The sequence below is a fragment of the Juglans regia genome, chromosome 2 (assembly GCF_001411555.2).
Source record: "Juglans regia cultivar Chandler chromosome 2, Walnut 2.0, whole genome shotgun sequence".
Taxonomy (NCBI): Eukaryota; Viridiplantae; Streptophyta; class Magnoliopsida; order Fagales; family Juglandaceae; genus Juglans; species Juglans regia.
Genome location: NC_049902.1, coordinates 34,968,629 through 35,093,649, shown reverse-complemented (window position 1 = coordinate 35,093,649; position 125,021 = coordinate 34,968,629). Strand labels below are relative to the sequence as shown.

Genomic DNA, 125,021 nt, shown 5'->3' with positions numbered 1-125,021 from the left:
AGTCGTGCTTCATGATACGGTTATGATCTTTAGCATAATCCAAAATTTCCCATAACTCACTCAAGCATCTAAATAACAATATTATCACTTAACCTAGTCTTTTAATTAAGTAGCCTATTATACACACACATACGAAACAGCATGATCAAGGTAAAGATGGAGGAACGCTGGAACGGTTCTCAAGCACATACATTACCTTCTTAATTTCAGTTCTTTATTAATCTCAAAATTTGATACAAGATCTTTGGCATTAATTAATAATCCATTTCAATCATGATTTGAAGAATTTTCCACCTTTCAATCTTGCACTTCAGAGAATATGTATGGTTGACTTTTTTTTTTTTTTATTAAGATAATTTTATTAATAACCCTCACTTATGATGGAAGAAAACGGAGAATACTAAACATTCAAAAAATTATCAAAAAATCTAAGACTCCCAGAATACTATATACCGAAAATGCTTAACAAAATATATATATATATATATATATATATATATATATATATATATATATATATAACCAATCAAACAACCTGCAAGAAAACAAGACCAAAGAAACCACTTGTATGGTTAATTGCTTCAAAATTCAAACTAAAAGAACTTAAGACGTTTAAGATTGTTTTACCAATTCCAAGTCAACAAGCCCTATCTCTTGTGCTTCGTTTTATATGCTACAAATAATAAAGAACTTGGAAGTTGTGATCTGCCGTCCCTTGCATTTTATTCTCTCTCTGTCAGTCCAACCAACTAATTAGTTAGTTTGGATACCATGAAAGCCTTCATCGTACTTTACTTCTTGTGCTGCAGATTTCCCATCTCTGTAATCTCAGCTGTTACGGACACCATTGGTGTAACTGAATCAATTAAAGATGGCGCGACCATAGTTTCATCGGGTGGGAATTTTGAGCTGGGATTCTTTAGTCCAGGTAATTACAAGAGCCGATATATAGGAATATGGTACAAGAAGATATCTACAACAACAGTGGTATGGGTTGCCAACAGAGATATCCCTCTTAACGATACATCAGGAGCTTTGAAACTTTTGGACCAGGGAGTTCTTGTCCTTTCAAATGATGCTAATATCACCCTTTGGTCTGCAAGTTCATCAAGATCAGCAACCAATCCGGTTGCACAGCTTTTGGATACAGGAAACCTTGTAGTAAGAGATAGAAATGAAAATGATCCGGAAAATTTTTTCTGGCAAAGTTTTGATCATCCGGGCGATACGTTTCTGCCGGGGATGAAGTATGGATTTAACTTGGTAACAGGCATGAATCGGCAGCTTACATCATGGAAGAGTGTTGACGACCCTTCAACAGGTGATTATACTAATCATCTTGATCCTAATGGAGTGCCACAATTTTTTCTAAGGGAGGGTCCAGTTACTAAATTCCGGACAGGACCATGGAATGGTCTCCATTTCAGTGGGATGCCAAATTTGAAACCGAACCCAATTTATACGTACGAGTTTGTTTCCAATCCGGTGGAGACTTACTATTCATATCATCTTATCGACACCGCAGTTGTCTCGAGAATGGAGTTAAAACCTGAAGGCAATCTGCAGCGTTTTACTTGGATTGATCGGACCCAGAGCTGGAGCCTCTACTTAACAGCACAAGTAGATGGCTGTGACAGGTACGGATTGTGTGGTGCATATGGTACGTGCAACATCAATAACTCCCCATATTGTGGGTGCATAAAAGGTTTTGTGCCGAAATTTCCTGAAGACTGGAACGCGGCGGATTGGTCACATGGATGTGTGCTAAAGAAGCCTTTGAGTTGCAGTGATGGAGAGGGCTTTGTGAAATATTCTGGAATTAAGTTGCCAGACACACGGCAGTCCTGGTATAACAGGACTATGGACCTTAATGAATGCAAGAAGCTTTGCTTAGAAAATTGCACTTGTACAGCTTGTGCGAATCTGGATGTCAGAGAAGGAGGAAGTGGGTGCATACTTTGGTTTGGAGAACTGATTGATATCAGAGAGTACTCTGAAAATGGGCAAGACATCTACATAAGGATGGCTGCCTCTGAATTAAGTATGGTTCCTGTATTCTTAATAATTATTTGCTTTTTAGATTTATAGTGAGAATTAGACCCACTTAAGCATAAGGAACAGTTCGGAGGTGAAAAAAAATGATAGAATGATTTTGGACTATCGTATGGCATAATGCTAATGCTAATTACTTCATATTGAGTTAATTGCAGCAGCATATGGAAGCTCTAAAGGAAAGAAACGAGTGAGGACCATAGTTATCTCTGTACTGTCTTTTGGAATAGCTCTCCTCGGCCTAAGCTTGATGTTATTTGTCCTGAAGAAGATGCTAAAAAGAGAAGGTAAAAGATTTTCAAAGAACCAACAACTGTTTTCATCAGTGAAAATTTGTAGTCAAAGAAAGGGTGACTGATCTTAGACCAGCCACTCCAACAGGATTCTGTTTCATATTTCAAGCTCTCATTAAGTTCACCATGCCTTGCATCAATTAGTACGGGGCATTGGGTAAAAGTCCTTCTAGATGTGGTTCTGTACTTTGTAATTGACATCAGCTAGGAAGAATCAATGAGGATGTGTGGAGAATATCATATTTGTGAATACCACCCGGGTACTTAGTTCATATCTGGCCCATTTCTTTGCAGGATGTATCTTATACAATCCAGAACAAGAGGTCGGCAATGGAAGGGAGAATGAAACTTTGGACCTACCATTATTTGATTTTGCCACAATAGCTTATGCCACAGAGAACTTTTCAACTCAAAATGAGCTTGGGCATGGCGGATTTGGACCTGTCTACAAGGTATTTGCACTGAAACACTGGTATGCAGTTTCATTTCATGGATATATTTGAGACTATCTAATGATCTGCATGGAACAAAATTCAGGCACCAACATAGTAGGACTATTCTGCATATAATTCTTATTTTCTACCCCCATGTTTTTTTAAATAGCTACAGCTTAGTACACAAAATTCATCCTTCTGAACTTGCATCACTTTTTAGTAGCAGTTTGTTTTCTGAAAAAAGGTATTGGCCTCTGAGTTTGTCCATGTGAAACTTAAAAGAAAACAACGCTATGCATGTATTTATATTGGTAATCAAACAAAAGGGTGATCCTAGTGCAATAATATGAAACTAGTGTCTGCACAAACTATATTTTACCCCCTTTTTTAAGTCATCCAGGCGGAGGCATTCGTATTTTAGAGGCATACAAAGAAACAAATAACTTCTCCACCAATGTGAATGCATTCAAAGAAACAAATATATGCGCATGGTATTCCTTATATCTGTCATCTGTGTACTGTGATCGATAAAATAGTTGCTATTCAGGGCATTTTAGAGGCGGGACAAGAAGTAGCCGTTAAGAGGCTGTCATCGGAATCAAGACAAGGACTCAACGAATTCAAGAACGAAGTTTTTACCATTTCCAAACTTCAACATCGAAACCTTGTGAAGCTTTTAGGATGTTGCATCCAAGAAGATGAAAGGATGCTCGTATATGAATACATGCCCAACAAGAGCTTGGACTCCTTTATATTTGGTTTGGCTCTCTCAAGAACTCTTACTTGGACTAAAACTTTATCTACCACGAGCTTCAAAGTTCTCCAACTTCCTTTTGAATTGATGTTTTGAAAAATCCCTCATTTGTAGATAAATTGGAATGGAATTGTGCCAACCAACATTTTTTTTTTTAAATGTTCTTTTGCAGATCCAAAGAGAAACATATCATTAGATTGGCCTCAGCGCTTCCACATTATCAATGGGATTGCTCGGGGTCTACTTTATCTTCATCAAGATTCCAGACTCAGAATTATCCACAGAGATCTAAAAGCTAGCAATGTGTTACTGGACAATGACATGAATCCAAAAATCTCAGACTTTGGCATGGCCAAAATATTTGGAGGAGATCAAACGGAAGCACAGACAAGCAGAGTGGTTGGAACATTGTAAGAATTTCTATAACATTGTATATTGCCACCATTGTCCATATATGTCTTGATTTAATCAATGATTTTGCTGCAGCGGTTACATGTCTCCAGAGTATGCCATAGACGGAGTATTCTCAGTGAAATCTGATGTATATAGCTTTGGTGTTTTGGTACTAGAGATAGTGAGTGGAAAGAGAAACAGGGGATTCTGCCATCCAGACCACAATTTGAACCTCCTTGGGCATGTAAGTGATGTCAAGCAAGACAGTCTCAAGTATTTCATGAGCCATGATTCTCAGTCAACTTTGTGCTATATCTTAAGAGAATTTCCATATTTTTCTCCCCCCGACCCCCCAACATTTTTTTTTTTTATAAAATGGTCTAAATTCATCCAGGCATGGAGACTGTACAAGGAGAGACGGATATTGGAACTGGTTGATAAATCAGTAAAGGAGTCGTGCAACCCAACAGAAGTGCTGAGATCAATACAGGTGGGTCTATTATGTGTGCAGCAAAGTCCAGAACATAGACCAAGCATGTCCACTGTGGTTTTGGTGTTGAGTAGTGAGACTGTACTACCTGTGCCTAAACAGCCTGGTTTTCTCACCGAAAGGTATCTTTCGGACATGGATTCCTCGCGAAGCAAGCGAGAAATATCTTCCAGTAATGGACTCTCTGTTACATCTGTAGAGGCTCGATAATTTTTTTTTTTAAAAAAAAAAAAAAACCGAAAAGACTTGTAAATTCTTAATTATTTATCCGTCTGCTCTAGTGCTTCGTTGTTTATAATCGTCAATTTGTTTATGGAAATTTGGAGAGGTGCCCTATATGTTGGAAATATTTTTAAAATAATATATATAATATTTATTATTAATAATATTTTAGGGATTTATTTGGAAGTTATGAATAATTTTGGAAATAGAGAATATGTAGAAAGTTTATAAGCTACGAAATAGGCTTATAACATTTTGGGTCTATTGAAATGCCATTAGAAGATAATTGGCTCATTGGTATTAAGCCTCCAAAGTTTACCCCTGGGACTGGGTTCGAGCCATGCCTCATTCAAAGGAGGGATTTTTGTTGATTTATGCCTGCTTTCCAGCCCGCATGAGGCATGGTGTGTAAGGCACAACGCTTGGCAAATAAAATGCCAAAAAGTCGCACCTGTTGGGTTTCGAACCCGTGCGAGTTGGATGGCAAGCAATCAAGGTGACCGTTGGGCTAAGTCCAATGTTTGTGTCACTTGGTAACAGGCACAAATAATATACCTGTTCGGTTCAGATTTCAGAAAAATGAAAAGTTGTAACTTTTCATTCACATCCTTTGGCCCTCTATAAATAGACCCAATGGCCTACGAATTTTGAGTATGGAAGACAGAATATAGAAGGAAATTAGGCAATTTCGAAATTCTCTCTCTCCCAAAAGTATTTCATTTCTTCAAAACTTGTTATTAGGATCTGTTCATTCTGCAGAGAACAGATTTCTAATCTCTTGGTTGAATAGCAAAATCTGAGGGTATTCGGGTCTAATTTCGTGTGTGCATAACGCAGTTAGACAAACAGACTTGTTCTGGGTTTCATTGTATCTTGGAGGCAAATTCGCTTGTAACCCGTGTGCATACCGTTAATGGTGGGGGCGAATATTGTCTTAAGGAAAGCGACATTCGTAACGCGCCTTGAAGCAAATTTTTCTCTCACTATTTTCTGTTTTGCAGCCCCTTTGAACCAACACTATATGTTACCATGCTTGAAACGAATTCCGCCTTCTTCGGATTGAGAGACCAAAATAACCGGGATTGACTCTAATAATGATAACCATATTGGATCAACAGCTGAAGATAAAAGTCAAGACCAAATTACACGGCAACACAAGCATGATCAACATCCACATAAAACCCAAGATAAATGCTAGCCAAACTCACATCAATCTCAATCAAGAGCAGACATAGCTAAGGAAACTCGGAGAAACCGCTCAAGACTTTGATACCACTTGTTAGAAATCGGAGATGATGCATTAGTGATTTAGGAAAAGAAAAGCATGCACAAGGTCAGCATTGAAAGGAAAACTAATGTTCTTTGGAGCATTTTTCTCCCATTCTAGAAGAATAGATCGATTTCTTTTGACTTTAGATACAAGAGGCATCCCATGTAGGCTATTCATTGGTGAAGTATACACATCAATCCTTGAATGCTTCCAAGTTCTACCCTTTCCGCTTCTCTCTGAGTGCCACTTTCTCCCTCCATTCATATCATTCTCTGTTTAAGAATTTTCTCTCCTCAATGAGTTGCTGAAAAATTGACTTGAAGCCCGTGGGACCGACTTTCACAAACTATGAATCGAGACGGAAGAATGTGTAGTCCAAATGAGTGATTTTTTATGTCCAGTAAGTAAAATATGAGCTACAAATTGAGTCGTTCACTGAAATGAGATTGCAGGAATTGAATACCTACAATGATTTGGGGGAAGATGTTTGGCCTATGCCTAGTCAAAATTTCCAATTCCTTTGTTCAATTGCATTTCTGGTGAAAAAATAAAATCACTATAATATATAAATAAAAAATAAAATCCCTATAATATATAAATAAAAAATAAAATCGCTATAATATATAAATAAAAAATAAAATCACTATAATATATAATAAATAAAAAATAAAATTACTATAATATTTATCACTATTAAATATAAATAAAAAATAAAACCATTATAATATATAAATAAAAAATAAAATCACTATAATATATAAATAAAAAATAAAATTATTATAATATTTATCTCTATTATATATAAATAAAAAATAAAACACTAAAATATATAATAAAAATAAAATCACTATTATATATAAATAAAAAATAAAATACTATAATATTTATCACTATTATATATAAATTAAAAATAAAATCACTACAATATATAAATAATAAATAACATTACTATAATATTTATCACTATTATATATATATATATAAATAAAATCATTATAATATTAATCACTATTATATATAAATTAAAAATAAAATCATTATAATATTTATCATTATTATATATAAATTAAAAATAAAATTATTATAATATTTATCATTATTATATATAAAAATAAAATAAAATCACTACAATATTTATTAATATTAAAAAATCACTATAATAAAATCATTATAATATTTATTATTAAAAATCAAATCACTATAATATTTATGAGACCCACATATTTTTTAATTACCTACTCAAAAGTCAACAACTCAACATACTTCACACATCTAAACAACTCAAAATACTCTCAATGGGACCCACAAACTCACTCCAATCTCTACTCATAACTATTCACAAACATTCTCAACACTTTTCAACACCTAAACGTACCCTTAGTCAGCAAGCATGGGTGGGGAATAGGGAGCGTGTCAAAGTGATTCTCCTATTTTCCGAGCTACAGACAGCGGACTACGCACGGGAAGACGACGAAAGTATAAATTGCCAAACCACTGCAAAACGAAGGGAAATGGTCCCAGGATTGGAAGTGTTACGCTCTAAAGCCGTGACTTATAGACGAAAGAAAGTATCGCAAATTGAAGGCTATGACTACAATAAAAAAAAAAAAAAAAATTGAAAGCTATGACTTGCGTGTGTGTGTGTCGCACCACAAAGAAATGGGAGGGGAAGATCAAGAACAAACAATTTCCAAGAAGCATGAAAATACGCCACATTTATATACACACGAATTAGACACCTTTCCCATCTCAAACCAAACGCACAAACCCAGAAAACCACTTATCTTATTGGTTTTGAGTTTGGGAGTCTATAAATTAATTTTTACAGTCTAATAGTTATTTAAAAAAATTATTTTAAGCACTACAAGATCTGAAAACCTACTTTATATAAAGTATTAAATTGAAGTTTTTATTGGAAAAATTTTTGAAGACAACGTTCAAAACAGAACGTTGAAAACTATTGCAACAACTTAAAGCTTTACGATAGTATATTTATGAAATATAGATAAAAATTGCAAAACATTTTAACAAGGTTTTACAATTCAAAACCCTATTAATTAAGTAATTCCAAACAAGCAAATAGCTAAAAATTTGTAGAGAGAACAAACGGGCATAGCTGAATCAGTACATGTCTAAAGTGCCCAAAGTCTTGGGTCAACCATGAACGACAGCCAAGCTATGAACTGGAAAAACGTTGTGATGAGACAAACAGAAACTTATAGGTAAGCATCAACGAGCAAACGTCCCACGTACGAGAGGATTGTCGAGCCAGATCAAAAAACAAAAAATAAGCAATTAAATGTAAGTTTCGGACTTTTATAACTGTAACTTCCTTGAAAATAACGACTGTAATTTAGGGTTTGTTTGTTTTCGTATATGAAATGAGATGTGATGAGATGTTGAGATAAAAATTAAAAGTTAAATAAAATATTATTATAAAATATTTTTTTAATATTATTTTTGTTTTAAGATTTGAAAAAATTAAATTGTTTATTTTATTTTGTGTAAGAATTTTAAAAAGTTGTAATAATTATATGAATTAAAATGAAATGAAAAGTTGTGTGAGACAAGCTCAAACCAAAAATTAAGGATTCTAAGCTATTGTTTGGCATTAAATTTGACTTAATTTCTGAACTCCTTAATTATGTCCTTGTCCAGAATTTTCTTTGAAGGCCCCTTTACAACTATCGCTTTCCCTTCTACTTCTAGAAGTGTACCCTGAAAATCAATAGGTTAGAAATTGTTGCCGAAGGAGTTGCTGAAAATTCACTTGAAGCCCGTGGACCGACGTTCACCCACCATAAATGGAGACAAGAAGAATCTAATACATGTGAGTGATTTTGAGATGTCCAGTTAGTTTTTGATTGGGAACTAGCTAGGAAACTATGAGCTAAACATTCAATCATTCACTGAAAAAGATTCAAGGAGTTTTTTTTTTCCTTTGAAGAAGAGGACAATCTCAAGATCTATTGATAACCATTTATTACTTTTGACAAGAAAAATGAGTATTTATGATAAGTTATTTATAATGAAAATTATTATTTGTGACGAAAATAAACTTATTTTAACAGAAAATAAATATTCTAACAAAAAATAACTGGCAGTAATTGTAATGTTAATTAATTAATTAATACCATGTACATGATAAAGAGTTTCGAAGGCTACGAAATCCTGAAAACAGAACACCGTTGTAGAAACCTAGAGTATACCCTCCTGATTTCTTTACAAAAGAAAAGTGAAACTAGGAATATTGAGCCTGTAAATCTGTGGTATGATATATAAACAGAGTATGAAGCTATTTCTGTCTAAATGATGGTAAACCAATTTTCTTCATTCCAAGGATTCCGATCAAGGTTTTGAGGAGCTGTCTAGAGTTAGAGAAAGTAGCATCATTTCCATGCAGCTGCGCCAGAATTTATAAAAACCTTCCCCATAAGTATTTGTGATTTCAAAAGACAAGGAAGTTGCACCAATTAATATTTCGTTCCACAATTCACAGTATCTACGGAGGTTGATTACGACCGGGGTTTAAAATTTCAAAAGCCAACAACGTTTACTGGGGATGATGTCTGGTCAACATATACAATTACACTATTCAATTGAATTGCTAGTGACAATGATCTCATTGAATTGGGCGTAAATTTAGAGCATGCAACATTAAGAAGTAGATGATTCTATAAATCGTCAAAGAAGATCATACAGTTCAAAACACGAGATAGAGTTCTCTCTCTAAAGAAAAATCTACAGATCAATGTATCTCTTTTTGTTCTTTCCCGAACAAAAGCGGGTTGCAAACCATTTTTTTCTACGCTGATATATTAACTTTCAGAAAGCACAAACTTGAGAAGAAACCTCTCCCCTTTTGCTCCAAGTGATACCATCTATCGTGCTTCAAACGTTGAAATGCTGATTCCATTTGCTGAATAAGTTGGATTTTTGCCAGACGAAGAATCCCTTTCCGATGAATCTGTATAGAAACCCGGCTGCCTTGGGATAGGCAATAAACTTTCACTGTTTAACATTAGAACCACAGACGACATGCTTGGTCTATCTTCAGGTCTTTGTTGCACACATAACAGACCCACTTGAATCAGTCTTAATACTTCGGATCGAGTGTTTGCATCACCTACTAATTCATTGATTAATTCGATCGCCCTATCTTCAATCCATAGTCTCCATACCTGAAACAAATTTAAGCCATATTTTCTTGGGTCAGAATTCCTTCAAATATGCTCACCTATCGTAACATATTAAAATCTATTGTTTTCGAACAACATCGTTAATCAATAGAATTCTATTATCCATGCTTACATGTCCAAGAAGATTAAGATGGTGGTCTGGATGGCAGAATCCCCTGTTCTTCTTCCCACTCACTATCTCCAATACTAAAACTCCAAAGCTAAAGACATCAGATTTCACAGAATACTTCCCATGCACTGCATACTCGGGAGACATATAGCCACTGCAAATGCAAATGTAAGGACAAGGACAATGAAGCTCAGAAATAGTTGGATGTAATCTATAAGTGAATATTAACGTACTTACTATGTTCCAACAATTCTATGGGTCTTGGCCTCAATTTGATCTCCCCCAAATGATCTAGCCAGGCCAAAGTCCGAAATTTTCGGATTCATGTTAATATCTAGTAGGACATTGCTGGCTTTAAGATCTCTATGGATGATCCTCAGTCTAGAGTCTTCGTGAAGATAGAGAAGCCCTTTGGCAATGCCACCAATAATGTTCATGCGCTTGCGCCAATCTAACAATTTACTCTTTGTCTGGTCTGTCCAATTTCACCTTCATGTTAGTACAAACCTCGCCAAATTCTCAACAAAAAATTCATTAACCGAAGAAGATAAAACCAAACATGAATATCCGGCATTAGAAGGGTCAAAGCTCAAACCAAAAATGAAGGACTCCAAGCTTTTGTTAGGCATGTATTCGTAGATTAACATGTTCTCATTTTCTTCCATGCAGCACCCTAGAAGCTTTACAAGATTGCGGTGCTGGAGTTTGGCAATTAATTTGACTTCATTTATGAACTCGTTAGGTCCTTGTCCAGAATTCTTTGAAAGCCTCTTTACGGCTATCAGTTCCCCCTCTACCAGTGTTCCCTGAAAATCAATAGGTTAGGAAATGTTGCCCAAAACGTATAGTTTGCGTGGTGAGGATATTTTGTTTACCTTATACACAGGTCCAAATCCACCTTCTCCCAGCTTGTTTTTGCTTGAAAAGTTATCGGTGGCATTAGCTATGGCTGTCAAATCAATTATCGGTAACTCCATGTCTTCGTTCAGGCCTTCATTGGCGTAATCTTTCTTGTGTCTTCTTTCAGCCATTCCTGAATGCAAGCGACCGACCATTTAATCCGATGCATTCTAAGTTAAAAGACTTTTTATAAAAAATTTCATAGTCGTTATATATATTTTCAATACTATTACGCATCAGAATTTATCATTCAATGTCTTATAGCTTCACCTTTGAAAATAAATTTCTTGTTCCGTATGTATGAAATCACTGCGAGTGTTAGAATTCCAAGGACTAATATTCCAGCGCCGGCTATGATTCCTTCTCGTTTTATCTTGCTGGATTTCCCCTGTTTCTCAGTATTTTCTGAAAAATAAGTCAGAGTCAATCTGCATATATCTGACTTATCCTCTATTTACAGATAAAGAGCAAAAACTCAGATCAAATAAAAGAAGTGAAAAAGTACCTACTTCTGAACTCGCCATCCTTATGTACAGCTCTTGCCCACGCTGGGAGAATACTTCAATATCATTCAGGTTGCCGAACCAAAGGACGCAGCCTTTTCCTTTTCCCCTAATATCTAAATTTGAATATGCTGTGCAATTGCAGTTTTTCAAACATAATACCTTACATTCAGATAGACTCGTGGTCTCGTCAAACCAGGAAGAAGATGTGTCCGGCAATTTCAGCCCCGTGTACTTACGGAAGCCATCTCCATTGCATGCCAATGGAGTCCTTCGAACACATCCATCAGACCACTCCAGTGATTTCCGATCTTTCGGAGACTTGGGTAAGAATCCCTCCAAGCATCCACATGGGGGAGAGTTGTTAACATCGCAAGTACCATATGCGCCACAGAAGGCATAATTTTGACACTGATCTGACAGGAATGTAGAGAAAAGCTCCCAACTGCGTGTTCGATCCATCCATGTAAAACGCTGCGCAACGCCTGATGGGGTTATTACATATCTTGAGAAAATAGAACTGTTTACGAGTTTAAACTCGTAGCAGACATCGTTCTGATTCATCACGAATTTAAATTCTAATATGAGTGAATTAGGATTTAACCCCGAACGTCCCGTAACACTCAGACCGTTCCATGACCCCGTTCTAGCCTTTATGGTATTCCCCTTCATAATAACCATTTGTGGAAGCCCACGAAGATCTAACCGTACTGAAAAATCACCTCGAGCAGGATCTTCGTCGCTCTTCCAAGATGACATGAACCTATCTAGACCAGTTACTAAGTTCCTTCCAAGCTTCATTTCCGGTAGGAATGTGTCACAAGGATAATCAAAACTCTGCCACAAAAATCTATCTGGGTCATCGATATTTCCATCTTTCACAACGAGATTTCCGGTATCCAAGAGCTGTGCAACTGGATTTTCTGCTGTTTTTGACGTATTAGTTGACCAAATAATATTATTTGTGCCATTGAGAAGGGCAAGAACTCCTTCATCGGTGACGGTTAGAACTCCGGAGTGATCGTTAAGAGGATTGTCTCTGTTAGCCACCCATACAACTGTCCCAGAAGATATCACGTACCATATTCCCACGTATCGGCTCTTTGAACTACCTGGGCTGAAAAATCCCAATTCAAATCTTCTACCAGCTGAAACTAATGTGTCGCCGCCGTCTCTGATTGATCGATTTGGAGTGAGAGTGCCCAGCGGAATGGAGGTTTCTAAGAGGGAGAATAATAAAGAGCATACAAAAAGACAGGTAAAGACACTCATTTATTTTCTAGTAAATGGTTGCTCTGCTTTTGATTCGGTGGAAGTAAGGCGTGTATATAGTAAGAATAATGCTACTCTAACCACTTCCAGTCCCGCTATATTTTTTTTATTTTTTTAATATATATTTTTTTTACTTAATGATTAAGTAAATATTTTTTAATGATATTATAATTTTTTTATTTTTTTAAAAAATATTTTATAGTGTTAAAAAAATATATATATAAAAAAGTAAAATAAAAAAACACTACATTTTACACTAAGCGGGACTGAGAGCGGGAGAGGAAGCGGGGGCTGTAGCGCGGTTCAGTAAGTAAATGCCCACAGGCCACAAGTAGAGAAATATGGATTGAACACGTGTTTTGCTTCCGTGTGTACACATCTTTTGCTTTAGACTTTTTCACTCTCGTTTCTGGATTCTAGTTGGCAACTTGGCAGCGTGTCAAGGTGATTCTGCGTTTAAATGCTGAGTTGATCAGATAATTTAAATTGATCTGTAAATTATAATATTTTATAAATTTTATTAAAATTTATTTGAATATAAATAAATTGATATATATATTTAAATGAATTAAGCAGATGTGTTTATTTGGAGTGAGAGTGTCCAGCGGAATGGACGTTTCTAAGAGGGAGAATAATAAAGAGTATACAAAAAGACCGGTAAAGGCATTCATTGATATGGTTATCTCCTTTTGGTTCGGTGAAAGTAAGGCTGGCGTGTATACATAGTAAATGCAGACATGTAGAGAAGTATGGAGTTGACTGTGCATTCCTTCCACCATATTTACTATTAAGAGCAGTCATTTTTACGCACCTAACGTCGTATCATCCAAATTATATATATAAAAAATTTAAAATTAGAGAAATGATGAGAGAGAGCCGAGATGAGGGAGACCGAGATAAGAAAGAGCTGATGAGAGAGAGAGGGATGATGAGAGACCAAGATAAGAGAGAGAGCAGAGATGAGAGAGAGACGATGATAGAAAGAAATCGAGATAAGAGAGTCAATGAGGGATGAGAGAGAGATCGAGATGAGAGAGAGTGACGATGAGAAAGAGACTAAGATGAGAGAGAGAGTGACGACGAGAGAGACCCTAATGAGAGAGAGTTGATGAGAGATTAGAGAGATCTAATGAGAGAGAGAGGGGTAGACATCTGGTACATTTTGCAAAAAATAAAAATAAAAAGATTAGTTGCAGCCACGTAACATGTACACAACTGTAGCAATACTCTATATTATAACTCATTACAATCAAATAATGCAATTAGGAACCAAAAAAAAACCGCTTTTTTACTTACATTTCTCGACCCGACCCGAAAGCACCCGACGCGTTTAGATTCCGAATCGGAAACGCAAATTTCCCGACCCGTTTAAAAACTCGGTTATTAGCCGATACCCGAATTAACAAACGAAAACGTCTTCGTTTTTGCCAAAGATAGATAAGACAGTTTTCTCTCCCTTGCATGGGACTGTTCAGTGTTCACCCATCTTCTCTCCTCAGTCCCTCTTCTCTCTCGCTCGAAGCAACCTGAAGCCTCTTGCTGCTTTGCAGAGTTGCAGACGTGCAGACTCAGCTCTCTCTCTCTAGTCTCTTGCATCTCTCTCTCTCTCTCTCTCTCTCTCTGTGTCTCGAAGCTCTCTCTATCTGTGTTTCTCACTCTCTAACTCAGTCTCTCTTGTTAGCTCTCTGTGGTGGTTGGATCGTGGAAGCTTTCTCTACGAATTACAAGCACCGAAAAAAACGATCCAGGGTACGTCTAGTTGCTCTTTGAGGCTTGTGTAATTAATTTTCTTGTAAAATTATTGAAAAATTCTATTTGCAAGCTGCGCCCAAAGTTTGTGTTGTTTGTTTGGATGGAGGTTTTGTGCAAATCTGTGTGTGTTTGTTTTGGGGCTAAATCTGATGTGAAACAAGCTTCTCTTTTTGAGCTTTAAGTTACATTTAACCCATCAAATCTGAGCGTGAGCTAGATCTGTTATATGATTTTTTTTTTTTTTTCTTCCCTTGTTAAGGAGGGTTACAAGAAGACCAGGTCTGTAAATTTGGTTCTTCCCTGGTCTGGTCTGAAGTTTTTGTATTCTTTAGATTCATATTTTATTTTGTTATATAGATTTGGTGGCAAAAGAAGTACTGAACCTAACTGGGTTTTGAAGCAAGTCATCTTGCCCAGCAAATGCTTGTCTATTTTATCGAAAGAGTTGTGTGAATTCAATTAGTGCTAAACAAACTCTTACATAATAATCCAGAATTCCAGACCATTATGTACTTCAATAAACTCAACCTTTGAGCAGAAATTTAGGGGCTAAGTAAGTACTAAGTAGCATTCGGGAAGCTTTAGGTAAAGTATATTTTATTCTCTCTCTCTCTTTTTTTTTTTTCCTCTCTCTCTTGGTGTTAAAAACTAAACATTTGCACTTTTAAACAAACAGCAGAGGGGTGACTTGAGTCTTTGGTTTCATTCACTTTAACTAGACGTTGGATATGATTGGATCAGCTGAATGAAACATTCTCTGGAAATGCTTGATGTCTGACTTTATCATTTTACTGCTGCTCCTCATACAAAACATTGTCGGCTCTCTTGTTATATCACAACATATAATAATGAACGCTTGGTTCTTCTTTTAGATAAAATTGGTTGAAATTTCTGTATTGTTCTTGATAAGCACATTTCATTATTTTAATAGGTAGGTAGGTTGGTTGGTCAATTTCCATCGACCTGGTCAAGCATTTTTATATTGTAGTTACACTTTGTGATGAAGAGATTCTAAAACTGTGATTTATTCTCTATCTTGTGAGAGCAGAAGGATCCAAAACAAAGAGATCAAATAAATACTGGAGCAATTATCTCTGTTTAATACAGATTCAGAGGACGATGAATAATAATAGGTGGAAGATTTTTGTTCAAGTTTTGATGCTCTCACTGATGATGTGGACATACTTTCTGTGTTTGTTGGTTTGCATCTGATATCAAGTGGTTGTCACCAATTGTAAAATTTGGAGGGGGTTGTCACCATTTGTTTTATAACCAACCAAATTATAAAAGTTCCAATGCTCCAACAGTTCCTATAATTTTTATTATAAATTAGTTATATGTTTTCTTATAGTCATTTCAATTAATTATATGTTTAACATAATTTTTTATTTCATGTAGAGATAACTTTGAAGAATATTTTGAATGAGGCCCATTGAAGATTACAACAAGGCCAAAGCTATAAGGGCGTAGTATGGATATGGTGAATTATTCTTCATGAAAAATGATTTTTCTTTCTTTCAGGGAAAGGGTGATTATGTTTTTGTGGTTCAGTGACATTCTTTTGGAATCTCATGCATTTTGTGCATGAATTTGTTGTTTGGATATGGTACGAATGCCTGTGACGCATTTGAAAACACGACTCACTTGAGTTTCAATTGTTCAAATGTGACTTTAAAAATATTGAATGTTGTTCTCTTGGGTACCTTTTGTTCATGTCAAACTAAAGTTTTTAATGCCAAATTAGCACATCAAATTGATAATATCTATTACTCATCTTCCCATAAATGATGAACAAAATACGAATATATTACTCTAAAAGCAATTCAGCCCATAACTATTTCCAAAAGTCGTGTAATTGATAAGAAAATTAGGGTCTAACAACGAGAAGAAATACAAAGTCATCCAGTTTAAAAATACAATGAACTGTAGGATATTCGTCATAATGTAAATTCTAATTACATTGGAATTCAGAAACAAACAGATTCTACAAATTAGTGCACGATCACTACCTCTTGTATCAAATCACAAAAGAGCATTGGAACAGACCATTTCAATTTTTTGTTTTTTGTTTTTTTTTTTTTGGTATAGAATGGTAATCAAAATTTTATAGTATACATCTAGATTTAAAAATGAAAATGAAAATTTAAAAAAAAAAAAAAAAAAAGGGTCGGAATACCCGTTTCTGCCGAAACTACTGTTGGGTCGAGTAACTGGCCAAACATATAAACGGACAAACGAAACAGTCCAATTTCGGGCCGGGTCAGAAATGGTATTTTCGGACTGGGCCAGGTCGGTGAACAGCCCTAAACGCAATCAGACCCCTTCATTAAAAATAAATTATAGTTTTATAAACCATTGTCACTTTTATATAGAGTTAAAATATAATTACCAAACAGTTATAAGTTAATAATTTTTCCGGAGCACACAATATAGTCTGTTTTTACTCTAATTTTTTTTTTTTTGGTTTTATTTTATTTCCTATTTGAGATTGACGTCGATAATAGAATTTTGAGTTTTATAATTTTGTTAAAATGTTATTGTTGAGGACGTGTTTCTTACACTGTAGCTTGTTCTATCAACTTGCACTCAGAAAGAATAATGGCTCGTTGTTTAGGCAAGGGATGCCTCTAATCCCTAAGTTGGTGATAATTGGTTGATTGCTGTAGATTGGATTTTACATAAGTTCATAGAGAGTTCAGTTGGTATTTATATGAACTAATTGCCTCAATTTGGTAAGGCTCGTCTCTCGTCTGGCTTTCCACTCCTGTTTTAGGATTCAAATTAGCCCCCAATGGCCCAATCACGCCCACATGAGGTGGGTATCTTGCTAAGATTCATTAACTTCTCACATTATGTTCTTTTTTTTTTAAAAAAAAAAAAAAACTTTAATCACAAATAAATTATACAAAAACAAATCTATAAACTGACGTAATTTAATGTGATACATAAGTAAGATTGTAAAATTGATCTACTAGATTTGATGAAATGAAATCAATTTATGAATTTATTTTTATTTAATTTTTTTTAGTATGAAGCCATTCTTTTTTAGAAAAGCTCCAATTTCGCATACACGTGCCGCGGCTCTTCCGTTCTTGTCCCGAGTTGGGGTGTCCGTTGCTTTTCCAATCTCAATAAGGCCATTTGGCCCATGGGCCCCATACGACAATAACTCACAAGTTCGACTCATGCTTTAAAGGGAAGATTGGGCCTTAACAGTTACTTTAACAAATCGTTTATTGTTCAAATTATTTTTTATTTATAAAAAAGAGTAATTATAACGTGTTGGTGAAATATATAATAATATAATAAAAATTATAATACAATTAATATTTAAATGAAATTAGTTTAGACTGAGATATGTAAATCTCGTTCTTTTTAAGGAGATTCAAAATTTTTACAGTAGATAAAGTTTTAAAATAACCCATACAGTAGAAATTTTCTTGACTTGATTCATCAGGATACAATAACTCAACTAATCATTATATAACTCGAATTAACTCTACACAAGTTACTTGTTAAGCTCAAAACTCTACTCAAAAAACACATCTCTTGTATCTGAAAAATATTCTAAAAATTATCTACACACTTACTCTTACCTTCTTTCTATCTTATACGAAAAAGACACACCAGAATAAATACTTGAAGTGAACAGCAATAGGCAATCAAAACAATTAAAATAGCCAACTTACTACTGGAAAACCATTCGGGGCTTTATTTCTACCCGTGCACATAAATGGTACAACAATTTTTAAAATCTAAACATTGAAATTTTCAGTAATAACTCTTGATTCCAAGCTTTTAACGCCGTAAACGTAAACTTAAAATAAAAACTGATTAAATTAACACCCAACCCAACGGCTTTCTTTTCTTTATTGCCTTAAATAATATTTAAACAAGATCAAATACTAAAACAGATGCCGCAAATAAAACCCATACATGACTACTAACCGTTCAGAACTTTAAAAATGCTTGGAAATAAAAGATGTTGTAAAAGTTTTTCTTCAAAATTCAAGAAGAAAGAAAAAAGAAAAAAAAAAAAAAACTGAAGGAAAGCTTACTGACAAAAAGAACGGTAATGATAAAAAAAAATTACGAATAAATACCATTTATTAAAAAAATACGAACAAGAAGTAAATTTGTAGAGAGACCAAAGTCTTGGGTCACCATGAACAGAAAATCTATGAACTGGAAAAACGTTGTGATGAGACAAACTTTAGTTAAGAAACATCAGCGAGCAAATGTCCCGACGAGAGGATTGTAGAAGTGTCAAAGCTCAAACCAAAAATTAAGGATTTTAAGCTATTGTTTAGCAATAAATTTGACTTCATTTCCGAACTCCTTAATTAGGTCCTTGTCCAGAATTCTTTGAAATCCCCTTTACCACTATCGCTTGCCATTCTAGCAGTGCATGTACCCTGAAACCTGAAAATCAATAGGTTAGAAAATGTTGCCGAATGAAACTATATTTTTTCAAGTAATGTGCCCTAAGATTAACATAAAACGGCCCAAAACTCTGATACCACTTTGTTAGAAATTGGAAGATGATGTATTGATGGTTTAGGAAGTATGGAAAAATGGTTTGGGAAAACAAAAGCACAAGGCTAATATTATAAGGAAGAATACCATTCTTCTGAGCACTTTTTCTCCTGTTTTGGAAGACTACTCTAGATACAAGAGGCATCCTAGGTGGCGTGTTCATAGGATATATTGATTTTTTATTTTTATTTTTTTCAAGAAAGAGGTAAATCTCAAGATATATTGATAATCCTCTTAAACATTTTTGGTGGAGAAATACCATGCACATGATAAAAGAGTTTCGGAAGTAACCTTGAAAACCAAAACAAAAACTCTTATAAAAACCTAAGAGTATACTCTCCTGATTTTTTTACAAAAGAAAAGTGAAACTTAAATCTGTGGAATGACAAAAATTTCTCCATTACAAGGATTTCGACCAAGGTTTTGAGGAGCTGTTAATGTTAGAGAAAGTAGCATCATTTCCAGCTGAGCCAGAATTTGCTGAACCATCAGCCAAGGAGTTGCCTTCCCGATAAATACTTGTGATTTCAAAAGCCAAGGAAGTTGTCAGTACCAATTAATATTTCGTTCCACAATTCAGAATATCTATACGCTACAGAGGTTGATTACGACCGGGGTTAAAAGCTCAAAGGCCGACAACGTTTTCTGGGGATGATGTTTGGTCAATGCTTAGTCAAAATATACAATTACACTATTCAACTGAATTTCGGGTGACAATGAATTCATTGGATTGGGCGTCAATTTAGAGCATGCATTAAGAAGTAGATGATTCTATAAATCATCAAAGAACATACAGTTCAAAACACGTAATAGAGTTCTCTGTCTGAGGAAAAATCTACTAGAACAACGTATCTAGTTTTTCTCTCTCTCTTTTTGTTCTTTCCCGAACAAAAGCGGCTCGCAAACCCTTTTTTCTAGGCTGATATATTGACTTTCAGAAAGCACAAACTTGAGAAGAAACTCTCCCCTTAAGCTCCAAATGATACCATCTACCGTGCTTCAAAGGTTGAAATGCTGATTCCATTTGCTGAATAAGTTGGATTTTTTCCAGACGAAGAATCTCTTTCCGGTGAATCCATATAGAAACCCGGTTGCTTTGGGATGGGCAATAAACTTTCACTGCTTAACATTAGAACCACGGACGACATGCATGGTCTATCTTCAGGTCTTTGTTGCACACATAACAGACCCACTTGAATCAATCTTAATACTTCAGATCGTGTGTTTGCATCACCTACTATTTCATCGATTAATTCCATCACCCTATCTTCAATCCATAGTCTCCATGCCTGAAACAAATTTAAGCCATATTTCTGTGGGTCAGAATTCCTTCAGATATGCTCATCTATCGTAGCATATTACAATCTATTATTTTGGAACAACACCATTAATCAATAGAATCCCATTCGGCATGCTCCATGCTTACATGTCCAAGAAGATTAAGGTCATGGTCTGGATGGCAGAATCCCCTGTTCTTCTTCCCACTCACTATCTCCAATACTAAAACTCCAAAGCTAAAGACATCAGATTTCACAGAATACTTCCCATGCACCGCATACTCGGGAGACATATAGCCACTGCAAATGCAAATGTAAGGATAAGGACAATGAAGTTCGGAAATAGTTGGATGTAATCTATAAGAGAAATCTAAACGTATATACTTACTATGTTCCAACAATCCTATGGGTATTGGCCTCAATTTGATCTCCCCCAAATGATCTAGCCAGGCCAAAGTCCGAAATTTTAGGATTCATGTTAATATCTAGTAGGACATTGCTAGCTTTAAGATCTCTATGGATGATCCTCAGTCTAGAGTCTTCGTGAAGATAGAGAAGCCCTTTGGCAATGCCACCAATAATGTTCATGCGCTTGCGCCAATCTAACAATTTACTCCTTGTCTGGTCTGTCCAATTTCACCTTCATGTTAGTACAAACCTTGCCGAATTCTGAGCAAAAAATTCATCAACCGAAGAAGATAAAACCAAACATGAATGTCCTGCATTAGAAGGGTCAAAGCACAAACCAAAAATGAAGGACTCCAAGCTTTTGTTAGGCATGTATTCATAGATTAACATTTTCTCATTTTCTTCCATGCAGCACCCTAGAAGCTTTACAAGATTGCGGTGCTGGAGTTTGGCAATTAATTTGACTTCATTTATGAACTCGTTAGGTCCTTGTCCAGAATTCTTTGAAAGCCTCTTTACAGCTATCACTTCCCCCTCTACCAGTGATCCCTGAAAATCAATAGGTTAGGAAATGTTGCCCAAAACGTATAGTTTGCATGGTGAGGATATTTTGTCTACCTTATACACAGGTCCAAATCCACCTTCTCCCAGCTTGTTTTTGCTTGAAAAGTTATCGGTGGCATTAGCTAAGGCTGTCAAATCAATTATCGGTAACTCCATGTCTTTGTTCAGGCCTTCATTGGCATAATCTTTCGTGTGTCTTCTTTTAGTCATTCCTGAATGCAAGCTACCAACCATTTAATCCGATGCATTCTAAATTAAAAGACTTTTATAGAAGTTTATTAGCCGTTAAATATATGTTCATGCTATCATGCATCAGAATTTATCATTCAATGTCTTATAGCCTCACCTTTGAAAATAAATTTCTTGTTCCGTATGTATGAAATCATTCCAAGTGTTAGAATTCCAATGACTAATATTGCAGCGCCGACTATTATTCCTGCTCGTTTTATCTTGCTGGATTTCCCCTGTTTCCCAGTATTTTCTGAAAACTAGGTTAGAGTCAATCTGCATATATCTGACTTATCCTCTATTTACAGATAAAGAGCAAAAACTCAGATCAAATAAAAGAAGTGAAAAAGTACATACTTCTGAACTCGCCATCCTTATGTACAGCTCTTGCCCACGCTGGGAGAATACTTCAATATCATTCAGGTTGCCGAACCAAAGGACGCAGCCGTTTCCTTTTCCCCTAATATCTAAATTTGAATATGCTGTGCAATTGCAGTTTTTCAAACATAATACCTTACATTCATATAGACTCGTGGTCTCGTCAAACCAGGAAGAAGATGTGTCCGGCAATTTCAGCCCCGTGTACTTACGGAAGCCATCTCCATTGCATGCCAATGGAGTCCTTCGAACACATCCATCAGACCACTCCAGTGATTTCCGATCTTTCGGAGACTTGGGTAAGAATCCCTCCAAGCATCCACATGGGGGAGAGTTATTAACATCGCAAGTACCATATGCGCCACAGAAGGCATAATTTTGACACCGATCTGACAGGTATGTAGATAAAAGCTCCCAACTGTGTCTGCCATCCATCCATGTAAACCGCTGCGCAACGCCTGATGGGTTTAGTACATATCTTGAAAAACTAGAATTGTTTACGGGTTTGAACTCGTAGCAGACCTCGTTCTGATTCATCACGAATTTATAATCTAACAGTGGATTCGGATTCAACCCCGAACGTCCCGTAACACTCAGACCGTTCCATGACCCTGCTCTAGCCCTTATGGTATTCCCCTTCATAATAACCACTTGTGGAAGCCCACGAAGATCTAACCGTACTGAAAAATCACCTCGAGCAGGATCTTCGTCGCTCTTCCAAGATGATATGAACCTATCTAGACCAGTTACTAAGTTCCTTCCAAGCTTCATTTCCGGTAGGAATGTGTCACAAGGATAATCAAAACTCTGCCACAGAAATCTATCTGGGTCATCGATATTTCCATCTTTCACAACGAGATTTCCGGTATCCAAGAGCTGTGCAACTGGATTTTCTGCTGTTTTTGACGTATTAGTTGACCCAATAATATTATTTGTGCCATTGAGAAGGGCAAGAACTCCTTCATCGGTGACGGTTAGAACTCCGGAGTGATCGTTAAGAGGATTGTCTCTGTTAGCCACCCATACAACCGTTTCAGAAGATATCAAGTACCATATTCCCACGTATCGGCTCTTTGAACTACCCGGGCTGAAAAATCCCAATTCAAATCTTCTACCAGCTGAAACTAATGTGTCGCCGCCGTCTCTGATTGATCGACTTGGAGTGAGAGTGCCCAGCGGAATGGAGGTTTCTAAGAGGGAGAATAATAAAGAGCATACAAAAAGACAGGTAAAGGCACTCATTGATTTTCTAGTGAATCGTTGCTCTGCTTTTGATTCGGTGGAAGTAAGGCGTGTATATAGTAAATGCCCACAGGCCACAAGTAGAGAAATATGGATTGAACACGTATTTTGCTTCCGTGTGTACACATCTTTTGCTTTAGACATTTTCACTCTCGTTTCTGGATTTTAGTTGGCAGCGTGTCAAGGTGATTCTGCGTTTAAATGCTGAGTTGATCAGATAATTTTAATCGATCTGTAAATTATAATATTTTATGAATTCTATTAAAATTTACTTGAATATAAATAAATTGATATATACGTTTATTTTTTTTTATTTTTTTTAAGTTGAAAAAATAGTGATCTCCTCAATAAGTTTGAAATGGATTGAGTTGATTTCAACATCCACGACACACCAAATTCTTCTGAGTTGCAGACGCCGCGGCCAAACTCTTGGGTCAACAATGAACAAAATAGCTATGAATTGGAAAAACGTCGTGACGAGACTCAACACTACAAACAAAAAAGAGAGTGATGAGTCGAGACAGAGAAGAATGGGGCGGGGAGTGAAGGAAAGAAGATGGAACTCCTTCCATCGCGAAGCTGGTAATCGGTCGACATCAGGTGACTTGGATTTGGATTTCCCCGGCCCGAGAGGGAGGTGCTCAAAGCCTCAAGTCAATTTGGCAATGTCTAAAGTTTAGTTAAAATCTTAATTTTTGAGTATAATATCAACATTTGATTAGATTGGACTAATTATTTTAAAATTAAAATAATAATATAATATTATATATTTTAATAAAATTTAACAATTTTTTTTTTATATTACGCAAATACACTTTATATATTTTTATAATATTTGACAAAAAGAAAATATTATACAACAATTCTTGAAATCAGTAAACTAATTTTTGTCAACCTTCTTCTTTTGCCAACTTTTTAGTTGTGAGATACTACGATTGTAATATAATTGTTATTTTGTTGAATTAATTTAGCAATACTCGAGGAGCACAAAAAATTAGTAGAACTTAGCAAACAAGAAAGGTAAGTGGGCTGATTAATTCTTCAAACATCATAAATAAACTAATAATTCATTTCAACGCTCTATCTAAGGAACAAGAGGCAAGGATGGCACCCAGAACCTTAAAACGCATAACGTAGACTTCATTGCAATCACTTGATTTATATTAGAGTGGCACAATACAACTATCATTATGGAGTCATGAGTCAACATTCCCATCTCAACTCAAGAGCATCCAAACCCTTGGTCATTACCAGCAATCACAATCATTACCAGACCATCTAACCCTTGATTATTGCTAATGATTACAATAGTACAAAAAGCAGATAATTTGATGCTTTTGAACTGCAGTCATAGGCAATACCATTCAAGAATACATTGCAAATGAAACTCGTGCTTGCAACTGCTCACCTGTGTAAAGAATAAAGATACGGTGTATTAAATCAACGTATGAATACTAACTCAAGAGAAGATAGGTACAGAAATGCAATATGTATATAATACCGTCGAAGGATCACTATCACAGAAGGATTCAAGGCTAATGCTGATAATGGAATTATAAACATTTACTAACTTATAAAAAAACCATTTATATTGGAACATTAAAAAATGTAATACTGCTTAACTTGGGCACTCTCATTGCACCTTCAATTCTTTATAATCAGAAAATTCAATGTAAATAATATTATATTTGATATACAACGCTTCAACAAATGCAATAACTAAAAACAGGAAATGGTAGGAACTCTGTCCAATGAAAGGTCATAACAACAGCAGAACATTTCAGCAGTCAAGTAATAGACAGATGAGATGCATACAATTGCATTTGCAATAGAATTTCAGAGTTCATTCTAATATCCAAGATATTAGGCTTTTTTTTTATCAGTAAAACCCAAACTGTACGCATATCACAATCAGCAAGTTCATTATAACTTCAAAAAGTCACCAATCAACCATGAGAAACTATATCTTACAACTGAGATGCAGAACATTTCAGTAATCAAGTAATTGACAAATGAGATGCATACAATTGCATTTGCAATACAATTTAAGAGTTCTTTATAATATCCAAGATATTACGCGTTTTTATTTATTAGTAAAATCCAAACTGTACCCAAATCACAAACAACAAGTGCATTATAACTTCACAAAGTCACCAATCAACCGTGAGAAACTATATCTTACAATGTATCAATAAGTTGTAAGATATAGTTTCTCACGGTTGATTACCAGTTATGGGTATCGTCTTCAAGCACAGACCATTATACAATAGAAAGTTCTACTTACATTGGAGTTATCATCAAAACCATACATCATATACTGCACTGTTAAAATCCAAAAGAAGAAGAAATTGGCAAATAAAACAAGCTCTGAAAAAAACTCAGCAAAGCAAAATGGTTTTCACATACGCACATTCTTTCTGGAAGACTCCGCGTTTAGCTTGTTTCCGAGGGTTGTAACGACCCGGCCTTCGATTTCGAGGAGGGTCCCCCAGAATTAGCATTCATATCAAACTCTCAATTAAGTCTGTCATGTTGAACATCAAAGTCCTAAGATTGAACACAATATAATAAAACTAGAAGTTTCGCAATTTATAAGAATCAAGAATCAAACAAGACTAACCTAGCTTAACATAATTGTTGCAAGCAAAAAACTGCTAGACCCAAATTCTGCTTCTTAACTTCTCAAATTTGAAGAACCAAAGATTACATACAGAAAGGGAGCGAGGCTACGAAGACTAGACTTTGGTGAGGCAACCAGTAAATCGAAACCCATGTAAAGCATAACATACGGCAAAATCCAAATCGCAAATCAGTTTGTAAAAAATACCCAAATCGTGATTTTCTTGTGACAGATTTGTGGAGCAAATGCGCAACCTTCTGGACGAAAATTCACCGGCAAGGAAAGGTCAACAGATGAATGGTCCTTGCAAAGCAAAACACTGAGGCAATTCAATCACTGGATGAAGAAAAATGGGAGAAAATAGAAAGAGAAGAGGGAGAGGAAAGCCTACACAGAGAAGAGGGAGAGAAGAGCGAGAAAGGGAGATTACCGTTTGGGCTAGAAGATGATGACGTGGATGATCAACGGATAGAAGAGGGCGTGGACGATCGAAGAAGACGCATGTCTCTTGTGTTTCGCACGTTTCGGGATGACGAAAAGAAAAACGAAGGAAATGGGACGAAGAAAGAGAAAAAACAAGGGAAATAATAAAATATACATTTTAATTATAAACAGTAACTCATCAGATTTTGATAGGAGCTCAGATTTACGGTAACTTTTGATTAGTCTAATGAGATTTTTTTTTAATATATAGCTAAAATTTAGATTTATATTAACATTTGGTTACGCTATTGTCTATACTCTAAACGATACGGTGAGGGAGATGTGAATGGATTGGTCAAGAGTAGAAACCGTGTCCTGTCCACTTTTTGGTCAGCAATTATTAATGAAAAATGATTAGTAAAAGTTATAAATAAATAAATCTTATATAAATTTTTATTAAAAAAATAGATTTTATTTAAAATATATATATAATTATTCTTTATTAATAAAAATCAGTTTTTTATAAAAGGTTTAAATGAAATTTATATATTTGAAGCATTATTCATTATTAATTGCTCGTTAAAGGAGATGCTGATTGCTGAGTTGCAACAATGTTACTCCTTTCCCAGTCTCCTCGAGTTCTCTCCTTTAGGGTTTTCCAAAACTTGAGGAAAACTTGAAGCATCAAATCCTGATCTCGAAGTAGTTTTATTTGTTCTCACCAATACATTGAAATTGGTAAACTTCTACACAGATATAAGTTGTTGATTTAAGGAGTAATAAATTTTTGAAATAGGATGGCTATTAATAATGCTGTGCGAGGAAACCCAATGAGGGAGATCGTGGGAGAAGAGAGTAATCGTTAATCTAGCATAAATTTTTTTGGTAAGTAATAAGTAGTTCTATTGATAAAAATAGGCATAGTCCAATTACACAGGACAGGAGGTATACATAAAAATATACTAAATTAAGAATTAGAAACTGTTACAAGAAAGTTTTGAAAATTGAGACCATTTAACTCTAAAACAATGCCCACGTAAATAAATTCTTCAAAAAATATACTCCTGAAGTCTAGCGTAAAATTGACTGACACTTTAATGAACAAGGTACAAAAGTCTCTTTCAATTTATTTGTCACAGAGTGAAAAGCAAATATATAAGAACTTATACAGTGTCAATTCCTAGTACTAATGATATTTTCATCGGACACATCCAAACAATAGGGAATCCGATGATTCAGTCGGATATAGCACGAGGGTCTCAGGTGGAAGTTGCAACGTTACCGACCTTCAGCCACTGAAATCGTTGCATTATTTACAGAACACATTTCTATCATGCCATTAACTGGCTTTGCCCTTACCACCATACTTCTCACGTTCAAGAAAGCAGGTTGTTTGGGACAAGCCAGGACTGCACTTTCATTGCCAAGCATTGCAACAACGTCGGACATGGTAGGTCTGTCCGCTGCACTTTCTTGAACACAGAGGAGACCTATGTTCACAAATCTCAATACCATATGCTTAGAGGGTATGTTAATATCATCTAGTAGTGAATCCACCAAGTCCAGTCCCCTGTTACTTGTCCATAAGTCCCAGGCCTTTCAAATCCGACAAAGCAAAATATCATCATAAATTGGAGGAAACTCAAAAAGTTCTAAGATTTTCATAACAGAAATTGCAAAGAGGAATACTCACATAACCAATAAGATGGAAAGAGTTGGTCAGATAAAAACCAGTGTTCTTCCGGCCACTCACAATCTCTAACAACAAGACACCAAAACTGAAGACATCAGATTTGATTGAAAAGAGGCCATCCAGAGCATATTCAGGAGACATGTAACCGCTGAAAACCATCATCCAAGAGAAAAGATATCATTAGTTGGATGAGTTATACGTGTATATCAGCAAGTATGTATACTATTACATGGTTTTTATGATTCACAAGTACTTCTGTTGATTATTACTTACTAAGTGCCAACAATCCTATTCGTATTTGCTTCTGACTCGTTTCCTCCAAAGATTCTTGCCATTCCAAAATCAGATATTTTGGGATTCATGTCCATATCCAACAAGATATTGCCAGCCTTGAGATCCCTATGAACAATCTTCAACCTGGAATACTGATGAAGATAAAGAAGCCCTTGAGCAACTCCTTCTATGATTCGAACCCGTGTCCCCCAATCCAAGATTCTGCGCTTTTCTGGATCTGATTTGCATGCACACAAGTAAATTGCGGTACGCAATCAGTGGACCACATGCAGAGGACCATAAAAGTAATACAAAAGTAAATCTCAAACATTTCAAAACATGAGAAATTACAGACCGAAAAGGAAGAAATCCAAGCTTTTATTGGGCATATACTCATAAACCAGTATCTTTTCATCTCGCTCAATGCAGCAGCCCAAAAGTTTAACCAGATTCTTGTGTTGGAGCTCGGCTATAAGCATTGCTTCGTTTTTTAGCTCCTCCCAGCCTTGCCCAGATCTTCTTGAAAGCCTTTTCACGGCTACCTCGCCCCCTTTAGCCAATACTCCCTGAAGTTGCATGTTTTTCTTGTTAAAAAGACAAGAAAAAGAAGAGAAGATGAAGAGTACCGTAGCAAGATTTAAAAGTGGTAAGGCCAGATTTCAGACAAGAAGATTTTCCACAAAGTGACGACGAAATGCATATCTACAAACCTTTCCTCACATTTTTCAATTCGATCCAATCCAGTCCATTGTAAGGTTAAAGATTTTAGGGGGAACTCCTTCGTAAGGGAATCAGGGCTGGTTTAGATGTTTAGACGAGACCACAAGAAATTAAACCGTACCTTGTAAACAGGTCCAAAACCACCCTCTCCAAGCTTATATCCAGCTGAGAAATTATCCGTTGCAGTAGCAACACTCGAAAAACTGAATAAAGGCATTTTGACGTCCCTTTTCCTGCTATCTCCATGGCCGCGTGTCATGACTTTACTAAGATCTGAATGATTAGTCTTTAGGTTCATCCCCAAATCTAATAGTAGCAAATTCTCCCGGCCTGAACGATAAACAGCACATTTGTATGCGTTTAATTAAGTATATATATATATATATATATATATATATATATATATATATATATATATTTCAATTGCTCAAATAACATCAAGAATGTATTTACTTACCCTTCCTCGAGAGCTCCCTTCTCACATAATAATAAACAAGGGCCAATACAAGTGTTGCAAGACATGCAGACAGTAAAACAATTATCCAAAAGCTATTTCCAGTACGCTTTGGATCATTCTTATCATCATCATGTCTTCCAGTGCTCGAATTTGATTCTGCAAAATGAAATCCGAGAAATATACATATATATATATATATATATATATATATATATATGATCACAGATTCACATGCATTTTGAGTAGAAATGAAGAGACATGGAAAACTGTTTATTTAGTGCCAAAGTAACCATGGCTACCAAGAACATTGACTTATAAACTTTTTTAATTTCATATTAAGTGTAATAATTTTATGAATGATTTAAAAACGATAAATACATGAGCTGAAAAAATAAAAAAAGATATGTATCAGATAGAAATCATTTCCAATTTTCCATCCCTTCTCCTGTACATGTATCTGCTTTTTGTTAATGCAAACTTGCTTTGAAAAAGAGCATATATGTTTGTGCATGAAGTCCACTGGCCAGTAACTAAAAAGTTGTATTTTTCTTACCTGTGATATTGCTCAAATCCGGAGTAGCAAGTTTCAGATAGAAATCCTTTCCATCGCCATCATTCGAAGAGAGTTGTTTCAGATTATACAGATCACCAACCCATACTGTGCAATTGCAGAGACGTCTATTGCTGCGCTCACAATCATAGGCATAAGCAACACAAGAACAGTTTTCCAAGCAAGTTGACTTGCACTCAGAAGCGTTCCTAATGTTCAACTTCAGATGATTATCGGGCCATTCAACATCAGATATGAGACTAAAGTACACGTCTTTCTGATGATCATTATTGTAAACGCCGCACTGCAAATCAGTTTTCCTCTCGCATCTCCGAGCATCATTAATAGGACGGCGTTCGAAACCTGGCAAACAGTCACACGATTTGTCATCAGTAGTCTCGTTGCATACGTTGAAAGCACCGCATGAACCATTGGCCCCACATCTGGATGAGTTTAACGAATTCCATTTTTGCTCATCTTGTGACCACAATTGCAGTTTAAGCTGCCCGTACACATCTAACACCATTCTAGAAATATCGGAGGTGTGCTTACTAGGCCACGTAATAGAACCCTCATTCATCAACATTGAAGGACTTCTATAATAGTAGTAGTAACATATTATACCACCGTCCGGTAATCGGTCAATTGATATCACCTCTAGGCCGTAAAGACCAGGAGCAGGATCTTCTGTACTTCTCCATGATTCTAATTTCAAACTATTTTCTGCTGCAATCATTCCGGGCAAAATTGTGTCAGTAGGAACATCAAAACTTTGCCAGAAAACCTCTAAGACCCTGTTTGTCAGAATAAGATTGCCAGTATTTAATAGCATGGCATAGGAATCATTGCTAGCTGAAGTATTAGCCACACTGTACCGCATGTGTTGATCGGATAATTCAAGAGTTCCATCCGGATTGAAGGTAAGAACAGGACTCTCATTTGGGAATGGGTACTCTCTGTTTGCAACCCAAACTACATTGTGGTCATCAGAAACTTTCTTGTAACAGATTCCCACATAATACTTCGTGGAATTTCCCGGAGAGAAGAAACAAAGTTCGAACATTCCATTCGCAGATACAATGGTCTTCGAGGCTGTAACCGATTGGCCTGGATGGATTTCATTTGAGATACCATGAGTGGACTGAAAACCATGGTAGGGTAACAGCAGCAGGCAAGCAATAAGAAGGAAAATTCTACCACTCATACTTGTATCAGGCAGCTAGCTATGCAGCAGAGATTGCGCCTTGCAGAAGTACGGTGTTTTCTTTTCTTTTTTTTTTCCCTCAAGGAAGGAGACTTGGGACTCTGGGAGTCAACTAGACCACGCCTTGCAGAAGTACGGTGTTTTTTGATCAATGGAGGAGACTTGGGAGTCGACTAGTCCACGCAATTGTTTGTCGGCAATCGTAATCACGCGGCCCGTGTATGAAAAAAATAATGGAATCTGTAATTTGGATTCTTTAGAAAATTACTTCACAAAATTTCTTTTAGAAGAGCTGGTGAGAAAAATGGGCTTATTTTGTCCCCCGGCTTTTGAGAAAGCTAGCATCCATTTGTATTTACAGTCTATTTCAATTCATTTCATTATTATTTATTATTATTTAATAATTTTAATTCATAAATTTTATTATTATTTACAACTCATCTTATTATTATTTATAATTTATCTCAATTTATCTTTAAATTCAATCCACACCTAAATATACTAATAGAGGATCGACGACTATTTATTATAAAGAACTAATAAAATTTGATTTAATATGTTATGTTATAAAATATTTTTTTATTATAAAGTGAATGTAAAGTCTCCTACCAAATCGCGTCTATTTATAAATTTAATCTTATAAAAATCATTTATAAAACTAGAACTTTTCAACTACTAATTATAGCTCTACACGCATCAAGTACGTCTAAGTTTAATTTGGACATCTTTCACGTAAGTTACGAAGTATGTGTACATTTAGAATGATATTTGTAAGAAGTTCTCTAATCACCCCTCCGAGCATGGTTATGGTATTGAAGTTCATTTATTCACATAATTTTATTACTCATCATCTCTGTACATCACACTTGATAGTTAGCACATTACTAATACTTATGTTATGCATACTGATACTTATGTTATGCATGATTGATTTATCTAAATTAATTGACTAATCTGATTTATCTTATTGATCTGGCTTATCTGGCTGACCAACACACTTAACCTTATGTGCAAGGTTGTGTACTAACTTCCCCTACTGCAACAAAGGAAGTCGACTATGCAATACTATGGCGTACTACAGTGAACCACGCTTGAGTCTGTGGATTGCAAGCTCACCCTGAAACTACATTGGTACCATGCATTTGAATGGTCATCTAATTAACTGTTATGAGCTTATATTCACTTGATCTTATGAAAACTTACGTGTCTTGTGCAACTTGAGAATAATACATACATAACTATAATATGCGAAATAAAACATGATGAATTGTAATATATGAAATGATGAAACATAACTATAATATGCGAAATGAAACATGATGAATTGTGTGTATGTAAATATCATGACATGTGTGGTATATAAACACTGGCTTCAAAAGAACTGACTTTAATAATTATATATATAACTAGCTAACATATGTTAATCCTAATTTATGATCAACCTACTTACCTTATAGTGTTGCTTCTTAAAATTTTTGACACAAAATAGATCACGATGTTGGATTGTGAGGTTTATGGTTTTTTCTAAATAACACACGGAAGTAGGATATTTATAGAGAGATTTGGGAGAGGGTCATAACCAATTTGAGTTGGACTCAATTAATATATGTAGTAACACTAATCTGTTGAACACTCAGTCGTGATCATTTAAGAAGAAAGTTTGAATTTGAAAACATGATCTAATAGTTCATTTAATATAGGATTGACAATGACTGAGATTGTGTAGGAGATTTTAATCAGTGATAATTTTAAATTGAAATAAAATTTTAATGATCAATCTTTACATTTTAAAATGAGTCTAATTCATTCAATAAATAATAAATTAGATTTAACTTAGTTATTAAGACTAATTAAATATTATAATCAACTTTAATAATTTATCACTCGTGAATTTATTCAATATGACCTATTAAATATAATTTAGATTTAATAAAAATTATTAAGATCTTATCCTTAAAATTATTGGATTGGATTGGATTGTGTTACGATATAACACTTCTTTTTACGAGATATGAGAAATTAAATTCATAATCTTAAAGTGTGCGGAGATCGCCTACCCTATTTGATGCGAATCACATAAATAGGAATCTAACGCCCTTGACAAAGTCAATAAAGACTTTTTTTTTATTAAGCAAAATTTATGAAATGGACTGACAGGTCTAGACGTGGAAGGCAAACAAAACAAAACAAAAAGTCTTTAATTGAATCGTAATACGAAATTACACGGCGAGGACATTTCTTCGTCGTCCTTTGACTCCTTCCTTTTGATTTTTATAATTATTATTTTTAGTTAAAGTTTTTTTTTTCTCAATATAAGCATAACATATATTGAATGTAATTACAAAAATATAAGATTCAATAGGGTAAGTGTGTCCTTAACAAATATTCCAAAACAAATAAAAGTAACACTAAAGAAAATAAAAGAATCTGAAGTCAAAAATTTGACTCTCACCCATTTCTCACTAAGCAGAAGCCGCTTAAAATGATTTTAACATAGTCTGATAAACAGAATAAAAAACTATAACTAAAAGCCGCAAAAAAGTTGTGATGCATTTTGTTTGTCTGGTCCGGCTGAATGAAACTTTTACGTCTACTTTATCTTAATCTTTGCTTAAGGAATATAGGGAAATAATAACTTGAAAATGAGTCGATACGCCACCGTAGGACCGTCATTGATAGGGGTAGCGCGTGTGGCTCACGCGCCACTCTAGGAGGGAAGGTAGTACTTAGATCTAAGAGATCCGAAACCACTGACCACAGTGATGCCGTGCGTGGTGGCAGAAGACTCACCTTGGCACGGCGGCGCATGGTTTTCACGTGCATTGTAAGCTGCGCGTAAAACACACCCACCACTTGTTTGGACAATTTTCTCCTTCTGTCCGACATATCGACGGTTGGGGAGTCCGATGGTGGAGCGCGTGGCGGTCGTAGAAGGCCGGTAAAGAGCAAATCAGAACGTCTTGGTGCTATAGGTAGAAAACTAGAAAAAAAAAATCGAAAAAAAAACCGATATACATGGTCGTCGATGCATAGATAGTCGGAGGGGGGTGGAGAGGCTAAGATAGCTAGTTGCTTGGGTAGAGAAAAAAATTGTCTGGAGAGAAAAAATAATAGAAAATTTTAGAATTGAAATAATCATTAAAGTCTTTTTTTTCTTTTTTTTAGAACATGACCACCCCAAACTATATATATATATATATATATAAATAAAAAATCTTCATCTTTATAATGATATTATTCATCAATCTTTAAATTTAAAATAATTATAATCCAAAGAAGATAAAAATTCTACATTTGATATATTGGGAATAAAAATGTGGTACGTAGTTATGCATAAATTAAGAAAAAATATATTTAGCAACCTTACACGACACACTTATTTTTATTTTACATCATTTTATTTTTTTTTCTTCAATAAATACGTGGTGTAGGATTGCTGAATAAAATAACTCATAAATTAATCAACCTATGCATCGTCTGCGTTTTGAAACAACCTCATTCAAACTTCATACCTGCATATCTTGAGCTAAGAATTATCTAAAATCTTTGTCTATTAGAATCTGAAATGCAAGAACATTCTTATAATCTTCTTTTCTTAAAAATAGGAAAAAAGAAAAAACAGCACGGTAAAAAGTGCATTTGGTTAAAATCTTAGTATCGATCATATATATATACATATAGTACATTGGGTTAAAATCTAAATGTGATAAATAATATTAATATAATAAAGTATGTTCCATTTGTATTTGAAAAGAATGGTTGGGATATATAGAAACCCATCATAAATAGTTATCTTAGAGAGAGACCAATTACGGTACTACGTCGTATATGAAGCAAGAGAGAGAATATTAATTGTTTTCCACCAATTAAGTAGATTGATTACATTCCCACAAATGGAATGATCATTTTGCATGGGTTTGTCCATTGGGCTCACCCAAAACTGACGTACGTAACGGCCCTAAAGATATATTTAGATGTACATAATTGTGGAGTAGTATTCTGGCCTGAAGTAATTTGGGCTTCATCAAATATTTTATCTTATTTTATCTCATTTAATCATTACAATTTTTTTAATTTTTAATATAAAATAAAATAAATAATTTAATTTTTTCAAATCTCAAAATAAAAATAATATTAAAAAATATATTTTAACAATTTTTTATTCAACTTTTTAACTTTAATTTCATTTCATCTAATTTCATCTCTGAAATCAAACGAGTTTCAAGACTTTCATCTCATCTGTCATGTCAAGGACCAGATCACCATCTTTCACCATTTTAATTTTAATCTTTCACCATCTCTAGACTCTTAACATTAATATGGCAGGTAGTGTATTTAATTTATGGTTTCTGCATCGAGTGAATTAAATGATATTAATTAAAATTAGAATAACAAATTAATGGATAATTATATAAATTGATGATCAGCTTTTCCTAAATAGTTATTTAACATGACTTTTTGCACATCTTTTAGGGTATAAGATGGAGTGAATTGAAAACAAACGAGGCAGAAAACTAAAAACCTACGAATCATGACTTTTTGGTTTTTGATAAATGCTAAAAATCCGGTACCGATCTAGAATTAACTACATCAATGCGTGATAATATATGCTTTTAATTTGGATATATAATAACTATATAGTTGGGTACTCTTAATTTATAATAATTACTTGATTCATGTGTTATTCGATTCGAGTGTATATGATGTAGGCTTGACTATCTAATTAAAAAAAGGTAATTCATTTCCTCCCCCACCTACATCCAAAGAAACATGCATTATCAAATCAAGAGTTTTTAAATGTTACTGTGATCGTATATTTGAAATAAAGAAATCTGGTCTTCTTTCTGAAGCTTCGTACCTAAGTACGATTCATTTCAATTTTTTATACTATTTTTAATGTTTATATAAATTCCGTACACGATTAATTATATATAAAAATGATCCGGCAGGACCAATTGTACGAACCACTTTTTTTTTTCCCGGTCTATCGATGGCTCCCAAAGTTTATGGGCCAAGGAACGAAGAAACAGTCATGTCAGATATTGAATGAAATTTGATTTGAGTGCTCGATCGGATAAGAAAGAATAATCCCGGACATCATAACGATACGGCATACCCAACTCACTATCGATCTCTACCTTTCTCTCAGTACTCGTCGCCTTTTTATAAATCAATGTGTTTATTAAATAATATAGATTAATGGCATTAAAAATCGGTCTCACACTTGCATCAACAAGTTCAAATTTCGGAATTTCAAACCTTACTGTTGGGATAACATTTAAAAAAAAAAAACAATGACATCTAAATTTTATTAGTAAATCTTCATTTATGAAAAAAAAAATACTTTATACCAGAGAATTACAATAGATATCGTAAAACCAAACTCTTAGAAAAAAAAAATCATCATTAAAAAGCTAATTAGTGATAAGATCAGTGACGAGGCAAGGGGGGCTAGGGGGCCATGGTCCCCCAAGACTCAATAATTGTTTTTCCTGAATCTTGTTTTAATTAAGAAAATTAAATTAAAATATAATATCCATTTAAATTATTTATCTTTTAAACTTTGAAATTATTTGGGTAAAACATATTTTACAGAAACTCCCACCTTCACTGGATATTTTACAGAAACATATTTCAAGCTTGACACATGGTAAAATTGTATTCATAAAAACTTAAAACCTAATTATTTTAAGGGCCACTATAAAAATAAAAATAAAATGCTTAGTACATCCAAGAAGTTTACCAAAAAGTATACCCATCAGTATTTTTTTTTTTTTTGTAAAGTATTTGTGCGTATTTTTTAATATTTAAAAAAAAAAACTAATCGGTACATGATTAATGTTCTATACACGTATTCGGTGTACCTAGCAGGACCCACAAAAAAAAAAAAAAAAAAAGCGATTAAATCATTATAAAATTGATCTCCTCTTCTATTAAATAAATGAAATGCTTCCGATTTCCCGAGATTGGACAGATTCCAGAAATTCTTTCCCAATCATGCAGGAGAAGTTAGTTCATTGTCGATCATCTCGCTACGAAATAATAATCCTTTTCAACTCTGGTGGAGGTGGAGAAGTACGGAACTTTATCTATACTGTTGTTTAGCGGGAAAGAAATGCAAAAAAGTGAAAAGAATAGTTGTACCAATTTATTTTCTCTCTCAGGGCCCATGGAAATGGTCTATTTCCTTATACAGGCCGCAATTGGATGCATGGCTCATCAGAGACGCCCGACCATGAATGTGATGAAAAACATGAACAGCAGCTTACGCTCAACTTTTACCTTTTCTTTAATAATTTAGGCCTGATTTTGGTGCCCTGAAGATCAATATATTCTGCGCAACTAATCATAGGTTTAGCAGGAATTTAAGGATTTTAAAATGCAAGGCTGCGACTAGAGAATTTAGGAGGCAGAGAGGCCAAAGCATGTCGTACTTTAATTAACGAAAGAAGGATAAAGGAAGCTGCACTGAAACTTCCTTTTGTCTGAACGCGCGATACAGCCAAAGTGATCACCGATCGAGCAGTTTACCTCAAAGTATATATATAGGTCACTATCAGCTCATTTCGTCCTTTTAAATTTCATTGTTTAAAAAGAAAAAGAAAATGAGCACATATTCAGAATATAATGGATGCTGCAAATGAGGACACATTCAGAAAAGAACGGATGCTGCAACGTCTCAGAAATTAAACACAAAGAAATATTAGGCCGAGGAATTATAAAAAAGAAATATATATATATATATAATATTAATGCATTAACTTGCATGATATCAGGCTAATTTACATTCCTTTCAACAAAAATGGGAACTATATCCTCAGGTTTAATTAGGTATATTTCAGTCTTGTGGATATACAACAATAACTAACATTAATACAAAAAGATACATTAATCCAAATTTTCATATATACAGAAATGGATTATGGGAAGAACACTATATCCGAAACGGAAGGACACTGATCATTAGTACGTACATCAAAGGACGCTCCCAGGCCATACGAAAATGGCCGATCGATCAGACCAGCTAGCTACCGACTTTTGATCATCGCATTCATTCTGACTTCCAAACTTCTCGGCACATACAAATTTAAGGAGCATATGCCGGCCTGCAAAATTTCTTTTGGGCTAAACGTTAATTAATTAATGCATCAGAGCGCAATATTTGTGGGGTATTTCATGAACATATTATAACATCAACGCCAAATAATTTTATGCATTAGTCGGAGTGCTATACTTTTGGCAATATCAACCAAGTCTTGCGCAATATGGATTTTTATAATTAACTGGCAAGGCTAGCTAGGGAAATACTTGATGAGAGACAGAAGCAACCCATGCAAGTTAGAAGATTTAATCCAAGAAAATGTTGGGTTTTTGTTCTGGATTTTCTTGTTTCTTGTAATAAATGAAATTTGGACCACACAAACATATATATCATGCCTAAGCACCAGAATTGCCATGCATGTTATGATCTATCATATATATGTATGTATGCTCGTCATTTGCACAAACGTACTGATCATGTGCGTGTCAAGTGAAATATTTAACCAGTGGTTTTAGTTGGAGCTAGCTAGCTTTATGTTATCCATCAAGACCCAATCCCGTACATGTAATTATAACATATTATACATGCATGGTAAATAATCCATACCATTTAATTCATGATAATTTAGACGCGTAATTGTCTCATTATATAATTAATTTGGCTTATACATACTGTTGGTGTTTGTTTGATGACTTAGATGGCCAAGATCCGGTAATTATCTTCTAATTAATCCAAACGTTGTTAAAAAAAAATAGAGGGTTATGTGTATGAGATCGATCCTTACATATAGACGATGCAGCTTCCAGGAAGGAGAAGCTGATCTTCACAGATCCTGAAATATTTGTTGGCTCCTCAAACCCTTCCCCTTTCCACGAACGCCTCCTTCACTTTCCTCCCTTTGCTTATATAAGATACTTCTCACTCCCTCAGTTTCCATCACTCCTATTCACAACCTTATTACGAGCAGCTAGCTATCAAAATCTCCAGCTCCTCCTTTCCACGTCCGTACAGATTTAAGTACAATTTAGCCACAGATCAAATGGCTCAATATTTGGCGCTAGATAATACGGTCGACTTCGAGGACTACTTCCCGTCCATGATTGCACGGCTGGGAGCAGAAGGGTTTATAGGGGAGCTCTGCAACGGGTTTCGTTTGCTGATGGATTGCGAAAAGGGGCTCATCACGTTCGAGAGCTTGAAGAGGAACAGTTCTCTGCTAGGATTGCATGACATGGGGGATGACGAGCTTGTTTGCATGCTGCTGGAAGGTGATCTTGACGGAGATGGGGCGCTGAGCCAGATGGAGTTTTGCATTCTCATGTTTAGGTTGAGCCCTGGCTTGTTGGATGGAACTAAAAGATGGGTGGAAGATTTTGATGTAGTAACTGAACGAAGCTAGCTAAGACTTGTTTAATTGTTTTCGTATCAAATAATTCCCTCATTCATCCAGAGAAAATAAAAACAAAATCCACCCCAACCAAAAGGGTTTAAATAATTTCATGCATGTTTTCTTTCTTATTTATTAATTTGATTTTTTTTTTTCCTGGATGAGTTCAGTGTTTATTTGGAATAACGAGATCATGATCATGATAAGCATATGGTCACGGCCGTGTTTGTGAAGTCAAACTTGCGGATTTGGTTTAAAGCTTTCTCACCAAAATCAATACAACTACTACGTCTCATGCATGCCCTGAGAGGTACTAATTATTTCAATCTATTATCTATAATTGTCGACATGCTAGCTAGCTTTTGGTGCTGAGTCGAGCTGGAAAATTAAATTGGATTGATAAGAAAACAACGTGGTGGTTCCATGAATATCATCACCCAATTAATTAAACCATTAATTGTGTGATTTAAAACATGCATTACCTGTTAAGAAAATGTAAGTAAATGCTGTTATTTAATCAACATGCATGCATGATTGAGATGCCAAATTAGCCAGTCTGTCTGTCTACATATATATACGGCTTTGCAAAACTGGAGCTAGGCATGCTCTTTGGGATTTGCAGGAGTACTGTAAGAGCATGCATGTGAAGGAAGTAAATGCATGAGTACCTTTTTCCTTCCTAATTTAATCATACGACTCTAATTTGAAGTTCTCATTTAAGCCTAATATTGTGCAATTTATTCTCTCTAACTTGGGATATAATATATGTGAATATAGATATATACTTTCTAATATATTCAAAATTGAATAGACTGTCGCCACATTTTCTCTCTGTGTGTTTATCGCTAAGCTGGACCAACTGATTAAACGGGATTGAACTGAAATATTAGACACATCTCTCTCTCTCTCTCTCTCTCTCTCTCTCTCTCTCTCTCTCTCTCTCTCTCTCTCTCTCTCTCTCTCGTGGTGGTGGTTGGTGGTGTTTCAATTTTAGGTTCCTTTTTGGTTGGGATTGGAATATCCCTGAAAACCAGATAGATAACAACGCTTCTACATATGATCGTCTGCAGCATGCATGCAATCAATTAGCAAAAGGTAACAGACAAACTCAAATCATCTTTCTCTTTTTGGGTGAGGCAGGGCTTGTTCGTGACCTTTTGCCTTTCACTTTTTCATTCTTTAATTGGTCAGTCATCATGTGCCCATTAAATGAATAGATAAAACAACTTTAATTTTACGGATTGCTCAATATGGATCGCTCAATATGGAGCATGTAAATGTAATTAGTAGGGAAACATGGATTATATAAGCATACGCAAGCATTCCACACACACACATATATATTAATGTATCTTTTAATTCATGATCTGATTCAAAGACTACTTCTAATTATACATCTTTGATTCGTAATGAATTATCTCATATATATATATATATAGGCCGATGCTTATTATAAATTTTCATCACATAGCAAGTCATGTCATGTACGTTCGAAATACTTACCATGCATGCCGCATGGCTCATGATTTTGGCTTGGTTTCCCATTAAGTTTAATTAATTTTAATAATAATCTTATTTCTTGCTCCTTTAAAACACCTTTAATTTGCATGCATGCTTGAATCACTGAACTTGTACTCATGATTGAATCAGCACCAAATTATATTACCAATTCAAACAAGCATAAGTACTTTCGTCCAATTTCAATTAATGCGGCCAATAGTTACCAGTAGTAGTACCACCCAGCAATGCATAATAATATTTGAATCATATAATTATATATATATATATGTATAGAACACGCAAATATTAGGTTGGAATGTTTGGACATGATCAAAATGCATGCAGTACTAGATATACATCTATCTGCAGGCTAGGTTTAATTAATTAGTTTCTGTGCATGAAAATATATTCTTAGAAATAAATAAATGAATATGCTTACAAGTACTGATCTAGATCAATCCAATTACGTACGGTACTGTTCTTATTACCCATATTCTTTACTCTTTTTTTTTTTTGGACAGAAGAAGAATTAAGATAAAAAAAAAAATTACCTACCTGAGGACAACTGACAAGTATCATTTTGTAAGCATATAACATAGTGGCGATTTCGAAAATGAAAGCTGGACAGAAACAGATCGACGCTCGACGCGTCATCTCTTTTAACACCTCGGTAGGCCTACCTATATAGCCAGTTTGATCGATGACTTAAATAATATTTATAAGTCTAGCAAATTTTATTAAAGAAATATATAATTACATAAAATAAATCTTATAATATTTATTTAGTATTCATCATGAACGTTGTCCTACGGTCGGAAATAAATAGAAAATCACACAGTCATCTTCCCTTTCGAGAACCCTCTCACTTACTCAAACAAAAAAAACCTTTAAATCTGAGTTTCGAGACAGCTTGCTCCTCCTTCACCCTCTCCTTTTCTCATTTATCCTTTCTCCTCCTCCTTCTCCCTCTCATTTCCTCTTTTCTTAGTTTATTATTTTTCCTTCAAGGCCTCTACAATTTTTTGATAACTCTTGAGAGACGCACAGTACAAGAAGATTATCAGACCACAAATTATTTAGAAGATAGTGGCGGTTTTACTGAAATCACCGCGTATAGTCCTCACTCGCCACTCACAACTGCGCGTGGTCCTCATGCACCACACACTCCGGATTATTAGAATCACCAGATATTTCAGATCTAACTTTTGTGGTTGAAAAAAGACAAATTTGTTACCTTTACGCGCCATCAAAGTTTACCGCATTTAGACCAAACTGTAATACATCATTTTTATGTTCTTGTTTTTCTTATTGTATGGTAAAAATAAAAAATGAATTCATCTGTTAGACGGTTTGTCCGTAGAAATTGAGTCGTCCCTTTTTGTGAAGAGTGGAGTTAAGTCTCTATTCAGGCAGAGTGCTGTCTCTTGGACCTTTTTCTGTAGAGGGTATCGGCAGCAGTGAAGTCCAGATTAATCTAATAGTATACTAGTAAATTTCTAAATGGTTAATATGAGAATATCTCGTATGTATTCGGTTATGGATATAAGTTTCTCTTGATAAATGAATGAATTATGACATTTTTCTTAAAAAAATTTAAAAAAAAAAAATCTTATAATACCTATCTCTCGTATTAGACCATATAAATTGATCTCAACAACTTGATGTTAATACGATATATTATGAAAAAAAAAAATTATATGCTACTCTAAATTTCATCAAAAATTTTTTTTTTTCAAATTAGATGGGCCGGAGGTGCGTCCAGTCACACAGGCCAATGGTCAAGTGAAAACAATGATGTATGGAATTAGAAGATTAGAAAGCCCACACGTATTAAAAACCAGTGCACGCTTCAAACACCATTTCTCCATCTAATAATAATCATTAAGGGTAGGTTTGGAGGGTGAGATGAGAATTTTATGTTTTATTTTGAAGTTTAAAATATTATGTTTTAATATTATTATTGTTTTAGAATTTGAAAAAGGTGTATTGAGATTTGAAAAAGTTGAATTGTTTATTATATTTTATATGAGGATTTGAAAAATGTGTAATGATGAGATGAGATGAGATGAAAATATTATAAATTTTTTAAATTTTTATATAAAATAAAATAAAAAATTTAATTTTTTCAAATCTCAATTTAACTTTTTTAAATTTTAAAATAATAATAATATTAAAAAATAATATTTTTTTTAATTTTTATTTTTCATCTAAAATCATCTCATCTTATTTTTTAAATTCAAACCATCCTAAGATTTGCAGATGCGATTTTATCGAAACAGACAAGGAGACTGAAGTGGACCATGACCATATATATATATATATAAACATCATTACATGATCCGAACAACATGAGATCAAATTGTGGGCATCCAAAAGATCAAGTTCTCCTTTATATATAGTCTTCATTACATATTTTCATAAAGATTAGGGCTTTTGCCTCATCTTCTTTTTCTCCAAAAATTGTAAAAAAAAAAACAAAAGTTTATTGTTTATAGATATGTATGGAGTAGTTGTATGAAATGTTTTTCCCTTTCCCAAAGCAAAAAAAAAAAGTTAAAAATGCAGCAAAATGATCCACCACAGAAAACAAGGTCTTGTACAGTGTGACTCAATTCTTCGTAATAAAAACTTGGCCTATAAAAGTTGAGTAAAATAATTGAAAGCTATCTTATCTTATTAAATGGACAGACAGACGTGTGGGCTCTCTCTCTCTCTCTCTGCTTTATAGAATTTGGACGCTCTTAAGACAGAACAATGCCCCCTCTCCTTTTCTGTCACCATGCAAAGAACCTAATTTATCTTCCTCCTTATTTCTCATCCACACATACCTCTCTCCCGCATATTCCAACGTTTGTGGCTCATACTCGTGGCACCCCTCCCTCCCATTGCACCATGTCATCGCCGGCCTTATATTTAATTTTTTCAGACTAATTAATCGTATCCCACGTCGGACGATTACATAAATCTAATTAGATTTTTAATCTTACATTTTATTATAATATCTCAATTAACATCTAACTTTTTATTAAAATCTGCATATTTTTATTGAGAAATATTATTATTAATTTAAGATTTTTTCACCTTTAATCACATGCAATAATTATCATTTACCTAATTGTAAGATCATACCTTTGGGACCCATATAGTTTTCAAAATATAGTTATCCTTTAAACAGATTGGATAAAGTGTAAAATGGAAAGACGATGAGGCAGAATTGTTTTGACGCCGAAAGCCGAAGCATGGATAAACGTAAACGTGGGTCCCATCTTTTACGACTTCCAGATGCTTAACGAAACCCAGGTGGGTGTCACGTGGTCACGGGACCCTTTGTGGATCGGAACTGTCCACGTAGGAAAGATTGCAATCACTAGCCCCCACACAGAGCTGACACCTCATCACTCAATCCTGGAGGAGAAAAAAATAATATCTTGGAGGGGAATCCAAGTAAATGCACCTCACTCACGCAATGTCTTGCTCCATGGCTTCTTGACATGTGTCGTTATTACAGCCGCTGAGTCTTGTAGTGGCAAAGTGGGGCGGGGGAGTACACATTTGCTACGCAAGTACGCACAGTTCTTCGGTGTATTCGCCAATTTTTATTCGCCACGCAATGATTCTGGTGACGTGGCTGTATTCCAACTTACTGTGATTTGATCTTTTGTGCGCAGCGAAGACAGCAAATATATATGACTTGGAGTAGTAGTTTTGAAGAAGCAACAACTTCGGAGGGGAGCAGGTAAAGATATTTATTTTTCACTTCAACCTGTCAAATGACTCATCTACCCCGCCCTTTACTCCGGAATCGGCGTAGAAAATATCGTAATTAATATCAAAAAACCAAACCGAGGGTTCTTTCCATATATCCCTGCAACTTGCATTTTCCTCTCTACCATATTTACTGCCGGCAGAGGAGAAAAGGGTACTCGGAGCGAAAAGAAAGTGTGAGAGACGGAGACTGAGAGAGATGAAAGAGTGCGAGCTGTGTGGGAAACCTGCGAGCATGTATTGCGAGTCGGACCAGGCGAGCTTATGCTGGGACTGCGACGAGAAGGTTCACTGCGCCAACTTTCTGGTGGCGAGGCACTCCAGGAGCCTGCTCTGCCATGTCTGCCAGTCTGTGACTCCGTGGAAAGCCGAGGGGCCCAAGCTTACCCCTACTGTATCTGTCTGCGTAGGTTGTGCCGCTAACAACATCAGATCAATATGCGATGCAGAGAGTGAAGTGGAACCAGTAAACGATGGCGATGATGATGATGATGAAAATGGTGATGATGATGATGGAGACGATAGTTATGATGAGGATCCGGATGCGGATGACGAAGGGGAGAATCAGGTGGTTCCGTGGGCTTGTGCTTCTTCACCGCCTCCCCCTCCGGCGGCTAGTTCTTCTAGTGACGAGGGGGACGGAGAGGAATCATCAACAGCTATTTCGGCACTGAAGCGAGTGCGAGAGAATGCGGATGTTGATTCAGATGTAAGTGTTTTGACTTTCCCCGACTTTACTTGCAAAAGAACATTCCCGATTTTGAGTCATGTTTTCTTAATCAATGTATTAAGACCGAATCAATTGCCAGAAACCTGAGGGGAGAACTGAAGATTTCGTTTTCTGAAACAAATAGATCATTAAAATAGATGGTGCTAGGTTTTCAGTCAAGTTTTCATTTTGTTCTGAAACCAATAAATGATTGGTTCTAGGTTTCCAGTCAAGTTTCCATTTTTTTAACCGTGCATTTTCTCACCGACCAAACGTTGTCCCAATTTGTGGTTCCAGCGAGATATTTAATGGTGAGATTTTTAGCGAGTGCAGGATGAGACCGGGTGCTCCTCTCTTCCCGGGGCCTCTAGAGCAGTGGTAGCCCATGAGGAAGCGAGCGGTTTGGGCTCAATGAGGGCACTGAAACGGCGCAGAATCTCCGAAGCGAACCAAACAGAGAGAGCTCAAGAAGAGCCGAGATCGACGGCGATCATTAGCTCGCTCAGGAGATTCCAAAACGATAGAATCATCGACGGGGAAGATGCGACTGCTACGGTTCTCGGGATTTGCAAGCTGAGCAGAGAACAGTAGCCTTGAATATGGGAACTTTGTTTCTTTCCTTGTCTTGTTTTGATTATCTTACTAACTGCTTATCATCCATAATCATACGTACGAGGTAGTTTTTCCCTTCATCAATCTATGATATTCTTATCATTCGATCATAAACATAACCCTTTTTTTTTTTTTTTTTTGCAAGGTATTGGGATTTTTTGGGGGGTTGTGAATTTATCTCGCGTATTTTACATTAAAAAATATTGTGAAACTTAAATATAAGAATGATGGATAATCGGTGTCAAGTGCATGGAAATGATTTGTCCTTTTCCCGAATTGAAAAATGTTAATAATCGTGGCATGCAAAGCAATGTTCATCAATTAGGAATTGAGGTAGATGCTTACTGCAGAGGAGCATATCCTGTTGCTTAAGAGCCAAGAGAACCTGGGTTTGAACTTTGCAGTTTGCACCCCCATTAGCTTTGTCAACTATGGGAATGTTAAGATCATTACTTAAATGGTCATGTCATTCTTGTTTTGAATGACTCGTACATTTGAGAGGCAACTTCAGAAAAAAAAAATTTGAAAAATTGTGGAAATGGATGCATGGGGATTGGCAGGTTGAAAGAGACGAAAAGCCCACTTAACACCGTTGGATTGTGCTTATGTATGTACACACATGAATAGACCTATTATATCTACGCCAAGTTATTTATAAAAGGTAAGTTACCCGTTTACTTGACAAAATTTTGACTCCGTAAAACAATTAAATTAAAAAGTGAAGCTTATAAAAAAAAAATTTGACACATCAATATCGAAAATAATTTTTAAAGACTGAAAAATAATTATCAATATGATATTATGAATGCTAGTATTCTAGCAAATTTTGTCCATTAGGGTAAAGATATGAATTGATGAGATTGGTTACTTAACTTTTCCATTAGGGTAAAGAGAATACAAAGATTCCATGCTCTTTTAGCTCTTCTGCCTTCCTAGGGGAACACCGCGAATTGTTCAACAAAACAAAAAGTGAAACCCATTAGTGGAGAATAAAGCAAGCAAGTATGCATTTGAGCGGTACCTTCATTCGCTCTTTCCAAATAAACCCATACAAAACAGCCTAGAACTTCAATCTGTCCCCTTAATCGAGGTTGCTACTTGCCTATCAATGCATTAACCTATTCACCCAAATTTATTTAACCCAGCCAGAGCAGACGGACCAAAAGATACTAAGAAAGCTAACGATCACAATAGAGCACATCACAATTCAGTAATAACTCTTTTTAAAAAATAAAATAAAAACACATAAAAGCATCCAATAAATCTCAACCATACAGATATCATTCCCAATCCACCCAAAGTTCATACAGGAGAGAATCTTTCGACACGAGAGATAGAGAAAAAGCATTCTGCTATCCACCTTTTTTCAGCAAAGGCTTAGCAACAAAGAACATACATCAACTCTACAGCGCATCAGCTGATCCTGGCCTCTGATCAGATTCCTTCAATGCTGTCTACAACACAAATTTTAGTAGAGATATAACCACAAGAGGCTGGCATCTGCAGGAAACTCACAACAAAACAGAAGGTTGTTATGTGTTATTTGGTGTCCGTATAAGTTTAATATATCCATGGACAAAAGAGGTGTAAGAAAGTAAGAAATTCAATTTTATGCAAAACCAGCTTTAACCAGAAAAGAAATTGAAATTACTATAAAGGGCACGTTCATAAAGTATATAAAAATTTAAGTACAATGATAGAAATTTCCAGCACCTATATCCATACCTGCAAGGAGGATCATGCCGCTCCATTCTCCTGCTAAACATCTGCCACAAAATAAGCAACAGAGTTATGTTATAGTTCGAGTGATAACAAGCTGGACTACTACTCCCATATTTCAACCATCTTAGTGCATCCGGTTCTAAGGTGTATTTTATATTTGTATTAAAGAATCCAATACAATAGCAGATTTTGTATTTTTGTTGGTCCCCAACTTGCAAAGTCTTTTAAGCCAAAAGCCTGCAGTACTCAGTTCCACTAAGTCTCAGAAGTCCCGCCACTCACAACAGATAAAAAGGCTGATGTATTTTTTGTAGTGTCCAAATAAAATTTCCTAGACTTATAACTAGACATATAGCAGTAGGCAAATTGTCAAATATATCTGAAGGCAAGGACACATAATATATTAACTAGTATTGAAGAAAAATTTGAATTAATATCTCAATCTGATCCATTACGGCAATCATAACCCAATTTCATGTCGTAGTAATGAAAAGAAGCATACCATCTTTCTTTGGATGAAGTATGATCACAATGAAAGCTGATCTAAACTATATTGGGATAAACATTAGGCCTTGTTTGGATACAAGAAGCCTCTCAACTCAACTCATCTCATTTCATCACATCTAATCATTATAGCTTTCTCAAACTTCCAAACAAAATACAATAAACAATTCAACTTTTTCAAAATCCAAAACAAAAATAATATTCTAACAATATTTTATTCAACTTTCATCTCATCTCAACTTACTATCCAAACCTCCCCTAAGAATTCTCTAAATGTCCAGTTCACATTTTTCTTAGTAATCCATCATAATATTTGTTATTTGTTAAACAAGGATATAATTATAAAAAATATTAGGTTAAATGTACTAATTAGCTAATTAGAGCATTGTTTCATACAGAACCAAGCAGCAGCAGTGGTAGCAGAAAATTATACTTGATATTCTCTTCCCCAAAATAATGTGAACCCAGGGAGCGAGGTGCTAAAAATCTTGTACAGTAGCTAAACCGAGAGCAACTAAGTGACCAGATTCCATAAACTAACAAACTAAACCCCAATCTTACTAATGATGCTAATAAACTATGCCTAAATGAAACTTTGCCCATATTTCACAAGTCTGAGAGATGAAACGTGCTGCAAATTGAATTATGGAAGCACAAGCAGCAAAGCAAACCACAAGGAAAAGTTACTGAGTGAACAAGGAAAGGAATTCTGATGAGAAAGACATTTTTACTAAAACATATATAAATAAAAAAATTCACCTACATAGCCCCTAGTTTATAAAATAGATATTGAAATTTTTACATCATCAACATCAAACAAAATAGTGATCATAACATGCACGATTCAGGATGTACTAAAAGCTTCATCCCAAGCATTTTAAACTGTACTACTTGAATTTTTTAGTCTCGCCATATCTGCAAGCTTTGAGCCTATGTACACGATCCCTCTGAATGGATTACAGCAAAACTCTGTACCTCTTGTATCCATACATACAAATCTGCGTTCTTTGTCACTATTCATGAGACATCAGAACTCCAACTTTTAATGTTCTTCAAAATCTAATCACAGGTAATGTAAGTAATAAATGCATCCCAACCTCCCATTTGATTAAAAAATTAGGAACAATCCCGTTTGAACAAACCATTCCAGGTCAAACCAGACATACAATTGCACCTCCCCCACAAACTACATACTCCAACACACCTCCAAGCGCCTGTTTAAAAGATATCCACCTCCAATGAAGGTGGCCATCCTTTCAAAATCAATGCATACTCCCGCATCATAACATCTTCTCACACTAAAATCGCAACAGTAAATGAAAAAGACATCTAAGAACCAATCATCTGCTTCCAAAAAGCATCAAAATTGGCTTTTGCAGCATACCCAAACGCCAGACGTAATTTTCTTGTTACTAATATTCCGGCAGGACACAAAATCATTCCCACTCCAAATGTCGTTCCTTTCCTTGATATAATTTCCTCTAACAACTGTCATTTAGAGAAAAATGCTTAAAACCATTCATTGAACTTTGTTATAGAGAGCCGATCCACGTTTAGTTCTCTGCCACACTGCGGGGAAGTCACTCATTTCAGTCTCAATACAATCTAGTTATACCTCAAGCAACAAAACACACATCACTCATTAAGCCAAATTACCCACACAAAAAGCACAAGGCAAGTCCATAAACAATCACAAGTTTCACTAGATCAATTTACAACATACAATCCTCAAATGCAAAATTAAAAAAATTATCGTAAAATCTTTCATACTGTTAGAGATAGAATAAAAAGAAAGGAAGAACAAACCTAACCTTTACGATTGTTCTTCTCCCCCTCCCCATCTTCTACCTTAGCGTCAACCACGGCTTGCACTCCACCATCGCCGTCGTCCGGATATCGCACCACGACGACGGGACAGACACAGTGGTGGACGCAGTAATCGCTGACGCTGCCGAGCTTACCGTCGCTGCCGCGTCGCGCCGCACCAAATCCCCTGCTCCCCATGATGACGGCGTTGAGGCCCAGCCTCTCGACCTCCAGACACAGCCTCTCCCTCATATCGTGGTCCTTCACGATGTGGATCTTGTACGGGATCTGCGCCTCCCGCAACGGCCTCGCTAGATCCGCGGATTTCGACGCCGTGAAAGCGTCGAAATCGTCCTCCAGCTTTTGCTCGGACGCTTTGGTGGCGGTGGTGGTGGGGGTGGTGGTGCCGTCCTCGTCAACAACGTCGGTGGAGGATATGGAGAGGTCGACAGAGCCCCAGTCAGCACCGAAGAGGACGGAGGTGGGGCTTACATGGAGGAGGATGACAGCGTCACCCGGGCGGATGTAGTGGTGGACGGCCCAACGGACAGCGTAGGCGGACTCATCGGAGAGATCGACGGCCACGCCGATCTTGCGGCGGGCCCCGGCGGTGGGGGTGGGAGTGGCCACTGACGCGGAGGGGTGGCGAGGGGAGGCAGGGTGGTGGATTTTGATGGATGGGAGCTGAGGGTCGGGGTCAAAGGAGGAGTCTTGCTGCTGCTGCTGTTGGGGATGCATTTGGTCAACACACTGAGGGATTGATCTGAACGGATTTTAGAGAGGACGAGGTTTCTAGAGTGATGGATACTTACTTCTGCGAAGCACCGAAGTAGTGTGTGACCGTGTGCGAGAGTAAGGGTGAGTTACTCACTGTTATAATTTTTTTAAATTTTAATATAAATATAATAAATAATATAATTTTTTTAAATTTTAAAATAATATTAATATTAAAAAATAATATTTTATCATCTCAATTCAACTCAATTTAATTTATTTTAATATCCAAACACATCTTAGCACGTCAAAGGTGTTCTTTACTTAAAAAAGAGTTTGTTTAGAGAAATAATCTCTACTCAAAATTTTCATTTTATCTCTTTTTAAACATAATTTAAATATAAAATTTTTAAACTAATTATTATAATTTTTTAAATTTTTAAATAAAAATTAATTCAACTTTTTAAAAAATTTTAAATAAAAATAATATTATAAAATTATAATATAACAATATTTTAACTTTATAATATTTATTATTCAATTTTATCTCTTTTCTTAAAATTTAAAAAATATTTAATTTAAATTATTTTATTATTATTTATAAATAAATTAAAATATTTATTATTTAATTTTTTCTATCTCATTTTTTAAAATTTAAAAAATATTTTATTATTATTTATAAATTATTTTAATAGTATTTATAAAATTATTATTATTTCGAGGTGATCTCACGCTTGTCATATTGAAGTATATATTATTATTAAATATAAAATATTGAATGGGCTTCTTCTGGACTTTGAGTACTTGGGCTGTCCGTATTTGGGGTGGGTTGTTACTTCAACTTGTTGAGCAAATTTATTCCTTAAAAGTGCCAACATTATAGTGACAGGGGATCCTGATAATCTTGAGGCAGGTTTCATTATGTTTGGGGTTTTATTTTATTTTTTCAATTGCTAAAATTAGAGATTTGTTGTAGCAAAATGGGTGGTGACCAGACAGGACAGACGTGTTTGTGAGCAAAAGTTTGATACGAAATCAAAGATAATTATGTTTCATCAAAGCATACGACAGAATTTCATGCCGATCGAATGTATATGTAGCTTGGGTTGGGTTTCTATTTGAAGTGAGCTTTGCCATTCAGCTTCTTGACGAGGATCGACTTGATGAACCACCTCCGTTTTGAGAGACACACAGCTCGTTCTTGAGCGATCTGCATGTTCATGTCAATTATATATACATGCCACATGACGTAGAAAGTTAATTTGAGAAAACAAATTGTTTGGCTTTACAAGTCACGCATTAGCTTCATATTCCTGATAAGAAATTAAGAATGAGCTCCGGGCAGGCAGGCATGTGCGTAAGTACTCAGAATGAGGCTTTTCCAATAGGCTTTTCCCAGCACTACCCTCATTATTATATATATATATATATATATAATGCAAGTCACTGCATACAACAAGAGCTTAACCCAAAAAAGGGAAGAGAAAAGGAAAAGCTGGGTTAAAAATAGATAGGATAGGGGTGATCACAAGGCAAACCAATCAGAATAAAAGCAGTTGGAAAAAGGCTTCCCACAACGTTACTTCTACTGAGACATGCACACAGTGATCACCACCTGCCTCTGTGGCTGTGCCTGCCAGCCTGCCTGCATATTTATACTCATTACACATTTGTACTGCTAGCCCTGCTCTTGTTGTGGCCTGCCTGCTCGGAACTGCATGTACTCGATCAGCAGCCACCCCACCCACATATACTGCATTGATCCCACGCACCTCAGTGTCGATCGATCGTTAAAAACACAGCTATATATATATATATATGTATATATGCCAGTACGTAATTGCTATCAGTATTGCTACCTTTTCATCCCTCTCTCTCTCTCTCTCTCTCTTTTCACGTTTTTCAAAGCACTGCCAGTAGGGGTTGGGTTGCTGCCTGCTTGACTCCCATAAACAGAAAAGCAGAGATGCCTACCTTGTGTTTCAGCATATAAAGATGTAAACTAACTCTAGAACAGAAAAACCCATCCTACTTTGCTTTTTCTATTTTTTTTTTTTAAATAACAATTAATTAGACGAAGAAAGAGTTGCTAGGGTTTTGAGCTTCGTTTTTCTGCGCAAGGGTTTTGAGCTGCTTTGAAGTTGGCAGCAAAAGCTATACATTTAAATCTCGCCTGCATAAAAAGTGTTTCAGATACTGGGTTTTGGTCTTTGTATATGTCAAACCCTAAATAAACGACCACATTCCCCAGGAAAAGAAAAAAAGGACGGAAAATAAGAAGAGCTCGTGTTAAAATTTTGATCGTCGATCGGTATTTTATAAAATCACTGAGATCCACAAGTTGGTGGGAAATGCGTTAATGAAATGGGATTTGAAACATGCAATGGCAAGTGTCACCTTACAACTAAAGAGAATATTGTGTACGTGTAGGTATTTGAAATCATGATCTGATGCCAAAAAAAAGACTAACCAGATCATGCATCTGTATGGACATCGCAGATCGATGATAAGATTGAGTACTACGTCTCAGCAACTATTGCCACTGATAACTTTTGAAAACATTTGGTGCAAGATCGATATATTTTCTCAGCAATTTTTCCAATTCATTTACAGTACAAACTGCTTGTCTGTTTTGCAGCAAGACTGAACGTACTTCTCCGTGCTTTAATATGCATGGGACATATATCTCATATATATATATATATATATATATATATTCATTCATTTATAAAGAGAGAATGAATTAATGGATAGATCGCAAATGCATGTGAGTTGTAATATGGTAATTAAGAGGAGAAAATTGAACAGTAACTGAGAAAATCCAATAGAGATAGAAGAAATTAGAGAATTCCCAAGAATTAGACTGCATTTGTTTACCAAAAAAAGGGAAACCAAAAGGCTGTGTTTGGGTTCTTTTTCACACGCTTAACACACAGATATTAACAACCAATTAAAGACAAAAATAGACCCCCCTTTGGGTTCTAATATGAAAGCTTGAGAGACAAATCAACAGAATTAGAAGTGGAACTGTAAGCAGCAGATGTAAGATAAGAAGCTTCACCATCCACAGCAACCGAAGCTTCTTCAAGTGCCTTGGAAGAAGTGCCTCTGCCATTTTTTCCAGGGAAAAACTCATATTCCATCAAAACGCTTCCGCGCCCCCTTGAATTTCCCTTCCTGTGAACAGCTACAACCTCTACACCCTACATACCCCATAAAAATATCCAATCAAAATATAATTCAGCGGCCAACGTACAAATTAATATCTTATAATTAAGAAGATCGATCAATTCTTAGTTCCTCATCAATTAATAATCAAGGGTTTGATCAACAGCCACAAACTGCACATCCAAGTAAAATTTATTAATAAACAAGTATAGAGAAAATTATGGAAAAATTTTATATTTAAAATGTTAATGAACATGTTGCGCTTAATTATTTTGGAGGTTTAAATCCACCTGATCATCAAGATTGCGACAGGAACGGCTTGGAGCTGTGCCACCAAAATTGCAGGTTTCTTCAGTGAGGTTTGGGATGTTTTCCAGATTCGATCCCATAAAATCATGAGAACTATTTATCAGTGGAGAAATCTCAGAATAGTTTTCTCTCCCTCCATTAAACCCTATATTTCTCCCATTGAAGTACTTTTTCTGCAACCAAAAACTTCATTAGAAATAGAAAACAGCATCTTAAGGAATGAGATAACTGAAAACAGAGATATTTCATTCCTTTGCAGAGAAAAATGTTTGGAAATGAAAGGGGTATAACTGTATAAGGAAATCACCAACCCCTAAGACAACTACATGCCTTGAATTTGTTCATATGTAAATTATATATATTGAAGAAAACATTAACCCCAACCTTGAAGCAGACATCACATTGCTGAGGCCCATAGTGCATCTTTGGCATTGAAGAGAGCTCTTTCGAGGTCTCAAACACAGTCCCAACAAAAACTCTCGGATCCGGATCCCCAATCCCACCATACGCATCCATCCCAACCTGGTCCCCCATCACTACCGCTCCCATTCCAGAAGACCCACCATGGTACAGCCCCCCAAAACCACCTCCATTTCCAACCCTGTGAACAACCAGACTCCCACAGCCATTAACAACAGGTACTGTAGGTGCGCAGTACAGTGGTGCCCCGAACTGCACCGGCACAGACCCAACCTGGTCGGTGCAAGGTAATATTGGAGTCTTGTACTGACGCTGAGGATCGAGATGGTTAAAGGACTGGACCTGGGGTATTTCTGTAATTTTCTTCCAGCGTTCTTGAAGCCTGAGGCGCTCAAGCTGGGCGACACCGAGTCCTCTCTGGGGTTGTTTTTTCTGGTTTGGTCCTCTGCTGGACTTTCTCCCTCGGGTTTTTCCGGCCTCGGGTTTGATTCCTTCGGTCCCAAACAGGGCTCCGGTGTTATCCTCGCTCGCGGTTTGGCCAGAGGCCATGAGAAGCAGTGGCGTAGCCATTGAAGAGTGGCTGTTTTGTGCAAAAGAGGCTAGAGAGAAAGTGCGAGTAGGGTAATTTAAACCGAGAATGGCAATGCTTTTTGAGTCGGGGAGTCTCTCTCTCGGGTTTATTATAAGATTGTTGGAGAAATATTATAAGGTGTGTTTTGAGTGGGTTTGGCCAACAGAGAGAGAGGGTTTGCAGTGGCAAGGAGACGGAGAGAGAGAGACAGAGAGAGAGCGAAGAGAGGGAGAGAGGGGTGTGGCAGTGAAGGAAGCAGAACTACCAGTGTGAAATGCTAAAAGAGAGTGGCTCTAAATGTCTAGGTCCATGCTACAGTATTGTGTCTGTATCTGTATTTTGTTGTCTAGTTAGTTGGTAACGTCGTTCATGTTGCTACTACTTCCACACCCATGATCTCCCTCTCCCTCTTTCTCGGATAGCTGTGTCCAAAATAGAACACAAGTTTGCCTCCAAAAAGTGATCAGATTGAGCTTGAACTTACCACCTTAGCTCTTCCATGAAAATGCGAGTCCTAATCAACTTAATTTGTATCAATGCATGGTGTGAGTGTATATATATATAGGTACCACTGTTTATTACCTTAGGTATTACATGAAATACAAACTCTTCGTATCAGTCAACTTCATACCAATAAAAAAAATACTATTTATTATCATTTAACCATCATTCTTTCATCATCTTTTCTTTTCATATAGTGTTTATGTTGTGTTATGTAGCCTGGACAACTCAGAGATTCCCTCGTGCGACCTGCAAGACCCATGGAGATGAAGGCTTAGAGTGGTGCGGGACACCTCATATGCCTAAGTCAAAATTATCTCTTTGTATGGAAATGTAAAGAAAAAGTGTTCAAAGAGCTGTACTTGAGCCCAAGATGTGTTTATATGCCCAGTCGTGGTGGTCCTCGTCCATTGTTAGCAGATCGTGGAAGGGTGCACGGGATACCGCACTAATGGTAGGTTCCCTCCCCTATCATGTCAGTCATCGCCCTACCACATTGTGCATGAGTCGTCAATCTATCCCTTGCGACAGATAAGGGGTGTGAGGCGCGCGCACTACCCATTCACAGAGGTGAGTGGACGTTTGGTTCTATTGTTGCGTGTTGGTTTCCTAGAGTACCATTTAATGCGATGTGGCTGCTATCCAATGATGTAGGTTGTGATCTAAGCAGGTGATGTGACCAGTCACCGTATCTAAAAGGCCTCCTCGGGCCCAACCCAATCCTCCTCCCTTCATTGATTTTGTATTGGGCTATCTACTGGTCGATTTGGGACCTGAGGAGGGGGGGAACCCCACACAGCCAAAGCAGGGGGTAAATCTCCCTCTCATATAGTGTCAAGTAATTGATAGATAAATAAATAAGTTTCTAGTTATTTGCTGTCATGTCAGGAATTGATCAATAAAAGGATAACCGTCGAAATAAATAATGAATAGCATTACTCTATTGACCGACATGTGGTTCTCCAATTTGTCGCGACCAAAAAACCTGAGAAAAAATGGCTTTGCATTTAATTATATATATGCATACGACTTTAATAAGTTATTTGCCCCCATTTCAATGGTCACAATTACCCTCTGATCATGGTTATGTTTGGGGCTCATTTGGTACTGTATATATATATACACACACACCTACATGATCATCGAGTTTAGTAAGTTTATTTAAACTATATATAGTATAGACAAGTACTGGACTAATTAGTTTTTAAAGTGATCTAACTGTAAATTAAACATTAATTATTTAAACCAACTTCTGGCAATAATCATGTGGAGTCAGATTTGGTCACGAATATGAAATCTGCTTATGGTGTAGGCATATGGAAACATTGATAAAAAAGCCGACCCCATGTGATTCTTTCTAGAATAAACACAACTAGCCCACTCTATGTATATATTGAACACCATGTGCCAAGTATGTGAAAATAAAGGAAAATATATGAAAAACCACGAGGAGTACGTACGATGCCTAAACATATATAGACAACTCAAAAAGTATGCGAATTATGAATTATCAGACGTATTGTTACAAGAAAAACATTTATTTACGTTAAGTTATCTTGTCAGGAAAGTGGTCGTTTTTTATCAAAATAAGTCATTTTCGTCGTAAATAATTTATTATAAATATTTATTTTTCTAAGTATACAGGATGTCGAAGAATTAACAAGTAGTAGTTCCAACGTCTTTTGAAGTTCAATTGGAATTAATTACCTGCTGCATTAAATTCATTGATGATCAGTAAATATATATCTTGAAATCCAAGCTTCACCCGTTATGCAGCATCATGTAGACGGCTAGTCGTTAATAAATGAAGAAGATCAGGCCTGCAATGAGAGGGAGCGAACCTAGCTAGCTAATCAAACAACAAAAAAGGTGTATAGTGTAGTAGCCATCGTTATCTTCTTTTCCAGCGTTGTTCCATACCCATCATGATCCCAAAAAAAAAAGAAATAAACATCCCTTTATTTTTATCTCTCATCACGTAAAGAATAAATATCAGTAGTAGTACTACTGTCTTGGCACCTATATATATATATATATATATATATATGTCGCTAGGTCTCTATATATTAATTATGATGTCTCAGTCCCAACACAAAACTAGGTCATTTAATTAAGCACAATCTTCATGATATCAATCTCACATTTAAGGCTACAGACATCACACCGGACATTAAGATAAACTGATCCATCTTCCGAATGCCAAAATCTAACATTTCCAGAACGACTATTGGTCCCGGCCGATTCCTCACTACATGCCTGGGTGTGCTGATCGAGTGAAACCGCGCGCGCGATCGATCGAGCATAATATTTGCACGCAAACCATGCCGGCTGCCTTTATGCCATGCATGCATACATCTCAGTCAAGCACGCAGGCGATCAGTTTGAAGTGGTGCGGGACGGGTTTTTCTTGCAAACCGCGTGACCCAACCAGAGGAAGGCTTGTCAAAACACGATTTGGGTGAGAGATCCAAAACGGCATGTAGGGCGTACGAACTTGCGCCGGCCTTTATGCCACGAGAATCGTGGTGATTTTGACCAATCACCAATAACCACGTCATAAAAAAGGGTCCACTTGACCTTCAACTAGACTTGCACCATTAATGAGAGGAGGAATCAGACTCGAGACGGTACTGAAGGCTGAGCTGATGAGCAAACTTCGTTATCAAATCCTACAAAAATTGTTTCTCTTAAAGAATCTGAAAAAGATTATTGTCAGGGGTCCCACTTGAGGTGGTCCCCTCTAGACAACGTGTCGGGTGGGGGACCAAAATTGGGTCGACGAGAGGTACGAGGAGAGAGAGATGGAATGGGGAGGAGGCGTGTGTACGGAAAATAGCGGCTGCTGGAGGAAAAAGGGACGTGTGGAGACGGTGGAGTGGAGAAGCATCGAAAGGAAGGGTTGGCACGTTTGAAGGTGGGATGGGTTGACACGTGGATCGATGGTGATAAATATGCCTTTTAATTTAATTTAGGGTTGCTGGGTTTGGACAGACACGGTGGATTCTTGGGTTCTGGGCAGCAGATTGTGCCCTGCATGGAATGATTGGGGGATTTTGGCATTATTTTATGTATGCATAGAGGCTATATATCAGGGCTATCCGGCAAAAAGGGGCCTGTTTTCTATAGGGGACCACCTCACACGTGTTGGAGGGGTCACCTTATCTGACCAGGCTTTTTCTACAAGTAAAAAAAAAAAAAAAAACACACAAGATACAAAATTGTTCCAATAATATATATATAAATTGTTCATTAAAACAAGTAATTAAAAATAATAACGCTATTTGGTAACACATTTTTGTTGTACCCATAATATGTTTATGAGTGTATTTTTCAATATAATTTTATGTGAGGGAGGACATGAGTTTTAAATGAGTGAGCAATGAAGCAGGTAGGCCTTGCACTGCACTTTTTGGTATCCCAGAGGCTTTGCTTTAAAGAATGTAGTAGTTAGAGTGACTGTTAGTTCTGGCTTTATACAACTTGTGAGGAAGCTAACCATATCTGTACAAAAAGGCAAAAGTTCCCCGTCCCTCCCCCCTTTCATTTTCATACCAATAAGACAGTCCTAAACCAAGGACCACAAGGAGGAAAAAAAAAACCAGATATTATCATCATATGGATCTCAATCTGAACTGAGATTTGCTTTCTTTCTCACTCTGCATGTTTCTCTCACTCGTTTTTACCATGTTGCCCCCCACAGGGGCTCTTGATAGCCTCGCATGACATTGGCCCGTGGGGGCGAAACAGATCGATGTGCATTCTCTTACAGACTGCAAGATTTGATGGCGGGAGATGATGAGCCGGACTATGCAAATGTTGGGGCCGGAGAGATCAGGGCCATCCAAGGAAGGACGAATCTGGGTATCAAATATCCGGTGTTTGATGTTTATAGCCTCTATTTACGAAACACATGGATGCGTTTTGCATATATATCATCTGTTAGTTGTACTGCTACTGCCAGAAAGACAAATACAAAACAAATTAAGACTCAGACCTTTTTACAAGGCTAGATCTGTCTGTGAGGTGCCTGGATGTATTAATGCATATCATGATCAGTAATTATATCTCTCTAAGAAAAATGCCATGTACTTAAGAAAAATTATAAAAAAAAAAACTTATTTCTTCACATGTATACGTTGAAAATTATAAAATTTAAAATTTAAATATAAAAAAAAATTAACAAAATGAGTTTTATAAGTAAAACTGTAACTGTATATAGCACTGCCTTATCTATGACGTATCAACTCATTTAATAATGCAATCCTTCTAAAATGCTCATTTATTGTGCAATATGTTTTTAAATGTTTTTAAGTGCCTACAGAGTTGCTTTGGCACTACACTGATGTCCAGAAAATTATTAGCAGGTATGGGGTAACTCGAGCCAATCAGACAATGTTCCTTTTTCAGCATTGAAGGGGACTTTTGGACAAAATTGTAAGTCTTGAATACCCATTTTGAACCATCTTTTTCACTTGCGGAATAAAGTCTGGTTTCCAACTTCTTCATCCCTTTTGGCATTATTCCAACCAAATAAAAAAGCAGTGCAGCAACTTCTCTTGCGGTTCCGAACAGAGATATATAGGACATGAATCACATGATCTAGTCGCTTAGAACGCAGAAGAACGGGCAAATGCAGGGCAAGGCCAGGCGAGGACCATGGGCACAAAATGTGCTGCATGTGTGTAAATATAAGCAACTCGAACGATTTTTTCAGGCCTCTTTTCTATTTCTTTTTTTCTTTAAGAAGACAAGAGTCAGACCAATAAGCAAAGAGTCCCCTCCGAAGCCAAGATATCTATCTATAAGAAAAATAAGAACCTCACTCAGAACAAGAAGAAAAAATTAGGCGAATTAATAATATTTTTTCATACAAAGAAATTAAAATATTTATCTATGTCTTTTTCTCAGATTATAAGATGTTGAAATGAGATGAAATGAAAAACCTATAAATAATAGTGAAATAGTTTGAATTAAGAAGTTTTATAAAATTTTGGGAAATGAGAAAAAATTTGATAAAAATATTATAAAATAAAAATATTGTTGGAATATAATTTTTTTAATGTTATTTTTGTTTTGAAATTTGAAAAAATGAATTAATTTTTTTTTAATTTAAAAAAATTATAATAATTATGTAATAATTAGAAGAAAAAATTAAACATTTAAAATAAAAAAATGTTGGGTGTTTAGATGTGAGATGACTCAACATCCAAACCAGGCCCCTTCCAAAGACTTCTTTATACCGTCAACAAGTCTTCCTCTATACATTGGGGGCTCCAAAGAAACCTCTCCTTAAGGAAATTCAAAAAAAAAAATCTAAACCAGATTGTAAGGATGGAAATCAAGAATCTTAACTCAAGCTGGTAGAACGACTCTAATCAAATCAGTAGCTAGTTCTATTCCATCATTTATTATATTATCTTATTGAATTTCAAAATTAATTACTGAGCAAAGTAATGCTTCCTTAAGAAAGAACTGCCAAAAATCTTCACAGTCCATGATCCATCTATGTGCCAAAATCCTTTAGGTGCCTTGGCCTAAAAAACCTTTCATTGTTCAATAAAACCCCTCATTTCTAAATTTGTGTGGTTCCAAATTAATGACAGAAATAGTCTATAGAAATAGTTTCTAATTGCAAAATATCTTAAAAATGTATCTTGGAAGTATCTCCTAAACCAACTGGTTCTTGAAATAGAGAGATTTCATCAAATTCAATATTTGCTTCCAGATTAACAATGGCATCTCAACAAGAGCTTGAGAAGATCGCTGGATCCCCAATTTAAAATTCTTCAAGCCTCATCCAAGTCAAAACAATCCTATAATTTACCCAAATATTAATGTCTCCCTCGAAGTTGATACTTGAAGAACCAAGAAGATGGAACATTCTTCTTCTTCAAGCTCTATTCTCCCCCGAATAAGTCACTGAAATACTAAAAATTTATATCACAATCTATAACTACACTTCCATTGGAGATGGGCTTAAACGGACACATCATCCTACTGAAAATTTGTGTCAAATCTGTCTATGCTACGTTGCTTATCCCCCATAAATTCTACACCAATTACACGTGAAATATTGAGGAGAATAGAGCTTGTTTGGACACATAGCCCATTTCTCTGTCAAATGAGCTTGTTTGGACGCACAGAATTCTCAAAACTTTTTATAATTTCATTTTTAAACACCACTTAAATACAAAACACTTTTTAATTTTTAATTTTTAACTTATTCATATAATTATTACCTAATCATTATTCAAACATAAAAATCAATACAACTTTTACAAAGTTCAGAACAAAAATTATATTCAGACAATTCTTTTTTAACTTTATAATATTTTATTAAATTTTTTCTCTCATTTTCTAAAACTCAATAAAACATATTCACTTAAACCATTTCACTACTATTCACAAAATTCTGAATTACTCAAAGTGTCCAAACATGTCCAAAACTTCAAAATATATTAAGCTACATTTGGATAGTGAAATAATTTTAGATAATCTGTTAATAGTAATAAAATAATAATAAAAAAATATTATATAATAGTGAATAATAATAAAAAATAGTAAACAATATGTAAAAAGTAATAATAAAATATTAAATAATAATGAAAGGTTTAAAACTATTCATTTGGAAGGTCTTCAATAACATTCTCCCAAGTTCTCTGTCCACTTTGCCAAAAACATAATTTTTCTAAACCGGACCATTAAATACAAGTCCGGTCGGTCCATTAGGTCCATAACATTTTTTACTTTTTTTTGACAAAAAATTAATTAAATTAATAAAAATTAATTAATAAAATTAAAATTGAGTGATCTTTTTAATATTTTATATATGATTAATGAATATTAAATAATTTTATTGTATATATGGTCATTGGTAATTCCTTGAATAAAAATTACATAATTAAGTTCAACTACTATATAAAATAATATATTATATATATAATATTTAAAATATATATATACATTTTGATACGTCTCAATCTGGTCCAATCCAAACCATTAGTCTTACACCCCTAGTGCCTTTTCTAGAATACTTCGGAGGCATTTTAAATGACCCATCAATATATCTCACTTTGCCTCACAACCAATCTCAAACTGGATAATCATTCTGAATCCCAGCTGGATTAGTAAAACCTGAAGAAGACATTCATTCTTTCCAGTTATTTGCCACCATGGCCATGGATAACATTTAATTTTTAAGAAACCAAATAATCCACAACTCTCCTTGTCCATCACCAAATTGGTTTGTGTCAAAAGTTTCCAAAACCTTCAAGGAACACAACAATGCATGAAACACAAAAATACACCAGCAAGAGGCTAGAGGCAACTTCCCCCCAAAGGTTTTTTCTTCACTTTCATTTGATATGGTAGTTAGAAACAATGGAAGCACAATAGCAGCAATTTGCAGATCTGACATTGGCATGCCTCTTTTTGTCCACACAAGATTCATAAACAATATCAATCCAAATATTGGAGAAGCCACATCAACGTTAATAGTAATCCAGGAAGCAATGAATAGAAATTGGAAGACAATCCGCAATGAAGGAGACAGACAATTGCACAACCAAAGTATGCAACAGATTGGACAATGCAGTCTATAATAAGAGACAATATATGTTAGGTTCTTTTGATGAATAGAAAGTGAAAAAACTTCGTCAATCTAAAAATCAATGTGTGCTTAATATCACGCAACGGGCAACTTCCAACCAAACATATGTTATGTTCCACCCATATGGATTGTATAATTAAATTTCTTTTATAATTTGTACTACGGTTTATTTTTCATCAATGTAGCTTGCTTAGAAAGAAAAAAAAAACTATACAAACATACATCAAGTTTTGTGAGGGATTATTAAATAAGTTACAAATACAAAACTAGGGTTAGCGTACACTCAGCTTTTCACCTATCTTGCCTACTATCCGCAAATCCTACAGTCTGAGGGAGGATAAATGACGCGCATAGCATCCATTTTCCTGGTGCAACAAGGCGCACCCTACGCATTTCTACATCAACTGCTACCTCTGACAATGCAATTCTTATCCTCTGCATATAAATGTTAAAGGATGAGGGAGGATGTATTCCAGACAAAAATCCTTGTATTTTGTTTAATTAGCCCAGCAAATAACACGTGCATGGTTTATGAGATTTCAGAACAGACCTCGTGAAAGTCGAACTCTGGATCTTGAGCTTTGGAGAAACCATAGACATGGATCAATGGGAAAGTGAAGTCTCCATTCTTGGGTCTGCCTCTGAATATTCCCCTGAATGCATCTGTTGATAAGAGGCAAATCATCAAAGACAGGTAGAACGCAAGTCAAGATAAATTAAAACGGAAGTGATCTCAGAAGCCAATAAGCTTAATTGTTCACAACTTCACCAGTCATTTAGGAGAAATCCAGTCATCACCAAATTGAATAAGCAATTCAACATATTTACTAGCAAGCAGAAAAAAGCACGTTCCTGAAAGTAACAACAAACCTAGATACTCTGCAGCATCATTAGGCAAATTCATAACCACTTGTGTAATGCCCTTAGCTTTCTCACTTGCAAATATAGCCCGGATGAATCTCCTCCCATCCATGTTGAAGACCTAGAAATTGACACACAAGGTCCATAACAAGAACCACACAAGTCTATTCGTTCAAAAGTTAATGTAGTGAAATGCCTTGGCCATGCATATCTGCCGTAATGCCACATAAATGGGTATCAAATGAAAGCCAGCCAACTTGTGAAAGAAGCTCAACCCAGAATTCATATACAAATAAGTCTTCATCCTCTTTATCTTTTTCAATCTGAGATATCAACCAGTCAAGAACGCTTCCAGACTTATACCTGACAAACGAATCTTTTCTTTTTCATGTTTTACCACAAGATAGAGGCCAAACAATCCTATGAGTATAAATCTGTACTCTAATTATTTAACTTATCAAATTTATGAGAGGAATGATTCTCATCAGCTCGAAATATGTGACTATTTGCATAGCACAGAGAAATCCTCCAACCCCCCCCCCCCAACCGAACACTCGAACTAGAGGATCCTGCATTTGCCTTTGGTATTTTCATTACTAGAAGAAAAAGAAAAGCAACAACCACAAAATAGTACTTATATGACAATGACTCAGGGGCATACCTCTACTCTCCTCTCAACTTTGTTGAGCACACAATTTCTTTCTAAATATTCGACAGCATAAGGGTTTAGATCATTAGCATAGACGCGTTTGACAATCTTTGCAGCTGATATGGCTATTGGACCAACCCCCGTGAAAACATCACCTGTCACATTAAAGCACCAGTCATTGGTAATTTGGTATTCTCATTCACTGATCTTTTAAAAGTTAAGTGGGTAGTTCTTTAGGAGCTGCATCAGTACATTTCCTGTGCACTGAATCATTCTCCTTCATCTAAAAAGTAGTCCCTTGTAAAAAAAAAAATTTAAAATTAAAAAAGAGGCAAAGAGACAAACATACAAACAACATCGTTGCGTGTAAATCCATTGAGAAGCCTTTGTCTTTCTGTTGCAAGCCTTGAATTCCAATACCTGCATAAAATAGAACAAATCCATCCTGAAGCCACCTTCATTCAGTTGATGCCTCAATTCATTTATAAATCAACTTGATTAAAAACTAAATTAAATTTACCCACAACCAAAGGATAGAATTGTCAAACCAGCCTATAGTATAAGGAGCCTGTTGTTTATCTAATGACATATTCTCAACCCCCCCCCCCCCAAAAAAAAAAAAAAAAAGTATTTATGGTGGCCTTCTGCTCAACATGATCCGCCCCTCTAAATCTCCAATTTAACTTCTTTAATACTACAATCACTTTTACTTTGTAAGACTCCCTCGATGCCCACTTAGTCTGATCTATATATTGCTGATTCAAAAAATTTGAAACAATACAACCAATTATGACCACCCTCCTACATCGATGCATACCATAATATTGGCATGCATTTATAACTTTAATGGACGTCTCCATAACATTGCAATGAAGAAAAACATACACTGTTGCTAAATCAACATGAAATCGCATTCCATTCTCAACTACTGTAGTCACAAGAGAGTGGTTTCCAGCTAAGACCTCCAGCTGCATTGTTCTGTAGTCATTATGAATGGCTTCAAGCTTATTGATAACTGTTTGTATTTTTGGCTTATTTTTGTCAAGAACGACCTGAAAACCAAAATAGCCTCCTTCTATAAAGGGATGGAAAGTTAAATTTTCATTTCTTCTTTTTCTTGACTTAGTTGTTTGATAGATGCAAAATCACTTTTTGGTTCTACAGCACATTGTCAAAATGGTAAAAAGGATATACCAAAAGAACACCTTTGCTATAAGATTCTTGTACGGCAGATGTTCTTCTCTCAGGTTCAGGTGAGCAACATGCCCAACTGTTTCAAAAGCTGAAGGAACAATTATATCCTTTGGTAACGTGGCCTCCAATATCTGCAAGAACACACAGGATCTGATATATCCATTGACTTGGCAAACTCCAAGCAATTTTAGATTGTCAAATCCCCATAACAAGTGGGTGGTAAAACCTAATTAATGACCTGTCCCTGAAACATGCAGGCATATCCAAGAGAGAGGGAGGGAGGCAATCTATCCAGATCTGGGAAGGCTCTACTTTTTTTATAAGTAATAAGAGATTTGATTAATGCAAGTAAATGGGCATAGCCCAAGTACACAGGAAGTATACAAGCAGAAACACCTAAATACAGACTAGGGACTAGGAACTAGTAAAGTCTGAAACAAAAACATTTAAATTATCCCCATTCAATACAAGAACTTTTGCCCAAAGACAGAGTTCAAAAGAAAAACTCTCTAAGTTCTCCCAACAAGCTTTCTTTGTCACAAAACAGTGCCCATTCCTTTCTAGTCATAGACACCACATTAAGCATAGATGAATTATCTTCCAAATATCAGCAATGCGATTATTGCCCATAAATCGTTTCCAACAAGTTTTATGGGTACAAGTTTATGGGTCTACGACTGAATGGACAGGGGCATCATCTCGCATTCTAGTGCATAAAAGGTTCAAGCGACAATCGGTAAGTTGAATCAAAGTTGTTAATTTAGCTTATTATATTTGTACTAATCATTTCCAATAATGCAGTAGAGTAACAGTTATCAGTGAACACTTCAGGTAGGTGAAGGCCTCTCCCCTCCATCTACTATCTCACATATCAAATGCTTCATGTCTAGAAGATTCAGAGAAACATGGTTGATTAAAGATTGCACCTAGCCTGAGGAGTGTCCTTGGTGCATTTACCTCATTCATCTGCCAGTAATTGTAAAACAATGTGAGCTTGCATCTGACAAGCTCAAAGGTTGATTTTGGACTTTCCTTCATATCTTCTTTCAGAAGAACCTGATAATTGGATGAGAATTGTAAATAACTAGGAAGAGAAAGCAATTTATGTATCGAACCCTTCCGTAAAAGAACCAGAAAAGAGGTAAAGGTATATTAGCAGAATATGGATTCCGATAATAGAATAACAATAATACGGGCGTAAGGCTACACAAGATCAACAAAGAATCAAAGATTAAGAGCTGTAGAGAGCCGAAACAATGAAGGCAATTATATATAAACATCTCAAATCAAGTAACTTTATCGCTATATGTTACGATCCCACATCGACTAAGTATGTGATTGGTTGATGGTTTATAAGCCCCTAGGCACCCTTTCCTTGTAAGCTAATTTTCAATGGTGAGTTCTACCTAATGGGTTCATAACAAATGATATCAGAGCCACCCTACGTCTAAGGCCATGTTGCGACGGTTGTAATCGTGCAGCACGGGGGTGATGCCGGCATGATAGTGTTCGCCCGGAACTAGGAAAATACGTAGCGCACAGCCAGCCCGTGTGAGCGCCAAGACCGCCGTGGACGTCGGCTGCAGGGCATGGTGGTTGTTACGATCTCACGTCGACTAAATATGGGATTGATTGATGGTTTATAAGCCCCTAGACACATTTTCCTTGTAAGCTAGTTTTTAAGAATGAGTTCTATCTAGTGGGTTCATAACACTATCATACAACCCAGAGCATCACTTAAACTAGTACCAAAGGCAAAGTTTGGAGAAGAAAAACAAAAACATCCAATGAACTAAGAGAGTACCAAAAGTATTGGGAACAGCCACCTTGATTGCCTCGGGCAGGTCCTCCACCTTCCTCCCTGAGTAACGCTCGTCCAATAGCAACAGCCTTGTCGGACCCCTCCACTTCCTCATCCTCCCCTCAAACTCATCCCCCAACAACCCCTTCAAATCCCCCCCTTCCTCCTCCTCTTCCACAACCTCCACCAAAGCAATTTCATTCTTCTCAATTCCCCTCTTGCCCTCACCCCTTGCCGCCTCCTCCCCGTCGTCATTTCTCCTCCTCTTCTTCTTCGTTGGCCTCGAAATCTTCGCTAAATTTCGAAATTTGACATACCCCCGCGAGTTAAACGTCCTGGAAAGCTTTTCCCTATACAGCACCGGGCTTAAAACGTCGCCGTCGCCCTCTGCTTTCCCATAAATTCTTCGTTCCAAGGAAACGAGATCTTCTTCGGGCTCTTCGTCTCTGTCTCCCAATAGATTTACCAGCACGGGATCAACCTCATCACCGGGGACTCGAGCAATGTTGCGAATGCGAGGCCAGTTCAAGAGGTGGCCTCGGAGTCGCTTCTCGAGAGCAAAACAGTCTTTTGCCGGTACACGAAGCGCCGCGAGGTCGAAGACCCGAGTGAAGTCTTGTTCGTCAATTAAGCAATCTTCTTGCTCGTGCTGTTGGGGTTGAGGAGTATAACCTTTGTGGAGGGAGGGTCCATAAGAGAGGGTTGGGTCTGGAATTCGGGTTTGTGTTAGGGCTTGGCTGCTGCTGCTGCTGCTGGAGAAGAGAGAGACGGTGAGGGGTTTGTGGAGAGAATGTTTTCTGGGGAAGATAAGATTGGTGTGGAACGTAGTGAGTGGAAAAGAATGAAGTCTGAGGAGGAGCTTGGTGACCATGGCGTCGGGGGTAAGGTTTCGTTGGGTCCGCCGGGGGAAAAAAGGGATAAGGGGGATAGCCAGGGTTTTAGGCTCTTTTTCTTTTTCTTTTTCTTTTTTTTTTTCCCGTAATAAATTAATAATCAAAGCGATTTCATTTTGGGTAAGTATATTTGGTCAGTCACAGACGAAAAGTAAAAAACGAAATAATAATTAGTAACAGATTTAGAAATATATTTAAGGAATTTCAGATATTTATTTGCAAAATGTATTATAGATATAAAGAGATAATATAAAAATAAATTCATTAAATTGATGTGATTTCATGTTATCTATTTTACAATAAAAAAATCATTTTACAATATAATGTCTGTGACGCCCCTAGCCCCTACTTGGTATTGGACGGTAACTGAAGTGTCGGGACATGTAACTCAAGGCTACATATTCCCGTACATGACAGTTGAGATGCAATGCACCTATTATAATTTTAGCAGCATGTAATGAATCGCAGCGAAATTTCATGTAAATTTAAGTAAGATTGAGAGCAATTTTTCAAAATATCATGGTTCCATAAGACTAAATATCTCAAAAAGATTTCATTGTTTGAACATCCCAAAAATACAAGAGGGTCCAAAGGATAACAACTCAAAATCATACCCTTTTGCTTTTACTACAAATTTTAGAATCCATATCAAAATCTTATAAGGCTTTATCTATTTCGCCTTGTCCTTGTTGATTATCTTCCTCAAATCCTCAAAGAGCTCTATCACTTCAGTTATGAATTGATCAGCGGCTTTTAGTCTATCCACTAAGGATGGTTTCGTCGAGAGCTCAGGATTCTTCGAGGCCTCCTTGACTATCGAAGGTGCTGGCCTCTTGCGCTTCCTCCTATCCGGTCTCTTGTCTTGTAACAACTTCTACCATTTCGGATTAGAAATGATAGTAGAAATTATCACGGTGAAATTTCGAGAAATCTCAGTAAGTAAACAAACAATATATTATAAATAACATAAGCATATAAAGGCAAACTATAAAATGAATGTATGGACATATACTTGACACAAAACTTAGTTCATGCAATTTGACTTTTTCGAAAACATGTAACAGAGATCCTTTAACCTTTCAATAAAACATATTTTTCATTAGCACATTAACAACTACATATGACATATATTTAACTCATTACCTTGTTTGCTTATTATAAAATGTAATTTGGATACTTCACGGTTCCCCTATACACCGTTGGTTTCCCGCTAGTTACCGCATCATCCAACAGCTCACTTGACCGTGGTGACTACGTCATAGTCCTTACGATGCATCAATTTGTCGTTTCACCTTCACCGCATATAGCACATGTGGCACCCACTAGCTTTAGGTGCTACCCCGCTCTAATATCCTCACAAGGATCCATTCAAGGCCCGCCGACTGTATTTCGTCAACCCAAGGGCTACCATCTTAGCATTTTGAATCGTGATAAAACATATACAAACTCTTTTATTTAGAAATAGTACACAACCTAAATGCATGTGACATGAACTCGTGACACTTTTATTTTAGTACATCATGTGAATATGTAAATGCCGAGAATCATGTAACCATGTGACACAACACTGAACATCTTATGTTACAGCTTGAAAATATTAGAATATTTAAATACTCAATTCACAAATATAGCCAATAGCTTTTGAGACATCTTAAACACGAATACATATACATGGTCGAATCTTTTGAGACTTACACAAACATGTTATAACAAGCAATCGAGCTAATATTTCTAGCATACCCGAACCATCATGAACAAGTAAACATAGTAAAAACATCATGCAAAGTCGGTTACAAGGCATCACATAATAAGGGATTATCGCTAATCAATTAGTTCATATAATAGTACATAAGAATGCAAAGTTTACATGACATATACAAATATTATCTAAAGTAGGTTGAGAGTCTACTTACAAAAATCCAAAGCAATTAAATGTGATCAAACAAACTGTAAAAAGTGTTTATTCAAAATATTAAAAACAAGAAAACGTAACCCTAAATCCAACATGGGTGGCCGTGCTAAGGCTTCTTTTGCTTATGGTGACACTCCAAGCATTCGGCCTAGAGGCCATTGGTTAAAGGTGGTCGTGTCTTTCCATTGACCTTGACAAGGTCTCATGCGCGTGCATGTGTGCATGGCTCGGGATGCCGAGATCCCTTGGAAACGGGGTGGAGATCTCAATTTCTAGTTTCAACCTCCCCTTGGGAAAACCCTAATTTTCCCTCAAGAACTTCTCAAAAGAAAATGTCAAACATTGGGCATGATGGTGGTGGTGTTCCTTGGACCCAAAACCCTAGGGACCCCATCACCCTTGTGTGTGTGTGTGTGACTTGTGAGTAGTGAGGGTTAGAGTGGTACCATGCGACATGGCTCCAAGTTTCTTCTTGCTCATGACTAAGAGAAAAGAAAGAGATTAATAGTATTTGTTTGGAGAGAAGATGGAGAGAAATATGGCTTGGGCGTGTGGGAGAAGAAAAATGCAAAGCATGAACTAAAATGATGTCCAAAAGGCCTTATAACCTTCGGCCCCTATCCTTTTATATGCACCTTTGGTTTCCTCTCACACTTCACCATGGAAATGTATGAAATTCATGCATGGGCACCAAGTAGCTTGCCTTTCATCATTGGCCAAATGCCCCCTTTCATCTCCCCATATCTTTGTTTTCCTTGTGAACTCAAAGGTCCCATGACAAGTGGCATGTAAAGCTCAAAAAATCGAAACCCTAATGCCTCTTTGTATTCCTCCTCTGTGTCCAGATTCAAAGATCTTTCGGGGCTTAGGGGTCTTTTCACAAAACCTTAATCATCATTGGGAGAGTGGGCGTATGCATGCTTGCCACTTGGCAAAGGCGTGTGGATGTGAGTGTGTTGGTTGGCCGCCCATCCCAATTTCCCACAAGACCTTTTCTCTTCTCTAGATACTTGGGGTGGTGTATGGATCCTCTCCTTTTCTCCATGAACCTTCTTCTAGAATTCCTAAGTGAGTGACATGTGGTGTGTGTGAGGGAAAGTGATGTGGTGGCTGAAACCTAGGGACTAGGGTTTTGTTTTATCCCATTCGCCTCTTCCAATTCTAATCATATCCATCTTCTAAAAAGTTATTTGCATGAACGACACTTGGCAAGAAGGTGGTTGGAACCTCTTAGGTAGGCGACAACCTGCCGAAACCTTAATCTCTTGATGGAATGTGCCTTAGTCTCTTTAGCTCCCCCATGCATCACTTTCCCATATAAATCTTATTGGAACTCTCATGACTTTGACAAATGGCATAAAAGATTGAGTGGTTGGTGAGTGGATGCATTGGTCGAGTGACCCTTTTCTTCCCTAAGCGTCACATGTTTGCTTTCTTATAGAAAATTCACTTACCCTTCTTCATGTATGACAAGTGTCAAAATCTGGTACTCCTTTGTTATAGTTGTTATGCTAGGATTTTTAGGTTACCGAAAGTCTAAGTCTCTCACCCATTCTTCCCACAATATTGTCTAGATTCATTGAATCTTGAATGTGTGACAAGTGGCCTAAGGTTTTGGTGTGTTGGGCGAGTGCCCCTTTGTTCCACTAGGGTTTTAGGCTTTAGCACAACCGGACTGGCCGAAATCCTAAGGCCTATTGGGCCTCTCTTATGGGCTTAGATGCCAAACACACTAAGGTAAATAATTAATTAATAAAAACCCAATATTCTTTAAGGACTCTATAAACCTTATGTATGGCCCAACTTAGGCATACATGATGACTTAAGACAGGCGAGAACTTGGCTAAGTGAGGGTTGTCAGAACGTATTATATCAAATTACGTCATTTTGTAAATTTAATTTTATGTATTCAATTTATAGCAAAATTATTTCCCATTAGCAAGACTTGTTATTTCTTAATCTTTCCTTTGTATAATTTGGGGTTTTACACTCGGTTCTGCAACGAAATCTCCCAAATACCTCTCAAAGATATGCAAAGACAAAAGAACTACACAATACTAGACCATTTAACCATTTATTGCTTGGCCTTTTGTCAGCTCCAAGAAACAAAAATAGAACAAGATAAAGATCAGAACGTCAATAAGCGGCGAGAACGGTTCCTTCTCAATGGTCCTTCCATGACGACCTCCTTATTATATTCCTCCGACTCTGACTCCAACTTCGAGACAATCTTTGGGGACTCTGCCCCATCCTCCAGATACTCGTGTCTGGCGCTCCAACGTATAAAGATAAACCACGTTGAAGTACACAAAATAGAGCAAATCTTGCCGCAAAATATCAAAACCACAAGACTAATAAGAAGCAAACACAAAACAACATTAGAAGCGTGACATCCTTTTCTGCCTTCTTGGATGCTGTCTTGCCCCCTTTGTTTAGACACTGCTGCATTCGGTCCAAACGACTTGGATCTCTGAGATGAAGACCTCGTATCGGAAGTAGTACGTGAGTTAGAACGGGAAGAACCGAAGCAGGTCGAAGTGAGCGCAGAAGAACAACGTAAAGATGAAGAAACATTCGAATCAGCTCTAAGGTTGTTATCATCGAACATTTTGTGTTTATGCATTGAATTTTCATCCAGCGAGTCTGACATATCAATGGAGCTTGCGGTAATATTGGATTCTGATCGAAATGAGCCTCGTCCAAGTTTTCTTTTCTTATTTTTCTCCTGACGAAGACAATGTATGAATTATCAGTTCCATAAAAAGCAAGGAGCGGATTTCGAGAGTGCAAAAAGAAATAACAATAATAATAACAATGTAATGGGATTGTCAAGTAAATAAGCCATGTAACGAGCATTTGAACAGCACAAACACGGGATAATAAAAACAATCGTGAGAAGCGTAATATCAGATCGAAAATTAAATTTTATATCGGAATATTGATCGATCAACTTTATGCAAACAAAGAAAAATTATGAATCATATCAATTAGCCTAGTCAACTAACAAAAATTGTGAATAAGGGCTGAAAAAAATAGCAAACAAAAATTGCATTTTGATTTGGAAGTTCATTAAATATTATATGATCAACGGCATCTCTCTGTTTTTTCTAAATGAAAACTAATGTGTTGAGAAGAGTGAGATTGAAGAGGCACTAGCTCTGGAGTTTTTTAGAAAAAAAAGAAAGAAAGAAAGAAAGAGTGAAATTTGGGTTACGGGTCTATTCTTTTCTGCAGACTGCATGGGACGGTCTGAAAAGTGAAAACAATAACAAACGCAAGAAAGCAGGAACAGGAAGGAACTACAAATCTATAAAACAGAGTTAACAAACAGGAATCATGATCACGCAATAACCGCGAGTGTATGTGCCTATGTCGGGCCAAGATTAAAAGGTAAAAGCACTAACCAATGAATTCGCGGTGAAAACCGTTTTCAATATCCTCGAGAGCCGGCCGTTCCCGTCTTTCTTTCGCCAGTCACCGCTGCCTTCTTCCTCTTTCTCCGCACGATCCAACGCCAAAATCGGCGGCGATATCCTCCGGAGCTCCATGCCCCCTTTATCTCCCGCAGCGATACATGTGAAAATAGGATCGCCCAGGCGGCCGTCCGTACGCCTTACCGTTTTAAGAGAACCGTCCATGGAGACCGGTCTAAAGCACAGAAAGAACCTATTCTTCTTATTCATGCTCTCGCTCTTCTTTCTGTTTTTGCTCTGTAACTTGGTCTTGGTAGATTCCATAAGGAAGTGGATGCGAACGAACTGTCTTGGTGGTGATTGCGATAATTCAGAGGTGGCTGTTCGTTTACCGAGAATGTTGGGTTACAGATTCTGAGAAAACGAGGAAATGTGGTCTTTTTGCTTTTGTGTTGGTAACTTGGTGTTAGCGTTCGTGCAAATCGTCTGATCTCCCTGCGCTTTTATATAAAATGGAAAGTGCGGGGATTTTGGCGTTAGAGATCGTCGTTCTTGAGCCGGCAAGGCACGGCATCATTTACTACTACTAGCTCCGTTTAAAAACTTACACCGAAAAAGTGCTCTAAAAATAAAGAAATCTCTCAGATTGCGCAAATGGAGGACGGCAATAAAGGTTAATCCTTAAGTTTACACCTATTTATTGTGTGGGTCTTTCTTTAGTGCTCTTACATTTGTGAAGAAGTAGTCAGCAGTATTGGAGAGCTCCATTCAAAGGCAGAAATAGAATGCTTGCAAGACAATTTAATTTAGGTACAGCTATGTAATAATAAATAATTATAAGAAAAATCAAACATTTGGGCTATTATCAGATTCTGATATTCAAACTTGGGTCCATAGATCCCAAAAATATACGAAAGAAACGAGTAGAATTAATATATAAATACATAGGTCTGTTTAGATTGAAATATAATTTTAGATGAATTAAATAAAATATTATTAGAATATTATTATTATTTTAAGATTTTAAAAAAATTAAATTATTTATTATATTTTATATAAAAAATTTTAAAAAGTATAATAATAAAATAAAATAAATTGAGATGACTTCCCAATTTAAACGATACCATAATCATTTGTTATTATCTTCAACAGATTAGCAAAGTGGAATAATGGACTGGCAGGCTGACGATAAGAGTTAACATAAAAGGTCTTTTCGATGCGTATTTTTGTTTTGTTTGGAAAATCTGATGCGGTGCGGGTGGGGATATTTCTTCTGTGCCGTTTGTGTATATCATCTCTATTTCCTATGTTTTTTTTCCTCGACCGTCTCTATTTCCCATGGAAACAAAAAGCTTTGGTTCAAACGGTGACATGGTCTCAACAGGTGGGCATATTTTTCGCCATTTCTTTGCTGACTCAGTGACTTGGACTTTGGATTTTTTTTTTTTTTTTTTTTTTTATGGACTTGGACTTGGACTTGGAATTAGACTTATGTTTAATGTTTGTACAAAAATAAGTCCTTTGAATTATTAACTTGGACCGGTTTTATTATAGACCACCACAACAATGCCAAACTATAGTTGCGCAAATTTGCGGTCGAGGATTGCTGTCAATTCCGTGATCGTTGGATCGTCATCTTACCCATTTAATTCTCTTTGCCCGAATCTTGCCTCATAAATACGACGTCCACCGTGAAAATTGGATTGGATTGAATTCGGCAGGTTCAAAACTGGGTCGTAGATTGCACAGTTGGTCCAGCCCAACAAATGGATGCTGGTTTTTATAGTTCAGAACGGGCGTTCCGTTTTTGGTCCTTGTGTACCACTGTCTGTGAACTGGTAAAAGTTTTACGTTTGGGCATTGAAATGATTTTAGAAAATTTATAAATAATAAAAAAATAATAATGATAAATATTAAATACAAGTGAATAATAATGAAGTGATCTCGCATCTTTTCACTGTCCAAACACTTTAATTTGAGTTTAACTTAAGTTCAGTGTTATCAAAGCGCAGGTCTATTTATACTTAAATAGACTGTTTTTTCTAATCGGGCCGGGCTGGACCCAAACCGGCCAGCCTGTAGCATGTGAAGTCACTGAAGTGAACTTGGCAGTTGTGACAAATTGTTCGTGACATCTCTCCTCTATGATAACCAAGACGTCAACTGCTCAATGGTGCGAGGCAAATATGACTTGGGCACAGTCGGAGTAAATAACTTTTGCAAGTTCCAGAGGCCGAGCTGCCGACCCCAAAATTTAAAAGACAGCTTTTCTCAATTGAGAAATTATATTTACAGTCGTGAATGTACAAGTATAGTATAATATTTAAAAATAAATAAATAAATATGAGATCTACATGAAAATAAATTAATTTTTTAATAATAAATCTCATTCTTTTTCAAAACAACTGCACGATATTTATGTATTTCACGACTATATGTAGCATTACTCTTCTCAAACACTAGTATTTATTGTGAAGTGTATTTCAAATGAATATTATTATATACAGTTATTTTTATATATATATTTTTATGTCTTTTATTAATGTGATTGAATAAAATAATTATTTTATATTTAAAACAAATATCCAGTCAATTATATTAATAAAATATATAAAAAATTACACAAAAATTACTATACATAAATTTATTTAATCCGAATACGTAATAAACAAAAATATAAATTTACTGGGATCCGAGGCGGACAAAATTCAAATTGGAGCCAAGGCACCGAAGAAAAGATGCACACCTGTAAAAGACACTAAATTAATCATTTGTTTACTTCTTTTGATAGATTTGACATTAGTCGGCCACTTTTTTCTCTTTCTTTTTTTTTTTTTTTTTAAATTTCAGGCTTTTATAAAATCAGCATAGACTTCAAAGTAAATTAATTATACAGAGGGTCTTTGTCATTAAAAATATAATAGATATTGTGAAATACAGATTAAGGAAATACTTCCATATGCCTATTTGGAAGCTATCCATGGTATCAGATTATGCTTATATTTATTTTGAAGTCGATATATTTTTTACACTTTCCATTTTTCAAAATTGTGAAGCTTATATTTTATCTCCTGAATAATGGATTACATCATCTAGTCTGTTGATTTAAAAATTACTAGTACTGCTTTGTTTGAAATCTCCTTCAATAAGAATCTTTTTTAAATTTATGCTTGTTGACTATTGGATTGCCATTAATGCAGCCGATGCTTCACTAACTTTTAATTTGGTACTGTGGATGAAGTCTGTCTGGATAAAAAGTGGAATTCCCTTGTCAGATTTGCATATTGATACTATTGTAATTCCATTGTCTCTGACTGTCAAATCGAATGAGAGTGAGTAGAAACCTTATGGTAGGGTTTGTCATCTGACCTCCTATTGTTTGAGATTTTATTTTCCATGCTTTGCTATGCTCAACGAAGCTTTGAGAAACTTTTGATACAAACCAATTTGGAGATGAGTAGGGAACCTTGTGGGATTACTTTATTTCTTAGGATTTAGAGATTGTCCATAGCTAATGTAACAAAGAGTTGGAATGGATGATTATCTTCTCCGAATATTTCTAAACCAGGGGATGGATTGAATATAATTGAAATCCAATTTGAGATTAGTTGCCTAGCAAAGGATGAGATATTTATGGACCATTTGGACTGTATCCATAAAGTCCTTGAGAGGGGACAATTGAAAAATAAAGAGAGAGGTTTTATTCTTCAGTGTTACACAGTGGGTAAAGAACTTGATCTTCTTCTAAAGGAAGTAATATTTTTAGAAGGGATTTAGTGGAGAGAATATTATGTTAGCCCGCCACTTTATGTCATACAAGAGTCATCCTATACTTTATAATATTACTTTATTTAGAATTTAAATATTAATGGGATTTAGAGAATATTATGTTAGTCTGCCACTCTATGTCATACAAGAGTTATCCTATACTTTATAATATTACTTCATTTACAATTTAAATATTAATGGGATTTAGTCTATCAATTCTCAAATAATTAATTTATTCTGAAAAAAAACATTACTCGTTAGGCTATCCATGCATTGCAAGTTCATTATGTTCTCATCTTATATACTGAGGTGATAAAATAAATTATTGATGGATAATGTTAAATCATAAAAATAAGATGAAAGTAAAATAAAATAAAATATTGGGTTTAAGTTTTATATTGGATGTTATAACTCAATTGAATAGATGTTTAAGTTTATTTTATTTATATTGGGTGTTCGAGAATAAAATCCAACTAATTTTAGAAATTCATATACTTTCACAAAGAAATTTTGACAAATAGATAAAGTGGATGCTTAAATATACTTTTAAACTTCATAATTTTAAAACTATTTATATATGTTATTGATACTATAATATATATATAAATTCCATAATATATTTAATATTTGTATCTCTCTTAATTACTTAAATATTTATGATAAATAATTATTTGTGATAACTAATAACTATCTATCTTCCTTTTCTTGTAGAAGACTTGTTTCAAACGCGCAAGAAACCTTTTTTTTCTTTTTCTTTTTGATGTCCTTTACCCCTTCCCGAAGGGACTCTTTTTTTTTTTGTTATCTTTTTTATGTTTGCGATTGGGACTCTGCAAACATTAGCTTAGGGCAAAGCACATTTTCTCTGTCACTGTGTTCAAAGAATCAAAACCCTATTGATTTTGCAGAAAGACGTTCGACACCTCATGGACCTGCTCCGATCCAATCTCTCCCGGGTACGGATCCCGGAGCCCACCAATCGCATCTACAAGCAAGAATGCTGCCTCTCTTTCGACACTCCGGTACTCTCTTTCTCCATCATTTTCTGTTTCGTTCCCGAGAGAAGTGAGTTCAGTCAGAAGAAAGAAAGTCATCTGCCAGTTTATTGGCTTACGCCATTGAAGCTCTGGTGCCTGTAGAAAGTTCTCTTTGGTGATTATGTCCGTCTCATATTCTTGTTTTCCCAAGATGATCTGTTTGTCGGAAGTTCTCTTCGATGGCTTGTGTCTTTCTATATCCCGCTTGGTTGCCGAGAAAGTGTAGGGAACGGAGAAAAATGTTAGGACCTTTCTAGCTTAGTCTCAGAAAGTGAAGTTCAAGTATTCAATCCTCGGGTTTTTTCTTGGATTATCCTGTCCTGGTTGTGTCATTTGCCAGTCTTGCACAACCTTTTTATGATTTTGAGGAAATATAAGAAAATTAATTGGGACTTTCTCATTTTTAATGGTTTTTATTGCCAAAGAAACGGTGAAACCTTGTGAGCGTGAAAATTTTCATTTGTAATGCATCTTGTACCGCTTTTTTTCCTTCTTTGGATTATCATGGTTTGGGATTTTGAGAATATATAGGTAAAGCAGTGTAACACTATTCAAGTTTTCAAAGCTTTGTCAATCTGCTTTCAGTATATCCCAATATAAATAAGAAGATTTTAATGTAATCTCTTCTATACCGTTCATAATTTTTTGCATTGTGTATTGTGGTATCTTTGGGATTTCAGAGATCAGAAGGTGGGTTGTTTATCGACATGAATACATTTCTTGCTTTTGGGAAGGACTGTGTTGCTTGGAATTACGAGAAGACTGGGAACCCGGTTTATTTGCATTTAAAGCAAATAAGAAAGGCGGTTCCCGAAGATAGGCCATCGAAAAAACCGACTCTCTTGGCTATAGGTACTTGAATTTTTGTTATCTTTGCCTTACTATGATATATCGTCATGGTACTTGATGGTACACCCTCATATTCTGTCTGGAGGATGTGTATCCATATTTATTATTATTTTTAGCACAATCATCTCTGTTTGAAATCTGCCTATGCCTACTGATATTAATAAATTCTTACTTATAAAAAAACTCATCTATGTTCGAGATCTACGAGTGGAATTGAAGTAATGAGGGTAAGACAATATCATACTGTCATATTAAAATATCAGCAGATGCTACAATTTATTTAGAATGCCCAGGAACTATGAGTATCAAAACCACCAGGAGTATATATGCAGTAGGAATATTAATGAAGAATTATTGCTTATCAGAAGAAAAAATGGTACAATCTACTTACTAGACAAAAGAACCTACCCCCAAGAAAAAAAAAAACAATATTCTGGATCTGATCTGTACCCGATTTCTTACTTCAATTCTTACTAGTCTTGTAATCTGTTTTGAGGGAAATTTTTATTGGTCACATTCATCTGAAAGTGTTATTAGTAGTAGTTTATGAAGTGATCTTCTGGCTGTTGAATACTGAGTATTTATTTTAACTTTTATTAATTATTTGCTGTTCTGAAGTTGAGATACATTTTAATACTAACATTATATTTGATATCAAAATTATAGGTGTTGATGGAGGATTTGACAACAGTGAATCTGAATATGGAGAAACTCTCACTATAGTCATATTACCCGATTATGTTACTCTTCCATTTCCTTCGGTTGAGTTGCCAGAGAAGGTGGCTATTGCCTTTTTCTTTCTTTTTTTGAAGGAAAGAATCTCAAACAAGAGCATGATTTGGTTATTACTAATTTAAAAATACTGCAGGTCAGATTGGCCGTTGATGCTATCTTGATGGCTGAGGGTGCCGAGCGGAAAGAGCAAGTTGCAGCTTGGATAGCTGATAAGAAACAAACAAGTCCCTATGCGGTGAATTTGCTACAGATTGACAATGGTGTCATTATCCCTCCATCTGGGTGGAAATGTGCAAAGTGTGATAAAAAGGACAATCTTTGGTTAAATCTTACCAATGGAATGATCCTTTGTGGGAGAAGAAATTGGGATGGTACTGGTGGCAACAATCACGCCATTGAACACTACAAGGAGACAAGCTACCCTCTTGCTGTAAAGCTTGGGACAATTACAGCTGATTTGGAAGCAGCAGGTAATGCTGCCTGGCATATCATTAATTGGGATAAGTTTCCAATTTTCTATTTGGAAAGTGTGCTTTCACATACTTGTGATCTTTATACTACTAATAAAAAAAATGATCTCACTGATATAACTGAGCTAAAGCAGCAGATAATTGCATGGAAAAAATGTACTTTTTTTTCCAAAAAGTATTATCTCTGTGCAATGTTTGGATTGATATATGCAATGTCATAATTGGAAGGGTTCATTCGTTTTCCTTACTTTGCTTTTTATCCTGGGCTAAGGACAGTGGAAGGATTCATTCATTGTTGTATTTTACATTGTTAATTCCAAACATTGCCCATATGGTTATCCATAGTCACATAGGTAGTTGAGTTGTGCTTAATGGTAATTGCCAATGAACCTCAAGGGATTGGCCCAAGTGGTGAAAGCTTTGGTCTTGGGGTATCACTCCCTTCAAGGTCCAATGTTCAACACCTTATGGGTGCAAACAATCCTTTGGGGCCACATCCCCTGGTGAAAAGCCAGCGATTTAACCAGCTCCATGTAGGGAAACTTTCGAAGGACCGAGGTTTACTCTGCAAGGGTGGGTCCGAAGGGCCCTGCCTTGGAGAGGTTCTGTGACAGAAAAAAAATAAAATAACTGCCATTTGGATTTGATCGGTATTTGATTAATTATCTTGATAGAATATGCTGGTTGCTTATTAATAATAATTCTCAATTTATTTATCTTCTTGTTATGCTTATTTTCTTGGCAAGATTCTAACTATCTTTACTCCAGTAGCCCCATGGGCCAGAAAACTTTATTTTTTGCGAGGACTGATTACTTGGCTGAAAAAAGTGGTTTGGAGCTGTTGTGTAGAAGCAACCGTATTTCGTCTTTAAAAAAGTTCATTTATTTCACAAACTGCCAGTTTCTTGTCAGAACTAACCATTTTCTAACATAATACCATAAAATCCTATCCCCCACCACGATCTCTTAAAATATTATCATTTTGTAATTTTCTTTTATTTGGTAAGTTACATAAGTACTGAGTGAGGTATGAACCGCAACCTTACTTTCGATCTAGTTCTTTGATCTTGAACTCTGGAGTAAATATGCTTTAGGGATTTCAGTTTAAGCTGGTGTTATATATTATAGTTGTCTGGTTCATCTGTGACCAGGTATCTATATTTTAATTGTCTTACTTCATTATATTTTTTATAAGTAAAAGATTATATTAATAAGAATAGGCATAGCACAAGTACACATGGAGTATACAAGAGGTAACGCCTAGTTAGGAGGGAGAAATAGAAACAAGAAAATCATAAAAATCTAGGCCATTGAAATCCACAGCTTTAGCCCATAGGAATAAAGTATTTACGAAGAACAATTTAATCTCCACAAATGAGCGCTCCTTATCTTCAAAATTCTGATTATTTCGTTCCTTCCATAGGCATTATAGAATATAAATAGGAACCATCTTTCACATAGCTGTGATTGGTGGAATACCACCCAAATTCATCCAGCTGGCCAGAAGCTCGACCACAGTAGTAGGCATAACCCAGGCTAGCTCCAATCTTCTAAAGACATCATCCCATAACGCCCTGTGACCTCACAATGTAGTAGCAAATGATCCACTGTCTTGCCATTCTTCCTGTACATACAACACCACTTTGCAACAACCACTTGGTGTTTCTACAAGTTATCCGTAGTCAAAATCTTGCCCAAAGAAGTTGTCTAGGGGAAAAATACCGCCTTAAGAGGCACCTTATTTCTCCAAATGCTTTTCCAAGGAAAATGATTGCCTTGTGGATTTGTGAGGGTCTTATAGAAGGGGCAGACAAAAAATGTACCTTTTATAGAGGGTACCCACCACATCTTGTTAGTTCTCTGAGTTCTCAACCCTATGGCGAACAAGTGGCTGAAAAAATCAGAAAAGCTGCCAACTTCCATTGGATTGAGCCACCCGGCATCTCTACAAGGGAATGTATCCTTAAGGGCTCTTTCTCCACACCATATATCATGCCAGAATTTTATTCTAGCCCATCACGATTCTAGTATGTGCTTCCAGACTCCCACCATATAGGGAATGTGTCCCCCTTGCCTTTTGGGCTTTTTGAAATCTATCAGTGTTGTCTTTGATAATTAGGCCATGTTTGGATGCTTAGATGATCATCTCATCTCAAAACTTTTCATAATTTCCTTCCCAAATATCATTCAAACACAAAACACTTTTTCATCTAATCATTGTTGAATCATTACAATTTTTCCAAATTTCCAAACAAAACACAAAAAACAATACGACTTTTTCAAAGTTTAAAACAAAAATAATATTAAAAAATAATACTCATATTTTAACTTTCTAATATTTTTACTCAACTTTTTCTCTCTCATTTTTCAAATAAAACATCTTAACTCAAACTATTTCACTACTATTTACAGAATTCTCGTATTATCTCATTACTCAAACATGCCCTTAATCTGTCAAAAATGTATCTCTGAGAACAGGATCTCAGCATTGTTAGGAGATAGGAGAAATGACAAAGGCAAAAGACTGTGTAAAGTCTAATGATATTGTTCTGAGAAAATCGGTAGTCACTTGAGCTGTTATTCTTTCACATTTGGGATTTTGTTTTTGAATGTTTTCTTGCATTGCTTGCATATTTGTCAATTAGAAATGTGCTGCTTGGCACTGAAAAAGTTCCTTGCAGTCTGAACAGACTAAGCATAAGTGCCCTAGTAGTTTAATTATTAACATCTAAGCCAATATTATGTTTTTGTCTGAGTTATTCTTGAATGTAACGAGTGCTAATGATGATTAATGTCTTGGGGCAGCTCAGATGTTTTCTCTTACCCAGAGGATGAAAGTGTTCTGGACCCTCTGTTAGCAGAGCATCTAGCACATTTTGGCATTGATTTTTCTTCATTACAAAAGGTGCTCTCCTTTTCTTCTCTTATAGATCAATGTTATGCCTTAGTACCTGTTTATGCATGGTATTAATGATCCCACCTTGTGTCAGGTGCAGTGTTCAATAATATGTCACCTATAATTAGGTTGGGGTATGGTTAATTAGTTTTGGATTTGATTGATTCTGTCTTGTGCATTGGCAGTTTACCTTTACTTGGATGTCAGACCCCCTATATAATCCAGAGAGCATTTTCTTTAAATTAAATTTTTATAGTAACACCCAGGCTTATATAATCCAGAGAGTATTTTCTTTAAATTAAATTTTTATAGTAACACCCAGGCTTCAATTGTTATTTACCTATTTATACTATGCAAGTTTCTGTTGTTGATTTGTCTGCTGATGTTTCTATAGCTATGGCGGGGGTATTGACCTCAACTATATTTGTTATTATAACACATTAACATTTAGTTTTGACCGGGATACTATCCATTTATTGTTTCAGACTGAAATGACAACTGCTGAGAGAGAACTGGACCAGAATACTAATTTCGATTGGAACCGTATCCAAGAAAGTGGACAGGAAGTGGAACCACTATGTGGACCGGGTTATACTGGACTTGTTAATCTTGGAAACAGGTAAAGTTGACACTTTTCAGGGCCTGCTCAGTAATAATTACTCATTTGATGTTTTCTTGTTTCCTTCTTGCAGCTGCTACTTGGCAGCAACTATGCAAGTCGTGTGTTCAACACGTTCTTTCTGTTCACGGTGAGCATAGTTTTTTATTTTGTCCCCTCCCCCTGTGAATATGAATGAAACTTTTTTACTTACATTTTTTTTGTGACTATATTATCAGATACTATATGACCCAAAGTTTAAAAATGGCTTTTGAGATGGCTCCTGCTGATCCAACTGTAGACCTTAATATGCAGTTGTAAGTAACTAGCAAATTAATGCTGTTAATTCTTTTCATGCAATTTCATCTGATAATTATGGTTTCCTTCATGTTGCTAATTAAAACAAGATTAGAGGTGTTCCTGGCGATATAAAAAAAATGTGTTCAATTGGCCACAATCATCTTTTTTGCATGTGGTAAATATATTCTTAGGCTTTTTTGTTCTTTGGCAGAACCAAGCTGTCGCATGGTTTACTATCCGGTAAATACTCTATTCCAGCACTGGAGGTATGGTAACTCTAACAAAATAAGCTCCTCGAGAGTATGGCTTCTGCTTCTGTTGGTTTACATCTTCTTATTTTTCATCCAGAAAGATGATAATGCAAATGCTACCTCAACCACAACCGCTGTAAGCTTTCTGGCTGAATATCATTCGTGTTCAAGGTGTCAGCTTTGTACTTTTTGGTTATTAAATTATTCCATGGGATTTATGAATGCCACGAGATTTCAAAACCTTGAAGTTTTCAAGCAGGCCTTGGATTGTCATCACATCATCTGTGTTGTTCTTCTTTCTCAAACTTTGACGTCCATACTGCATGTTTTATACTTGTTCTCTGAAACCTTGTTTCTTTCTTGTCTAATTTGACTTATAGACTCTTACTCAAAATTTTCACTTTGCTATTTATTGATCTACTTTGAATTTTTACTTAATTTCTTTTAAGATGGTACTTTGACCTGTTCTACATTTGTTTCTTTCTGCAATCTTGTGTAAATATTAGAAACAGGAAGGTATACCCCCTCGAATGTTCAAGGCAGTTATTGCTGCTAGCCATCCTGAATTCTCTACGATGAGACAGCAGGTATATTCAACTTCTTTTCCTTAAACTCTTTTTGTAATAAACTATAGCTTTTTTAGCAAGTATTTAATTGTAAACTGCTGTGTAATTGGGCAACGGCTATTTCATTCTCTTCAATGAAGTTACTTTTACTTACAATGTTAAAAAGATCTTTTAATATATGTGAACCGTTCTTATATATTATACCTTCTCCTCTTCTAATACATAAGATAACTTGTGACTCTTAACTCATAAGAAAAGAGGACCATGAAAATTAGCATAAACACTGCATATTGCATTTGGGGCCTGCATGAGCAGGTCAATTGAATGAGATTTGGATGGTAGACTATACAAACATGCATAAATTATGTGGGACCTCTGACTGAGTTGTTGATTTAGTGAAACCATGTTGTCAGTTCAATGCATGTTTTTTGAGGTCAGTTTTCTGACAATAATTGAACCGACTCTTGATGACTTGCCATCTGGATTGATGGAATTGACCTCCAAAACAGCAATGGCCCATTGTCCAACTCGGACGACAGCGTCAAAGAGATCTGTTTGTACACAACCTCACTTGCCAACCTAATACTGAAACCTCAATGCATGAATAGCGAAAACAGAAAAAAGTAGTAGAAAACCCTTCTTTTTAATAGTTACATACATAAGCAAATTAATTGGTACTTAAAGAGCAATTGCATTAATGTGAGAGTGAGAGGGAGGGAAGGGAGGGTCTCTAGATCCTCTGATTCACTAGCAATCTAATGTTTTGGATCATTTATTAAATAATTTGGCAAAGTCTTATTATGGTAGATGTTTCAAAATGATCTGATTATGGTTTATGATTTATGATAATTAAACTCGCAAACTTGATAAGAGAACCTTATGCAAGAATGGGTTTATGATTCAGACAATTAACCTTTTGTTCAGAGGCTGTGCTGCTTTAAAAATTAAATGTGCAACATGTTTGTAGAGGACTGCATGGGGTCCTTTTCCATGGCTGTATCTTTTAGGAATACTGAGGATGGGTAGAGGTGGGCTCTTGCGGGTGTGTATGGGCCTAACGTGGATAGTGATAGAAGATTATTGTGGGAGGAATTGGCGGGTCTAAATTCTTTATGGGATTTATCTTGGATTTTTTGTGGTGATTTCTACATTGTTCGGTTCCCTAGTGAGAGGGCGGGGACATCTACGTCGACAAGAGCAATGGAAAACTTTTTTGAGTTGATTTTTGAGTTGAATCTCGTGGATCTTCCTTTGGTGGTGGTGGTGGGGGGGGGGCTTTACTTGGTCCAATAGCCGAGGGTGGGCAAGGTTGGATAGATTTCTAGTATTCCCTTCATGGGAGACGTGCTTTCCGGAACTATGTCAAAAAAGGTGGTCACGGGTATGTTCTGACCATTTTTCAATTTTACTTGATTGTGGTGGCGTTCATGGGGGTAGGCGCCCATTCAAATTTGAGAATATGTGGTTGGATTGCGAACGGGGGATTAGGGGTGCGAAATTTGAGCATCTTCAACAAGTCCCTTCTTGGTAAGTGGTTGTGGAGGTATCAAATAGAAGGGAACTCATTGTGGAGAGAGGTAATCGAACACAAGTATGGTAGTGAGTGGGGGGGATGGTGCTCTAAGGAGGGTAGGGGGTCATATGGAGTGAGCTTGTGGAAATTTATTAGCAAGGGGTGGAACACCTTTGAAAAACATATTAGGTTCGGAGTGGGAGATGGAGCAAGACTTTGCTGTTGGCACGATGCTTGGAGTGGGGAGAGTCCTCTTTCCATTATCTTTCCAGTCGCTTTTAACATGACTAGAAATCAGCAAGCGGCAGTTTCAAATGTATTATGTTGTACCAATGGAATGGTAACTTGGAACGTCACTTTTACTAGAAATGCTAAGGATTGGGAGCTTGATGAGATGACAGCCTTTTTTAGCCACTTGTATTCAGCAAAGGTAGGAGGAAATGGGGGAGACCGTATGTTGTGGATTCACACGGGGAGAAAAAATGTTACTGTTAAATCTTTTTACTAGGCTTTGACAGCACTACAACCCATCTTTTTTCTGTGGAAGAGTATTTGGAAAGCACAAGTTCCGCCTAAAGTTGCGTTTTTTACTTGGACAGCCGCGCTTGGAAAGATATTGACGGTTGATAACTTAAGGAAGCAGGGTATGGTGGTCATGGAGTGGTGCTACATGTGCAAAAGGAATGGAGAATCGATAGATCATTTGCTTTTACATTGTGAGGTGGCGGGGGAATTATGGGTTGGTATCCTTGCTAGAGCTGGACTGAGTTGGGTAATGCCTAAGAGTGTGGTGAAACTACTAGCATGCTGGAACAGGAGGCATAACAGTGCACAATTGGCAGCAGCGTGGCATATGATACCTTTGTGCTTAATGTGGTGTTTATGGTCAGAAAGGAATGATAGGTGCTTTAACAACAAGGAGCGTGCAGTGGGGGAAATTTGGAATTTTTTTGTATTCTCTCTTTTACAGTGGTTTTCTGCTATTGTACTGAAGGGTGGGAGTGTCCATGAGTTTCTATCTTCTTTTCAGCTCACTAGAATGTAATTAGGTGTCTCGCTTTGTATACTTCTTGTGTACTTGGGCATTGCCTAGTTTCATTCTATTCAATAAAGCTATCTATTTACTTATTAAAAAAAAAAAATGTGCAACATGTCTCTGATCAATCTAAAGTGGAAAACAGCACATCTAGGTGACTATGTGCTTAAGGCTTTTGCTGTCTTGATTTTGTTTATTTTTTTTGTTTATGTGCTTATGCCTTTGCTGTCTTGGTTTTGTATATTAACTATCTATGGCCCAATATTGGCTCTATGTGCTTCAACTTATTGGGAATAATGCCTAGCTTCCGCTACCTGCCTTGGGCTTAGTTTATGAAATGCTTATTTTGTCCCCTTCATGATATTCTGTTATTGTACTTCATGCTTATGGCTTATGTTTATACTTGTTACCAATGTATTTAGGATGCCCTGGAATTCTTCCTACATTTTCTTGACCAAGTTGAAAGAGCTAATGCTGTGAACCCTGAATTGGATCCTGCAAGGAGCTTCAAGTTTGGTATTGAAGATCGAATATTATGTTCATCTGGAAAAGTTACTTACCATAGAAGGCTTGACTACATCCTTTCACTAAATATTCCATTGCATGAGGCTACTAATAAAGGTAAATTTCTGTAGTCCTCTCTTTGTGGAAGATTCTTCCCAAACTTAATATGCTAATGGTTTTATTGTTTTGAGAATTCAGAAGATCTAGAAGCATTTCAGAAATTCAAAGCAGAAAAGATTTCAGAAGGGAAGGAAGTGTAAGTTCTAATAGGTCCAGCATCACGCTTTTGCCCATTGGATTTCTTGCTTATAATTTCTAGTTTCTGCAGATCCAGTGATGAAATTGTACGTCCAAGGGTGCCTCTAGAAGCATGCCTTGCAAGCTTTTCAGCTCCGGAGGAGATACATGAATTTTACAGCACTGCCTTGAAGGCTAAGACAATGGCAGTCAAGTAAGCTTTGCTATTTTTCACAGGTTTTAATATATTTTTTATTTGGAAATATGTTGTTTTAGAGTGCTACTTATTTGGTGATGTGATGTCTGTTTTATATATTAATGTATATCCGTGTATACTATAAAAGTTAAGCAGGCTAATTTCCCACTGGCCCACCTATCCATGTGATTTACCAACCAGCTGCAGGCTGGTTATCTTGTCAGTGATCAGATGGTTCATATATTTCTGACAATGAAGTCCATATTGATTGGTTAGGTCTTTCTTGTTTTTCTTTCCTTTTTAGCCTTTTCTTTTTAGGAAATAGTAGTCACTCTTTTATTGGAGTTAGGAAGGATGAACTGTTAGGGTACGTTTGGTTACCAAACTCATCTCAATTCATCATTACAATTTTTTCAAATTCCAAAATAATAATAATATTATAAAACAATATTCTAATAATATTTTATCATGTCAACTCAACTCAACTCAACTCAGTTTAACATCTAAACGTGGCCTTAATAAAAATCACATCCCAAATATTAGGTGATTGATTCCAGGAGATGCAGAGAGTTATGTTTAGCTATCTCTGTTCATTTCTCTCCTTCATTTTATTCTGCAGGACTGCAGGTCTGACTTCGTTTCCTGATTACTTGGTGTTGCACATGCGCAAATTTGTTATGGAGGCGGGCTGGGTGCCAAAAAAGCTTGGTATCTTTCTGCAGCTTGTGCATTTTTTTAGAGTACTTTCAAAACTGTTGTTATAGTATATTATATCTGGCCATACAGATGTCTACATTGATGTTCCTGATATCATAGATATCAGTCACATGCGCAGCAAGGGTCTTCAACCTGGGGAAGAGCTATTACCAGATGGCGGTATGTCATCTTTCTGAAATTTTGAAGTTTCCTTTAATTCGTGTCACAAGATTTTTTTTTGTTTAATTTTTGTTTAATTAATAAGAAACTTTATTCCCAAGAATAGGCAAAGCCCAAGGACACATGATGTATACTAAGAAAATACCTGCATCACTCTAAAAACAAAAGAAAAGCTAAAAAAAAATTCAGAAAGTTAAAACATCAGCCATTACAAGAGTTTTAGCCCACAAACACAAAGGACTAAAGAGTTTTAGCCCACCAGAAGAGTACTGCTGCCGAGACCTGAATAGAGATTGCCGAAAAACTCAAACCTGTAACAGATGGCGCCGATAACACTTAACACCAACCCATAAAAAAATAGACCGAAAAATACGAGCTTTCACATGAAACAGCAAGTAGATCACGTTGGGTGGGTCACCGAGAATAATCCAGAAGACCCCGACACACGAAACCGAGAAGAGAAAAAATTCACGCGGGCGACAACCAAACCGAGCGAAAAAAATTCAAGCAGCTCTTGATACCATGTCAAATTAAGTCAAAGTATTGTGTGAATAGCCGAATGAATTGGCCTTTGAGTGATATGTATATTATATATGAACTTTACAAGTAGATCACATTGGGTCACCGAGAATAATCCAGAAGACCCCGACACACGAAACCGAGAAGAGAAAAAATTCACGCGGGCGACAACCAAACCGAGAGAAAAAAATTCAAGCAGCTCTTGATACCATGTCAATTTAAGTCAAAGTATTGTGTGAATAGCCGAATGAATTGGCCTTTGAGTGATATGTATATTATATATGAACTTTACAAGAGAGCTATACATGGAAAGAAACTAATTGCCGAGTAATTCTAGCATTCTAGCCTTATATGGAAACTACATATTTTGTCAATATGCTAACTGTACAAGCCCAAGTAAATTAAGTAAAGGTGAAATAAGGAAAGAAGATTGATTTGGTGTCCATTGATAGCCCCCCTCAAATTGATGCGGGTTGATCAACAAACATCAATTTGCTACTTAAGAAGCAATGTCGATGGCGAGTGAGAGCTTTGGTGAAGATATTAACAAATTGTAGTTCAGTGGAAACATGTGGAAGATTGATAACACGAGCTTCAATATGCTTTGTGCGCTCATGATAGACAGGATTGGCTGTGATCTGAATAACACTTGTATTATCAGCATGTAGAGGTGTAGGATCAGGCTCAGAAAAATCTAGCTCAACAAGCAAACCTTGAAGCCTAATAATTTCGGAACAAGCAAGAGACATTGCCCTGTACTCAGATTTTGTAGATGACTTAGAGACCCTGTTTTGCTTCTGACTCCTCCAGGAGATCAATGCATCACCTAAGAACACACAACAACCAGTGATGGAACGACGTGTATCCGCACAATCAGCCCAATCAGCGTTGCTATAAGCAGTAAGACAAGGAGAATTGCCTGAAGGAAAGAATAAGCCACGGGCAGAAGTGCCTTGAACATAGTGTATGATCCTACGAACAACAGCCAAATGAAGATGACGAGGAGTCTGAAGAAACTAATTGACTTGCTGTACTGCAAAGGAAATGTCCGGTCGAGTAATGGTGAGATAGACAAGGCTACCCACCAACTTCTAGTATAAACTGGGATCAGCAAGTAAGTCACTCTTCTTTGCGAAGCTTGACATTCAATTCCATGTGAGTATCAACAGAGGTGGCCTCCTGCAGGTCGGCTGTAGCCACCAGATCACTAGCATACTTCTGTTGGTTGAGAGAAATACCAGATGGACTACGATGCACCTCATGACCCAAAAATATGTGAGAGACCCAAGATCTTTCATATGAAATGACTCGGAGAGATAAGTCTTGAGCTGGCCAAATAAAGCAAAATTAGAACCAGTAATCACAATATCATCAACATAAATCAAAAGAATAACAATACCCAGGTCTGATTTCCGAAGAAATAAGGAAGTGTCATACTTGCTCTGCTCGAAGGAAAATTGTAATAAAGTGGTTTGAAATTTATCAAACCAGGCCTTCGGAGCTTGTTTGAGACCATAAAGGGAGCGACGAAGCTTACACACATGCGAAGTTGTAGAAGTAAACAATCCCCGATGTGGTTTCATATAAATACACTCTTTAAGATTCTCGTGAAGAAAATCATTTTTGACATCCATCTGATGTAGCGGCCAATCCAATCATTGGAAGCAGCAAGAGCAAGGATAGTATGAACAATAATCATCTTAGCCACAGGTGCAAATGTTTCTTCATAATTGACACCATATTCTTAATTATTCGCAAGTGCAACCAGTTGAGCTTTGTATCGATTTAAACTCTCATAAAAACAGACCTTGACTGAATAAACTTATTTGCAACCCAGATGAATAATGGACTCCAATTCCCAGGTATGATTAGCCTCTAGGGCGGCGTTTTTTCTTCTTGCATGGCTTGTCGCCAACATTCATGCTTGACAGCATGTGAGTAGCATGTGAGAATATCAAAATTGGACAATGCAGCAGTAAGAGCTGAAATAGAGTGGCCATAAGAAAACCCATACCTATTAGGAGGTACAGACACTTGAGGAGAGCGACGTACCAAAGGCTCTGGAGGTGCTACAACTGACTGGGTTTGGAGAATGGTAGGATCAAATATCGAGTGAGCCACCGGAAGAGATTGTGGGTGGAAGCGTCTCGTATACACAATACCTGGTTCAAAACGAGAGCTGACTTGATGAAGATTTGAGAACTGCTGCTCAAAAGAGGGGAGGACCACAGTAGAAGAAGAGGGCACAAAGTACATGAAAGAAATGTTGATTTTCAAAGAAAATAACATTTTTAGAAATGCGTGTACGATTTAAAGTATGATCGTAGCAAACAAATCCCTTTTGACACATTATATCCCAATAATGCACATCTAATAGATTAACCAAAGATACAGAGATTATCATAACTAGGTTGTTTAGTAAACAAGCAGAAATAGGGAGACTCCATGTGTAAGACTTGGGAAGGTAAATGATTAATCAAGTGAGTAGCAGTTTTCAGAGTCTCGACCCGAAACATGGATGGAACAGAGGATTCTAACAAGAGAGTACGTACCACATCAAGAAGATGATTTTTGCGTTCGGCTACTCCATTCTGTTGGGGAGTAGCAGGACATGAACATTGATGAATAATATCTTTAGAAGCTAAGAATGCTTGAAACTCAGTAGACAAATATTCACCACCAAAATCTGTGCTTAATGTCTTAATAGTCGCAGCAAATTGATTGTCAGCATATACTAAAAAACTCGGTGAAAGTATGAAAAACCTCAGATTTAGAGCGAAGAAAATAAACCCAAGTGAATCTGCTATGATTATCAATGAAAGTCACATAGCATTTAAATTTTTCATGTGTACTAACCGGGGAAGGTCCCAAAACATCACTATGGATAAGATCAAAGCAGTGAGAAGCTCTACTAGCATGCAAAGGAAAGTGAAGAGTTTTGATTTTGCTAAGTTTGCAAGAATCACACTCAAGAGATAAAGAAGAAGGTTATTTATTATCAAGAAAATTAGAGTGCAATACATGAGATAAGATCTAAGTATTGGGATGGCCTAAACGACGATGCCACACCATACTCAGATTGGGAACATTATTATAAGCAAAAGATGTAATATAAGAAACTGAAGGAGGTGCTGGAACAAGTAAAAATAGTGGAAACAAGCGCCCCACTTTAGATCCCTTCGCGATAGGCTCTCCCGTTATCTGGTCCTGCACAACACAACCATCACCAGAAAAATTAACAGCACAATTATCACTTAATTGACCAACATAAATAAGATTCGTGAAAAGCTGAGGAGCAAGAAACACATCAATAAATTTAGAAGAGGCATCTCTGACATCAACTATTGGCAAAAAACTGCCATTGGCAATCTGAATGGCAGATTTACCAGCATAGGGCCTAACATGACACAGCGGTAGGAGTATTCGTCATGTGATTAGAGGCACCTGAGTCTACGTACCAGAGTTTAGTAGAATTGTTACCTTGGAACACCATTGCAGATAATGCCGAAATTAGCATCTATTGCACCATTTCTGGTGTGCAGTAATTTGCTGCAGGAGGTGCAAGATCAAAGGAAGCACCTGAGGAAGAGCCATGTGCTACAGAAGTTGCCACGGGAGGGACAATAACAGAAGTCTGAAATGCTTAGGCCTGACGATTCTGGGGGCGGATATGACATTCTTTGATAATGTGACCCTTCTTGCAAGAAGAGCAATATTTCTAGAACAATTGGCAACAATATGCCCATATTCCTTATAGGTGATTCTCGTCCTTGGACAGCATAAGCCACAGTGGCAGTCTCGGAACTACCATGAGATTGCTCCAGAATAGCTTGAGTAGTAAGACGTTCTTTGCGAAGTAACTCACCAAGACAAATATCAAGAGAAGGAACAGGAGATCTGTTCAGTAGAGAGGAGCGAACAGATTCATATTCCGGGTGTAGTTTCATAAGGAACTTATCACGCTGGCTAGTCTCGTGAAGAGTCTAAATAGTCAAAAGAGTGGCAACAGGAACATCCGTTGTAACCAAATCAGTATATTCATGCAAAGGAGTCAGAAATGCCAATTAATAGTCTTCGATGGAAAGACTACCATGTTGAAACATGACAATCGCATGTTCTAACTGAAAGCGACAAGCATCATTAGCTTGATGATAATCCTTCTTCAAGTAATTCCACATGGATTGAGCGGAACGATGAGCCCGCAAGTTGATAACAATATGTGGCTCTACCAATCCAAGAAGCCAAGACATAATCCGAGCGTCAAGTACAACCCATGAAGGGGAAGCCCCGAAATTCTTGGATTTGTCAGTAGTGGATGTTTGGGTGACATCCGTGCCATCAATATGACCCCAAAGATCTTTTTCCTTGAGGAAAAGTTCAAACTGAAATGCCCAAATAGAGTAGTTTGTGCCTGTAAACTTGACACACATAGGTGCTTGGTCCATTGCAAATAAATAAATTCCGACATAAAGCAAATCAAAGATAAACCGAGAGATACCCACACAAAAGTGCCGAAATTACCACAGATAAAATGGCCAAAAAAATTACCAAGACAAAAAAAATGCCAAAATTACCAAGAGAAAGAAAAATGACCAAAAAGGACAAGCTGCATCTGCAATAAAACGAAGGTACAAAGTGCCGAGATGCCCACTAGAAGGATGTGGCTGCCAAGATGGAAACAGAAGCTGCCGCAAAACTATGCAAACCAGGAACAGATGTGTCGAGAGTCCCACCAAAAGAGTACTGCTGCCGAGACTTGAACAGAGACTGCCGAAAAACTCAAACTTGGAATAGACAACGCCGATAACACCAACCCAAAAAAAAAAAAGACCGAAAAACAAGAGAGCTTTCACAGGAAACAAGAAGTAGATCATGTTGGGTCACCGAGAATAATCTGGAAGACCCCGACACATGAAAACCGAGAAGAGAAAAAAAATTCACGCGGTCGACAACCAAACCGAGAGAAAAAAATTCAAGCAACTCTTGATACCATGTCAAATTAAGTCAAAGTATTGTGTGAATAGCCGAATGAATTGACCTTTGAGTGATCTGTATATTATATATGAACTTTACAAGAGGGCCATGCATGGAAAGAAACTAATTGCCAAGTAATTCTAGCATTCTAGTCTTATATGGAAACTATATATTCTGTCAATATGCTAACTGTACCCCGGTTCCGATCCCATGCACCGCACCCTCGGAAGTTTCCCTACACGGAACTAGTTAAATCGCTGGCTTTTCACCAGGAGGTGTGGCTCCAAAAGATTGTTTGCACCTATGAGGTGTTGAACATTGGACCTTGAAGGAAGTGATACTCTAAGACCAAGGCCTTCACCACTAGGGCCAACCCCTTGAGGTTTAAGGAAAGAAGAATAGAAGGAAAGAAGAATGATTAATGGACAGCAAAGCTGTCCATTGACACCCACTGCATTCTATCCTCCCTTCCCAGCACCACCTTTGAACTGTAAATTATGCCTGCATATTTATGTCTACTTCAATATTTTCTCGCAATTAACAATCACACACTTATAGAATCTCTGTACATATACTATGTCTCTCTCTTTCCCCCTTACCCTGCTCCCAGTCCCTGTCTTTTCTGTTGTTAAAGGGCATGCGCTCGTGCGCGCGCGCACACACACACATAGTCCAAACTTGCTTCAGGATATAGTTCTTGACATCCTTCAAACCAGACTTCGACTTCTTTTCATGTTCGTGGTTGAACTTATTAGATGCTAAAGTTGTAATTAGTAGGATGCATATTTTGGTTTTGTTTGTCTTTTTAAGTTGGTAGCTGCAGGTAAACCCCATTTCAGTAGTTTTTTTTATAGTCTCTATGGCTGAAGAATGAGCGTGTTCTCTGCGGTTGACTGGGGTTGGAGTTGGTATTTTAATTTTTGTTGAGAGAGGAATAGGCGGATGACCATGTGTAATTGCCCCATCCAACTGCATTGGCTTGCTCGTTTGGCATGTCTTAATTAGAATTATAAAAATCCTCAAGACTTTTGAGACTTAAATATCGTTTGCTTTGGTATGTTTGCATTGGCAATTGATATGGTATTTTTCTTGGCATTTTTTTATTTACAACACAGTTCCAGAGGGTGACATGGAAACAAATAAGCCCTTGCCAGATGAGGATATTGTTTCTCAGCTTGTCTCAATGGGATTCAACCATCTTCATTGTGAGAAAGCTGCCGTAAGGACCTCAAACACTGGTGTTGAAGAGGCAATGAATTGGTTACTTTCTCACATGGATGATCCAGGTATTTGAAACAGTGTTATCTTGTAGAAAAGTAAACTTCACCAAGGAAAACATTAACTTTTAGCTCAATACAGCTTTTGAGAGCTGTTACCTAAATTGTTTGAGTTCTATTGTGTTGACACCAAATGACGTTTATGCACTTTTGCTTTACCAGATATCGATGTTCCTATTTCCCAAGAGGTAGAAGGTGCTGAGGCTTTGAGCCTTGACCAATCAAAAGTTGATACTTTGATTTCATTTGGTTTTCAAGAAGAAATTGCTAGAAAAGCACTGAAGGTTTCAGTAAGTATTTAGTTGCTTCTCAATTCTTTTCAGAACTGGGGTTACACATATAACTATTAGGTTTCTAAATACTGGAAACTTTCTATCTGATTTTGGGTTGCAATGCCCTTTTCTATTTTCAGGGTGGTGACATCGAGAAAGCAACAGATTGGATTTTTAGCAATCCTGAACCTTCTGCTTCATTGGATCTGGATGCTACCACATCAAACACTGCACCTACGCCCACTGGTGCTGGACTGCCTGATGGAGGAGGGAGTGAGTTCCTTCTTTATAAGTTTATTTATTTTTTTAATGTTATACTGCCTCATACTTGTGTTTCCTTGAGTATGTTTTCGTGTGGCTTGCCTGCTATTACTTCCCTCTAGTTATTTCGCTTTTGACAACATTTGATTAAAATGTCTGAATTCCACAGGGTATAGACTGATTGGAATAGTTAGCCACATCGGAACCTCCACTCAATGTGGTCACTATGTCGCTCACATCTTTAAAGAAGGTAGATGGGTTATTTACAATGATGACAAAGTCGGTGCCTCCGTGAATCCCCCAAAAGATATGGGGTATCTATATTTCTTTGAGAGGCTTAACAGTTGAGTGACATCTGGCAGATTAGGAAATTCCAATCCACAGAAAATAGGTACCATGAAGTCTCATAGAATCTGGACCATCACCAAACTCTGTTTTTGGGTTGTAGAGCATTTGCGGATATAGAGGACTTTTTTTTAATAGACATTAATTATGATCAATTATTAAAAAAAAATTAAACATTATGAAATTCCCATATTCCCCCTTTTTCACATAAAAAAATTGAAACAACAATTTGCCTGTTTTTGTATTTGTATTATGTTTCTGCTATGCATCGAGATTGCTTGTTTCTCTGTATTTGTATTGTTGGAGCAATCAGCGAGCAGATTTTTGTGTTGCATACTGCCAAAGCCCATGGGTCCCTGGATTTTGGCCTAAATGCCTCAATTTGAACAAATGTAAAGGAAGAGATCAAGAAATCTGATTACATATCACAAAAGTGAACGGAATAAAAAAAGGTTCAAGAAAATTAGAAATAAAATCAATGCATAAATGTATTCGCACTAAATAATCAAGGAGGTTCAAATACATTAACGCTATGGTAAACTTCGTTTTAACTAACAAAGTACTACGGTCCTGTCTCATGTCATTTCATTTTTTTGATAACGTTTGTTCATTTTTTAAAAATAAATAAATAACTTGAGAAAGGGTGATTTTATTTTTTCTTGGACTCGCATAAAATAAGTCGATCTTGGGGAAATTATATCCTTCATATACAAACTAGCATCATTTTTTTTAATTAATCTTACTCGTCAGACGAAAAGTATAAAATCAATCTTTTTTTTTTTTTTCTAAGCAAATCAATCATAATTTTAAACGGACTTGCTCATTTATTTAGGTAGTTCAACAAGCTTCATAAAGGAGATAGGACTTCTAAACACCAACGTTGCATATCTGCAACATGTGGCTCTATGAGACCGTCTTTCTCCGTCAGTCGAATTTTATGCCTTATCTAGAAACTAATATTACATACCTCTCCTCCACATATCTAGTACATCTCCCACCCCCATCTCTCCTCTCTCAAATTCTCTTCCATGGCTGCCTCGACTCTTTCCCCTTCAACCACTTCTCAGGTAAGTACTCGATTCTTCATATACAGTCTAAATTGCATCCTCTTCAATGACTTTACGACTCCTGCAACCAATTAGTGCAGCGACTTGGCTGAAAACTCAAAACATCGATATGATGTCTGAAAATCAAAGCTCAAAGTTGCTCATGTTTGTTTTCAGCTGTGTTCAAGTAAGAATGGATTGTTTTCTTCATCCCAAGCTTTGATGGTGAAGCCCGCAAGAACCCAGTTGGCGAGGAAGGAAACGGGTGTGAAAATTACTTGCCAGGCCACCAGCATTCCAGCCGACCGCGTACCTGACATGGGCAAGAGGGAGCTCATGAATCTGCTTTTGTTAGGGGCTCTTTCTCTTCCCACGGCTGGCATGTTGGTTCCTTACGCTTCCTTTTTCGTCCCACCAGGGTGAGTTCAGTTTTCCTTCTTATTTTAATGTCCAGCCCTAATAAATTTAAGGAATCGTTGGATTTTGCAGATTAGATAAATTGAAATTAAAGTTAAAAATTAAATAAAATATTGATAAAATATTTTTTTAATGTTATATTTATTTTGAGATTTGAAAATATCGAATTGTTTATTTTATTTTATGTAAAAATTTAAAAAAATTATAATAATTAAATGAGATGAGATGAGTTGAATAAAGATAGATAAGTTTACTAGTTATAATTTTTACTCTTCCAAAATATTTAAGAAACTTTATAAACAAAACATACCGTTCAGCTTTCATATTGAAGTGTTGTTGTGTGTATATATATATATATATTCTTGAATCACCTTGAAAATGGTATGTTCCACAGTGCCAAACCTATTTCAATCCAAATCTTGAACTCCATTATAGGACTTCAACGCCAAATTATGATTTCTGCAATTCCTTTGTTTTGATTTTTTACCTTAAGCATGGGAAACTGAACAGGACGGGTGGCGCCGGTGGCGGTACCATAGCAAAGGATGCTCTTGGAAATGATGTCATTGCATCTGATTGGCTTAAGAGCCATGGGCCTGGTGACAGAACCCTAACCCAAGGGTTGAAGGTACGTATCCTATATTTCCTTAGGATATCCATATATTCTCTAAGCAATATAAGCTCTGCAAACTAATGACAAATTAGCCGTTGTAATACCGCTTCATAATCCATGACCATATATCTAACTTATATAGCCAGCACATTCAAATCTATTCTTCTAGTCCAAATAGTCCATTTCTCCTTTTTCAAGAACAAATTTCTTGGTGCTCTTTGCCTACCCAATACATTTTATGAATTTTTCAACACTTATAAGTGATGTCTTAGAAATTCGAAATTGCAGGGAGACCCAACCTACCTTGTTGTGGAAAGTGATAGGAGTCTGGCAACCTATGGCATTAACGCAGTCTGCACACATCTAGGTTGTGTGGTGCCATGGAATGCTGCTGAAAACAAGTTCATCTGCCCTTGCCACGGTTCCCAATACAACTACCAAGGCAAAGTTGTTAGGGGACCTGCTCCTCTGGTATGTCACAAAGTGACTAAGAATCCCTTTCATATGTTCCGTCTCTCTCTCTATCTCTGTGTTAATTGACCTTATACTCTTTATTTGGAACAGTCGTTGGCTCTGGCACATGCAGACATTGATGATGGGAAGGTATTATTTGTTCCGTGGGTTGAAACCGATTTCAGAACAGGCGAGAACCCCTGGTGGGCTTAAACAAAACTCCACCTTCAATAGTTTCCTGAGTCGCCCCGTGTTCATTTGTCAATTCCATCATTGTTAGCTACAATGAAATGTCCAAAATTGAATCATAAATACCTAAAGCACTAAAATCTCTGTTCTTTTGAGTATAACTAAATTGCTTATGTTTATTGTTAGCGAGGCCTTCTTGCTTCTTAGTTTGTTAGTTTTTTTTTTTTTTGGGAAGGGTTGACAGAACTAAATAGACCCAAAAAAATTGACATAGAATTCGGTGGTCCTTGTTGAACTCAACGCATCAATGAACCCATTAACAACAGAGATAAATGTGTCCGTCCGTGTGTACGAATTTGTCCTTGTGTTTTGTGCGTGTTTGAGGAGAAGAAACTTCTGAGCAAGTTCTGCAGACGATTGAGCTGCAAAGACAACAGGGTTCTGGGTGAGCAAGAGAAAGCTCTACATATCCAAGTTGTTCCTCGTGGCCTCTCTCGCTCAAGTCATTTGGGAATGATAAGAGGGAAGGAACACAGTTTTCTGTGGTCATTATCTGACTATATTGATGGAAAGCTCTTGTGTTTGTCGTTATACAATTGCTTAGGCGCTAAATCCGACCTCGAAACCATGTCTTTCTTCTTGGTGGAAGTCACTCAAAACAAATTTTGAAACAAAACTAAAGGAAATGAGCATTGATGAGTCCTGAATCGGAAGGTGAAATAGTCAACGTAGGCTCGTTTGGACAATGTCGTAGGGTTATGAGTAAGGATTGAAAAAATTATAATAAAAATATTTTAAAATTAAAAAATTATTTGTTATAATTTTTATTTTAAAATTTAAGAAAATTAATAATATTTTTTAATATTTTATTTAGAAGTTTGAAAAAATTATATTAGATTTCATATTTAGATAATGATTAGATAAAAAAAAAATTAAAAATTTGAAATTAAAAAATATTTATATTGAAGTGATATTTGAAAATAAAATTACGAGAAGTTTGAGAATATCTCGATACCCAGACCAGGCTTAGTGCTAATAAAAACTTATTTGTATTTTATTTTATTTTATGACTGATATGATCCCATGATAAGCAGCAGAATTGATAGTGCTATTATGGTATGTTTACTTTTATTTTTTAAACTTTTTGTACAAGTCGGGGCCAATATTTTCTGACGCAAAAAGATTAAAAAAAAAATTGCAAGTTAAAGAGGTAGAGCTCCTTTTAGGGGCCCATGAGTTTTTCAATGGTGTCGAAGAGAGAGTCTGCCAAGTCAACTCTAAATAGTAATGAATGCAAAGCTTGTAGCACATCATAATCCGGATCAAGCTTCCGCTGCCATCCCTGCCGGAACGATTCAGTAAATGCAACATAATCAGATTTAATTACCGCATGATGAGTTACAAAAAAATAAAAAAAATAAATTGAAAATGTTATTTCAGGCATCTTGATCTGATAGTAGCCTATGGCATTTTCCTTGCCGCCAAGGCAGAAAGGAAAACATTCGAGGAAGCATGTCTTTGAGTTTGCATTTAAGAAGTCGGGCTATAAAGGACGGGTGAAGGGGTTTACCAAATCTGTCAACTTTATATTTCAAAAACAAGAGTATATAACATGAGGGCGCACAGAAAAGAGGCAGAAAGTACCTCAAGCACCAAAGTGGTTACCATCACAGTACAAATATCCGCATCGATGTTCACCTTATGACGCCTAACTTGCTCCAGCAATTGCTGCATGCAATCCGCAGGGTGGACAACATGGGTGCGCCAGAAATCGAAAGACTTCTCCGCTTCCTGTCAAACCACCACAACCTCTTAAATTTTTTACTGATATTATAGTAATTATGGCAACAACAAGGAGTAGAAGCTTATTTTCAAGGTGAATTTGAACTAACACCTAGAAGTATTACAAAATTAACAGCCTTGAAACTCTCAATGATAGAGTCAAAAGGATCAAATTGCATGGTTTCTATAAGTAATAAAAGTTGCCCTGCCTTCTTGGACATCCCAAGAAACCAGTCATTATAGTTGACTATTAAAACATCGGTACACCCAAGCTTGTGAAGCAAAGGAACTAACATCCATGATACAGGGGTGCCACAACTCATTATTAGTGCAGCAATGACTGCACTCAAATTTTCCTTATATTTAATGTATGAGAAAGAATTCAAGAAGTTGGGAAGTCTATGAAAATGTGATGCATTATAGATCATAAAACCCAAATCACCCATATAACTTTAAAAAGAAATGATAATGATTTGGGCTAGCAAGTGATAATTGTTTGCAAGATGCTTGCATTAACCGGCTATGCCTAGTTCTCATTAATACAATCCTTATTTATAGCTAAAAAAAAAGATTCTTGCATTGACCAGAAATAAGCTTCCAGTTTTTTATTTTTTCTTTTTTTAGGAACTAAAAGTTACTTCCACCCAAAAGCTATGTAACAGATGCATTACCTCAATGAAAGCCCTTGGATTTGGGCAGTTTTGTTGTTTAGACAATCTAAGTGTACACTCGGCAGCAGTCCGACCATCTTGAAGTGCTACAGCCTTGAAGAAATCCAGTAGATTCACTCGATCCTTCTTTGAAAGTTCAGCAGTCAAGCCTACATCAAGGAGAATGACTAGAGGCTTTGATCTAAAGATCTGCTTATGTGATGGTTTGCTATGCGTTACTCGGACAAGAATATTTCCAGGATGCATGTCCGCATGGATAAAATTGTCTACCTGAAGTAGAAAATAATTTCTCAGCATAATACACTCAACTACCTCACTCACGCGACATCTAATTTCATAAAGAGAATTTATAATTGGCATCGCCAGCTACATTTCAAGACAGTTACAATCTTGATGGCTGACAATTCCATCTAAAGGAGGATGGTACATGATTCAAGAGTTGAAGTGCCAAAATAAGGTTCCCTCATTCACGACTCTCATGCACGGCTTGAATGAACTAAGTTCCCAATAATAAATCACATCTAATTTCATAAAGAGAATTTATAATTGGCAACGCCAACTACATTTCAAGACAGTTATAATCTTGATGGGTGAAAATTCCATCTAAAGGAGGATGGTACATGATACAAGTGTTGAAGTGAGGAAATAAGGTTCCCTTACTCACGACTCTCTCATTCATGGCTTGAATGAACTAAGTTCCCAATAATGAATCGCATGCTTTTTATCATTCACTTGCACAGGTATTCATGCAGCTACTACAGCTGTATCCTATCATCATGGGTTCTAGGGTGAACTCATGGAAAGATTTTCATTTAAAAATCTTTAAAGTTTCCAGGACAAATGCAGAATACAAATAGAACCACTAAATCAACTAAAACATTTAGAACCATGAGTTACCGGGAGAGGTATGAAAGAAAAGGGAAAAAAAAGAGTTGCAAATAATATACGATACCAAAAGCATCTTTAGAAGTGCTTGAGTTCCAATTTGAGCAAGGGCACTTTTAATCTGTTCATGTCCTTCAAGCTCTTCAACATAATGCAGAACACTTTCACCTTGTTCATAGGTTTCCACTAAAACAGATGGGTGCACCAGGGGGTATAGAGGCTTTGGAAATGAGACATCCTTCCATCTTCGGAAATTATAAATAAAGCGACTCAGGTGAGCAGCTTCCCTTGAAAGATCAACCTGAGATATCATAAAAACACCAAATTGCTGTACGCTTTCATCCAATTTCAACCATTTCAAAGTAGGGATAAACCTAGAAATTTTTGCCACGAAATTAATTATCATAAAATCCCTTCTAATTGCTTCGCCAACACCTGGATGTCGAACCTTTACAGCAACAACAATAGGTTTGATCTTCTGACCGGGATATCTGTATTTCAGTGTAGCTTGATGAACTTGAGCAACACTTCCTGATGCCACAGGTTTCTCATCAAAATTTTCAAAGATTTCGGACAGCCTTCAACGAAATGCCCTTTCAATGGTTCTTTTGGTGAATGAAAAACTATGTGCTGGTGCATTGGCATGAAGTTTTGCAAGTTTACACAAATCTCTGGGGAAGAGATCGGGTCTTGTTGCAGCCCATTGACCCCATTTTATAAATGCTGGGCCTGCTTTTTCTAGTGTAAGATGGACAATGTGGAGCCATCTTTTCCTAAACTCAACACCAAGGGAATCCACAAAAGGAGCCATAGTTATGCAGGGTGAGAACAAAATTGCTAAGTATATAGCTCTGAGAAACAAGATAAAACCCTCCAGTACTGAATATACAAATGAGGTCAGATAAACACGTCCATCTTCAGCATGCATATACAAGGTATCCCTTGTTGGCAAGTATTCTGCCTCTGCCCATGTTTGTCGTGTCCAAACAAGCTCTCCAATTATGATAGCAATAACACCAGGGGCAACTAGATTTGATCGGGTCAAAGCCAGGCTCACTGCACATGCAATCAGACTTATCGGTGGTAAAGCTGGCCCATTGTTGGAACATGCAGAGGAAAACCTTCTCCAAGCAATTCGCAGCTGGTGAGAGATTGTCTTACTCATTGGAAGGCCATAGAAGTTTATGTAATCACTACTGTGTAAGAAGATCTTATTTTTTGCTTTATATAATGCAAAAGGAGAAGGTACTCTAAAAGAAAATCTATGCTGGGAGATTTTTCTGCTTAGCGAATAATAGGTGCAAAGGATATTATATCCCTCCCCACTATTTACTGCAAAGCAGCTGGTTTTCAGATTTGGGAAGAGTGAGTGTGCAATCCTCCTAACATTTCCATAGGTCCAAAAACTGCACATTCAACAATGTATTCAGAACTCCATCATGCTCAAAGATAACAAAGATAATAGTATATGACAGGCATGAACCTGAAAATTAACATTTTGTTTACAATTCTTTAGAAAAACCCTGAACATTAACATAAAAAAATAACTATAATTATGCCTGTTATGCAGATTTTTAGGGATGTGCTTAAAGATGAGTGAAGAATGATCAAGATATAGTCTTATTTATAACCTCATATGGTGCAATATATTTTAGCACTTACTGGTTGCTTCAAGACAAGGACTTAATAGTCTTTCGACTCTTTTCACTTAACCTTTTTAGTTTCTTGAGTCCATACATCTCGGGGGGCTAATGGAAAACTTGCCCCTACAACCCTATTCATGGTGAAGGCAATACAGCAGAACTGCTCCACTGACAAACAGCATAAGTGATTATTATCTAGAGAATATTTACCAGATTGTGAATATACCAGCTTCCTTCAGATAATTTATGCAAACTCTTCTACAAAACAAATTACTAATATCACCTTTACAGTTACAAGTGTCATTTAACAACGTGTGTCAATTAATTTTCTTGATCGCATCAAATGTACCCGCTTCCTTCAGATGATACGTGCGATGATTTCTACAATGCAGCTTACAAAACAGTACTTTTGCAGTTACATACCTCAATCGACACCGTTCACAATTTCTTCTACTAAGCACATTCAGAATCAAAACAAAAGGAATACATGAGCGAGCTAGTTTAAACTAAGCTTAAAAGCTGTTCACATCGAAAACACATATCAAAGGGGCACGCAATCCTCTCAGGAAGGACACAACTCTAACTACATTGAAGTAATGTCTTAACAGCAACTTAAAGCAAAATTTTCTCCACCTATAGCTATGCACTTGCGCAAATGACGGGGAAATCTGACGAACACCAATTCTCACTGATACACACCAATAACAGAGCATAAGATTACTTGATCGAAAATCTTTCTTTCGAAATAAAGTTAGAAATTCCTCGACTACTCTTCGTTTGGCTGATGATAAGATGGAAGGAAAATGAAGGAGTTTATTATTTAAAGGCTGACTTTTCTCATGATTGGAGCAAAAATTCTCCAAAAGATAAAGTTAAAGACTGATATAACAACTTGCCCAATAAGAGGTGGACTTCTCAATTCAGCATTAAATATTGTCATTTTTTTCTAGTTCCTCACTTTGCACAAACAGAGCGCAACAAACTTAGAGAGAGTTCTAGAAGCTAAAGACCTGGACATGGCGATGGTTTCGGGATTGGAGCTTGTACTCTGAAATACGCAGCTGGCACAGTACAGTCACTGGCCGACGTGGCCGTCATTTTTCCGAAACAGTCATCGGCGCTGGCCGCGTCCTAGCAATCGCCGCCTCGATTGGTGGCGCACGGTCTTCTTTGTGGTGGTGTGTGTGTGAGCGTCTCACTCTCAGACTGAGGCAGATGTCACTGAGAGGGAATCTGACCAAGCCTGGTGGTCAATGGCAGTGTGGCACACCTACTTTTGCCGTGCTTGTTCTCCTCGTAAAAGAGCAAAGTAACGATACAAATTCTAAATAAATAAATTTATATAAAATTTTTATAAAAAAATAAGTTTTATTAATAAAAAATAATTTTTTTATATTTATTTTTAAGATAGAATCTAATTTTTTATAAAAATTTGTATGAAATTTATTTATTTAAGATTTGTATAAATCATTTTTTTAAAAAAAAAATCATTATGTTTTTATTATTATTATTATTATTATTTAAAATAATTTGGCATACAAAGGGAGATTCGAATATTCCACCCTAAGCTTTGACAAAGTTGTATTTTTAAAATTTAAATTAAAAACGTTATGCGGAATAATATTTTTTTAAAAAAATATCAAAATAATTTTTATACCAAAAAAAACTATTTGAGATTATGTAATTTTTAACTTATTTAAAATTAAAAATAATTTGATACATAACACTTAAATAACTTAAATTTTTTATTAAATAGATTTTATATTTATTTAAATACTTTTTAAGATTCTTACCGCAATCCAAACAAGCCCAAGTGTTATCCACTCAATTCTTGAAATGAGTAATCCTTGGGCTATAACTCAATGTAACACTTGCAGTTTTTTATTTTTATTTTTATTTTATTTTACATGTAACACTTGAAGTGAAATTTATTCCATTTTCTAATAAGTTCGAGCATCATTAATTTGATAAACATTCATATCAATAATATGTTTGTTAATACACGAACCTGTCATACAAGTCTTCGTATTTTCGTCTGTCATAAGTTGTAAATTCTGATGTTTTCAATTAGTTTGAGAATGTGTATGAATTATTAAACTTGAAAGTGGGGGCATTGTATCAATTATGAAGAATATTAGATTATTAGATCCTCGACATTCCTTTGACAGGGTGGACATCAATACACATTAAGGAGATGGCAATGAGACAGAGAGGTATTGGAGATTGAGGACCTGACCATACTTCAAATTGGACAATGAAAGTTCTGCGATGTGGCCCAATATCGTCGAGTATTCGTGGGCTTACCTTTTACTTTTTGTCTTCCTCGACATTTGTGGGCCTTATATTCGAAGGATACATATAATGTAGCCTGTGCAAATTAATTAATTGTTCAATAAATATTATATGACTAATTTTATATACTTATATATCTTAATTTCTTCGGGTTGAATTTTTTACGTTTAAATAAAACTTGAAAAAAGCTCAATTCAATAGATACCATATATCCGAATTAATTATTCACATGATGATCAACGGATATTTTTCATTTCGGATATTTTGGATGATATTAGGTTAGCTTGATCATCTTCCTACCTAGCTAGCTCGCCCTTCGAATGAAGTGCTTGTCAAAATCTTAGATCCATAGCTAGAAACCATAGTTATAGCCATGGTAGCAAACCAAACCTAGGCCACGGTCTGATCACGTACGCAACCATAATAATCACCTCTGTCGTAAGAAACGTGCCAGCCGCCCTATATATAATATATATAGCCTGATCAGCTCGAATATAATATAGCAGCGGCTCCGGGAACTCACATGTACATTGTCGTCGGGTCTAATTCGGGTTTGCTTAAGTTCGTCAGCATTAATGTGAGCAAACGAGCGTAGAGGTTAAACCGTGGACGGAACTCCCAAACTTCCTTTTCAGCGTTTTAATTAGGAGTTGACTCTTGGGCTCAGTCTAAACACTTTCGCCTCATTTAGTACATGGTATCAATATAAGGTATTTTTTCTATCTCTTCAAGCTTTTAGACTTGTTGGACTGACAATAATTATACATTTCTCACTCAAAACATAATATAATAATATTCCTGCATGGATGATTAAATTATCATACATAGTTGAGAAATGGAAATATATTAATTTAATTTTTTAATTTATATTTATTTAATACTCTCTTTACGTGAATCCGATTACTCTTCCTTAATAATTCTATCCGGCCAATTATAAATATATATAATAATCAATTGAAATGAGGATCAGGTGGAAGTTAGGGTCGAAAAACTCAAAATCTCAACTCTAATATCTGCATGTTAGACACCAATTATTCTAAAGGTTTATCTTAAATTAATATGTAAGTTTCAAACTTTTATTCTACCAGTACTTATGTTGCAAAGGCAATCTTTGATACTGATGCTAATTTCTACAGTGAAGTTTTGGCCAAATGCATGCAACGTGAGCCACACGCACCAACGCGTATAATATATGCATGGTTCTGCATTGAAAAGAAAGATAGGAAGAATAAATATATAAGCATATAAGACAAACTAAAATGATTTTATATATGAAACTCCAAGGATGGAGAAAGAATGCATATTCATTAGTATCGATCGTATGTTGACGCGCGCTGTCATGCAGATTACAACTAAGATCCCAACCAAAACATGCACTAGAAGCAGAATAAATATATATATATATATATATATATATGAAAATGTGATCAGCTCGATGCAGTTGCAAAGTACTGCAGCTTGAAGTACGTAGGCCTATTGTCTTACATACGCAGTCCACTGGCATTTAAGCTATTTGGTATATTATACATCAAAGAATTGCTGCAGTAACTATCCTCATATTCAGTGCTGCAGTTGGCATAGCTGGTAGCAGCCGATGAATTTAAGGGAGTGGAACTAGATGAAGGTGTTGTTATGAATGAGTCAAAACTGAAACTTGGTATCCGCTCGATATTGTTTGAGTGTAAAACATGGTTTTCTGAGTTAGGGTCAATAATGGAGTCGAACTCTGGAAAATTAGGAATATCACCCATGGCTAAATGATCAGGACGCTCTCCAATATTTGGCCACAAATTTGGTAGAGAGTTTTGGGAGCCAAAATAAGCAAGGTTTGGTGAGAGTTGCTCCATTTTGGCTTGTGTGAGCTGGGGTACTTCGCTTTGAAATGGAGCACTTAGAGTGCTTGATGCTGCACAGTGTTGAATTTCTTGGATTGGTCGGCTGTGGAGCTGGTTTGCTTGTCCAGAATAAATTGTGCTTGGCTGAATTGGTTGGGAGGACTGGAACTGATGATTTCCAACTAGGGTATTGTCAAATTGGTTTTGCTGGAGATATTGACAAGTATTCATGTCCGATGTTTTGCGTTGGGATGACAAGTTGAAAGCTGTGACTAGATTTTGAATATTCGGGTTCGCAAAAGGTCCGATCCCAAGCAAACTTGGTAGATTGAGTTGAGATGAGTGGTAGAGAGATGAGCTCAGAATCGAGGAGAGTTCGAGAAGATCAAGGCGTGGGGTATGAGTAACTGGATCGATTCCCATTCTCGCCAGCCTCTTTCTGATGTGGGTGTTCCAATAGTTCTTTATCTCGTTATCCGTTCTTCCCGGCAAGTGGGCAGCAATGGCGGACCACCTTCGATAAAGCGCAGAAAGAAACGTTAATTAGAAAACATGGAAAAACACGATTATTGGATGAAAATTACAAGAACCAAGGAAATTACAAAAAGTTTTAAATTAATTTGTATCCTAAAACATAATTAATTAAGTTTTATTTTACGCTTTCAAGTTAAGATTCGACCATAAAAGTGAACAGTATAGTTATACCCTAATATAAAACTCCAATAAACTTATCCCCTTAAAAAAATTAAAATAATAAAAAGAAAAAGAAAAAAGAAAGTCATATATACGAAACTCATATTTGAGCGCACTAAAACTTTTAATACTTGTCACGAGTTCTGGCCTCATGTTGTCATCATTGACCAGCTTGCACACATGATCTAAAGCTCATACAATTTAAAAGCTACCCAAAACAAGAAGTCCAAGAGGCAGGTATTTTTATTTTTTAATAAGCATTTATCGATTGCATATTTAGCATCTTAAAATCTTAAAATCTTCTGTACTTTTATTGCTTATTATAATAAGCAAATAAATGAGCGTGGAAACACAGAAAGTTTGTTGAAATTAAAGCGAGCGAATGAATGTACTCACTTGTTTCCCAAAACACAGTGCAGTTGTATTATGGTCTCCTCTTCTTCAAATGAAAACCTCCCTCTCTTGATGTCAGGTCTCAAATAGTTTGTCCAGCGAAGCCGGCAACTCTTTCCACATCTTTTTAGACCTGATACACAAATGACGACAAACGAAAAACCCACCATTTTATCATCGTAAACTGAAAGAAGCAATAATTCAGCCATGAAACCTACAATAATTCAGCCATGAAACCTACAGATGGAGTTAAAAGCAGAAGAAAGCTACAAATTAAACAACTGGGAATCAAATTATCTTTTCACTTAATTTCAACAATATTATTCATGAGTTTCTAATAAAAATAGCGAATTCAGTATTATTTGCACCTGCATTCTTCGGAAGGATTCGCCATCTACCGTGCCCATGCTTCTGAATATAATCAATCAGTTTCTGATCTTCTTCTGCAGTCCATGGGCCTTTCTTCAGTCCATCTTTGTCACAACAAGGAGGTTTTCCCATTGTATCTTCACAAAAGTTTGTGATAAATACTCGCACAGATCTAAGATCAGTGTGTTTCCGTCTATATTTGGAGAGAGACACGGAGGGAGCTAAGAGATTATGAGCTCTAACTGGAAAACAAGTGTTGCTGTAGGTAACCTGTGTTACGTATATATAAATACTAAAGGAGGAAGGTGAGGTAAGAAAAGTCAATGGGATTCGGTACCAGCTTTTTTACTCTTTAAGAGACGTGTCTTGTTCTGTGGAAAAAATTCCAGGCGCAGTCACGATTTCTTTTCTCACTTTCTCTTCCTCTCATCTAAATTATATTAAATGCCAAGCAAATTCTACTCTCGTAATCAGTGAGATCAGAGAAGAACATTTTTGACCTTAAGGTAACGCAAATATGGTAATTAACCATCGTAAATTGTCATTTATGTGTATCATGATGTGGCAATATGCTATTGGCTGTAGTGGGAAAACATTGAAACCCGTATGGCATGCAGCAGATGTTAGCTCCTCATCTGATCTGCCTCCATTCTTCTGCACCGGGTCCGTCTGTCTCAGTTTGTAGAACAGTGGATGGCATACACATGAAATTGTTTGAAAAACGTTATTGCTATTTGCTGTCACCAAAATCAAATCGTTTCGACCCGATGTGCCTGTTTGACATTTTTTGTTTTGTTTTGTTTTTTTTTTGTGTATTAGCTGGCACCAACAGTATTGCGCCACGTGAGTACCCGACTGACATCCCCGTAGACCTCGTAACAGGAACCTCTCTGGCGTGACCATACCATGCATGCATGGAATCCACGCATCCGTCCCCGGGGGTAGATCTAAGTTGCGTGCACTATGCAGATCTAGACGGCTCGCTAATTGTCCTGATCTTGGCTCATCCTTTTGATTTGATCTTAACTTGTTATATATGTTTAAGATTTTAAATAAAAGCTAGCAGCCGAGGGTTTCTGTTTTCCAAGTGTTGCTTTTTTCTTTATCTTCGGAGGGAATATACAAGAGATGCCGGCCAGTCAATTATGGCCACAAAATCCATTGTTTTTTAATCCATTACGAAACCTTAAGTTATTATTTCAGTTAAAAAAAAATAAAAAATCAATCCAGGACCCCAATCCAACCCAATGGTTTCAACTTTCTCACATATAGGCTACTGATACTTTGATCGAAACCTAACCGAACACTACAGGCTAGCTAGCTAGTCCTCCCTACATATAGCACGATGCTGATTGTAGGGTTTCGTCAACAATATGCAATATTAAGCCATTAATCCTATATTAATGATCTCTTGATAAAGAAATGCAGAAAATATATATAATTTGCACCAATAATCTCTGTATTTTTGAATGGTGAGAGAGCTTTCATTTTCTTAAGCATGCAGATCTTCAATTTGTTGATCTTTTTACATCCCAATGATCATGACTTGTGTGGCCGGGAGGAATTCGAAGCTAATTATATATGAAAGAGCATGCCCCAGTCAATTATATGACTACAAATTAGTGCAACGTCATGTTTTGGTCCATTACGAAACCCAAAATTTCAGTCAAAGATCATAAATAATTAAATTCAATCAAGGACCCAGGCCAATCCAACCCAATGCATGCATGGTTTCCATCATATATATGCTAACACGCTAGTAGTATTAATTGGTACGCTTCAAACCTAGCTAATTACGGAGCACATGCTAGTACTACTGGTAGTATTAGTACTGCTCCCTAGCTACTTATAGCGTGATCGATGCTTATTGAAGGCTTTCATCAGCATAATGTGCAGAAATTACTAGGCCTAGTACTATTGCACTTGCATCAACAATCTCTGAATTTTTCAAAAGTGGCCGGAGAGCATAAGATTGAAGGAAGGTAATGATCTACATGCATGCATGCTAATGACTGGTTTTTATATTAATTAATAATAACTAGTTCTATAAAACAATATCATTAATTACTTGATCTCATATGTGTTATTATTATGTAATATATCATTAAGTTCAAATTATCAATTAATTAATTAATTAATTAATACATCCAATTAAATTATATGCCTTTAATTTGACTAAATGTTTTATATCATTTTAGCACATCACGCATGACGCGCGCGCGCAATAATATTATTTCTACGACTAATAATTATATATAGAAGCTGGGCTAGCTTTTACATATATATATAGTGATCTTATTATAACCTGAACAAGTCATTAGGTTCCCATTTAATCATGTCATGTTAGCGTGAAGAAACCATAGTTCATCCTATGCATTGGATCGGTACATAAAGGGTTTTATCATAAATTTTCCTTCAGAGATATTAATACAGAAAATGAAAGATCCATTCCAGGAGTAATAAAAGCCATATTTTCTTGGCGTATATGGGATTGATTTGGACAGAGTTGTCGGCGAGTCTTGCACTGCTAGAACTCTAGTATTAATGACTTCAGAGCAAAGAAAAGGAATGGCCGGATCAATTGGCAGGAGGCGGCTTTCATCTTATAAATTAATAATTGTGACCAATGACCATAGTTATCCGAACTCCCCCCACCACAAAATGAATGCCATACTATAAATTTTTCTGTATGGATGGGACATGCTTGAAAGGTACCTTGAGACAACTATCTACCATGCACATGACTAACAAAATCTCTCATGACCATCAAAGTCATCTGTCCTTTCCATTAATTCTTTGTATTTGACCCTCCTCTGAGTGCAATTTCCATGGTTGCTTTTCACTATATATCTGAAGTTTTACGCTTCCCTGTTCAAATTGCATAAAAAATGCAGAGCATCCACTAAAGATTGTAGACTGCTAGCTGATGAATTGAAGAAACTCGCGCGAGGAGATCAAGTTTATAAGCATGATCAGAAACAAGAACAAGAGTTGAAAGAGAGTACTCATCATGTTTTTTATTCTACTTAACTGAATTTTATTGTCGGTTGAATTCATCATGTGCAGGTTACAATTACAATATATCTTGTATCAATCGTATAAATTAAGCCCTGTAAACTAAAGACCGTTAAATTAGTTAAAAGCAGTAGAACTGTCAGCTATATACAGGACAAGTACTAAGTCTCTATATATACCTGCCTAACTTCAGTCTTTTTTATATGTTATCATGCTAACTTGGCTGCATATTATATAATGACTGTCCAAAATTAGCTGTCCAAGTGATCTATATATCCAAGTATGTTACTTTTAATAGAAGTGTTAACGAAAAGGATAGAGCTTCGACAACAGACCGAAAAATTCAAATCCGCATGAAGTTATACGCACGTATATACCAGTTAATTATCTGAACCAGCTAGCTCCAGCGATCAGATGGATCTTTCTGGACATATATATAATTATTACTGTATTTAACAACTCCTAGCTAGAGATCATGCAGAGTTGTTATAATGTAATATTGGTCATCATGTATTATTAATAAAAGTTCAATGCTACGGTAATTTGCTAGCTATATTTGCCCAATCATAATTATTAATTTATCTGAGATCAAATGCTAGTCTTTTCTATTAAGCATCATCAATATATCATATTTTTTTACATGACATCAAAATTATTATAAAATTATTCGTTATTTTTTATTTATTGACAGCTATTTGATGTCATGTCAATGATTAATGATACTTCAAGAAGTGATACATGCATAGAATATATATTATTTTTCTATATAATTTTATTTTTTCAAAACTTTTGTTTCTATCGGCACTACAGCCACCGCTCCGCTGGTAGCTACAGTTAGGTATACGATTTTTTTTTTCTTTTTTGCCTTTTCATTTATGTATTTTTTAATTACTAAATAAAAAATAAAAAAATAAAAAATTACAACAATAGAATAGAAAGATAGAAATAAACGGTGAAAATAATATTTTCCCACGATCATATAATCATGAGAGCCATATATACAGTCTAACACCTAAAAAAGCTCATAAAAAAATTCGCTCATCTTCATGCACAGACATGATGATCTGTTATCTTAATGATCGATCAATTAGTTTCTTAAAATTAACCTAGTTTCTTAAAATTAACCTAGATCTCTTGATCAATAAACTAAAAGCCGAGGGCAAACAGTAGTACGACTTGGTCAAGTGCCCAATGACAAGATATCAGGTTTCTTTCGTATCTACTGTAGTAGCCTCTTTCATAGTACTGTAGCACCCATTAACCTACCAATCATTTCTAGGTCCTATCACATTCTTCTTCCTGCAGGTTCCCACTTCCCATTATATTTTCCATCACTATTGTACAGATTTTTCATGATTTCTCGTCAACAAAAGTTTGGGAGAAGTTTGAAACATTTCATGGAACGTAATATGGTCGTGATCGATGGAGATGTCACCCATATATATAGATCCTGCATGTTATCTTTTGCTCTTGCCATCTGTCAGTTCTTTTGTCTTTTTGGCCAGCTTGACATGTCTCTTCCCGAAGAGACATGTGAATCTGGATTTTTGCTGAACCTTTAGTGGCTTCTTTATAGCTAGGATTGCTACATCGACATCTAGGGTCGCCAGCAGTGCTCATCCCTTTTACAGACAATTTTGACCATCAACATCTACAGAGCAATTTGGTCAAGGGATTTGTTGTTGGCGATGTATACGGTGCTCTCGTAATACATCTCTTCTGTAAATTAAGCTGAATTTAGTTACTTTCATGGCTAAATATTATGCCTGTACGCTGACATTGACTGCCTTTTCCGCACAGTACCTGTATCTGCATATTGCATAGACATGCATTCTAAGACAATAGCTTATTGTTAATTCTCCTTGCCAACTAATGATGTCAACCTTTACAGCTAGCTTTAAAAGTTTTCAAGTCATGCATATGCATGCATGCATGGAACCTCATTAGAATCGAAAATGGAAGTTTTTTGTTCACAAACTAATTGTCTAGGCATGTAGGATAGAAGGGTACGTACTGGCCTCAACAAAATGTCAATATTTCATTACTTGAGGAAAGAATTTGGATGCATTTTCTGATGGTTTTGGCACTTTTCATTTCAAAGTTCTAAGATGTCCAATTGCCATGTCAGATTATAGGCTATATATATTCTGGCTACTAAATATTCACTCATGAAACTCACTCGAGTTATATATGGAGCTAGAAATGATAACTTACGAAGCTGTCACTATTAGTAAGAGCATGTATAATCGATCCAGAGGTGGACAGCTGGACATACCCGGCCTTCTGACCAGATCATGTTAGTTTAATTTGTGGGTATACCGAGCATCAAGCAACTATCGAAAAATCTATTTGATCAAAAGTCTACGTGGTTGGTTAGCAATTTACTATTCTCCTTTGTAATTTCTATGGCTGTGGCCCTCTGGCAGTCTTTTTGTCCATTAGGCCAGATTGACATGTATGTCTTATTCAAACACGTGGTTCTTTCGAAGGTTCCACTTAATAAAATAAAAAATTATTTTTTCATATAAATCTTAAATTTATCGATTTTTTTTTTTTTTAAATAACCGAGTACCTTTATACCGTTCTAGAACAGTAAATTAATATCATTTATTTTTTATGTTTTTATCTTTTATTAGTTGCGTGGACGCAGTTTTCCTAAAGCTAAGGCATATAGGGCGGGGTCCACATTTTACTTTGTTATAAATAATGGACTCGTCATCATCAAAATGAATCCAATGACTAGAATGTGTGTCAATTTGTTGACTGCTTTGAATATGTCATAATTAATGGATGGTTATAAATTATATATTAGGTCAGCACGTGCTAATTAGCACGTTCATACTTCATATATTTGGAAAATGCAATGTTTCTGATCAGAATACAAATACAGTACTGTATGTTTTTCATATTAGTGTAGCATATTTTATGGTGCACAAAAGTATAGCATATTTTAAGTGAAAGTCGTAATTTAATTTACTTAATTAATTAATATTTAAAATTATTTAAAATATGTCATCTCGATAAATATAATTAAAGATAACAAAATCCATGATTCAAGAAATCATTATTCTTTACAGAAAAATATTATTGGTTTTCTTTTCTTTATATCTCAATTCCTTTTAAGTACTTATATATATATATAAAGAAGTACGGCAGAAAATGAAAAAAAAAATGAAGAAGAAGAAGAATGCATTGTTGATCTCATGAATTTCAAAAATTATACAGTTTCATGGCTTAAGTACAGCTAGAAGCCTAGAAGCTCCAGCTAATTGGCTTATGTGCCCGCCTTCAATCTCGCTTTAATGAAATTATATTTAACAGTAACATGTCCTATATATTACATGTATACTTTGTGACGTGGCACATGATGGTCAATTCTTAATAGACAAAATCATGTGTTTCGATCGTGTTTCACTGAATTATGGCGATGTGAACCATATATGCAGATTGGAACTAATTTGATCGATCGATCGAGATATATATTGTTTGATCTACCTAAACTTCGGGCAACATTATTATAATCATGCAAGATCCTGTGACGATGTTGTAGATCAGACTTTGAATATTCCCAACTATTATTTCCAAATTAAATACTTAATGAGATTTTGAAACCTTAACATTTATCAGATTTATAAGGTTAAAAATGATCAGATTCCCTAATTAAAAACAACCATGTTCAATTAATGATCTAATATAATTGGATCCCCTGATGATCATATCCTCAGTACTCTGTCTAAATGGTGGTGATTGAATTTATGCAACAACAACAACAACAAAATGGTAATTTAATTGCATTTTAATAAGACATGATGAGGGATGATCTGGCTTATTTTTCCTTTGTGAGTAATTGAGTCGTGTGATCAGTACGTACTTGCACCTTTTTTATAATTTATATATATATATGGATGAATACGGGTCTTTAATTCCAAGTGTCTAGCAAAATTGGATACTTCGATTCGAGCAAAATTAATAGATCACGGTTCATCATGTAAGTCTACGTACAATTAATATATTAATTCGTACGTGTTGTCTAAAGTACTAGTTTTTTATCAATAATGTGCACTGACTTTAGCATTAATTAAAGCTGTTTATTTCTCTCTGAATTAATGGTATGAAACTATATATGGTAAGAAATTGGAGAATAATTGATCAATTAATGCATGCCCCCATTCCTATTTTATTAAAAAGAAAAAGAAAACTCTGCAAATTACATTCTTATCTTAATTTCATTACACCGATCATGTGATGATGTAGCTATCAACTTTTGAATTTATTTTTAAAAAAATAAAAAATATGCAAGGATTATAAAAATGACTTATTTTAAATAGTGGGATATTGAAAGTGATATGAGATATGGTTTGTTGCATTAGTACTAAAACAAACCTCTCACGCACCCAACTTACATGATATATATATAATGGATTATATTATAATTAACTTATAAGTTGTCAAGAACCACAAACTAATTGGCATCATATCTTTAAATTTGGTGGCACAGAGATCTTATAAATTACGGCTGCAGATTGATGATTTGAAGTACGTACGTGCATGCATGCTTCAAGATGAGACGTTAATATATATAAGGTGGCTTAGGCCATATACTAATTTATATATAAAATTTGATCTTGACGAGGTTCTAAGTTTCTAATATATATAAATATATATATATATATATATATATATATACACACACACACACACACTTAAAACCTATATATAAATATACACACTTAAAACCACTAAAGGCTGATCAGAATTCAGATCTATATGTACTCGTTGGTTAGGCACAGTACGTCCTTGGCTTAAAATCTAACCACTAAAGTTTTTTTTCTTCTTTTTTTTGCAATTAGAATATTGCGTGTAGTTTTTGAGCATGACTCGACAAATATATATTCAACTGAATCACAGCGTACTACTCAATCATTTTGAGCATGACTCGACATATATATTATCTATACATATATATCGGAAATGATATATGTCCCGGGGGCTACCTCGCTCCCAATTTTTTATTTTTGTTTATTTATTTATTTATTTTGCTTAATGATTAAAGATGTATTTTTTAATAATATTGTAATTTTTTTTTATTTTTTTTAATATTTTAAAATGTTAAAAAATACATATATAAAAAAAGAAAAAATCCTAAGACTAGCGGTGGCTCCCAGCGGGAGCTGGGAGTGGTGGCTGTAGCGCCACTCTATATATATATGTGTGTGTATATATAATATTATAGAGTACTGCTATTTTAAAACTTCTACACCATGTATGACTGCTTACGTGTTATAATTTGATTTAAAAGTTAATTTTAAAATTTAAATTGTATAAATCAAATATTACTATTTAAATTATGTGAATGGTTTGTCTATTCTCAAGCCGCTTAAGAGTAGAATAACTCTATATTCTATAATTTTTTCGAAAAAATACATACACAAGGACATGATAGGATAGAATATACAACATTCAATTATTTATGTAATTATTTTTTTATAGGAATGATTTATGTAATTATTGAGTTTGCATGCATCATGCAAATATAATATAAAAGATGATCAGCGTGCTTCGTAGTACTATATGTATAGAAAATCATGTAGAGATCATAATAATGAATTCGAAAAGTCCAATAACGTATAGAGACGTATATGCATGCATTCCTGTTTATCTTTTGGGATGCATGGGAAGGAGATCATGAGTTGTTTATGATACATGAAATTCTCAATTACCAACATTTAATTATATATAACCAATTATGTGCTCTGAAAGGAGAGGACAGTACCAAGTACCAACAGCCTGATTATATATAAAAATCTACACAACTTCTTACTATTCACACAACATTCACACATGACACATCACATTTTTTAATTTTTATTATTTTTTTCTTTTATTAAATATTTAATATATGAATAATGAATAGAAAAATTAAATTATTTTAAAAAGAATACACTCAAAATAAAATTTTAAAAAAATATTAAAAAATATGAAAATTTAAAAAAATGTAGCGTGTGGAGGTTGGGGAGGTTGTGTAGCATTGCTCTGATTATATCTAATGAATTCATGACTCTTCAAGAACTAATTTCCTGAACTACGTACTAAAGAGTAAAGACTCCGATGTAGACAAATTTCAAGGATTTTTTATTGAAAAATGATTTACACACAATATTTTTTATAACACTTTGTATAACTATATCTTAAATGAGGGGTATTTTTGTAAACAGAACCGCTTCTGGCAGGTGTCTCCTATAATGAGGTTTTATTGGAGACCAATTAGAGCTTACCACGTAAGGGTTCCATAACTGTCACAGTGCGGATGCATAGTAGGGGATCAGAAATCTTCCTTCCCAGTTTCCTTTCCCATTCGACGAAACTCTCTCTCATCTTCGATCTCTCTCTCATGAAATCCCTCCCGAAATCCCTAACCTCTCTCTCTCTCTCTCTCCTTCCTTCTCCCTCCTTCAATCTCTCTCACGAAATCCCTAATCCGAAATTCCTAATCTCTCTCTCTCTCTCTCTCTCATTCCCTAAAACTATGTTCTTTTGCAGTCTAGATCTTATATAAAGATACAAGAGCAACAATTTTAATGCCATAACCATAATTTTTGAACTATGAGTTCCGTTGATTTTAAAGAAAGAAAAAGCGGTTAGCAATTCTTTTTCGTGTACAACGAACGACTGTAGAAGACAATTTGTCATTATCGTACTTATTCTGTAATTACAAGCTGGAAAGGGCTAGATCTGCCTCAACTTTTTAAGCATCCATTTTGAATGCAGCTTGTCTCTAGGCCCTCGAAACAAACTTTGAATCCGACTCCAATCAACAGGATAAAATGTCAATGGCAGCAACACAGTTAAATTAAATCTAGGCCCTCCACTCGACTTGGAAACAACTCTTGAAACAACTCAAAGAAACCACCCCAGGATCCACAATCCCTTTCGTTAGCCTATCAAACCACGCTTCCACATGAGTATTCTTGAATGAGAAGGAGCGAGATAGGATGTATAAGGAACGGTTTGGGTTTTCCATCCGAGAGAGAGAAAGAGTGAGAGAGTAGAAAGATAGGGCTCGATTTCGGATTGAGAGACAGGGAGAGTGAGAGAGCAAAGATGGGGGTAAGGAATTCGATTCCCTGTACGTGCAGCTCCTCAGTTTCCTTCTTGTGCCCCTTACGTGGCAAGCGCTCATTAATCTCCGATGCATAAGGTTTATAGGAGACACCTACAGGTAGTTATTCTCTTTTGTAAAATATCTTATAAAAGTAATATCATTTTACAAAAATGCCTTCATCTTATAACATTGTTATGAAATGTGTTGTGAAAATATATTGTGTATATATCATTAGTCGTGTATTTGTGTTTTAGTTGACTTGCAGATGATGCAGATCGATAAGTTTATCCCGTTTTGATTGAGAAGTGATCTCAACTCATCTCATCATTATAACTTTATCAAATTTTCACACAAAATATAATAAACAATTCAATTTTTTCAAATCCCTAAATAATAATATTAAAAAATAATATTCTAAAATATTTTATTCAATTCATCTAAAACCATCTTAACTCAACTCTCAACCCAAATGAGGCTAATTAATTTTGTTAGAAACTTGTGAAGTTTTTAAGGTAATTTCCGTACTTAACATCCTTGACAAACATAGATTATTATGTTTTAAGGGCATTTAGGCAGGCATGTAATATTGCAATCCTTAGTATCCTTGATATAATATTGCATATATTATTTTAAAGCACAGATTTATTGTATATGGCACTATCATCCTAACTATTAAGTAATATCAATTCATGAAATATCTCCAACCTTCCTAATTAAAATACTCCTCCTCGAGCCTCCAACTAGGGGGCGAAAAACCGACCCCTCAGTTCAGTTTTGTGCACAAATCGAAACTGACCGATATTGATATTTTGGGGAAGAAAATTGTCCGTGTAAAGGGTAAAACCAGCCGATATGGTTGCCGGCCGGTTCACGATTGGTTTGGCGGTTTTTAGAAATCAATTGCGTCTCTTAAAAAAAAATATTGCCCAAAGTAGCCATTCAATCCAACCAGACAACCACCAAATTCAAAAATCCAGAAAATAGAAATTGTAAACAACAGAATCATCTAACAATCCAAGAAATCGTAAACAATATAATTATCTAAGAATCCAAGAAAATAGTAAATGAGAGAATCATCAATCAAGAAAATAGAAATAACACTAGACAAAAAAAAAATTTAACTGGAGTGTGGAGAGGATGAAATGAGGGGGACGGCTGAGAAAGCTACCGATGCCAATTCCGTTGGAGAGTGGAGACTGGAGTGGAGGGCAAGGGCTTGAAACGGAGGGACGTGGAGAGCTGTGCCGTTGCAGACACTGAAAGGGATGAGTCGCTGCACCGCTGGAGACTGAGATTATGCCAAACGACACCGTTCATTTTTTTTTAACTGCATAAGCAAAATGGTTTAAGACATCGGCCGCTTCCAGCGGTTTTCTACTAGTTTGAATCAAGACCGAGCCAGTCGACGTCGGTTTTGATAAAATTTCACCGTCCGCTAACCGGTTCCCTATCGGTTTCAACCGATTCCGAGATCGGCCGGTTGGTCTAAGTCGATCCCCGTCGATCCTTCGGTTTCTTGTACAGCCCTACCTCCAACCACCCCCACAAAAGAAATAGAAAATAAATTAATAATATATAAATAAGATAATTCAAGGAATATATTTTGTTTTGAGTAATGTTAGAGACAAGTATCAAATGTAAGTTTTGCATAAGATTTTTGTATAAAAGGGAACCTCACTAAGAAAAAGTGAGTTTTTAACACTTTTTTATATCAAGTCTTTTTTATAAAAAATTTGTATAAAATTTATACATTTAGAAGTTGTATATATCATTATTATTTTGTATTAGATTAGCTACATGATGCTTTAGGTTCTATTTGGATAGTAAAAATGTTTCATCTTATCTTATCATTATAATTTTTTTTATATTTTTATATAAAATATAATAAACAATTTAATTTTTTCAAATATCAAAAAAATAATAATATTTTATTTTAATTCATTTTCCAAACTGGCACCTTAATCTAGTCCATTGCAAATCCAAGATTGAAAAGGATATATAGGAGGTAGATACAAACCTGACTACAAATTTTCATTTTATGGGCCGAAAAGGGGGATGTTGGATTGGATTTGGAAACCCGCTCCTGCTATACAGGTTTCCAAAACGAGTCGATTGATTGAGTTCCCAACCAAAAACCCAAGCCGATCGAGGTCGGTCTCTTCTGTTCCCATTAAGGAAAACTCGGAACAACCAAAATGTTACATACCCAAGTCCACGGCGGACAGGGCAGACTTTTTCTAAGTTGCAAATCATAGCTGCATACACTTGATGTTGGCGCAAAATGTCCGTGACCAAAGGCCCATGCATGCATGCATGCCAGGTCAGTATGCGTAGCCAGCAAGCCGAATGAGCAATTTCTTGTACGTACGTCACCTCCCTGGCCGGAGTGCGAGCTTCGTGGGTTCGACGCTTAAAATGTGATCAAATTTAAAGAAGTTGCCGCGTGCTTTCCTATATCATGTTCCCTTTACTTCTGATCTGGTGCGTTTATACACGTACCTAATCATGATGTTAAATATTGCTTATTGAATTAATGGTTTAATATAGCGACAGATGTACACCACATCAAATGCTCATCACGCAATATTAAATATTATAAGATCCATATTATGTCTATCATTTTTTAAGAACTGAAGCTTTCAATTTGATGGATATAATCATAATTAATGCTAACAATCATTAAAAAATATAAATATAAATCCTCTCAAATTATCTAATTAATTGGCCTTTTAAAAAAATTGATCAAGACTTGCATGAGGATCGTATCATTCAAATTTGATTAAAAAATAAAAATAGCCGAAGAGTAAACACACCATTAAATATATTGCATGATGTTGATATATAAGACGCATATGTGATCTGAAATTAAGGTCACTTCAATTGAGAAAATAATAACTTTATTCTAAGGCTATGTAACACATTATTTAATTTATAATATATATTTTAAAATCAAGATCTTATAAATCAAATTATAGAATGTTGATAATATGTGATGTAGAAACATTAGAATCACATTGCTCTTGAGAAAAAAGATAAATTTTATATGGAAGACAACTTGTACTACACGTATTTACTTAATCAATATATAATTTATTATTTTTATTTTAATATTTAAATATGTTTGTATTTAAATAAAATAAAAATAAAAAATTACATATTAATTAGATAGTAATGTCGTATGCTAGGAGGCTTATTTATAACATTTGACCGAGAAAAATAAACATACACGTACAAAAGTGGTTGTAGGAGGCAACTTTATGATCGCACAATTATTGAAGAAGCAAATTGATTACGCTTTGCATGCTCTGGCATCTGTGTAAAAGGTTAAAAAACATTAATCATAAAAAAATTAAATAGATATAATGGACCATATAAAATATAATTTTTATTTTTATAGTTTTCTAAAATCTTACATTTCTCTTGATAGTTAATACTAATCATATATTTAATCTCCATATATTACCATTAAATTCAATTGATCTAATATTTATTTTTCTTTTTCCTTTTGATCAAAGAATATTTATTTTTCTGGAAAAATATCAAAATTACTAAAACGCGTACTATTTAAAAAGTCACATTTCGTGGTATGCATTAAATAAATGACACTCTTACGCACGCGCTTGCCGCGTATTAGGTAAGTTTCTATCAAAATGCTTGTCAAAACTTAGGGCTGAAGATGATGAGATAGGATGATATGTAATGAGATGATTTTAAATGAGTATGAATAAAATATTATTTTTAATATTATTATTATTTTAAAATCTAAAAAAATTAAATTATTTATTATATTTATTTTAAAAATTGATAATAATAAAATAAGATGATAATCGATGTAATAAATGATCTCGCTCAGGTTGGATCGCTA

The 125,021-nt window shown here is 35.9% G+C and overlaps 13 protein-coding genes, 1 long non-coding RNA gene and 1 pseudogene across 20 annotated transcripts; 6 read left to right on the top strand and 9 right to left on the bottom strand.

Moving 5' to 3' along the window:
• Positions 1–771: 771 nt before the first annotated feature.
• Positions 772–4,626, top strand: LOC109014170 (G-type lectin S-receptor-like serine/threonine-protein kinase At4g27290). Its single transcript, XM_018996532.2, has 7 exons — positions 772–2,041; positions 2,211–2,339; positions 2,640–2,797; positions 3,327–3,537; positions 3,706–3,943; positions 4,020–4,170; positions 4,321–4,626. The coding sequence occupies exons 1-7, from the start codon at positions 772–774 to the stop codon at positions 4,624–4,626; spliced, it is 2,463 nt and encodes an 820-aa protein (XP_018852077.1).
• A 4,932-nt stretch (positions 4,627–9,558) lies between these two features.
• LOC118343687 (G-type lectin S-receptor-like serine/threonine-protein kinase At4g27290) lies at positions 9,559–12,498 on the bottom strand. The gene is made up of 7 exons (XM_035687456.1): positions 11,626–12,498; positions 11,387–11,504; positions 11,092–11,249; positions 10,812–11,022; positions 10,454–10,691; positions 10,220–10,370; positions 9,559–10,089 (listed from the first exon to the last, which is right to left on the bottom strand). The coding sequence occupies exons 1-7, from the start codon at positions 12,418–12,420 to the stop codon at positions 9,790–9,792; spliced, it is 1,971 nt and encodes a 656-aa protein (XP_035543349.1). The 5' UTR covers positions 12,421–12,498; the 3' UTR covers positions 9,559–9,789.
• Positions 12,499–14,333: 1,835 nt separating this feature from the next.
• LOC109014214 lies at positions 14,334–16,347 on the top strand. Its single transcript, XR_001999698.2, has 2 exons — positions 14,334–14,640; positions 16,042–16,347. It is a non-coding gene; the product is annotated as an uncharacterized LOC109014214 (long non-coding RNA).
• A 3,412-nt stretch (positions 16,348–19,759) lies between these two features.
• On the bottom strand, positions 19,760–23,291 carry LOC109014127 (G-type lectin S-receptor-like serine/threonine-protein kinase SD1-1). Of its 4 annotated transcripts, none has more exons than XM_018996466.2 (7): positions 22,014–23,291; positions 21,775–21,916; positions 21,483–21,640; positions 21,203–21,413; positions 20,845–21,082; positions 20,606–20,756; positions 19,760–20,468 (listed from the first exon to the last, which is right to left on the bottom strand). In XM_018996466.2, exons 1-7 carry the CDS (start codon positions 23,274–23,276, stop codon positions 20,169–20,171), a joined length of 2,463 nt encoding a protein of 820 aa, XP_018852011.2. In that variant the 5' UTR covers positions 23,277–23,291; the 3' UTR covers positions 19,760–20,168. The 4 variants fall into 4 exon arrangements, with proteins under 4 accessions (XP_018852011.2, XP_035543210.1, XP_035543211.1 ...); XM_035687317.1 differs by having other exon boundaries at positions 21,775–21,892; XM_035687318.1 differs by having other exon boundaries at positions 19,767–20,468; positions 21,775–21,909; positions 22,014–22,088.
• A 4,019-nt stretch (positions 23,292–27,310) lies between these two features.
• Positions 27,311–31,334, bottom strand: LOC109014153 (G-type lectin S-receptor-like serine/threonine-protein kinase At4g03230). Its single transcript, XM_018996511.2, has 7 exons — positions 30,016–31,334; positions 29,463–29,618; positions 29,127–29,335; positions 28,641–28,851; positions 28,286–28,523; positions 28,013–28,160; positions 27,311–27,915 (listed from the first exon to the last, which is right to left on the bottom strand). Exons 1-7 carry the CDS (start codon positions 31,214–31,216, stop codon positions 27,598–27,600), a joined length of 2,481 nt encoding a protein of 826 aa, XP_018852056.1. The 5' UTR covers positions 31,217–31,334; the 3' UTR covers positions 27,311–27,597.
• A 7,729-nt stretch (positions 31,335–39,063) lies between these two features.
• LOC109014118 (calcium-binding protein KRP1-like) lies at positions 39,064–39,762 on the top strand. The gene has a single exon (XM_018996454.2). The coding sequence runs from the start codon at positions 39,298–39,300 to the stop codon at positions 39,655–39,657; it is 360 nt and encodes a 119-aa protein (XP_018851999.1). The 5' UTR covers positions 39,064–39,297; the 3' UTR covers positions 39,658–39,762.
• Positions 39,763–44,861: 5,099 nt separating this feature from the next.
• On the top strand, positions 44,862–46,315 carry LOC109014085 (zinc finger protein CONSTANS-LIKE 4-like). Of its 2 annotated transcripts, none has more exons than XM_018996417.2 (2): positions 44,862–45,619; positions 45,953–46,315. In XM_018996417.2, exons 1-2 carry the CDS (start codon positions 45,110–45,112, stop codon positions 46,208–46,210), a joined length of 768 nt encoding a protein of 255 aa, XP_018851962.1. In that variant the 5' UTR covers positions 44,862–45,109; the 3' UTR covers positions 46,211–46,315. The 2 variants fall into 2 exon arrangements, with proteins under 2 accessions (XP_018851962.1, XP_018851954.1); XM_018996409.2 differs by having other exon boundaries at positions 44,871–45,619; positions 45,944–46,315.
• A 1,083-nt stretch (positions 46,316–47,398) lies between these two features.
• Positions 47,399–51,132, bottom strand: LOC109014105 (universal stress protein PHOS32-like). Its single transcript, XM_018996436.2, has 3 exons — positions 50,269–51,132; positions 47,957–47,997; positions 47,399–47,731 (listed from the first exon to the last, which is right to left on the bottom strand). Exons 1-2 carry the CDS (start codon positions 50,999–51,001, stop codon positions 47,990–47,992), a joined length of 741 nt encoding a protein of 246 aa, XP_018851981.1. The 5' UTR covers positions 51,002–51,132; the 3' UTR covers positions 47,399–47,731; positions 47,957–47,989.
• Positions 51,133–53,825: 2,693 nt separating this feature from the next.
• LOC109014080 lies at positions 53,826–55,693 on the bottom strand. The gene is made up of 3 exons (XM_018996397.2): positions 54,839–55,693; positions 54,436–54,627; positions 53,826–54,180 (listed from the first exon to the last, which is right to left on the bottom strand). The coding sequence occupies exons 1-3, from the start codon at positions 55,442–55,444 to the stop codon at positions 53,959–53,961; spliced, it is 1,020 nt and encodes a 339-aa protein (XP_018851942.1). The 5' UTR covers positions 55,445–55,693; the 3' UTR covers positions 53,826–53,958.
• A 7,941-nt stretch (positions 55,694–63,634) lies between these two features.
• Positions 63,635–68,996, bottom strand: LOC109014068 (tRNA (guanine(37)-N1)-methyltransferase 1). 3 transcript variants are annotated; one of them, XM_018996378.2, is made up of 9 exons: positions 68,086–68,996; positions 67,217–67,315; positions 66,271–66,390; positions 65,951–66,117; positions 65,415–65,485; positions 65,078–65,220; positions 64,426–64,537; positions 64,106–64,218; positions 63,635–63,990 (listed from the first exon to the last, which is right to left on the bottom strand). In XM_018996378.2, exons 1-9 carry the CDS (start codon positions 68,929–68,931, stop codon positions 63,847–63,849), a joined length of 1,815 nt encoding a protein of 604 aa, XP_018851923.1. In that variant the 5' UTR covers positions 68,932–68,996; the 3' UTR covers positions 63,635–63,846. The 3 variants fall into 3 exon arrangements, with proteins under 3 accessions (XP_018851923.1, XP_035543789.1, XP_018851928.1); XM_035687896.1 differs by having other exon boundaries at positions 65,951–66,033; XM_018996383.2 differs by lacking the exon at positions 65,951–66,117 and having other exon boundaries at positions 63,636–63,990; positions 66,260–66,390.
• Positions 68,997–72,862: 3,866 nt separating this feature from the next.
• LOC109013647 lies at positions 72,863–74,821 on the bottom strand. Its single transcript, XM_018995802.2, has 2 exons — positions 74,270–74,821; positions 72,863–73,590 (listed from the first exon to the last, which is right to left on the bottom strand). The coding sequence occupies exons 1-2, from the start codon at positions 74,600–74,602 to the stop codon at positions 72,994–72,996; spliced, it is 930 nt and encodes a 309-aa protein (XP_018851347.1). The 5' UTR covers positions 74,603–74,821; the 3' UTR covers positions 72,863–72,993.
• A 3,934-nt stretch (positions 74,822–78,755) lies between these two features.
• Positions 78,756–98,049, top strand: LOC109014025 (ubiquitin carboxyl-terminal hydrolase 14). The gene is made up of 20 exons (XM_018996337.2): positions 78,756–79,068; positions 79,764–79,935; positions 80,599–80,711; positions 80,801–81,137; positions 83,948–84,042; positions 84,519–84,652; positions 84,726–84,782; positions 84,871–84,948; positions 85,143–85,197; positions 85,280–85,318; positions 85,689–85,769; positions 88,720–88,918; positions 89,000–89,057; positions 89,130–89,252; positions 89,854–89,942; positions 90,021–90,110; positions 96,719–96,889; positions 97,043–97,170; positions 97,293–97,425; positions 97,583–98,049. Exons 1-20 carry the CDS (start codon positions 78,973–78,975, stop codon positions 97,759–97,761), a joined length of 2,427 nt encoding a protein of 808 aa, XP_018851882.1. The 5' UTR covers positions 78,756–78,972; the 3' UTR covers positions 97,762–98,049.
• Positions 98,050–98,621: 572 nt separating this feature from the next.
• Positions 98,622–100,661, top strand: LOC109014063 (cytochrome b6-f complex iron-sulfur subunit 1, chloroplastic-like). The gene is made up of 5 exons (XM_018996369.2): positions 98,622–98,825; positions 98,982–99,223; positions 99,732–99,849; positions 100,123–100,305; positions 100,399–100,661. The coding sequence occupies exons 1-5, from the start codon at positions 98,787–98,789 to the stop codon at positions 100,498–100,500; spliced, it is 684 nt and encodes a 227-aa protein (XP_018851914.1). The 5' UTR covers positions 98,622–98,786; the 3' UTR covers positions 100,501–100,661.
• Positions 100,662–101,551: 890 nt separating this feature from the next.
• On the bottom strand, positions 101,552–106,740 carry LOC109014040 (annotated as a pseudogene).
• Positions 106,741–109,124: 2,384 nt separating this feature from the next.
• LOC109014052 (transcription factor MYB41-like) lies at positions 109,125–111,291 on the bottom strand. The gene is made up of 3 exons (XM_018996360.2): positions 111,039–111,291; positions 110,674–110,803; positions 109,125–110,098 (listed from the first exon to the last, which is right to left on the bottom strand). The coding sequence occupies exons 1-3, from the start codon at positions 111,169–111,171 to the stop codon at positions 109,231–109,233; spliced, it is 1,131 nt and encodes a 376-aa protein (XP_018851905.1). The 5' UTR covers positions 111,172–111,291; the 3' UTR covers positions 109,125–109,230.
• Between the last annotated feature and the right edge of the window lie 13,730 nt (positions 111,292–125,021).

Excerpts from the sequence above, each read along its gene's own strand:
- LOC109014170 (XM_018996532.2), top strand. The coding sequence starts at position 772 with ATGAAAGCCTTCATCGTACTTTACTTCTTGTGCTGCAGATTTCCCATC. Across the intron at positions 2,340-2,639 it reads GAAGATGCTAAAAAGAGAAG|GATGTATCTTATACAATCCA; the intron begins GTAAAAGATTTT and ends ATTTCTTTGCAG. Across the intron at positions 2,798-3,326 it reads GATTTGGACCTGTCTACAAG|GGCATTTTAGAGGCGGGACA; the intron begins GTATTTGCACTG and ends GTTGCTATTCAG.
- LOC118343687 (XM_035687456.1), bottom strand. The coding sequence starts at position 12,420 with ATGAAGCTTGGAAGGAACTTAGTAACTGGTCTAGATAGGTTCATGTCA. Across the intron at positions 11,505-11,625 it reads TAAGGATGGCGAGTTCAGAA|GGGAAATCCAGCAAGATAAA; the intron begins GTAGGTACTTTT and ends ACTGAGAAACAG. Across the intron at positions 11,023-11,091 it reads GATTTGGACCTGTGTATAAG|GGAACACTGGTAGAGGGGGA; the intron begins GTAAACAAAATA and ends ATTGATTTTCAG.
- LOC109014127 (XM_018996466.2), bottom strand. The coding sequence starts at position 23,276 with ATGAGTGCCTTTACCTGTCTTTTTGTATGCTCTTTATTATTCTCCCTC. Across the intron at positions 21,641-21,774 it reads CAAGAAATTTATTTTCAAAG|GAATGACTAAAAGAAGACAC; the intron begins GTGAGGCTATAA and ends GCTTGCATTCAG. Across the intron at positions 20,469-20,605 it reads ACCTTAATCTTCTTGGACAT|GCATGGAGACTATGGATTGA; the intron begins GTAAGCATGGAG and ends AATTTGTTTCAG.
- LOC109014153 (XM_018996511.2), bottom strand. The coding sequence starts at position 31,216 with ATGAGTGGTAGAATTTTCCTTCTTATTGCTTGCCTGCTGCTGTTACCC. Across the intron at positions 29,619-30,015 it reads GGATTTGAGCAATATCACAG|AATCAAATTCGAGCACTGGA; the intron begins GTAAGAAAAATA and ends TTCATTTTGCAG. Across the intron at positions 27,916-28,012 it reads CTTTCCATCTTATTGGTTAT|GCCTGGGACTTATGGACAAG; the intron begins GTGAGTATTCCT and ends CGGATTTGAAAG.
- LOC109014118 (XM_018996454.2), top strand. The coding sequence starts at position 39,298 with ATGGCTCAATATTTGGCGCTAGATAATACGGTCGACTTCGAGGACTAC.
- LOC109014085 (XM_018996409.2), top strand. The coding sequence starts at position 45,110 with ATGAAAGAGTGCGAGCTGTGTGGGAAACCTGCGAGCATGTATTGCGAG. Across the intron at positions 45,620-45,943 it reads ATGCGGATGTTGATTCAGAT|CGAGTGCAGGATGAGACCGG; the intron begins GTAAGTGTTTTG and ends TGAGATTTTTAG.
- LOC109014105 (XM_018996436.2), bottom strand. The coding sequence starts at position 51,001 with ATGCATCCCCAACAGCAGCAGCAGCAAGACTCCTCCTTTGACCCCGAC.
- LOC109014080 (XM_018996397.2), bottom strand. The coding sequence starts at position 55,444 with ATGGCTACGCCACTGCTTCTCATGGCCTCTGGCCAAACCGCGAGCGAG. Across the intron at positions 54,628-54,838 it reads AATGTGATGTCTGCTTCAAG|AAAAAGTACTTCAATGGGAG; the intron begins GTTGGGGTTAAT and ends TTTTGGTTGCAG. Across the intron at positions 54,181-54,435 it reads GTCGCAATCTTGATGATCAG|GGTGTAGAGGTTGTAGCTGT; the intron begins GTGGATTTAAAC and ends TGGGGTATGTAG.
- LOC109014068 (XM_018996378.2), bottom strand. The coding sequence starts at position 68,931 with ATGGTCACCAAGCTCCTCCTCAGACTTCATTCTTTTCCACTCACTACG. Across the intron at positions 65,486-65,950 it reads CATGTTGATTTAGCAACAGT|GTATTGGAATTCAAGGCTTG; the intron begins GTATGTTTTTCT and ends TATTTTATGCAG. Across the intron at positions 65,221-65,414 it reads TACACGCAACGATGTTGTTT|GTGATGTTTTCACGGGGGTT; the intron begins GTATGTTTGTCT and ends TTAATGTGACAG.
- LOC109013647 (XM_018995802.2), bottom strand. The coding sequence starts at position 74,602 with ATGGAATCTACCAAGACCAAGTTACAGAGCAAAAACAGAAAGAAGAGC. Across the intron at positions 73,591-74,269 it reads TTTTCACCGCGAATTCATTG|GAGAAAAATAAGAAAAGAAA; the intron begins GTTAGTGCTTTT and ends TGTCTTCGTCAG.
- LOC109014025 (XM_018996337.2), top strand. The coding sequence starts at position 78,973 with ATGGACCTGCTCCGATCCAATCTCTCCCGGGTACGGATCCCGGAGCCC. Across the intron at positions 79,936-80,598 it reads ACCGACTCTCTTGGCTATAG|GTGTTGATGGAGGATTTGAC; the intron begins GTACTTGAATTT and ends TCAAAATTATAG. Across the intron at positions 89,943-90,020 it reads CTGGGTGCCAAAAAAGCTTG|ATGTCTACATTGATGTTCCT; the intron begins GTATCTTTCTGC and ends CTGGCCATACAG.
- LOC109014063 (XM_018996369.2), top strand. The coding sequence starts at position 98,787 with ATGGCTGCCTCGACTCTTTCCCCTTCAACCACTTCTCAG. Across the intron at positions 98,826-98,981 it reads CCCCTTCAACCACTTCTCAG|CTGTGTTCAAGTAAGAATGG; the intron begins GTAAGTACTCGA and ends GTTTGTTTTCAG. Across the intron at positions 99,224-99,731 it reads TCCTTTTTCGTCCCACCAGG|GACGGGTGGCGCCGGTGGCG; the intron begins GTGAGTTCAGTT and ends GAAACTGAACAG.
- LOC109014052 (XM_018996360.2), bottom strand. The coding sequence starts at position 111,171 with ATGGGAAAACCTCCTTGTTGTGACAAAGATGGACTGAAGAAAGGCCCA. Across the intron at positions 110,804-111,038 it reads AATCCTTCCGAAGAATGCAG|GTCTAAAAAGATGTGGAAAG; the intron begins GTGCAAATAATA and ends TTTGTGTATCAG. Across the intron at positions 110,099-110,673 it reads CACTGTGTTTTGGGAAACAA|GTGGTCCGCCATTGCTGCCC; the intron begins GTGAGTACATTC and ends GCTTTATCGAAG.